General features: G+C 39.0%; 8 protein-coding genes, 1 long non-coding RNA gene and 2 pseudogenes across 14 annotated transcripts; 6 read left to right on the top strand and 5 right to left on the bottom strand.

The window, feature by feature from the left end:
- The first annotated feature begins 51 nt into the window (after positions 1 to 51).
- Positions 52 to 5,097, top strand: LOC103714447 (annotated as a pseudogene).
- Positions 5,098 to 15,339: 10,242 nt separating this feature from the next.
- Positions 15,340 to 21,725, top strand: LOC103714427 (alpha-dioxygenase 1-like). Its single transcript, XM_039126050.1, has 10 exons — positions 15,340 to 15,468; positions 15,563 to 15,817; positions 15,912 to 16,061; positions 18,262 to 18,395; positions 19,786 to 19,999; positions 20,112 to 20,257; positions 20,342 to 20,569; positions 20,688 to 20,890; positions 20,988 to 21,231; positions 21,325 to 21,725. Exons 1-10 carry the CDS (start codon positions 15,379 to 15,381, stop codon positions 21,548 to 21,550), a joined length of 1,890 nt encoding a protein of 629 aa, XP_038981978.1. The 5' UTR covers positions 15,340 to 15,378; the 3' UTR covers positions 21,551 to 21,725.
- A 12,094-nt stretch (positions 21,726 to 33,819) lies between these two features.
- LOC103698070 lies at positions 33,820 to 35,527 on the top strand (annotated as a pseudogene).
- Positions 35,528 to 44,722: 9,195 nt separating this feature from the next.
- Positions 44,723 to 69,122, top strand: LOC103714428 (lecithin-cholesterol acyltransferase-like 4). Its single transcript, XM_008801670.4, has 11 exons — positions 44,723 to 45,200; positions 45,855 to 45,946; positions 47,633 to 47,751; positions 48,323 to 48,458; positions 48,573 to 48,624; positions 56,748 to 56,848; positions 58,110 to 58,292; positions 58,491 to 58,648; positions 58,905 to 58,959; positions 62,274 to 62,327; positions 68,445 to 69,122. The coding sequence occupies exons 1-11, from the start codon at positions 44,960 to 44,962 to the stop codon at positions 68,829 to 68,831; spliced, it is 1,578 nt and encodes a 525-aa protein (XP_008799892.1). The 5' UTR covers positions 44,723 to 44,959; the 3' UTR covers positions 68,832 to 69,122.
- A 3,234-nt stretch (positions 69,123 to 72,356) lies between these two features.
- On the top strand, positions 72,357 to 88,396 carry LOC103714429. The gene is made up of 2 exons (XR_605219.3): positions 72,357 to 72,456; positions 86,404 to 88,396. It is a non-coding gene; the product is annotated as an uncharacterized LOC103714429 (long non-coding RNA).
- Positions 88,200 to 89,056, bottom strand: LOC103714430 (cysteine-rich and transmembrane domain-containing protein B-like). The gene is made up of 3 exons (XM_008801671.4): positions 88,899 to 89,056; positions 88,622 to 88,784; positions 88,200 to 88,493 (listed from the first exon to the last, which is right to left on the bottom strand). The coding sequence occupies exons 1-3, from the start codon at positions 88,933 to 88,935 to the stop codon at positions 88,448 to 88,450; spliced, it is 246 nt and encodes an 81-aa protein (XP_008799893.1). The 5' UTR covers positions 88,936 to 89,056; the 3' UTR covers positions 88,200 to 88,447.
- Positions 89,057 to 91,892: 2,836 nt separating this feature from the next.
- Positions 91,893 to 106,826, bottom strand: LOC103714431. Of its 3 annotated transcripts, none has more exons than XM_008801672.3 (8): positions 106,635 to 106,824; positions 105,890 to 106,068; positions 104,391 to 104,496; positions 98,404 to 98,586; positions 94,077 to 94,547; positions 93,884 to 93,964; positions 93,725 to 93,817; positions 91,893 to 92,278 (listed from the first exon to the last, which is right to left on the bottom strand). In XM_008801672.3, exons 2-7 carry the CDS (start codon positions 105,935 to 105,937, stop codon positions 93,747 to 93,749), a joined length of 960 nt encoding a protein of 319 aa, XP_008799894.2. In that variant the 5' UTR covers positions 105,938 to 106,068; positions 106,635 to 106,824; the 3' UTR covers positions 91,893 to 92,278; positions 93,725 to 93,746. The 3 variants fall into 3 exon arrangements, with proteins under 3 accessions (XP_008799894.2, XP_008799895.2, XP_008799896.2); XM_008801673.3 differs by having other exon boundaries at positions 105,890 to 106,056; XM_008801674.3 differs by lacking the exon at positions 98,404 to 98,586 and having other exon boundaries at positions 106,635 to 106,826.
- A 3,360-nt stretch (positions 106,827 to 110,186) lies between these two features.
- LOC103714434 lies at positions 110,187 to 130,777 on the bottom strand. 3 transcript variants are annotated; one of them, XM_008801675.3, is made up of 16 exons: positions 130,632 to 130,777; positions 128,555 to 128,947; positions 128,174 to 128,399; positions 127,806 to 128,057; positions 127,573 to 127,688; positions 127,059 to 127,154; positions 126,885 to 126,972; positions 126,292 to 126,521; positions 124,500 to 124,684; positions 124,085 to 124,284; positions 121,955 to 122,287; positions 121,663 to 121,764; positions 116,850 to 117,147; positions 112,158 to 112,306; positions 111,795 to 112,079; positions 110,187 to 110,913 (listed from the first exon to the last, which is right to left on the bottom strand). In XM_008801675.3, exons 2-16 carry the CDS (start codon positions 128,854 to 128,856, stop codon positions 110,719 to 110,721), a joined length of 3,057 nt encoding a protein of 1,018 aa, XP_008799897.2. In that variant the 5' UTR covers positions 128,857 to 128,947; positions 130,632 to 130,777; the 3' UTR covers positions 110,187 to 110,718. The 3 variants fall into 3 exon arrangements, with proteins under 3 accessions (XP_008799897.2, XP_008799898.2, XP_038981976.1); XM_008801676.3 differs by lacking the exon at positions 121,663 to 121,764; XM_039126048.1 differs by lacking the exon at positions 130,632 to 130,777 and having other exon boundaries at positions 128,174 to 128,478; positions 128,555 to 128,675.
- A 1,446-nt stretch (positions 130,778 to 132,223) lies between these two features.
- Positions 132,224 to 133,528, bottom strand: LOC103714435 (uncharacterized protein PHLOEM PROTEIN 2-LIKE A4-like). Its single transcript, XM_008801678.4, has 3 exons — positions 133,353 to 133,528; positions 132,886 to 132,998; positions 132,224 to 132,790 (listed from the first exon to the last, which is right to left on the bottom strand). Exons 1-3 carry the CDS (start codon positions 133,461 to 133,463, stop codon positions 132,430 to 132,432), a joined length of 585 nt encoding a protein of 194 aa, XP_008799900.2. The 5' UTR covers positions 133,464 to 133,528; the 3' UTR covers positions 132,224 to 132,429.
- Positions 133,529 to 134,413: 885 nt separating this feature from the next.
- LOC103714436 (protein PHLOEM PROTEIN 2-LIKE A1-like) lies at positions 134,414 to 135,529 on the top strand. The gene is made up of 3 exons (XM_008801679.4): positions 134,414 to 134,513; positions 134,712 to 134,818; positions 134,959 to 135,529. Exons 1-3 carry the CDS (start codon positions 134,487 to 134,489, stop codon positions 135,332 to 135,334), a joined length of 510 nt encoding a protein of 169 aa, XP_008799901.1. The 5' UTR covers positions 134,414 to 134,486; the 3' UTR covers positions 135,335 to 135,529.
- Positions 135,530 to 137,311: 1,782 nt separating this feature from the next.
- LOC120110593 (ribosomal biogenesis protein LAS1L-like) lies at positions 137,312 to 138,628 on the bottom strand. 2 transcript variants are annotated; one of them, XM_039126047.1, is made up of 4 exons: positions 138,594 to 138,628; positions 138,261 to 138,365; positions 137,732 to 138,165; positions 137,312 to 137,587 (listed from the first exon to the last, which is right to left on the bottom strand). In XM_039126047.1, coding segments are annotated over exons 1-4 (552 nt in total). In that variant the 5' UTR covers positions 138,606 to 138,628; the 3' UTR covers positions 137,312 to 137,586. The 2 variants fall into 2 exon arrangements, with proteins under 2 accessions (XP_038981975.1, XP_038981974.1); XM_039126046.1 differs by lacking the exon at positions 137,312 to 137,587 and having other exon boundaries at positions 137,597 to 138,165.
- Positions 138,629 to 144,179: the final 5,551 nt, after the last annotated feature.

The following is a 144,179-nucleotide window of genomic DNA, read 5'->3' as shown; positions in this document are numbered from 1 at the left end:
CAGAGCAGGGGATCGCAAACGCGATCCCCTCCGTCTTCTCCGGGCGCAGAGATGCCGTGGGCATTCCGCGGTTGCACCGCGGTCATCCCGTATCCACCCTGCGGCCGCACGAGCAGCCTTTGATTTCGCCCCACCGCCGTGAAAATCGCGGCGGAGAGCCGTTGAAATGGGGCGATAAAACCCCCGTTCCTCCTTCGAAAATCACCCGAGCCCTCCTCCCTCTCCTCTGTCTCCTCCTCTTCCTCTCCTCCCTTCTTCTCCTCCCTCTGCTCTTGTTTCCCAAGTGCTTGGCGTGCTGCCTCAGCCAACCACCATCACCACCCGAGTCCCCTATTTTTCGATCTATTTTGGCCGTTGGAAAGCCCCACCGTCGTCACCGCCGCTTGACCGCCGGACTAAGCCACTCCTCGGCAGAGATCCCTCCTCTCTTCCGCCTCCGTTGCCCGCCGGTGAGTCTCCCTCCTCCTTGTCTTCGTTCTCTTGCCAAATAACTTGATTTTTCCCTTTTGTTTTTGCCCCAAACCGAGTCCATGCTTGGTTGTTTTCATGCCGTCGCCGCAATAGCCACCGGCCGCCACTGCGGCCTGGTCCCCTAGGCCGGCCACCCAGCCAACCCTTCCCTCCTCCTCCCGGCTCCCTTCTTCTCGGTTTGGGGGAAGGGCTGGGGGAGGAGGAGAAGCCATCGTGGGCTGAATTGGGCCAACGTTGGGCCCTGTCCATTGCAAGCCCAACTTGGGCCCAGTCCAGCCCGGTTGGGCCCAGTTGGGCAGTACCCCTTGTGGGCCCAACTTGGGCCTAGTTCAGACCCGAAATCCAGTTCAAACCCGAACTCGAAACTCGAAACCTGAAACCCAAACCCATTTGGCCAATAAATAAAATTTTGCAGTTAAGCCCTACACAGTGTATTATTTCACAAAATAACCTTCTGCAATTTATGTTTGATCCTTACAGAAAAGATTTATTACCTAAAGGTCCTCAAATATATTTATTTAGTCCCTTCACTCAAGTTTTATTATAGAACAGTATCCTGTAATTAAGTATTAGTCCCTGCAATGAATTTTATTGCATAAATGATCCTTTTAAATGCCAACTTTGGGGCCCCTATTAGGCCGGATCTATGCGGGCCCATTGGGCTGTGTTCGATGTGGGCCCTATCGGGCCATGCCCATTATGGGCCAACTCTAAGCCTTGTTGGGTCGTGTCCAATAGTATTATTTTAGTTTTTGCTTAGCTCTAAAATTAACAAAAAAATAATTAAATTTAAACAGGTGAACCTGATTCGCCTATCTGAAGTAGGAATTAAGCGAGAAGAGGTAAGTAACTTAATGCTTCAAAGTGCATTTTTTTAAAATAATTATTAGTGGATTAAATTTTGAAATATGTTTTGTATTTAGTAAAATGGGTCTGGCATGTTAAATTTTATTTGAAAATTATGTTATATGCTCTGAAATCCGTAAACTATAACTGGGTAATTTATAAAATCTGTTTTTATATATATGCATTCTCAGTATGGCTATGATCTGTTATGTTCTGTTCTAGCCCCACCAATGGAAATTATACGTTGGACCTGTCGACTTGTAATCTGTGAGGAACCGATTTCAACACCGCGTCACCAGTGATTAGAATAGTGAATTTGGACACCGGCTGCCATCGGTGGGTAAATTTAGTGGATTTGGTACTTTTGTGCAATACCGGCTGTCATCGGTGGATAAAAATAATGGATTTGGCATCTTATGCAATCCATGCCACTGGGTTACATGGTCATAGCCTATTATGTTAAGATTATAATATCAGAGTTTTTGTAAAAATGATAATAAGTTTTGAAAAGAAAAAAAGAATGTTATTTGTGATTTATTTTCAGTCATTGTTTTGTATTTGATCTGATATGCTTTGACCCCACTCTGGGATATTTTGTTACTTACTGGGCTAGTGTAGCTCTTTATCTTGTTTTCTCCATTTTTCAGATCCGGAGGCTTGATCGCACGGGATTGGGGAGTGCGTTAGATTTTCTGATGATTCTTTCAGTTATTAGCATTTTAGTTAGATTAGCTTGGACATTTGAATTATGTTGACATATGCTATTTTGAAACTTTATAAAAGTGCTTTGAATATTTCAATTATTTATGTCAATTTTAAATATTTGTATTCGCTTCGATATGATCAGCTGCTTTGCACGCCTGTGCGGTCCGCCATGCGGGCGTGCGGCGTCTGCCGCACTTCGGGTTCGGGGCGTGACAGTTAGCACAAATGTGACAGCAATTATAGTTCTTTGGGGTATCATGTTAGTCTATTCTCTATTCACTTTATAGCAGTGATTCCTGTTGACACTTTTACACCGCGCAATGTAATGGCATCTTATTAATCTGAAAGTTCCAAGATGCAGCTACTTTTTATCGGCTATTTTGATTAAGGTTGCCCCCAAGCCTTCGTTATACTTGATAGCTGATTTCTTACTGTGGATTCATGAAGATAGAGAGAGACATCCAAGGTTTTGAATAGTATATGTAGTACAATAATCTCTCCCAGATCAAGTCATTGCATTAACCTTCCAAGCAGAACAATCATCGAATCAGTTTCTTAGCTATCCATTTATTTGACCAAAGCTTTCCTTTCCTCATGCCTCCAAGCGTATCTTTAAAAATGAAAGAAAGAAATGTCTTGAAGCCTGTTGACAGGGTTTTATAAAGCGAGTTGGACGCATCGCATAGGCTCATCATGGGTGCGAGAAATTTTGATTATTACAAATTGGAACTGTAGCTAAAACTGATTGCATTTTCACTAACAAGTTTCATTGCAATCCAATAACTTTTTTGCATGAGTTCCCTCACCACCTCATGATATCCTTGTAGTTATATAATTTTATAATAATCATATAATATTACCAATAATATAATAAGAAATTATAATTTCTTAGTTATTTATTTAGTCTTGAATTAGGTAGGACAGGAAAATTAGGGATAATAGTAATTCAGGCACTAAAATTTTGAGATTAGGTAATTAGAAATAATTTGTTAATTGTTGTTGCCGTTAGTTGATCAAGGATAAGTTGGTTTTATAATAATCTTGAATTAGTTGAACATGTTAAGTGTAGACTGGTAGCACTGTAGCTAAGTTGGTCGTGGTAGAGGTAAGAATCCTTATTCACAATCACTTGCATAATTATGAGTATTTTATACATGATTTGCAAGAATCCGCGAGCATTGATCATCTATATATATATATATATATATAGATACACATACATACTATTTTTGTGCATCCTAACTTTGTCTTTCATACATAGGATATGATAATGCGCATTGGATGATTATCCATTGAGGATGCATGATTTTTATGTACATATGTATCATATAATGGTAATTTTAAATTGTGTGGAATTGGTTATGGTATGTGTTGGATAATGTAAAGAATGTGGCTTGAATTACATTTATCTAACAAGCACAAAAATAAATTGGACAATTGGATAGTTGATTGGAGTGCTCTGGAGTACTAGCCATGTTATTGATAGTCTACTATAGGACGGAAATGTAGTACTTGTAGTTGTGGATGCCCTGTCATATGCTAGAAATATGGTATTGTTGATAGCCCACCACAGGTCGAAAATTTGATACCGTTGATGCCTTGCCATGGATCAAAAACATGATACTTGTTGATGCCCTGCCATAGGTCGAAAACATGGCATTGTTGATGTCCTGCTATGGGCCAAAAATGTGATACTGTTAATGTTCTGCTACCAACCAAAAATGTGATTGTGGTTAGTTCAAAGTTAAAAGCCAAAACTTATCTAATCTGAGATATGCTAATCTAAATTAAAAATAACTTATATTGTTATTGCGTGAAAAGATATTTTGATGCTATATAATATATTACTAAGTGTTCAAATTATACTATTATGCTAGATAGCTAGTATTAGATTTTTGTGGTATCATATTTATATCATTATTAATTATTTACTATTTTCAATTTTTATATTATTTAAGTTGGTGCGGACGTAAAAGAATGAGGTAGATATAATGAGGTAGGTAGAAAATCACCATTTGTTTTAAAAACTTAAGTTGATAGAAAGAGATAGATTTATTTATATATAATTTATATTTTCTTACATCAGTCGGACATTTTGAGGTGGATCTTTCAACATTTAGAAACATCCTTGAGATTGACAAAGGAAGAATGATTGCGAAAGTGGAGCTTCTTGCAAATATGGATCAGATTACAAGAGCTACCGTTCCTATGAATCTTGCCCTTGCCGCTGTTGCAGAGCTTGATGATCTCACTGTTGGAGGATTAATTAATGGCAATGGAATTGAGGGAAGCTCACACATCCATGGCCTTTTCTCTGATACAGTAGTTGCCTTGGAAGATTGTGCTTGCAGAAAGACGAGTTGTTAAGGCTACTGAGGATAATGAGTACTCAGGACGTCTCAAGGAACACTCGGACTATTGGTTTCTGCAAAGACAAAACTCATGCCCACAGAAGAGTATATGAGGCAATTTAAAGTAACTTGCGCAGGCTTATGCTGATTCTTTTGCACCTAGAGATGGAGACCAATCAAAAGTTCCAGATTTTGTTGAGGGAATGATTTCCGAACAACTGAAGGTGTCACGATGACTGGGAGATATGCTTCCAAAGAAGAGGCGTGGAAGAAGGGCAATGTCCTAAACAGTTTTGGGTGGTGGTTTAAGCCGTGGCTTTACCTGCACGCTCAGAAGCACTCGAGAAAGGTGAATTTGCGGAATGCGTTCCCACTACCAGAGATTATTACCGCAGGCACACCAGGTTCTTGTATTGGGAAGGAAAGCTGATCCTTACCATTTGGAGACTAATGGTGGTTCTGGTTTTTTTTTTGTGGGCGTTTGATGCCTCTAAAAGTTTCTCTGCTTAGGGCCACCCAAGGTGAAGCTATCAGGAATTATTACCATGACAGACTTGTGGTCCAAGATTTGTTGGTTCCTCTCTACAAAGTTGGGGATGCCCTTGAGTATGTGCAGCAAGAAATGTAGGGGGAGAGTCAACGGGACACTCTGCACCCACCCCAGCTCGTAAATCGTGAATTAGGTCGGTGCTTGCTATGTTTAATCTGTCTTCGACAGAGATAGAAATCTTTATACCTGATTACCATTATATATATATATATACATGTTTATTGATTTGTACCACTCGTTTTGCATCGTGAGACTTATAGTTATAGTTTTGGTTTTGCATGCTTGAAATGATATGTTAAATATAATTTCTAATATGAATATACTTGTATGATTATAATTATATGTATCAAATATTGGAATCATGACTATTTGAATGATGATCATAAATTGTGAGAAATATACTGTGTAATCGAAATTAATTTGACAAAAATAATATGTCAATATAAGATTTGATGATTTGGACTAAACTTGTCATAAGATAACCTCCACGCGCTTACGCGTGGAATAGCCACCACGAGCTTACGCGGAGGATAGCCTCTATAAGCTTATTTGTGGGATAGCCTCCATGGGTCTATGCGCGGGATAGCCTCCATGAGCTTACGCATAAGATAACCTCTACAAGCTTATGTATGGGATAGCCTCTGCAGGCTTACGTGTTACATTTTATTTAGCAATCTTGGATTGGGTTATGATATTAGTTAGTCCAAAGCTGGAAAATATTACTATGAAACCTAAAAATCAAAGAAATTAATGATATGACATACGAAATTGTTATCGAACAATTGGTTAAATTTGATATATATATATATCTGTATGTGTGCGCGCGCACGCATGCGTGCGCGCTTCTTTGGTAAGATAGATAATGATGTCTTATATGGATGTTATTTTGAATGAGCTTTCCGAATATTGATATAGTATTCATTTTATCTGATATTATTTATTATTTTTTTATTATATTATTTATGATATAGCAGCTCAGAATTCTTGCTGGGCTGAAAAAGCTCATATTCCTTTTTACATTTTTTTCAGAGTCACAAGCTGCGTAGTTTTGGATGGGTGAGATGTGGAGTTTTTGCAGCTATTAGTTAGTTTGTTAGTTAACTCTATTGTTTTGAAACCGATGAATATCTGAAATTTTTTAATTGAGCTAATTGATTATTTAATGATTATAGTTTTATTGGATTGAATTGAATATAATTATTATTTTAAATTTTTGGTATTATTTGGATATTATTCATCTTATGGCTAATTATTTGCTCTAGAGATTATGTGGCCCTATCATATAGTCGATCTGGGCAATGGATTTGGAGCATAACATGCACTCTCACCCTTAGGTGCAAAGCATACATAATATAGTGCACGTTTTTATAATGTAGGTTCAATAATGACTGAAAGCGTCTAATGAAATTTTTGTCCCTTTTTTTGACCTTTTAGCATAAATTTTCTGTTCGAGTTCCAACGTCATGAAACAAGTACAAGGGCACGATATCTTCATGCGAAAGAACACGTTCTTTTTCGGCAAACAAAGATGTGCTCTTTACAGAGGGCTTGGACACTCTGTCACGCCTCTACCAGCACAATTCTAAATAATTTTAAACCAAAGTTCTCATAGTTTTCTGCCATAATTTTTGCACACAACATGGTACTACACCCAACAATGCACACAACATGGTACTACACCCAAATATCCAAGGTTTTTTGCTTAATTAAATGTTCAAGTATCAGTTATCCTAGCTAGATGTTCCAGCATTCAACTTGCTGGTATATACAGCACGTATGTACACGAAATAAAAACATCAAAACATGTCATGCATGATTGAAACCAATCATGGAACAGAAAATTCATTGAGCTGTGCGGGTGGTTAATTTTGGCATGATCAAGTACTTCTTCCATTTGGGCTCTCTACTTTTCAGTCAAGTTGAACCTTAAATTCTGCTCTCCATGTACTGGATATGAGTGTGGACGAACTTAATTTTTCGATATGTCTAGAAAATGCTAGCAAAGTTGTAACAATTTAGGATCACATCTAAAATGACTAGCCGGAAGATATTTTTTGAGTTTCTTGATTATGTATAAGTATCCAAAATCTACTCAGTAAATAACTAATATGGGACTAAATACATGCCCGCACGGATTCTCACATACTCTCGTGGTTAGCTCAAATATATTTGTGCTAAAGTGTCCTCTAGTCAACAAAGATCATGCGTCGGATCCATTCTAATGTCATTTGTGGCAGCCTAGGATCTTACCCAAATTGGCCAACCAAAAGGTATTTTTATGATTTCTTTGATCTTATATAAGTACCGAAAACCTACCAAGCGAATAACCGATATGGGATTAAATATACACCCGCACGAGTTCTCACAAAAGTATAGGAGCGTAAATTATCTTATGTGTTTTCATATCCATTTGATTTCTACCTCACAATGAGATCTTTTGTTTACCTCTAGGGAATGCTTTTGTAAAACTTCATGATAGTTTGGGGGACCTTTGCTCCTATCTCATAAAAACTAAGGACTTTTATGGATAGTCCTTGAAATCTTTTATGTTTGAATATCTAATTCAATTTATTTTATTATATTTTAATTTTGCAATTTATTACTTGTTGTTTATATTTCTGTTAGTTTAAGTTAACTAGACGGTAATAAAATATTCGGCTCATATTCCCATGGCGGCCTTAGTTTCATCTTTTTTTCGATTTTTGCTCTTTGGCAATACCAATCCATCATAACCAAGATCCTAGGATCGAAAACTAGCGACAAATCTAAAAATTAATGTAGATTAAACCGTTGTTCAGCAAGGTGCTACGCCATGGAATCACTTCTCTTAATTACTATGAAAGCTATCTGTTTTAGAACATAAAAGATGGATCTTTGCTTTTCATGTTATGGTTGATCAAGTTTGGACAATAACCCAACTCAAGCTGAAAAAACCTCGAGTACTCAAGCATGATTGCATCATGTAGACTTTTCACCTCCGGGATGTTGTCAATTTTAACCACCTGCACTGAAACCAAACTGCACCCCATGTAATAACAACCTTGCGATGGAGAGTCATGTCGATGACTCTCTCTTTTGTTTTTTTTTTTTTTTTCTCTCTCGTGACTGGAAAGTTTATTATTACCCTCCTGCCGTCCAAAGCATATATAATACAACGGACGTTTTTATAGTGCACGTCCAATTGAATGCATCTTGTTTGTTTCTTTGTGCTTTTAGCATAAAATTTCTGTTTATTAGACATTTTAGGCAAGAAAAGCATGTGATCCCAGCATTTGCCTCATTAAAATTGTGAACCCATGTTCGAGTTCCAAAGTCTCCAGAAAAGGGAGAAAACCAGCTTGGCCACGATCTCTTGATGTGAAAGCACGCGTTCGTTGTCGGAAAACAAAGCATGTGATTTTTATTTTTTTTGCTTAAAAAAGCATGTGATCTTTACCCAGTCAAATAAAGACGGATTGGACTTGACCGCTTCGCCTACATCGCGTTGATGTCCGTGCAATCCGCTTTGACTCACTCGTGGAAGTTGCAAAAGCGAGCAAGGGTTTTTTTTGAGATATTGAAGATTATGAGTTGTGGGTGGCCTTTGTGAGGTTACCAGCGTAGAATAGTGTATGGAGGTTAATCCAAGATGAGTAGAATATTAGATCCACAAATAAAATTTGAATGCTACTATATGAAGCTTTTTGTGTTTTTTTTTTTAAAAATTTTTTGAAAGAGAAAGCGAAGAATCTAACTGTATTATAATCATGGATATTTCAATATTTGAGAATGCATCATTTAGGATTGAATGTAGAATATCTGGGTTGTGAAGTAAATAGGGCGCGTCTATTCTAAATCTAAATGATAAGAACGAATAAACTTGTGGGCGCGTGGTAAGAAAGAAACAGGGTAAGAAAGAAAATGGCTCTTTAGAGTGAGAAACTCTGAGGAGAGAGAAAGGCTAAAAGTGCCAACCTGTGGTCTTCTTCGCCGGTGGTGCTCGGCGGCGGAAGGAGATCTCTGTTGAAACCTGGTGACCGGCGAGCATCCCGTGATTCCAGGTTTGCCTAACACCCGGTGATCGTGGATTGTTGCTTCTTTCCTTGCAGGGTATCCCAGTGCCGATGGCGGGGTCGTCGGGCTCGGCCGGGAAGCAGGCATCGGGGAGAGGTGGTGGCTGTCACCCTCGCCGAAGATCACTTCGCGTTGCGGTTCCGGTCGCCGGAGGTCCGAGACCGAGCCCTGTTGGAGGGCCCCTGGGTGGTGGCGGGGCAGCTCTTGGCCATGGAGCCGTGGGCGCCGGACTTCCTACCCAGGGAGACCCCGGTAAAGATCGTGGTGGTCTGGCTCCGGCTACCGGGGCTCCCCCCGGAGTATTGGTCGTCCTCGACCATCTTAGACATCGCCGCCAAGGCAGGGAGGCCAATGGCCGTGGACGGTGTCACAGAGGGGCGACGAGCCATAGGGTTCGCTAGGGTTAAGGTGGCTATTGACGCCTCCGAACCCCTCCTCCCAGGGATTTGGATTCAGGGGAGGCAAAGGCTATTTGGCAGCCTTTCGTCTTCGAAAATGTGTCGGATCCCTGCGTCCGATGTGGTAGAATCGGGCATCTCGAGCCGGCGTGTGGGTTTGGAGATTCGGCTCCGACCGGCGCGAGTTCATCGGGGGAGGTGGGCTCCAGCCTGATCTATGGCCCGTGGCTGGTGACATCCCGCGCCCGACAGCCACGGGAGAACGGTCTGCCGGAGCGGGGGAAGGTGACCGTGTTTCCGACTAGGTCCCCCCTTCCTCGACCTACTCCGCCGTTTCCCCCGTCCAGCCCTCCGGTGTCCCCGCCGGACCTAGAGGGCTGGCAAAAGCCTTCTAAGGTGGCCCGTCGACACTCCCCGCCGGTGGCGGCGGCCCGGGACCCCGGTGGGCAAGAGGGGAGCTCCCGAGTTGATCCGGCCGGCGATTCGATCGTGGGATGGGTCGACTCGGTTCCCTCAGCGATCGGGACTGGGCTGCCGAGGACTCGGGCCGGCCTGTCGGATCAGGCCGGGCCGAGCTCTGGGTCGATGGGCCAGCCCGGGGTTCAGCCCAAGAAAAGGCACAGGAACCCTGGCCTTTTACTGGAAGTGGGCCGTCCACTGGGCCGGGGTCAGGCGGGCCATAGGGGCGGCCTGGCCGGGCCAGCGACCCGCGGGGCACGTGTGCCCTGCGTGGTTCACGCGGTGAACCGCGCGACGGGTTCCCAGGCCCGTTGCGCTGTGGCCTGTGCGTGGCCCAGCTTGGCTGGGTCTCGCGCGGATGATCGTGGGAAGGCCCCTGTGGGCGGGGGCCTCCCACTGTTCACGGCCCAAACGGGCCTTATGGGGTCCGACATAGGGCCTGTGGCCCAGGTTGCGGGGCCCAGTGCTGGTGGGTTCCACTTTGGGGCCCAGGCCTCGGGGGTGGATCCGTCGTCTGTGTGCCCCACTACTCTAGGCTCTCTAGAGGTGGATATGGGGCAGGGAGATGGTGCCTCTGGTGGGCCTGATCCGGGTGACATGACTAGGACGAGTGAGGTTCCTGTCTGTGTTGACTGCCCTATGAGTGACTCTTTGCCGGGGCGGGATATGCTTGCACTGGTGGACCCGGGGGTAGGTGACTCGAGTGGTCATGAGGGGGCTACTCGCACGACCGTGGATCACTCGATTATTGTTCAACGGGTGAAGACGGCAGTGTTGCGAGTCGTGTCCGGGACCAGTATGGATGAGGGTCAGCAGGTTGACCCTGATCATGAGGTGGTGATGGACCCTATGGCCCAGAGGGTGGATGTGCCTGTGGCCGACCTCTCGAACTTTTCCCCATGAGGATTCTTGCGTGGAACTGTAGAGGGGCGGCAAAGCCGGCCTTCATGTCATCCTTTAGGAGGTTGGTCTAGATCCATAGTCCGGAGATCTGCTTACTCTATGAAACACGACTATCCGGTAGAGGACTCAGTCGTGTTTTACGGCGGTTTGAGGTTGACTGGGAGTCATATGCAGTAGATTCCCAGGGGTTGTCGGGGGGCATTGTGGCTCTGTGGAAGCAGGGTGTGGCTACAGTTGACGTATTCCACAACTGCTCCCAACAGGTCATCATGATCATCTCGGAACCTAATGCTGCACCGTGGATCTTGTGCGGAGTGTATGCTAGTACAAACCATCGGACCAGGAGGATTCTGTGGGACGAGCTCGCCCACTTAATTGCTCAGGGACTTCCGTCTGTGATGGTGGGTGACTTCAATTGCATCTTGGAGGAGAGTGAGAAACGAGGAGGCAGGGCCTTCACTGACACTGTGGATAGGAGGGAGTTCCGTGATTTTCTCTCGCATAACGGCCTAGTAGATCTGGGCTTCTCCGGTCCGCATTTCACTTGGTGTAACAACCAATCCGGACGAGCTAGGGTGTGGGAGCGACTGGACAGGATTGTTGCTTCCACTGACTGGCTCATCAGATTCCCATCCTATAGGGTTAGTCATCTTTCTCGGATTGCTTCGGATCATTGTCCTTTGCCGTTTTCGACGGTTTCAGGTTCGAGTCACCGGAGCCTGTTCTGTTTCGAGAAGGTCTGGCTATCCTTCCCTCAATCCTGGGACATTGTCCGGGGAGCTTGGGGCCTGCCGGTCCGCGGTGACGCCATGCAGAGGGTTTCACGAAAACTGGAGTTGACCAAGCGACGGCTACGTCGCTGGAACCGTGAGGTCGTAGGTGATATTTTTAGGAAGCTGGAAGATGTGGAGGCTGCAATTGCTGACCTCCAAAGTAGGGAAGACCATGTGGGCGCGCTCCCCGAGGCTGATATGGTGAGCCTCTAGGGACTCCTCGCCACCCACAACTCGATCCTGCGACAACATGAGGTATTCTGGAGACAAAAATCCAAAATTCAGTGGATCAGAGAGGATGACCGGAACACTAGTTTTTTTCACCGATCGACGGTTATTAGAAGGCAGAGGAACACTATTCGTTCTTTGCGGGATGAGCGGGGCCACTGGGTCGAGGATGATTCGGCGATCAGCCATATCCTACTCGAGTTCTTTCGCTCTCTTTGGACGGAGGATAGTGGGTCGGACGTCGCCGGCCTGCTCCTGAGAGCCGAATTCCAAATCGGGGTGGCTGAGAATGCACTGTTGGTTCGACCAGTGACGGAGGGGGAGATGCGAGAGGCTGTCTGGGCACTGGGTGAGGACAGGGCTCCGGGCCTAGATGGCTTCCCTCCTTTCTTTTTTCGGAGATACTGGAGTATCGTCCGGATTGCAGTGGTGGAAGCGGTCTTGTGTTTCTTTAGTCGGTCAGGAATGCCTGACGACTGGAAGGCCACATTTGTCACGCTGATACCTAAGCGAGCGAATGCGTCCGAGCCGAGCCACTTTAGACCGATCAGTTCGTGCACTACTTTATACAAAGTTGTGGCAAGAATGCTGATGGATCGTATGAAGCCCTTTCTCTCCGGTATTATTTGCCAAGAGCAAGGTGCTTTTGTTGGAGGTAGGAGCATTTCTGACAATGTTATGGTGGCCCAAGAGATGATGTGGGATCTTCGACGGGCCCCTAAGCGACGAAGCCTGATGGCTATCAAGCTAGATATGGAACGAGCTTACGATAGAATCAGGTGGAGTTTTCTTAGGCTAGCTTTGGTGAGTCTGGGTTTCCATGAGACCTAGATTGGTTGGGTTATGGGGTGTGTCCGGAGTCCATGATTTTCTATCTTGATCAACGGCTCTCCATCCCCACTCTTTAGGTCTACTATGGGGCTTCAGCAGGAATGCCCACTATCCCCGTATTTATTCATTATCTATTCTGATGTCTTGTCTCGATCACTGCGGGCTGCATGTGCCGCCGGAGAGTTGGAGGCGTACGTCCCAGCTCTAGGGGCCCAGCCGATATCACATCTACTTTTTACCGATGACTGCCTCCTCCTGACGCGTGCCCGCGTAGCAGATGCCCAGGCCATTAGGCGGGCTTTGGCCGCCTATTGCTATGCATCTGGTTAGAGAGTGAATACCCAGAAATCCTCCATCTCCTTCAGCCCGAGTTCGCCGCCCGGGGTTCGACGTGAGATTCGGAGGATTTTGGCGATGCCCGAGCAGGACGGGACCTGGACATACCTGGGTGTTCCGATCACAGGTAGGAGACTGCGTGTATCCGAGTGCTCCGGGATGGTGCAACGGGTCCAGAGTCGGCTAGAGGGCTGGAGGGCAGCGTCTCTATCTCTGATGGGTAGAGTAATGCTGATTAGATCTGTTTTGGGCTCTATGCCTATCTATCTCATGTCCAACACGGTGGTACCAGGATCAGCCCTACTGAAGATCGAGCGACTGATTCGGGGCTTCTTATGGGGCTCGCTTGGTGGGGGCCGTGGGGTGCACCTGGTGGCATGGGAGAGCATCTGCCTCCCTCTTAGGGAGGGTGGCCTTGGGGTGTTGTCTCTCCTGGAGAGACGAGAGCTGCTCCTCGCCCGGCATGCTTCCCACTTCATCCTGGAGCCGCAGGGCTTCTGGAGCCGGATCATGACTGCCTGCTATGGGGGGTAGGCCAGAAAGGTGGGGTTCAAGGAGGGCGGAGATGTTCCTTTTTATGGCGTGAGATAGCGAGATATGTGCCCATGGTGTCGGATCACACCCGATGGCTGATAGGCGACGGTCGCAGCATCGATGTGACCGGGGACCCATGGGTTGATGGCCTCCCCCTGCGCCGTTGGTCGACTACTGTTAGTGTCGAGGCTGGGGAGGGTTTACATGTCTGTGATCTTATGACCCCCGGGGAGGCCGGCTGGGACGAGATTCGATTAGCCCGTTTCTTCGGGGAGCATCTGGCGGAGCGGGTTCGCTCCCTTCCTCTGCCACAGAGCGGTGGACCAGATGTACGTGTGTGGAGTTCCTCGACCAGTCCCAGAGTCAGGATGGGCGTCCTTTCCCGCATTCTTAGGCGGGAGTACGAGCCTGATCCTGATTGTGCCTGGATCTGGCGATTGGGCCTCCTACCGAGGGTTGCGTTGTTCCTTTGGAAGGTGGTCTGGGACCGTCTTCCAACGAGAGCAGTACTTGGTGGACGAGGATTGAGGATCCCCCTGGAGTGTGGGGTTTGCGGTGTGGCCGAGACGGTCGACCATGCCTTGTTTCGGTGCTCATGGGCGAGGGCTACTTGGCGTCTGGCAGGGGTTCCGCAGCCGGTGTGGAGTTGTAGGGACCAGTTCCTACAGGCCATGTGCCAGGGCTCGGAGTCCCCGGCGCTTCGTCAGGAGGTGACTCGAGCGAGCTGTACCTCCTACCAGATTTGGTTGGCCAGGAACGGTCGTATATTCGGCGAACGATGTATGTCGCCGAGATTTGTGGTCAAGAGTGCCCGTAGTCAGGCGGCAGAGATGTGTCACACCTCTACCGCCAGAGGGACCTTGACAACTCGGGACATCTGGGGCTCCCACCCTGCTTCGGCAGTATCCCGCACGGTATTTTTCACCTGGGAGCCCCACCCCCGAGTTTTCTCAAGGTCAACTTCGATGGGTCAGTCCTAGATGGTGGCACGAGGGGAGGTGCGGGTTTCGTCGTTCGGGACCCTTTCGCTAGGGTTGTGGCTGCTGGTGGCTGTCATTTATTTGACACATCGGTTCCGAGCGCGGAGCTGAGAGCTGCCTGGGCGGGCCTTCGACATGCCCGGTGCGTGTTACAGGCTAGGTCTATCATCTTAGAGGGTGATTTAGCCACTGTTATCAGTTGGATCCGAGAGGGTCCTAAGGGTGACAACAGTGCCCACCCATTGCTTCGTGACATTTGGGCTATGGCGAGGGATGGATGGACCTTTCAGGCCAAGCATATCTACCGAAAAACCAATGGTGCTGCGGATTGGGTGGCTGCGTATGTAGCTCACCATTCCGGAGACACCTTGTGGATTGGTGATGGGGAGCTGCCTTTGGCACTCCGAGGTATCCTATTTTTTAACTTTAGTGGGTGTATCCGTACCCATCAGGTATGATCCATCCGTATTAGCAAAAAAAAAAAAAAAAAACTTGTGGGCACAACATGAAAAATGCACACAACCGGTACTACACCTAAATGTTCAGGCACTTATACTTAATTAAATATTCAAGTATCAATTCCCGTGACTAGATCTTCCACCATTCAAGCTGTACGGGTGGTTGGCATGACTAATTAATTGCTTCTTGTAAATTATTTAATATATCCATTTGATTACTAATAAAATGTATGGTGGCCTTACACTCTTATCTAATGCTTTGGTAAAGATATTACATAAAGAAATGTCACTAAGGTTAAAAAAAAAAGATCATGTCACCAACGCAGCCGCCTCTGACGAGCAAAGACCACGTCCCTTCTTTATTATACGGGTATGACGTACGTTATAACGTGTTCAATGCTTATCTTTTGTCCAACTTCCACTCACCTTGTCTATATATACCTCTTCAATGTTGCATCTTAAACAACATCTCTGAAACCTTTGCTACCACCAAAACCTAACCATGTGCCTGTGCCTGTTCCGTCCCTTCGTCCACCCAGACTTCCATGGGGTCCTCTCAAGGATGTCCCTCGGCGATAAGCTTAGCTTTCTAGTAATAACTCCCATCGAACTCTTGATCAACTCTATTCTCAGAAATAATCTTGCTACCATCTTCTAACTACTGTCTTTCTTTTATTATACTGCAGTTTGTGCACACCTTGGATAGGCTGAATCTATGGCACAAGCTGCCTGTTCTTTTGGGTTTGGTCTACTTGGAGAGGCGTCGAGCTCTCCACGATAAATACAACCTGCTCAACGTTGGCAAGATCGACGGGATTCCATTCAACCCTGACGACTATCCTTACCGAACCATGAATGGAGAATATAATGATCCAGAGAACAATAAAGCTGGCAGTCAGCTTACGTTCTTTGGGAGGAACATGCCTCCTATGGAACAGAAGGTAATTATTAGCAGCGTCGCGTCTAAGTTTTTTTTTTCTTGGAAGATTTGGAAGATGTTCTATTAATACGATGCCGTGGTGGTGAGACGTTTAGCTAACGAGCCCTGACCCGGTGGTGGTGGCCACAAAACTTTTGGCTCGGAGGACTTACAAGGATACGGGCAAGCAGTTCAACTTGATTGCAGCTGCCTGGATTCAGTTCATGGTGCATGACTGGATCGACCACCTTGAGGACACTCAGCAGGTAAAAGGAAGGTCGAGTGCTAGAAGCTACAAGGAGCTTCAAAGATTTTATTTTAATCTTTTTTCCCTTTTACTTCTTATTAATTAGAAGGTGGATGGTACAAGGCTCTTTTGATTTACGGAAAAAGTTTTTCTTCACCGGAATATTTTTTTAGGGAAGCTGATTTTCAAAAATATAATACCTAAAAAAATAGTTCTGGCATATTTGGTTAACCATGGAAAAGTAACACATTCCAGAATGTCTATATTTGATTGAGCATCTGCCTTTTTAGAAAAATTGTGTGAAATATGTATTATAATTTTAATAAAAAAATAATCTTATTTTTGAATCTTGATGGCTTAAGGATAGTTTTTTTAAAAAAATTAATTTCGATTTTCAACCGGATGGACTGTTTTTATGTTCTCCATGAGTTTGTTTTCATAAAATATAGAAATCTTATTTTTATGAGAATACTACTTCCTATCTCTTTTCTTTAAAAACTCCAACAAAACAAAACGTCTTTTTAAATTTTTCTATATATATATATATATATATATATATATTACGAACCAAATGAGTCCATAACATGCAGAGAAAAATAATATCCTGCATCAGAAATATTTCTCCTTGACCATATAAATTAGGTGGCGACCCTCAAGATTATAGAAACGAAGAGCCACCTATAAACGACTGTGAGGACCCGTGCGGGCGTGTGTTTAGTCCCACATCGGTTATTCGCTGGGTAGATCTTGGGTACTTATACAGGATCAAGGAACCCAAATAATACCTTCCGGCTAGCCATTTTGGGTGAGTTCCTGGGTTGTTACAAATGGTATCAGAGCGGACCCGGCCCATAACTTATGTGGACTAAGGGACACTGCAGCACGGATCCATTGGGGTTGACCACGGACCGATCGTGGTGTTTGTGATTAGATTTGAATGAATTTGAACCCTTAGCCTGACGAGGACGTCAGGGCTTGAACGGGGGGAGTATGTGAGGACCCGTGCGGGCATATGTTTAGTCCCACATCGGTTATTCGTTGGGTAGATCTTGGGTACTTATACAGGATCAAGGAATCCAAACAATACCTTCCGGCTAGCCGTTGTTACAACGACAGAATTCGATATTTCTAACATGCCAGTTGCTTTTCATGGAGAGTTGTCATAGTTTGCCCTTCTAAATCTCAAAATCTATGGAAGGGTTTCATGGTGTATGATAGGGGCGGCCGAAATCGAAACTCGAACGATATTTTTATTATCAAAAAGATGTGGTTCAAGTTTCAACCTCTGGTCCCCAATCATACACCCTGGAAGATGCGGTTCAAGTGTCTATTTCGAAGTCCCCAAGGAACCCCTCCCTTTCTGAAAAAAAGGTGTGGAATAGAAACTTGAGCCATATCTTAAGAAATAAAAACTCCTCCCTCTCCTATCATGGTGGTTTAACCATTACTTTGGAAAAATTAGTGATGTAGCTCGGCAGTAGCCAAATCCAAACAATCTAGTTAGCTAAGTCAATTGTCCAATTAGATCATCAGAAATCTCAATATTAATAAGCAATATGACTATAGTAAATAATATACGTATGGTTCTACAATCTAGTTAGCTAAGTCAAAAGTCCAATTAGATCATCAGAAATCTCAATATTAATAAGTAATATGACTATAGTTAATTATATACGTGTGGTTCTGCATGATTACTGCTTCTCATAAACCCGTTTGGAAAACCAGTATGTTTATGTCACTTCTTTTTCTTTTTGCTAGAAAAATATATGTTAGAATACCTAGCAACATACTTCAAAATCGAGGAAAGCTTACGTATATACATACATTCATACATGCATATATCTCTTGCTTGAGCTATTTCTTTTATTTCTTAAATTAGTTTTTGCTTGAATTTCATCAGTTCTGGAAAAATGTTTCATGTACTCCAACACTTACCCTGAATCAAAGAAAATTGGGATTTTCATGATGTTTAGGCTCCGGAAAAACACCCCAGTCTCCTTAATTGCACCAAAAACCATGTTTGCTGCTCATTCCCGCTACATGCTTTGGTAGATGTAGCAGTAATTTGTGTTCTTTTGCCTACTTTTTCATGTATTAGTGTTTATGCTTTTCCCAAGGGTGGCAAATATAAATTATATCTATTTTCTTTCTTGTTAAAAATTATATTGATTGGGTGCACCTGTTTACTGCCACTTTTTTTTTTTTGATGAATGCCACAGGTAGAACTTACAGCTCCACCGGAAGTGGCTAATGAATGCCCACTCAAGTCATTTAAGTTCTATCAAACTAAAGAGATTGGGATTGATACAAAAGGGATCAAGACTGGCCATAAAAATATCCGGACCCACTGGTGGTAAGTTTTCCATGCTAAGGTTAACTAATGTTCCATGGCTTTGTTGTTTGTGTTCTTTTTATTGTTATTTTTTCGTGCTATATAATGTTTCTCTGAAACAAATATTGTTGTTAGTATTAATGTATCCAATCTGAGATTCCAAATTTCAGCCTGGGACAATTTGCTTATGAAGGAAGGCCAACAAAATTCGCCTCATCCATGAGCCTCTTCCTCTTGTGCAAGGGATACCTTGATCGCATCTTTCCATAAAACTAGTGATGACGATGCCATCATAGGTTTGATGATGGTATGGTAATAGATTTATAAGTTAGACTGCAATAATACTCCAAATGTCAGGCTAGGTCCTAGATAAGATTTAAAAAGTTCATTGACTGGTGAATAGTCCTATTTAGACCATTAATCACCTAATCCTGTCCATTTCTTCTCAAAAAGAACAAGTGCATCAGTTGACTTGACTTGGTCATGACATAATTCATCTTTGAAATGCTACAACACAACCAAAATCTCGCATATAAAATACAAAAAGATGTTATGCTGTGAAAACATAACTACGTGATTGCCCGAGCAGGGTTTTCCACTGTTTCAGGCGGCCTTTTGCGTCAGGGCATGCATTGACATCTCCTCTAAATGAGATCGCGGAGGAAAACAAAACCACATCAATGACTAGTACAATATGAAAACCATATAACGTTCCTCTTGGATGTCTGGACAAAGTCCTAGTTTGACCTATCCTATGTTTGTTGTTCAATCCCTTTGACATGTTCTCAATATATGCAATATGCAACCAATTTCGAGCCACTCATTTTCGCTCGTAGTTAACTTCTATCAATAAAAGACTAGATATTTCTATATTTATATAGACCCTTAAAGTGTCAAATTATAGTTATTTTAAATTAGAATTTATTTAAATTGATGTATTATCTTAGGCTAAGGTAATAATTGTGAGACATTGTAGGTTGAATTAGTTGATAAAATAAAAATAGCATATTATTAGTTTTAATTGTTCCGCTGTATATTTATGATATCATATTGACATGCCTTGCATGCTTATGGGAAGAGTTTCCTATGAGTGTGCGGTAGTTGCTGCGACCCTTGACCTGCGATCTCGGGACGAAGGCATAACATAACTTCTATCAGTAAAAGACTAGATTTTTCTATATTTATATAAAACCTCAAAGTGTCAAATTATAGTTAATTGAATAACTATGATTGCCACAATTAACGATAGTGGCTGCCGCCTTGCCAAAAACTGTGTTAAAATATTAATTCGATTATTTTTGGAGTGTTAAGTTGTAATCTGCATCATTTGCTGAAGATAGGTGGAGCTATGGCTCTTCCTTTTCATCAAAAAAATAAAAAAAAAAAATCATCTGGCCAATAATTTGTCCAGGGATGGAAGTGCTATTTATGGGAGTGAAGAAAAGAAGGCAGACAAAGTGAGGACATTTGTCGATGGGAAATTGAAGATTGGAGCTAACAACCTTCTTGATCATGATGATGAAGGAATAGCTATATCTGGTGACATCCGTAATAGCTGGGCTGGAGTGTCAACTTTGCAAGCCCTTTTCATTAAAGAGCACAATGCTGTCTGTGATGCACTTAAGGTACAACAAATACATGGCTTTCATTTGCATGCATTTGGTTATTACGTTTGGAAAGCTCAAAACCCTCAAGTTTTAATCTATGCTAACAGTTATGGTTTTTGCTCTCCTACAGGCAGAATATCCCCATCTAAATGATCAAGAGTTGTACCGCTATGCTAAACTGGTGACATCTGCAGTAATTGCAAAGATTCACACAATTGATTGGACCGTAGAGCTTCTCAAGACCCACACAATGAACGCGGCGATGCACGCAAATTGGTAAAAAAAAATATCATGCATGTAATATTAAGACTGAATCACACATCCACTTAATCTGAAAGCATTTGCACTTTTCTTTTGCAGGTATGGATTGTTAGGAAAAACTATTAAGGACATCTTTGGGCACATAGGGGGGCCTGCTCTTTCCGGGCTTGTGGGATTGCAGAAGCCAAACAATCATGGAGTTCCATATTCCTTGACCGAGGAGTTCACGAGTGTTTATAGAATGCACTCGCTTCTTCCAGACAGCCTTACACTTAGGAACATCAACACCAATCCCGGGCCAAACAAATCTCCCGAATACCTTGAAGAGTAGGCATCTATTTTTATCTCCATTTATTCCCTTGTTCTTTGCCTCACGCATTTCCTTTTCTTTGTTTTTTATTTCTAATGCATATACTATATTATAATGATGTCATTCACCAAACAGCATCCAAATGGAGGATCTAGTAGGCATAAGAGGAGAATCAACTTTAACCAAGATTGGATTTGAAAGGCAGTTAGTATCAATGGGCCACCAAGCGTGTGGTGCTCTCGAGCTATGGAACTACCCTTGGTTCTTTAGAAACCTTATTCCACAAAATGTTGATGGAAGCGAACGGCCAGATCACGTCGACATGCCTGCCCTTGAAGGTAACCATCCACAAATACATGCATATGGTACATGCACATTGCTCCATGCATATGGTATATATGGAAGCTGATGATTGTTTTATGGTTGTTCAAATAGTTTATCGAGACCGGGAGAGAAGTACGCCAAGGTACAACCAATTCAGAAGGGGCTTGCTAATGATTCCCATATCCAAATGGGAGGATTTAACTGATGACCATGAAGCAGTTGAGACTCTAAGAGAAGTATATGGTGATGATGTTGAGAAGTTGGATCTTCTAGTAGGTCTCATGGCAGAGAAAAAGATCAAGGGATTTGCCATTAGTGAAACTGCTTTCTTTATCTTCATTATAATGGCATCAAGGTAAAAACAATGAGCATTTTCATCTCCTTATTTAATTGTATGATTTCATATGAGGTTGTACGACTACTTACAGTCTAATTTCACTATGAGTAGGAGGTTGGAAGCTGACCGTTTCTTCACAAGCTATTTCAACGAAGAGACATACACAAAGAAGGGCTTCAAGTGGGTAAACAGTACGGAGAGTTTAAGAGACGTCATCCAACGCCACTATCCAGATCTTGCTAAGAAATGGATGAATTCTACTAGCGCGTTTTCTGTGTGGGAAGCTCCTCCAAACTCCTTCAATCCCATCCCTCTCCTTCTCCGGTTTCCAGCCTAAGAACAACGATGTCAATGAACTAGTTGTTCTGTGAGTGCACTCTGCTATGGAAGTATGAATTTATTATTTCTGGTTGTTTGAGAATGAATGAGATGGGAGATATCCTCATGTATGGGTTTGCAAAATTCTTCATCAAACCATCTAATAAATTATATCAATGTTTCACCGCTGATCATTTCTTTGAGTTAGTCTCTGATCTTTTTACTGCGGCCAACCGATCGAGGAAGTTCTGCATGTATTATTCCCTCCTAGTCTCTTGCTTCCTATATCAGTTCATAGATTGTGTTAGAACCTCCTGTACTAATACTAGGCATGTATAATATTCGGATGAGGGAAAATTTCACAATGTGATCCCCAAACTAGAGGACATGACGAATTCACAAATAATCACATCTTAACTATGATGAGAAAGCTATATTTCAAGCCAATAGGATTGCACAGCGTTGGGGCTAGTATATATGCAATTTGACCATTATCTTACTAATACCGTGGGAGGAACTTGTATAAATAGACCTCTGCCGCTACTGGAATCTGACTCGGAGTCGGATTCTGTCCGACTATCCTGGGAGTCAGATTCCGTTCGACCATCCAGGAGAGGAAGAAGACTCTATTGGGGTTCTTCTTCTCTGCAGGCACGTGTTGAATTCTTCTTTTTTTATTTTTGTTGGGCCAAAGAATGCTTCTAGGCCGGTCAAATGGACTGGCCCAGTTTGGTTTTAGGCTTAAAAGGCATGGGTCATTACATTCTCCCCCCTAAAAAAATTTCGCTCACGAAATTTTCTTTCTTGCGCTTTCAAAAGGTTAGGATACATAGTTCTAATCTCATTCTCAAGTTTTCAATAATTCTACTTATCAATACAACTTCTTCTTTAGTTGTTATCAGAAGAATAAGGTGCAATACTTCCAGGCTCGATTCTTTTTGTAGATGATGTAAATCAAATCTCTCTTATAAACAAAAATCAGCGTCTTAATTCTAAATAAGACTGTAAAGTCTGTTTGTCACATTATATTAACTGCTCTTGATTAACCGATTTATCACAAGATTAGATCATAAAGACCTCTAATCCATGTCTAGTGGAATATTCGTCAAAGTCGATTGATAACCTCAAGTTCTTTCAATTAGATAGAGTGATAGAGGACCACTGCAGGAAGAATAGGGAAGGGAGAGGAAGAAGAAGAAGAATGGGGAAGGAAAAGGAAGAAGAAAAGAGGAGGAGGAAGAAGAAGAAAGGGAGGTTAATTTTATTTAACTCTTCAATGCTCTAATTCTTGAGAGGGGCGGCCTTTATATAGGCCTTACATCAAATCAATTACTCGATTACTTGCTTCCCAAGTACACTAGGTCATGATTAACCCTTGAGATAGGTGCCATATTTGTACCATCATATGATCAAGTAATCATATTCTAGATCCAAATTTGAACTAAGCCAACTCTAGTTTCACTTGACAATTCTATCATATAAGTCGATATTTATTCCAAGCTTCGATAATTAAAAGATTCTAGATTAACTTACTCAGAAGCATATTCAACCATCTCGAACCTTTTCTTTTATGTTAAACTTATTTGGGCCTCTCATGAAATCCCACTTGCATTTCTCATATGGTGATACAAAATTCATAATCAACTCATAGCCTTGATTTATAAATATTTAACTCACAAGAATCTAATAATCTAGTTTAAAGATTTACAAGAAATTCTACTAAGATATAAGCCCTATGATTTTACATTGAGATCAACTCCTCAAATAAGTAAAATATTTTTGTTTGTAATACTGCAAACATTTCAGGATCTTGTAAATCTACTGGATTTAGAGAATTTACTAATAACACAATGATATCCATATCGATCAAAATCAAAAATACTATAATTTCCAACGATTCTTTTTTTTTTTTTGCATAGCAGTTAGAAGTACCTACACTAATGACACCATTATATCCATATCAGTCAAGATCAAAAAAACTATTCTTTTCTTTGACATTGAAATTCTCCTTAATAAGAAAAACCATCAGAAACTATTTCCAAATCACAAAGTTAATATCGCTGACCAGCTTAAAATAATTGAAACAACCAATATTCTCATAATTTACTAAATCACTTCCAATTAAAATACCAATCTGCATTGTAATTTGAAAAGATCTAAAATTTCAAATTTTAGGTAAAGCCAAAGAAAAATTCTAGAATTTCATCCCAAATATGTTTTCTATCTACACAAGAGTTTCATACATGATTAACATACAGATTTCAATCCTCGAAGAATATTTCAATAAATATTATAAAATATTTTCTAGTCCAAACTTTAAACAACTTTTTATAAATGAACCTTAACTTGCCACCAAAATAATTAACTTGAACTAGAGGCAATATCCACAGTGCCTGATATCAAGTTAAACTTCTAAAATAATTACGTTGCACAATAATATCCCATGACTAATATTCCTTCACTTAATTTAGTCAAAATCTAATTAATCATAATTTGAAATACAACTTGCTCCACCAAGAAAACTCTCAGAATAACTTATTAACACTTTGGTTACGACCACAATTAGGTTGCATTCTAATTTTAGCATTTCAAAATTCTGATAAAATAACACAAATTTATCAATAACAAAAGCAAATAAATACCTTCGTCTAATGGCCTAATGTCTACCCATCTCTCAAACTTTCTGACGAATCCTAAAGATCCTAAAACTTAAGCTCCATCTGACTATTTCAAACACAATCCCTAGGAATCTAAAATCTGAGCTCTGATACCACCAAATCTATCACACCCTGAGCCCGAGGCGTGGCAGACGCTGCACGCCCGCACGGCGGGCCGCACAGGCATGCAAGGCAGCAGATCATATCAAAGCAATCACATATGTTTAAAGATGACGTAATTATTTAAGTTGGTCAAAAACAGTCTTACAAAATTTCAAAATAGCATATGCCAACATAATTCAAATGTCCAAGCTAATCTAACTAAAATGCCAATAACTAAAGGAATCATCGAAAAATCTAACGCACTCCCCCAATTCCGTATGATCAAGTTTCTGGATCTGAAAAATAGAAAACAGATAATGAGCTACACTAGCCCAGTAAGCAACAAAATACCCCAGAGTGGGGTCAAAGCATATCAGATCAAAATACAAAATAATGACTGGGTAATAAATCACAAATAACATCGTTTTTCTCTTTCCAAAACTTATTATCATTTTTACAAAAAAACTCTGATACCAGAATCTCAACATAATATGTTATGGCCACGTAACCCAGTGGCATGGGTTACACAAAGTGCCAAACACCACTACTATTCAGCACCAATGATACGGTGTCCAAATACCACTATTCTAACCACTCGTGGTACGGTGTCCAAATACTACTATTCTAATCACCGATGGTACGGTGTTGAAACCGGTTCCTCACAGATTACAAATCGACAGGTCCAACGTATAATCCCCATTGGCGGGGCCAGAATAGAACAGAACAGGTCATAGCGAGGCTGAGAATGCATATATATAAAAACAGATTTCATAAATTGCCCAGTCATAGTTTACGGATTTCAGAGCATATAATATAATTTTCAAAAAAAATTTAACATGCCATACCCATTTTACTAAATACAAAACATATTTCGAAAGTTAATCCACGAATAATTATTTTACCAAATAATTTAGAAAATACACTTTGAAGTATTATGTTATATACTTACCTCTTCTCCCTTAACTCCTACTTCAGGCAGGCGGATCAAGTTCACCTGTTTACATTTAATGAATTTCTTTGTTAATTTCAGAGCTAAGAAAAATCAAAAATAATGCTATCGGATTTCGGATTTCAGATTTTGGATTTGAACTGGGCCCAAGTTGGGCCCACAAAGGGTACAGCCCAAATAGGGCCCCAATATGGCTGATCTGGGCCCAAGTTGGGCCCACAATGGGTATGGCCCAACAGGGCTCAAAGTCCTGCTCACGGCCCACAAATGGCCTCCCTTCTTCCCAATTCATCCAAGAACAGGGGAAGAAGGGAACAAGGAGGAAGGAGCAGGGAGCCGGCGAGGTGGTCGGCATGGGTGGCGGAGGCTGACGCCCAGTCGACGGCCAGCCGACCGTAGTGGCAGCCGGCGGCCGCTGCGGCGACCGACGTGAAGAAGCAACCGAGAAGGTCTCGGTTTATCGGGCCGAAACAGGAAAAATATGACATGATTAATCTCGGAATCGAAGGCTGGAGGGAGCTTACCGGCGGTGGCAGAGGCGGCGGAAGGAAGATCACGGTCGCGGCTGCTCGATCCGGCGGCCAAGAGGCAGCAGCGACGCTTCCGGCAAAGGGAGAGGATGGATCTCGGAACAGGGGAAGCGGAGGAAACCAAAAATCCAAAGAAAGAAGATGACCCAAGGTGGAGAAGCTCGGTTGCGGTGGCGCACGCGGTCACCGGAGGAGGGAGAAGAGGAAGGAGAGGGTCGGTGGTGGAGCAATCACAAAGGTGGAGGAATGGGAGGTTTTTAATAGGCCTCCAATTCGAATGGTGGATCGCCGTGATTCTCGCGGTGGGCGTGATCAGCGGCCGCTCGTGCGGACCTGAAGCGGCCACAAAACGGCCGCGGGGCTGCCGCGGATTGTCCGCGGTAATCCGCGGCACCTCTGCTCCCGTTGTGGCCGGAGAAGGTGGAGGGGGATCGCATTTGCGATCCCCTGCTTTGCCCCTTCCAAAAAGAGATGTTGGGCTGAAGTCGGCTGGGGCTGCCGGCTTCAGCCCAGTATCTCACATTAGCATCATAGTGGTATTTGTTTATTTGTTTTGTTTGGTGTCCGGTCAAGGTGTGTGGTTGTTTGCTTCTGTTTTACAGCATTCGCCTGGCTTCTCAAATAGCCATCACATGAGCTGTATGTGATCGTGCCTGTCTGTGGGGTACCAAACTTTCATTTAGCCAATGAGTTTTATCCTTCCAAAATAAAATGTAATATCATGGGTGAAATCCCTGCCCAGCTGAGAAGAAATAAGATATAATATTAATAAGTTGAGATACCATTGTGAAATTTGGTTCTCAATTGTTCTATGTATACCCACGCATGCTTCATGTAAATCATGCATAAAAGTATCATAGTGCCATATAACACAAACAAATGAAACTCAAGTATTATAAATAAGATTCACAAAATAACAGCAAACTTACTGGTATTAAACAGGATGTATATGCCATTGTAGGACTCAAATAAGATTCAGTATTCAAGTATATAACTAGGCTTGTGCTTTAATATAATACTAAAAAATCTTGTTCGTAATTATCTTCTTGCATAAAAAGTTTTGTGACGAATATTTGAATGGAGTTTGTAATTTGCAGTTCAAGCAGTATTTTAATAGAATGGACAAAAGTTAGATAAATAAGCCAAGATCTAGTGACGAATATTTGAATGGAGTTCAAAATTTTATTAAATTTGCTTTTGAGAAATCTAATATGAATGGAAATATTTTATTTCCATGTCAAAAATGTGTAATTGCTTCTTCTCTCACTCCAAAGACTGTTGAAGAATATTTGGTGTGGAATGCTTTTACGAGAGGTTATACTGAATGAATATTTCATGGAGAGTTCATATTGTTATCTCCATGTAACCAACCCTCATATATAGAAGACACCTCTAGGTAAATACAATCTTTGAGGGCTCAGATTGATCAGATTACATCTTTATTGAATCAGTTTGTCCCACCTCAGGTAAATAACTACATCTACTTGAACATTTTACATAAGTATCATATTTTTTTAATGAGCTTAATAATTTTCGTATTCTTAACTTCTTAAGTTTCTTTTTTACAAGTTCCTGATACTTCATCTGCGCGTAGAGATGATGATACCATCGACCCTGATAGCTTTTATTTAGGATTTTTATATGTATTTTTTTTTATCTTTCGAAGTACATTGTAAACATAAATTGACAATATGAATGTAATTTGATAATACGAATAGTTAGATAAATATATTTGATTGTGACATGTGTATATCGCATTTATTGTATATGTGTTTAAGTTTGTAAACGGAGTTTTAAATTTTTTTAAAAAACTTGTTAAAAAAATTAGGGGTAATTAATTCTCCACCCTCCAAAAGATCACGCTATAACAAAAAGTCCCGGTTGACCGGTCTTAAAATCTTCCGTCCAATATCTTTACCAAGTTTAATTCCCGATCCTTGAGCCCCTTTTATTTTTTTTGAAAAGGACGAAAATGCCCCTGCCCTCCTCATCTCCCATTCCCAGAAGGAGAAGAAGAAAAAGGCGCCGCCGCCGGCCACGGCCTGCCCCCACCCGAGCTTCCTCCTGCGGCCGCCGCCGGCCATGGCTCGCCTCCTCCCGTGCCCCCTCCCGCGGCCCCGCCCCCTCCCGAGTCCTCTCCTGCGGCCCGCTGCCAGGATTGCCCCCGCCCCTGCCCCCTCACGAGCCCCCTCCTGCAGCCGCAGCCCGCCCTCCTCCCGCGTCCACCACGGCCCGGCCCCTTTCTGGAGCCGCCGGCCTCGCGGGAGGAGAGGTGTTCTTCGCTGGCCAGCTGCCGGCGGCCCCGCCCCCTCCTGCGACCCCCTCCTACGGCCGCCGCAGCCCGGCCCCCTTCCGGCGCCGTTGGCTCGCTGGAGGAGAAGAAAGAAGAAAGAAGAAGAAGGAAAGAAGAGAAAAAAAAAGAAAAAGAAAAGAAAAAAAGGAAGAAAAAGAAAGAAAAAGAAGAAAAGAAAAGAAAAAAAAAAAGAAGAAAAAAAAAAGAAAAGAAAAAAAGAAAGAAAGAAAAATAAATAAATAAATAAGTGCATCAGTATATATATATATATGAATGAACGAATAAATAAATAAATAAATAATATATTATAATGAAATAAAATAATTATAAATAAATAAAGCTACTACGGCTGGACCCCCTCCCGCGGCCGCCACGGCCCGGTCCCCTTCTAGCACCACCGGCCTCACGGGAGGAGAAAATAGAAGAAAAAAAAAAGAAGAAAAGAAAAGAAAAAGAAGAAAATAAAAAACTAAAAAAAAGAAAGAAAAAAAAAATAAATAAATAAATACATATATATATATATGAATGAACGAATAAATAAATAAATAAATACATATATAATATAATGTAATAAAATAATAAATAAATAAATAAAGTGGCCGCAGCCAGGCCTCCTCCCGCTGCCGCCATGGCACGGCCTCCTTTTGGCGGCGCCGACCTCACGAGATTAGAAGAAAGAAAAAAAAGAAAAAAAGAAAAAAAAGGAAAAACAGAAGAAAAAGAAAGAAAAAGAAAATTTAAGTGTGTGTAGAGAAGGCTTAATTGTGTACAGAGAACACTTAACTGTATGATGCACACAGTTAAGTATTCTTTTCATACAATTAAGTCTTTTCTACACACACTTAACTGTGTGATGCAGAGAATATTTAACTGTGTGCAGAGAAGAAAAGAAAAAGAAAAAGAAAGAAAAAGAAGAGAAGGAACGAAAAAGAAAAAAAGGAACGAAAAAGAAAAAAGGAAAAAAATGAAAAGAAAAAAAGAAGAAGAAAAAGGAAAGAAAAATAATACTTAACTATGTGATGCATAGAACAGTTAACTGTATGTAGAGAAGATTTAAGTGTGTGTGCAGAGAAGACTTAATTGTGTACAAAGAATATTTAACTTAACTGTGTGATGTATAGAATACTTTACTGTGTGCAGAGAAAATTTAAGTATGTGAAAAGAAGATTTAATTGTATATAGAGAACACCTAACTGTGTGATGCACACAGTTAAATATTCTCTGCACATACTTAATTGTGTGATGTAAAGAACGCTAAACTATGTGCAGAGAATATTTAAGTATGTGCAGAGAAGATTTAATTGTGTATAGAGAACACCTAACTATGTGATACACACAGTTAAATATTTTCTATATACAATTAAGTCTTCTCTGCACACACTTTATTGTGTGATGCAGAGAACACTAAACTGTGTACATAGAAGATTTAATTGTGTACAGAAAATACTTAACTGTGTGATGAACCTAGTTAAGTGCTATCTGTACGCATTAAGTATTCTCTGGACAGAATTAAGTCTGTATGCAGGGAAGACTTAATTGTGTACAGATAATACTTAACTGTCTTCTTTTTCTTTTCTTTTTCTTCTTTTTTTTCTTTTCTTCTTTTTTTTTCTTCTCTTCTTTTTCTTTCCTTTTCTTTCTTTTTTTTTCCTTTTTTTCTTTCCTTTTTCTTCTTTTTTTTCTTTTCTTCTTTTTCTTTCTTTTTCATCCTTTTTGTTTTCTTTCCTTTTTCTTCTTTTCTTTTCTTTTCTTCTTTTTCTTTCTTTCTCTTCTTTTTCTTTCCTTTTTCTTTTTTTTTCTTTCTTTTCTTCTTTTTCTTTTCTTTTTCTTCTTTTTCTTTCCTTTTCTTCCACTGTATCTATCAATATCAAGAAACGAAAAGAAAAAAAGGAAGAAAAGGAAAGAAAAAGAATAAAAAGAAAATAAAAGAAGAGAAGGAAAGAAAAAGAAGAGAAGAAAAGAAAAAGAAAGAAAAGAAGAAAAAAGAAAAATAATGAGCGAGTGGTAGTTAGGTTTGTAAGCTTGGTATTAGGGGTGGCAATCGGGTCGGGTCGGGTCATAAACGGGTCGGGTCACATGCAGGTCGGGTCAGAAAATCATAAACCTGAACCCGACCTGTTTATTAAATAGGTCAGAAATTACAACCTGAACCTGACCTGTTTATTAAACAAGTGACCCGACCCAACCCGTTTAACCTGTTTAATAAACAGGTAACCTGTTTACCCAACCCGACCCAACCTGTTTAATCTGTTTGCCCAACCTGATCCGTTTAACCTGTTTAAACCTGTTTAACCTGCCCAACCCGACCTGTTTAGACCCGTTTAACCTGTTTAGACTCGTTTAACCTGTTTAACCCGTTTAACCTGTTTAGACCTGTTTAACCCGCCCAACAGTTAAACGGGTTAAACGGTTTAAATGAGTCAGACATCTAAAATCCGTATCCGACCCAATTAATAAACAGGTTAAACGGATCGACCTGTTTACGATCCGAACCTGTTTAGGCCAAACCCAAACCTGTTTATGGCTGGTCGAACATGGGTCGGGTTGGCGGATCGGGTCATATTTTGCCACTCCTACTTGGTATACAGGTAATATAGCATGGTTAACTTATCTATGTGCAGAGAAACTATACATGTGTGCAAGAAACAGTAAACTGTGTGCACACAATATAATACTGTATTTCGGGGTTAATTAAGTATGTGTCATCATTAGTTTAGTATGTTTCAAGTTTAATCGACTATGCGCCATGTTAAGGTAAGACTTGGTTCACAAGAATAACCTATATTAAGTGCTTACCACATCATTGTAATTGATTCGAAATATTCTACAAAAATCAGGTTGCTTAACTTAACTGTGTGTAGAGAAACCATACCTGTATGCAGGAAACGGTAAACTGTGTGCACATAACAGAAAACTATGTTTCGGGGTTAATTAAGTGTGTGCATTGGTTAATTAAGTGTGTTTTTAAGCTTAATCAACTATGCACCATGCTAGGGTAAGTCTTGGCTCACAAGAACAACCTATATTAAGTGTCTACCATGCCGTTGTAACTGATTCGAAACATTCTACCAAAATCAGATAGCTTAACTTAACTGTGTACACAGAAACTATATCTTTGTGCAGGGAACAGTAAACTATGTGCACAGAACAAAAAACCGTGCCAGACTAGATTAAGTGTTAAAACATTGATTAATTATGTGCCAAGCTTATTTAAATTTGTGTCATACTATATTACCTGTCTACCAAGCTTACTAACCTAACTGCCACTCACTCATTATTTTTCTTTTTTTTCTTCTTTTTTTTCCTTTTTTTCTTTTTCTTCTTTTTCTTTCCTTCTCTTCTTTTTCTTTCCTTTTTCTTCTCCTTTTTTTCTTTTCTTTTTTTCTTTTTCTTTCCTTTTTTTTCTTTTTTTTTCTTTTTCTTTCCTTCTCTTCTTTTTCTTTCCTTTTTCTTTTTTTTCTTCTTTTTCTTTCTTTTTTCTTTTTTTTCTTCTTTTTCTTTCCTTCTCTTCTTTTTTCTTTCCTTTTTTTCTTCTTTTCATTCATTCATTCATATATATATATATATATATATATATATATATATATATGTATGTATGTATGTATGTATGTATGTATGTATGTATGTATGTATTTATTTATTTTTCCTTTCTTTCTTTTTTTTCTTCTTTTTCTTTCCTTTTCTTCTTTTTTTCTTTTCTTTTTCTTTTTTTTTCTTCTCTTCTTCCCTTCTTCTTCTTTCTTCTTTCTTCTTTCTTCTCCTCCCACAATGTCGTCGGTGTCGGAAGGAGGCCGAGCCGTGGCGGACGCAAGAGGGGGCCACGGGAGGGGGCCGGGCCATGGCGGCCGCAGGAGGGGGCCACGAGAGGGGGCCGGGCTGCGGCGCCTGCGGCGGCCGCAGATGGCCCGTGGAGAATTCTTCTCGTCCCGCAAGGCCGTCGACGCCGGAAAGGGGCCGGGCCGCGGTGGACACGAGAGGAGGATGGGTCGTGGCCGACGACGGTCGTAGGATGCCACGGCCGCCCTTCTTCCTCTTCTTCAGCGCCTCCCCACCGTGGGGCGGGGGTGGAGGCATTCTCGGTGGCACGGCCGCAGGAGGGCTCGGGAGGGAGCTGGGGCGGGAGTATTTCCGACGGCGCGGCCGTGGCTCGAGAGGGGTCGGACCGTGGCCGGCGCCGACCGTGGTGGGCTCGACCCCCTTTTTTCTCTCTTCTCCGGTGGGATGGAAGATAAAACAATAGGAATTAAAATATTTTTAGGGGGTGTTTTTGTCCCGTAATAAAGGATTGAAATATGGCTGGACTGATTGTTAAACAACCAGTTAACAAGGATTAAACGTTAGAGACCGGTCAATAAATGTACCGATGATTAATTACCCCAAAAAATTACCCTAACGACGCTTTAAAGCATCGTTAAAATCACGAAGAGGTATCAATTAGCGACGCTTCTGAAAAGGGTCGCTAAATTACAGAAAATTACCGACGCCAAAAAGTGTCGGTAAAGCATCGTTATTTTCCGATGCTTCTGAAAGCGTCGGAAAATATTTTTTCCACTCTTACATAGGCGACGCTTTACCGATGCTTTGGAAAGTGCTGGAAACTATTTTACCGACGCTTATAAGCGTCCGTAATGTCCCAAAAAAAGCGTCGCTAATGCCCAATTTTCTTATAGTGACAATAATACTCCAAATGTAAGGCTAGGTCCTAGATAAGATTCAAAATGTTCATTGACTGGTGTATAGTTCTATTTAGGCCATCTATCACCTAATCCAGTCCATTTCTTCTCAAAAAGAACATAATCTTGTCCACCCCAGTCTACTCCGGTTTTGACAAGTGCATCACTTGACTTGACTTGGTCATGACATGATTCATCTTTGAAATGCTACGACAACACCAAAATCTCGCACAAAGAAAAAAAAAGGTTATGCAGTGAAAATATAACTACGTGATTGCCCAAGCAGGGTTTTCCACTGTTTCAGGCGGCCTTTTGCGTCAGGGTATTGATATCTGTTCTAAATGAGATCGAGGAGGAAAATAAAACCACATCAATGACTAGTACAATATGAAAACCATATAACGTTCCTCTTGGATGTCTGGACAAAGTCCTAGTTTGACCTATCCTATCTTTGTTGTTCAATCCCTTTGGCATATTCCCAATATATCCAACATGCAACCAATTTCAAGCCACTCATTTTCGTTCATCGCTAACTTCTATCACTAAAAGATTAGATTTTTCTATACTTACATAGAGCCTCAAAGTGTCAAATTATAATTATCTTAGATTAAATTTTATTTAAATTAATGTATTACCTTAGACTAATGTTAGAATTGTAAGACATTATAAGTTGAGTTAGTTGATGAAATAAATATTGCATATTATTAATTTAAATTGTTCTGCTACATATTTAAGATATTATGTTGAAATGCCTTGCATGCTCGTGGGAAGAGTTCCCTATGAGTGTCCGACAGTTGCCGCAACTCCCAGCTCGCTATCTCAGGTCGGAGGCGTGATATAACTTCTATCAATAAAAGACTAGATTTTTCTATATTTATATAGAACCCCAAAGTGTCAAATTATAGTTAATTGAATAACTATGATTGTCACAATTAATGATAGTAGCTGCCGTCTTGCTAAAACCTGTGTTAAAATATTAATTCGATTATTTTTGGAGTGTTAAGTTGTAATCTGCTTCATTCTCTAAAGATAGGTGGAGCTACGGCTCTTCCTTTTCATCAAAAAAAATATAAAAAAAAATCATATGGCCAATAATTTGTCCAGGGATGGAAGTGCTATTTATGGGAGTGAAGCAAAGAAGGCAGAAAAAGTGAGGACATTTGTTCATGGAAAATTGAAGATTGGAGCTAACAACATTCTTGATCATGATGATGAAGGAATAGCTATATATGGTGACATCCGTAATAGCTGGGCTGGAGTGTTAACTTTACAAGCCCTTTTCATTAAAGAGCCCAATGCTGTCTGTGATGCACTTAAAGTATAATAAATACATGGCTTTCATTTGCATGCATTTGGTTATTACCTTTGGAAAGCTCAAAACCCTCAAGTTTTGATCTATACTAACAGTTATGGTTTTTGCTCTCCTACAAGCAGAATATCCCCATCTAAATGATGACGAGCTGTCCCGATATGCTAAACTAGTGACATCTGCAGTAATTGCAAAGTTTCACACAATTGATTGGACTGTAGAGCTTCTCAAGACCTACACAATGAACGCGTCTATGCACGCAAATTGGAAAAGAACATATCATGCATGTAATATTAAGACTGAATCACATATACACTTAATCTGAAAGCATTTGCACTTTTCTTTTGCAGGTATGGATTGTTAGGAAAAACTATTAAGGATATCTTTGGGCACATAGGGGGGCCTGCCCTTTCCGGACTTGTGGGATTGCAGAAGCCAAACAATCATGGAGTTCCATATTTCTTGACCGAGGAGTTCACGAGTGTTTATAGAATGCACTCGCTTCTTCTGGACAGCCTTACACTTAGGAACATCAACACCAATTCCGGACCAAACAGATCTCCCCAATACCTTGAAGAGTAGGCTTCTATTTTTATCTCCATCCTTCATTTATTCCCTTATTCTTTGCCTCGCTCATTTCCTTTTCTTTGTTTTTTATTTCTAATGCATACACTATATTATAATGATGTCATTTGCCAAACAGCATCAAAATGGAGGATCTGGTAGGCATAAGAGGAGAATCAACTATCCCCTGATGTCATTTGCCAAACAGCATCACGTCGACATGCCTGCCCTTGAAGATAACTATCCACAAATACATGCACATTGTATGTACATTGCTCCATGCTACATGCATATGGTATATATGGAAGCTAATGATTGTTTTATGGTTGTTCAAATAGTTTATCAAGACCGGGAGAGAAGTATGCCAAGGTACAACCAATTCAGAAGGGGCTTGCTAATGATTCCCATATCCAAATGGGAGGATTTAACTGATGACCATGAAGCAGTTGAGACTCTAGGAGAAGTATATAGTGATGATGTTTTGAAGTTGGATCTTCTAGTAGGTCTTATGGTAGAGAAAAAGATCAAGGGATTTGCCATCAGTGAAACTGCTTTCTTTATCTCCATTATAATGGCATCAAGGTAAAAACAATGGGCATTTTCATCTCCTTATTTAATTGTATGATTTCATATGAGGTTGTTCGACTACTTACAGTCTAATTTCACTATGAGTAGGAGGTTGGAAGCTGACCGATTCTTCACAAGCTATTTCAACGAAGAGACATACACAAAGAAGGGATTCGAGTGGGTAAACAGTACGGAGAGTTTAAGAGATGTTATCCAACGCCACTATCTAGATATTGCTAAGAAATGGATGAATTCTACTAGTGCATTTTCTGTGTGGGATGCTCCTCCAAACTCCTTCAATCCCATCCCTCTCCTTCTCCGATTTCTAGGCCAAGAACAACGATGTCAATGAACAAGTTGTTTTGTGCGTGCACTTTGCTATGGAAGTATGAATTTATTATTTCTGGTTGTTTGAGAATAATGGAGATGGGAGATATCCTCATGTATGAGTTTGCAAAATTCTTCATCAAACCATCCAATAAATTATGTCAATGTTTCACCGTTGATCATTTCTTTGAGTTAGTCTCTGAGATCTTTTTACTGCAGCCTACTGATCGAGGAAGTTCTGCATGTATTATTCTCTCCTTGTCTCTTGCTTCCTATATCAGTTCATAGATTGAGTTAAAAGCTCCTGCACAATACTAGGCATGCATGATATACTACAACAAAAAAGATCTTTGCCGACTCTATATTGCCGATGCTGGATCAAAGCGTCGGCAATTTTTTTCTTGCGACAAAGAATGCCAACGCTTTTAAAAATCGTTGGAAAAAAAAGGTTCCACCGATACTTTGTGTAGCGTCGGTGTCAGCCACCCATTACCAATACTTATAAGCGTCGGAAGATTTAATCACCGACGCTTATAAGCGTCGGTGTAAGGGAATAATAAGACGATGCTTATGAGCGTCGTCGGACTTCATCCTCCCCCCCTCCCTTCCCAACAAAACCCGATCGACCCCCTCCCTCTACAGCCCTAAATCCCTAACCCATGCTGACCGACCCCCTCCCTCCTCAGCCCTTTTCATTGATCTCAACCATTCGCCTCCGCCGACCGACCCCAAATCATGTTCCTCCGCTTCATCTCCTTCTCCTCCTCCCCCTCTTCATTGGCCTCCTCTCCGTAGACAACTTCCTCCTCCTCCACCGCAGAGCACTCACATGGCATTTGAAGTTTGGAGCCGGCAAGGACAAGGACAAGGACAGGTTTGGGATCTTCTTCTATTACGTCACCATAAAGTCATAGTTCCTTATTTTATGCCACCCATCTTCATATGCTAACTTTGTTTATTTTTTTAGATAAGTTGCAGTTCAAGTAATATTTTAATAGAATGGATAAAAGTTGGATAAATAAATTGAGATCTAGTGTCAAATATTTGAATGGAGTTCAGAATTTTATTAAATTTGTTTTTGAAAAATCTAATATGAATGGGAAGATTTTATGTTCATGTCGAAAATGTGTAAATTCTTCTTCTCTCGCTCCAAAAACTATTAAAGAACATTTGGTGTGGAATAATTTTACGAGAGGTTATACTGAATGGGTATTTCATGGAGAGTTCATATTGTCGTCTCCATGTAACCAACTCTCGTATGTAGAAGACACTACTAGTTTTGGATCCAGTAACATGGAAAGAAATTCTATAGGAGAAGATGATATAAGGAGCTTACTCAGAGATGCTCTTGGATATAGTATTAGAAATCTAGCAGATTTTAGTGAAGGACAAAAAGCAGTTGCAATAGGTGATGAGCATACAGTTATATACTGATTTTATGCATATTGAGGAACCTATACACTCTGATGATGACAGCTCAGTATCATAACTTGCTGAAAGCTTGCGATGAAGAACTATATCTAGGTTGTAAGAATTTTTTGAAGATTTTTTTTCTTGTGCATTTATTTCATTTAAAATATTTGAATGGGTAATTTAGCAAGTCTTTTACTATGCTTCTTCAATTATTAAAGGATGCATTTTTGGAAGGCGTTACTTTGCCATCATCTTCTTATGAAGCCAAAAAACTAGTAAAAAAATTGGATCTTAGATACGAAAAGATACACAGTGGTCCGAATGACTGTATTTTATTTCATGGTGAAAATATTAACAAAGAGTCGTGCCGAATATATGGATCTTCACGATGGAAGAAAGCTAAAGAAGACGAGCATGATTTGTTGAATGAAGTGGATGCGGCACGAATTAAAAAAAAATCGGCTAAAGTTTTGAGGTATTTTTTTCTCATACCTAGATTAAAAAAAATGTATGCATCATCGAAGACGGCTTCCTCGATGAGATGGCATAACGAAGGCCGTACAAAGGATGAAATGTTAAGGCACCCAGCGGATAGTTTAGCATGAAAAGCATTTGATGATAGGCATCATGAATTTATTTCTGATGTTCGCAGAGTTAGGCTGGGTTTAGCTACTGATGGATTTAATCCATTTCGAACGATGAGTTCTATATACAACACTTAGCCGGTTGATTTGACTCCATATAATTTGTCACCATGGATGTATATGAAATAGTCTTTACTCATTCTATCAATAGTTATTCTAGATGATAAGGGCCCAGGTAATGATATTGATGTTTTTTTACAACTTTTAATAGAGAAATTGAAACAGATATGGGAGGGTATTGATGCATTTAATGCTTTTTCTGTTCAAACATTCAAATTTCTTTTATAGGTTCCTAATACTTCATCTGCACGTAGAGATGATAATGCCATCAACCCTCGATAGCTTTTATTTAGAAGTTTTATATGTATTTTTTTTTAATGTTTTGTAAAGTACAATATGAATATTTTGATAAATATATTTGATTGTGACATGTGTATATCACGTATATTGTGTATGTGTTTGAATCTATATACAGAGTTTTAAATTTTTTTTATTTTTTTAAAAAAAACCCTAACGATGCTTTAAAGCATTATTAAAATCATGAATACGTCCAATTAGCGATGCGTTAAAGCATCACTAAATTGTAATTAACGATGCTTTAAACCATCGCTAAATTCCCAAAAATAGCAATGCTTTAAAGCGTTTCTATGTGGTCGTTCATTGGCGATGCAATAAAGCGTCGCTAATTACCGCTAATTACTAACACTTAAAAGCATGGGCAAAGCGTTGCTAAGTCCCAACACTTTTTAGAAGCGTCGGAAATTATTTTTTCGACTCTTACATAGGCGACGCTTTGCCGATGCTTTAGGAAGTATCGGAAAGCGTTTTACCGATGCGTATAAGCGTCAGTAATTACCTAAAAAAGCATCACTAATGCCCCCTCTTTCTTGTAGTGATTCGAATGAGGAAAAATTTCACAATGTGATCCCCCAAACTAGAGGACATGACGAATTCACAAGTAATCACATCTTAACTATGATGAGAAATCCATATTTCAAGCCAACAGGAGTGCATAGCGTTGGAGCTAGTATATATATGTAATTTGACCTTTATCTAATTAATACTATGGGAGGAACTTGTATTGTGAAACCTGCCTTTTCTTTTGGGCCAGTCTAGTACTAGAGCGAGGCCGATCCACAGGCTGGTCTTTCTCTCTCCTCGCCGGCCATCTACCATCACCGCCCCATGCTGTTGGTCTTCTAGCTACTGGCTACTAATGCCATCACCGGATCACCGCCCCTCCTGCCTCCTCTTCCTCTTTCCTACAAGGGATGGGACAACCACATTCCCCTCCCCCATTTCATCTTTTCTCTCTCTCTTATATATATATATATATATATATATATATATATATATATATATATATATATATATATATATATATATATATATATATATATATATATATGTATGTATGTATGTATGTATGTATGTATGTATGTATGTATGTATGTATATACTATTTTTCTGCATCCTAACTTTGTCTTTCATACATAGGAATGATAATGTCCATTGCATGATTATCCATTGAGGATGCATGATTTTTATGTACATATGTATCATATATTGCTGATTTTAAATTGTGTGGAATTGGTACTGGTATGCGTTGGATAATGTAAAGAATGTGGCTTGAATTACATTTATCTAACAAGCATGAAAATAAACTGGATAATTGGATAGTTGATTGGAGTGCTTTGGACTAACCATGTTATCGATACTCTACTATAGGATGGAAATGTGGTACTTATTGATGCACTACCACATGCTAGAAATATAGTATTGTTGATATCCCACCATAGGTCGAAAATGTGGTACTATTGATGCCCTGCCATGGATCAAAAATATGAAACTTGTTGATGCCCTGCTATAGGTCGAAAATATGGTGTTGTTGATGTTCTGCCACCAACCGAAAACATGGTTGTGGTTGTTCAGAGTTAAAAGCCAAAATTTATCGGATCTGAGATATACTAATCTAAAATAAAAATAACTTACATTATTATTACATGAAAAGATATTTTGATGCTATATAATATATTACTAAGTGTTCAAATTATACTATTATGCTAGATAGCTAGTATTAGATTTTGTGGTATGTATCATTATTGATTATTTACTATTTTCAATTTTTATATTATTTAAGTTGGTGTGGACGTAAAAGAATTCTTACTAAGCTATTATTTCAAAGTCAGAGACGTAGGATGCTTGATACCTAGCTACGGTTTGGGATCATAGGTGAGAGAATGGATGCTAGAGCATCACTGATACTAATCAGATGGCTGAATTTTGTAATTGGATAAATTTTATTATTTGTTAATGATGGAATCATTTTGTTGTGAATTAAGATCATTATTGTCCAATAATATTAAAATTATATTTAAATATATAAGTTTTGCATATTCTCTCAAATCTTGTCCTGTGTGGGCTATATCATGTGCCCAACGTTATGTCTTAAAAATATATTACCAGTCCGACCCTATCATCAAAATCTCTCAACCACTGGTTTGCTGCATGACATGATGGGATTGGTGTGATCAGATTGATGTTTTATAATACAAAAAGAAAAATATATTTGGTCCATCTCAACTTGCAATGAGTAGTATCTACCATCCATTTCATTTTTAATTGGATAGTGATTCAACATCTCTTCTACCACATGCCATAACCATAATTGATCATCAAGATAACAACCTTTTGAACAAATTGTGATGGAGATCCAATGAGAAAAAAAGACAGGATGTGCCATATAAATTAATGTCCCAACAAACCCTCGAGAAAGAGCATTAATATCACACTTCAAATATTTAGATGAAAAATTGGAACTATCATGTTCCACTTCTTTGGGAATAATTATATGATCCTCGGAGCCAAACTATATCACCATCAAAATAAAGTCATATTTACAGCTTTAATCAAGACTGACCTGCCGATGAACACTCCTAATTCCTTGGGTTATATCCTCTATTGAAACAAAGGAGAAAAATTGTAGTGACACCTCCTCAACTTTGAACATTTTTTAGAAACACCATCTCAACTTTAAAAAGTTTCAAACAATCCTTTCAAGTTTCCAAATAGTTCTAAACTAGTCCTTTAGCTCTCCAACCAGCAGACAATATTAGCCTATCATTACAAATAACCAACATACCCTTACCGTTTTCAGAGTGCAGATGAATGAAGGAGTTCAGGGTGCTTTGAGATTTGTGCAACATGTGATTTTTAACTATGAGCCAAATACTAAGGGTGTTTTGATATCTCTATAGATGGATGAACGAAGTTCGAGTACTTTGAGATATATGCAAGGTGTGATCCCTAAATATGGGCTATATTGTAAGGATGCTTTGAAATCTATACAGGCGGATAAATGAAAGAGTTCAAAGTGCTTTGAGATCTGCACGGTAGGTGATTCTTAACTATGAGTCATATACTAAGGGTGCTTTGCCTTTTGTGTAGGTGGATAGATGAAGGAGTTCGGAGTGCTTTAATATCTGTGTGGTAGGCGACCCTTAACTATAGCCACATACTAATTAATGGTGCTTTAAGATCTGTATATGGATGAATGAAGGTGTTTGAACTGCTTTGAGATTTTCATGGTGGGTTTCCTTGACTATGGATGAACGTGTTCGAAGTGCTTCGTGATCTGTGCATTGGGTGATCCTTAAATATAGGCCATATATTACGAGTGCTTTGAGATCTTTGCGGGTGGATGAATGAAAGTGTTTGGAGTGTTTTTGAGATCTGTGCAGTAGATGAACCTTAACTATGAGTCACTAAGAGTTTTTTGAAATCTATCCTAGGACTTCACCCCACAAATAATTGATACGAAAGGTATTTTGGCCATAATACAATTTTATACAATCATGTAATGGCACCAGTTTGTTGCCGGAGATGAACGAAAAGATCAATTTTGGAACGATTTGGAAACTTGAAGGATCACCGGATTTCTCTGGAAACGTCCATAGTTGAGAAGGTGTCACTACAATTTCCAAACATGGCGTATGAACAGAATTGGATGTGGTAGGTTTAGATGGATGCATCACTAAGTGGGCTGAGTTTTGGCTATTCATGGGTCCGGCCAGGTACATGCACTTGCCCACAATGCTTGAACAATTGCGGTAGCCTGGACGGGGAGTCAAGAGACCCATCTAAATAGGCTGCAGAGTGGAAAATAACAGGTCTTTGGTTTGGTACGAAGAAGATAGGAAAGACCCGAAACAGGACAAAGTCAGTTGTCGATCTGGTTCGAGACAAGATAAAGATGAAAAACTTGTGTCAATGATCCACCTATTTCTTACGCAACCAAGAGGCAAAAACCATGAGAATTTGCAGAATAGTGCTGTAATTGATCATTTCTCCTCCAAAACCGAACTATATCTTTATTATGTCACCATGGCTATCATAAATATGCACGCTTTAATTATGATTAAATATTACTTTTCAGAAAGAAAAGGGAGGGGCAAACACACGGGATTCATAAAAGTATTGTTTGTTATGATTTAACAATTATATAATCATGTAAGCGTGTTTTCAACGTGATAGCTTTCATTCTGTGTAGAATGCCCTCACATATTATGCCGTTGATTAGATTGGCTTTCAAACTCTCTGCTAGGTTTTATCCCAGTTCCAAATGGAGAAGGAATTCACTGGACTTCCAAGACACCTTCGAACCCACTCCAACGGAGGCCAAGAACCAGATTGCTTGGGACTCTTTTGCAGGCTTTCATCTAAGAGAGATCTCTTCTTTTGTTTCTTGAGCCTCCAAAGATAAAAGAGTCAAACAACAGCGATTATAAAATCTCGACCTTAATGTTAGCTAGCACGATAGCTGATGCTTACTCTTCTTAAGGGTTCGGGTTATATCTTTGGCACGAAAGAATAATTGATCTTTTTTTTTTATGGCATTGACCTTAGGATCATACCCTACACATATCTCAAGCACCTTGAACTTCTTCGTTCATCCATTTGCACGGATCTCAAAGCGACCATAGCAAATATGAATCCTTCTTTCGAATGAATGATACAAAACTAGTCCCTTTTCGAAAACACTTTCAACTAAAATGATGGACGCTAACTTATTTAATGTCAAGAAATAGATTAAATCAATAAATAATAAGAATAGTGGTGATTTACTTTAAATGGATGCATTAGAATCAATGTGTTTAAATTCTCTCCCTTTTCTATGAGTTTTAGGAGGGGTTAATCTCCATCTTTTCTTTCTTATACCCACCTTAATCTCGGGGGGCTGATTGTAGCCATAATCAAATTCATTGTCAAGGGATGATACCATTCAAGCATTCAAGTTCTCCTTCGACTGCTTGATTAGCTCCATGTGCCTAAACATGTACACTTTCTATTATATTGAATGATTATCTATGAAACCACACAATAAGTTGCCATAGTAGCTTGGTTGATTACAACCATGCTAACAATTGGCACCTATTTTTGTTAACATGGTCGCTATAACTATATATTACATTTTCTTTGAAAGGTAAATAGGTACATGAATTATAAAATATAGTAGCTTACAAATTCAGGTTCTTGTTATACAAAATCATGATGTAAATCATGCTAATACATTATGCTACAATGGCATCTAACAAGTAATACAATTGTCATGAGTGAATCTAAAAAACCATCTTCTGTTTTTGGACAAAATTTCCTACACTTCTTTAAGATTCGTCCATATAGACATTCTAGGATGAATTTTTTGTTGCTGTTTGCAGGTGCTCCTCATGAAGTGCAACCAGAGAGAGGGGGGAGGGGGGTTTTCATCAAGTAATTTTGCAGCCACTTACCAAAAATATATTCACATACAAGAAAAAGGCTTCTCATCATGGATAGCTGCCAAGGCCTAAATAATGATTCTAGTGTAATTAATATCCGAGCCCCGTGATTCACGCTCTTCTATAAAATTTGCACGCATTAAGATCTCATCTCGTGCACTAGTGGCCCGCCTCTGATTTGTTTGCGAGTACAATCGATTCCATTCGCTCGTACTCTCGTTGTCCCACGACAATTCAAGTTCATAATTTTGGAACATGTTATCCCAAAGCCATGCGTGACCGTTACTTCTTTATAATGTCAAAGAGAAGTAAAAAAAATAAAAATCGAATAACATGGCTTAAAAGTTTTCTCCTTTTTTTTTTTTTCCGGTACATCGATAGCTTACGTCAATCAAACGTGTGCGCTACCCTCAGCATCAAGAGAAAGAAAACGACATAAAGATAAGGGAGCAACTTTAGTTTCAGTCCATAAAATCTCTTTTAAATGATGAGGCTCAGTCTGCAGCCCTATTCGCCTCCCAAAATATATGGACAACTTGGATCGAGCGACAGCCAGACACCGACCTCTATATGTCCTTGAGTATGGGGTGGCCATCTCTTCGGCACTCGACGTCGCGAATCCACTCAGTCACCATATGTAGTAGTCTCCCTCTAGGATAATACAGTCTGCCCCTAGGATCCTTTTCGCATAGGTGACTCCCTCCTATGTAGTCCTAAGCTTTACTCCAATAGCCGTCATATCATAGGTACGCCGCCTGCCTGCCACTACTAGTCTGGACTCATGATCCTAGATCACAAACCCAATCCTTCCTTTATCTCCAACTGCCGAAGCGCTGCCGTCAAAGTTCACTTTGAGGTAGCGAGGGGGTGAGAGTTCCTAAGAGACAAAAGTCACTCGAGGCGCTGTGGCAGCAAAGTAGAAACCCCATATGTCCCTAGCCCACCCCGGTGGGGATACTCGAGTGGTGGCAATGATCTCAGTCGCTAGACGAGTAGCTCTGTTCACTACAGCCCTCGATGGAAATCTTCTATCCTCAAAGGTGCGGACATTTCTGTCCAGCCAAATATGATATGCCATATAGATGCATATAATACCTCTCTTCTAACAGGTCCTCTACCGACACCACATCCTGCGGCAAGGGAAAGGGTGCCCGCTGTCATACCTACATAGCCTGAAAGAAAGTTGAAATCGGATCATCCATATAAATACGTATTTGATCAACTAATAAAATCACAACCGTTCAAAGAAAATCCTTTACGAAACCATGTGCCGATTAGTCGTGTGCCCGTTAAGAAACGCTTGGACGTGTCTATTTGGACTAGCGACGTTAAACAGAAAAAAAACCCACTGCTGTCTTTTTCAACAGCATAACGTTACAATCTCCCTTTCCCCCGCCTCTCGGCCTTTTTGCTTGTCTTCTCTGCCACTATCTTTTCTTGATTTCTTCTCCTTATCACCCCACCCTTCACCGAAGCTCTCTTCTCCTCCCTTTCCTCCTCCCAAATCCCTTCTCTCTCTTTGCTATCTCATGTAGGCCTTCTGCGGCTGTTTGTAGTACTAGGCTCTGAATCTTTCTGGCGAGTTAAGGGTGGGGTTTCTTGGCCTGGAATTTGTGGTGGGAGATGGCAATGCTGGTGGAGGAGCTGATACAGTCCATTAATGAGCTGTTCTTGAAGGCTAAAAAGAAGAAGCAACCCTCCGTCGACCCGGATCTTGACCCGGTTCTGCTGGTCCCGGGCATCGGCGGCTCGATCTTGAATGCTGTCGATGAGAGCGGCCGAGCCGAGCGGGTCTGGGTCCGAATTCTTGGCGCCGACTACGAGTTCAGAACCAAGCTTTGGTCGCGCTTTGATCCATCCACTGGTATGTAACTTTTTCTCCTTTTCTTTACAAATAACGACATTAACTATGTTCCTTTTGTTTTAATTTTTTCTTTTGCTGGTTTCTTGAAAAAATGCTTGAATTGGTTATGGATTCTTTGATGACTATATACCTTTATAGTCCAACTGTTCGTAGATAGTTAATGATTCTTGGTTTCTTTTTTGTGTTTTCTGTCTGTACTCTTTTAAGTATTTTATGATTTTATCTGCTGCTGATGTTGGTATTGTGGTTGTTGTCTGTTGTTTCTTCCTCTCCCTTCTTTGGCATGAGTATATGACCTCTGAAATCTATCAACTTTACATATGAAGTTTTTATCTTTGCATATTTGCATATCGACATTCTTTGATATTAACCCGAGTTGGTGCAAATCCTTCCCCTGGAGTTGAGAAAACTGTCTTCCAAGGTGGAAATTTTTCATAACTATTTTCTGATAAACAATTAGCTCTGAATATCCACTATTTGCATGGGTTTCTTGGTCTAGAATTTATGCTACTTGGCATGCTTACTTGCTTAGCATCAATGTGTAGCACTTCTACCAAGGGGCAACAAATTGTGCAGCAATTACATGAGAAATAGAAGTGTCTCTCTTTTGTATGTTTGCAACTGATCTACATCTAACTCATTATGTCAAAGCAGGTAAAACAGTGTCCTTGGACGAAAAAACAAGAATTGTTGTGCCCGAAGACAGATATGGACTATATGCAATTGATGTATTGGATCCTGACATGGTAAAATTTTCATTTTCATGTTCTCGCATCTTTCACTGGGTTGATAGGTATTATAGTCTTTAATTTTTTAAATTAGTATTAAAAGGTTTAAACTAATGGACATGTGGAAGGCTACCGATCTAGAATTGGTACTAGTTCAGGAAAGTAAAACTCTTGTTTTTTAACACAGAAATTTCATTGGTTTGGGACTTTGGGTAACCACCATCTGCTTACAAATTGGAAAGTCAGAGATATCTGGAGAAAATTCCTATATAGATGAACTTTGAAAGCTTTGAGACAGAGATTCTCTAGCACCCAAAATTACTGGTCTAGAAAGCAACTGGTGGGAAACCATGACATTCAACCTCCTATCTATCCTTTTTTTCTCCTTTACTAGTATTGATACTGCACCAATCAAAACTTTGTGTAACAAAACCACAGTTGGCTATGTTACATGTACCATGCTTTACTATGTTAGCTACGTGCACATGTTGTCATGGAGAAATATGGGACCTTCCTGTAACGTGCATGACTAGTTATTTACACCATCAATAAAACTTTTACGTTATTTGTTTTGCACTTTTCATTACTTTAACTGTCACAAAACATGCTGTACTCTCAATTGTTTTCCATTCCATCTTAAACAATCTAGCATTTTAAGTCACACTAAAAATCCAAGCTGCTACTGATATGTAGGAAGCAGATGCATTTACTGCATGAAAAGGTCTCCTGCAAAAGCAATTATCCAAATTACATTAGAGCAAACAAATCATGTAAAGAATTAAGTTCAACATATATGACAAATATTCTAGAAAGTCATATTTTTTATTTTGAAGATGCTAAAATATGTCCAGGTGACTAATATACATGCATAAATCATATGATGTTTGAAAATAAAAATGATGAGGTACATTATGAACAAATGCAAACAGATAAGCCCATGCTCATTCCACATTGAAAGACTAATAGGTTTCTACAAGCCTTCATTCGTTAAGAGTATTAATGTGGTGTATATTGAGGACATACTACTAATAGTCTGAGAATTGTATATATTGATATGTGCTCCCTCATGTGCTTTATCTACTTGATGACTATCTAGAATCATCTGTACTTATAACAAGGAACCAATGATGGAAAGATGAGGTTCATATATTGCTAGCTATAATGTGGCTTTCAATGTATTATAAATCAACAAAGGGAAAAAATAGGTTTTGTCATAAGGAACCAATGACGGAAAGATGAGGTTCATATATTGCTAGCTATAATGTGGCTTTCAATGTATTATAAATAAACAGAGGGAAAAAATAGGTTTTGTCATAAGAGAGTAGCTTCAGAATGGCTCGAAAAGAAACAATATTGAGCTTGTAGGTCACACTCTAGTAAATGGTTCCAAGCTATAGTGTACTAAAGTTTAATGTAGAGATAAACACTTCAATTTTCTGCCTCTGTGTTTGCATTCCCTCACTTAAAGCAGCGGTAATTCCATACTCATAATTCTGGAGATAGATTGGATTGTGACAAGGTGAGAAATGTTCTTTAATTAATCTCAATTTAATTTCTTATATTTTGGTGCTAGTTTCTTTTCTAAATGTTTCCATGATGGTTCTTTCCTTCATTCAAGTTACCGATATGTGTTTCTAAAACTTATTCAAATTGAAGAAGCTTGCTTAGCTAGTATTTTTGAAGAAGCTAATTTGTTTCCTGCAGATCATTGGACAAGATGGTGTTAGTTATTATCATGATATGATAGAAGAAATGATCAAATGGGGTTTTCAAGAGGGTGAAACCCTCTTTGGATTTGGCTATGACTTCCGCCAAAGTAATAGGTGTGCATTGAAGATTCTGATGGATGTAACAATTTGTTTTTTTTCACTATCATTGGATGAGCTAACTTTACCTTTTGTTCTATCCCCCTTCCCCCCACAAAAAAAAAAGAGTCGGAGACTCTATGGTGCCTGTTTTTCGCTGTAGAGGGCTCTATGTGCTTAGATAGCCATCACGTCACCCATCGTAGAAGATGGATGGCTGATGCTTATCTCAGCAACCCGCCTTGTTTGGCACCTCAACGTGATGGTCTCTATTCCCAATATAAGCACAGCTGCCCTGTCTCCTGAGATGGGTGACATGGTGGCTATTTGGGCACATACAACCCTCTGCGGTGCAAAACGGGCACCACAGAGGATCTGGACTTAGAAAAAAATGCATCTGGGGTTAAATGATATGAGCTTTTTGTTATCCTAAATTTTGTATATGATCGACTGCCTCATTTAGTGGCCTAGTGCATCAAAAAGCCAGGGATTGCATCTATATATATCAGCATAATTGAACATTTTCATTTCACTATTTTCCTTGTGCATCGACCCTTTTGGGTACTTTAATTGCTTGTTCTTCTATCAGGCTTCAGGAAACTCTAGATAGATTTGCTTCAAAATTAGATGCAGTATACACTTCAACAGGAGGAAAGAAGCTAATCATTATAAGTCACTCTATGGGTGGGCTGCTGGTGAAATGCTTCATGTGTCTTCACAGTGATGTGAGGGTGTTTTCTTCTTCAAGTCAACCACTTCTTTCACCTGTGGATGTTCTGCAGTATTTGATCCATTCATGGTGGCAATCTTATGTTCGAACTTTTTGCCTTGCCTGACAGATTTTTGAGAAGTATGTGAAGAGCTGGATTGCAATTGCTGCACCATTTCAAGGTGAGAATTTCTAGCATGTAAGGAGTTCAGTTTAGCTGTCATTTACTGACCATGAAAGAAATAAGAGAAATTGAGACTCAACAGCAGCTGAGCAATATATATATATATATATGAACCACACTATACGTTTATTGAAAACTATATTCATCTGAGATTGTGAGAGAAAAAAATCTTTTAAATTTTTCCATAAAGAAGATGAGGGTAAGAGTGATTCAAATTCTTGCAAGAATTAGAATTTAGCTTCTAAAGCACATAAATCCAACTTTACGCCATAATGTTTTAGGTATTTTTGTATCATTTTTCAAATGATTTCAACCGAAACAGAAGTACACAAGTAAAATGATTTTTCTATAGATATGCACATATGCACTCATTAATTGACATTAGTGCATAGAGAGAGGATATTATCCTACTGGTAGCATCTGGACTCAGATCATTTCAGTGCAGAATATATGGTAGGGCGTCTAAATAAATAATCTAAATCATTATTGATTAATTACAGCAACTAAATGCCTAAAAGCCTAAAGTAAAATGACTTGGAGCTTTCTTACCTGGGCATTCAGTGGTCAGAATGGACTTCAGTAACAAGTTAAATTTGAGGTTTAAAATTGTTTGAACTAGTTGAATTTTGTGCCCATTTGTTAGTAATGTGGATTTTTTATTTTTAGTTCTTGTGAGTTGTGACTTACCATACATGTTGGCACACTCACTTCCTATCATATACTCTATTTTCTATCCTCTAAATAAGTAGTTAGCTTCCACAATTCTCGACTTTTGGTTTTCAGGTATTTTAGATGTTAAAGACCACATTATTTTATAAGCAGTTGGCTGGGCAGCAGACAGGTCATAAAATATCTTGAGATGCTCTATTTTACCCTAACACTTCAATTTAGCCTAAAGTACCTGCTCAGGTAAAAATAGATATTTTAATGACACTTGGACATAGCTATGTAAGTGTCACGCCCCATATTCGGAGCATGATATGACTGCGCTACCGAGAGGTACAACCCACAATAACACGAAGCCAGCATTACATTTAGATTTCCAAATCCATCACAAACAAAATATAATAATTAAAAGTCTAATTTGATCATTAACTACAAATTCGTAGTTAATTAAAATACTAAAATTCTTCTACAAAATTGGCAAGCTTGCTAGCACGAACTTCAGGCTTGGATCATCCTTCGTTCCTCACCCACGCTGGAAGTTCACGAGTTCAGTTCAGTGCCATGAGCAGATCGAATTAAACAATAAATAACAAAGACGATTCCTCCCTTACACTTCAAGGTCAGGAAGGAATTGTGGAGGGAGCTCATGAGAATCAGTCAAGTTGTACAAGGCCCCTGGTTAGTGGCGGGTGATTTCAACACTGTGAAAGAGGTATATCAAAATATGGTGGGAGAGACCTCTATGTTCCGATCTTATTCGTTTGGAGAGAGAAAAATAAAAATAGAGATATATGAGCGACAGCTCAGTAAGTAAACTTTTTACTATCTTACCGATTCAAGCATAAGTTTTTACATACATTAATAAATTATTTAGAAAAGATGACCACCATAAAAGAGAACATTTCATAATAACAATATAATCATAAATCAATCATGCTTATATGCATAAATCATGCAAATTATATAAATATAGTTTTCAGTGCATAGACAAAATCATAAATCATACTAATTTTACAAAGTCATAAATCATTTGTCATCTTTTCATATAATAATTTATGATAATTCTCAGACTAAATACTAAGGTCACCTTATAGTCGTGATAAGGCCGCAATCAATATCATGCCAACTACTGTAACCCACTGGCGAGGGCCATATGCCAAGCTACTGTAACCCGTTGGGCGAGGGTCGTATGCCAAGCTACTATAACCTGCTGGCGAGCGTCGTCCATAGCTATCTGAGAGTCTATAGTCATTTCTTAAAATAAATTTTCTTAAATCATATTTCCTTAAATCATATTGTCTTAAATCATACATGAATAAATCACCAAAAGACTATAAGGAGTTTATTGTCCATAATTCAATCTTTAATAGTAGAATAATCATAAAATTATTCTTTTCATAACAAAATACAAATTTCATAAATATGGAGTTCATAGTTCATAAATAGTGTTTAACGGTAAAATAATCATGGAACCATTATTTCACAATACATCATGGGTGTCAAAGGTTCACTGTACCGACCGTACCGACGTACCGGTGCGGTCAGATATCGGCATCGAACCGAAACGAACCGGTACCGTACCAAAAGTGCCACAGCGTGTGGAACTTAGCGTACTGTCTCCCATGAAGAACATCCTGCACTGGTACGGGCTATGAACCGAGCCGGTTTTCACCGGTACAGTCCATGAACCGATCAATTTTGACCTAATCTGGGTCGGAACTGATTTCAATAGTCGTACCGTACCGATGCTTGTCGGTACCGGTATGGTATGGGCTGAACCGATCGGTACTGATCGGTTCAGCAGACCATGGGCATCATAATATCATATGCTTGATTCTTGATTTTAAGACAATATAATTTCGTCAATATTTAATATTATTTTTATATATTCATATTACCAAAAAATAAGTGAAAATTTAAAAACTAATAAGGATTGTTGGGGTTACTTACCTCTTCCATCTTAAGACTTCAAACTTCACTAGGCGAAGCTGCTAAATCTATTTAAAAATATTAAAAGCAAGAATTATTTTTATTCGAATTAAAATAATAAGAAAAAGTGACAGTCGGTCAGGTGGTAGAATTCAATGGCTTTGGGCAGGTCGGGTCTAAGCAATTCAATCAATGAATCATGAGATATGAACTCGATCAGGATCAAGGTCATTCGACAGGATTCATCATCAGTGGTTCCAGAGATACTTAACAGGGCTAGGGTGATCGGTCCAGTAGGTGGCTCGGGCACTAGGGCAATTTAGTGCCTCTTTGCGGGGGTCAACTTAAGTCTGTAGAATAGGTGGATAGGATTCGGTTCATGGATCCATGGGACTTTTTAGAGAGAGAAAGAAGAGAGAAAATATGAGAGAGAAAGAGAGGGATGGTTCTCTCCTTTTCTTCTTCTTTCTTAGCAAAATAGAGGAAGGAAGGCAGGATGATGGATGCTATGTTGTGTTCGACGAGGTAGTAGCAGGCGGCAGTGGCTTGTAGTAGAGGGCGGCCGGCGGCCAGCTGAATTCAATCCAAAAATAGGCCCAAATAGGGTGATTGTTGGCTCAGTTGTACTTGGATCCTTGCCCACTCGCTGACGGCTGGAGGTCCAGCTTCGACCAGGGATGAAGGTAGGGAGACAATGTTGTGGTTCGACTAGATAGCAGCAAGCGGCGGTGGCGGGCAGCAGAGGGCGGCCGGTCGGCCAAATTCAACCTCAAAATAGGGCCAAATAGGATAATTCTTGGCTTGGTTGCACTTGGATCCGAGCCCACTCGCCAACAACTGGAGGTCTTGCTCCGACCAGGGATGAAGGTAGGGAGGCCAAGCGACTTAACTAAGGCCTCGACATCAAGAAACGGTGGCGCCAGTGGCCAAAATTTGGCTAAAAAATAGGGGAGGCTTGTCCACGATCAATCCGACGATTTGCTAGCTGGATTCAAGGTGGAATGGTGGCCTAACAACCGGAGAAAGGAAGAGAGGAAGCTTACCTTGCCTTCAGCGAGCTCTCCCAGCCGAATCAACGGGAGGGCTCTTTTGTAGCTGAAAATAGGGCTCAAACATGGAAGGGTCGGTCCTCTTTAATCTCCTCCTCCCGGCTGGATCAGAGGAAGAAGAGGACTCCTGTTCAGAGTCTGACTTCTTCCTCTCCCGTGTGCGGGCTGTGTGAGCCTTTGCTCACATGGGCTTGCAGCCCAATTCATGTGCGGGCGGGTCAATGGACCGGGCCCTCACAGTAAAAAAATATCTTTAAATATGGAAAGGATCCAACTAAGGTCTGCGGAACCATCCTGAACTGTCTGATTCGGAGTGTCTCGAGCCATACTGGCGGTGGACCGGGACAGTTCTGCCATTGAAACCGAGACACCTCACCAGAGGGGAAGAAGGAGAAGAGAAAAAGAGCGAGCGAGAGTAGGGAAGGGAGGGAGAGGGAGAGGAAGGAAGAGAGCCCGACCGGGCCTGGCCGACGGAGGCCGGGGAGTCTCCGCAGGGAGGAGGCGGAGGCCGAAGAGACGTGAAACGTTCGAAATAGGGGCCCGGAGGGGTCTCCTTTTATTTTTGCTTTTTTTTTAGTTGAAGTCGGTAAATCCATTGCCAACTTCACTTAATTTTTTAAAGTTAACGTCACCCCGACCTCCGCCTCCTCCGCACAGAGGCTCCTTGACCTCTGCAGGGCCGGCCTCTCTCTTCCCTCCTCTCCCTCTCCCTCTCCCTCTCCCTCTCTCTCCCTTCCTTCCCCGTTCTCTCTCTCTCTCTCTTCCTCTCTCATTCTCCCTCTCCCCCACCGTAGAAAATGTGTCGGTATGGGCCTGACACGGCATGACACGCGCCCGTACTGACTCATACCGTCAGATAACTGGTACGGTGCCTGGTACCGGTTCCGCCGTCCTTAGATCCAACACTTAGAAACATACCAGGACCCAAAATAGGAACATGAGTCCATTTAGTGTCGGCGATGCTTATCTAGATCATGATTTTTGGCCATGCCCAGGTTTCTGAGTGTTACCCAAGTTTTTGGGCAACATCCAGGCAGAGTTTTTCTTACCAGGATTGTGAGGCCCAATAGTCCCACATCGGAAAGACTCGTTCCAGAGCCTGGGCATATGAGGCAGGTGTCTCCTAATCCTACAGACGCGTTTTGGGTGGAAAACAAAACCGGGGAGGGGTGAAGGACGCTTGCGTGAAGCCCCAGAACCGGACAATATCTGGCAGGGGAGCCCCGTGTTCCCCCCTCATGTGGCCCCCACGTGGGCACTAGATGCCTCACGTGCCTCGCAGAGGCGGGGACGTGACATTTGGTATCAGAGCCGAGGATGGCTCTTATCCGATGGTGGGAAGGGTGTGAGGCCCAATAGTCCCACATCGGAAAGACTCGTTCCAGAGCCTGGACATATGAGGCAGGTGTCTCCTAATCCTGCAGACGCGTTTTGGGTGGAAAACAAAACCGGGGAGGGGTGAAGGACGCCTGCGTGAAGCCCCAGAACCGGACAATATCTGGCAGGGGAGCCCCGTGTTCCCCCCTCATGTGGCCCCCACGTGGGCACTAGGTGCCTCACGTGCCTCGCAGAGGCGGGGTCGTGACAAGGATGTTGCATATTGTTACCTGTGTGCACACATCAGTACATTCATGCATTCTTGTGCATATGTTTATGTTAAATAAATGCATGTGTGCATGCTTGCATCCATGCATTCATGTATGCCTATAAATTTATGCATGTAGTTATACTTGCCTTGCTATATGTGTATGTGACATAATTTGGCTTTAATATTCGCAATCCAATCTAATGCATCACATTCCTCATTTCTCATGAACATCCTGTAAGCTCATTTGTTTGAAGTCCTTGACCTCTGCTGCAATCTTCAGCAAGTTGAACTGGCCGAAGAAGTTAAACAATCTTGACTAATGCATAACATCTAATATCTACCACATGCTATACATAATAGTATATATTTTCAAATTGGAGTTACCATGTATCTTCAAATGTGTTATTTAATTGTCACTTGAGGGATTTCAAAAAAAAATCAGTTGATTAAATGGAGCACAAAATTTGGTAATATGAGTATTTCGATGAATGAAAGGATGATTATAATCAGTAATATGGACTTGCAAAATTCAAATTAGATGGCTTCATCTAGCTTACCCACATCTAACTTATATTGGTAGTTGCCTGTTCGTAGTTCAACTATATGTATGCAGAGATACATTTCCAGCTGAAGAGACGTGTTATGTTTATTATTAAATTGAATAACATAGTATAAGTTTAATATATTGGTCTTGATGAAGTGATAAAGATATATCTTGAAATGCAAGCACAAAAAACCCAAGCATTTAAATGAACCAATGACATATAGATGTGTATTTTCTGTTAGTAATCAATGAAATATTGAATTCTGATAAATAATTAAATACCCTCCATATGCATGTGATTTTGCTTGAAACCACCTATTCAGATTGGAGTGGTTTTATCTGATATGTGCTGAAACATGCAGCTATTTTTTCTGGTGTTTTCTTTCAAATGGAAAACAGAAAGTACATAACATTTTTAGGTGGCACTTTCTATTTCAGAAGAAAATTTGAATAATGGGTGCATCTAGTGTACTGGAAAGGGAGAAAGATAATCAACATTATAGAAGAAGGTTCCTCTCTGCATATTTTTATTACTCTTGATAAACAACAAAAAATGACTTGACTGAATTTTTCTGCAAGTATTTACTTTGAAAATTTAATAAGCTAGCAGAATATCTAAGCTTTGGCTATTTATTTTCGATGATCTCCACTCAGATTTGTTGCTTTAAACTGTTCACAATAATAGGCTTATAATTTCTTTAGGGCTTAATTTCCTCAAAGATTTATTTTCAATAATGCTTTTAATTATATATCCAAGCCTGCACAATCAATTGATGACACTCAACCCATGTGCAACCAATTTTAACTTCTATGACTTCTGATTGGTGAGCCATAATTTAGGTAGAATATACGAACTCATCAAGTATATTAAAATGCTCAAAGAAGATTCAAAATTGACTCCATGGCTCACATTGCTGATGTTACTCCTACCAGATCAAATTCAATGATCACATAATTTAAAAGTTCATGTTTAAATTTTTGAGTGTGTTTAGTTTATGGTTAATTATTCATCTTGCATTGATGCTCATCTTTTAACCAACAAGTCCTCAACTTAGATTCATCATCTGGTACTTTAATCTGATTGATTCACATTTTTCATTTTCCCTTGATTCTACCAATGGGACCTTTACTTAGCTTGGTACTGAGCATCTTGTGGGCATGAACTTGAGTTTGAGCAGTTCTTATTTTATACTGATGCAAGCAGGAAAAGAAGATAGAAACTGATCAAAGGGAAACTCTGGTTGGAAAAAAGGAGTAAAAAAAATAAAAAAAGGATATTGCAATGAAAGTAGAAAATGAAACTATTTGTGCAGATACCTTGATAATAATATGAGCTCAAGAAGTCATTAAAATCTCTTCTAATGGAAGCATTAATTTGGGTGTCTTATTCCATTATAGGCCCATAACTTACAAATTTTAAATTTTAAATTTTAAATTAATTTGGGTGTCTTTATTAATTATTAGATCATATCATGTCTAACCTCTTGCAACATCCTAGGTGCTTAAAACTTTTCTAATTATCTCAAGAATGCTACTCAAGTATTAAACTACATACTTTGAATATCTGAACAGCTTACTGGGATGATCTTTGTTGCTTTTTAATAATATTTGCATATGTAAATTTGTTTCTGTAAAACCCAAAGAAAATACAACTGATTGACAAGGCTTGTTGCATCTATGTATAATCAGCCATGTGAATCAAACTATAATCCATCTAATAAGAACATAGTCTAGCACCTGCTCCTGATCTTAATGAACTTAATGAACTTTCTGCAAATCAGTGCCAAATTCTTGGCCAACGTAACTTTGGAAGCAAAGTGTCCTGTCATAATAACTCAGGCAAGAATAGTTGGTGGGTAGGTCAAACTGCATGCTATCTTCAACAGTTAAATATTATAGATTCTTGAATTTTGACCTTCCAAATGGTATGCTTTATATCATGACTTGCTTTCATGTTGCACTTCTCTGTCTAACTGTATTGAACAATTGTTGCATTTGAGCTTATTATTCTTTATAGGACTAGAATTTTATAGGTAAGGGTGTCTTCTTTTCATTTCACTATGTGTTGCTAATGTATGATGATCTTTGAGCTTTTACATATATATGGAGTACCAACTAGTAGTGAAAATACTTAGACTTATAACCAAGCACCTTTGATGATGTTGAACTCTTTAAAGCTTTAGGTGCTATGTTATCTTCAGCTAATGTTCTTATTCTTCTGTAAGGTTGGTCTGATTTGGGGTAGCACAAATTTCTTTTACCCGTCCTACTGAATTTAGAATATAAAGTTTCACAAGAGATTTTGAAGTTACTATTTTTGAAGATTTAATATTATATGCTGACAGGTGCACCCGGATATATTGCAACTACCCTCTTAAATGGAGTGTCTTTTGTAGAAGGGTGGGAACGAAATTTTTTCATTTCCAAATGGAGCATGCAGCAACTGGTATATATCCATTCCTTCATTTTGTTATTGATAATTTTTCTTTATGTCCCTTATTTTCTACTAGCAATGATAGTATGTAGTTTGTTGGATACTAGACTCTCAACCTTTCAATGCTAACAGAGTTAACCTCTTCCTCTGCCCTTTCTACAGTTACTGGCTATTTTGCTGCACCATAATCAAGTTCTTAAGGAGCCCAGGAAATCAACTGGTTTCTCTGTATATATAATTATTAGTTTCTTTCCATCCTGGTTTTATTTTGGCACCAAATGATGATTTTCCTATCTACAAATGAAAGATATAGATAATAACCATCATTAAATCAAATTGCTCTGTTTGTATCAGTATTTCTAAGACTAATTATAGGGCCAAAAGGACAATTCTGGGGTTAGAAGATGGCTGGAGACTTTATCTATTGTGGAAGAAGCAGCAAGGTTGTAAACTAGTGAAAAATCTTCACCTCGAACAAACATTGAATTTGCTTGCTGTACATGATAAAGTTACATCTTTGGAGGATGAAATTCTTGAGTTATTTTATTTTATTTTGTTTATATTTAAGTTTCTCATGTATGGACAAAACAAAATAACTTGTAGGATGTTTTTAAAAATTCATAAATAAAATTTATGTTGTAAGAATTATAATCAAGTTTTGCACCTTTTTCCCCCCGTTATGACCTTCAGACATGGTTTAGAAATCAGTTGTTAAGAAGGAAGCATTTGTGATAAAATATTTTATTAAAAAGAGTTCGTTTTGTTTTTGAAATTAAACTTCTATAGTGTGGTTGCTGTGATTACGAGGAAAATGAAATGGAGAATGAAGTGTGGGTAAGTCATATTTAGATTGACAGATCCATCTCCATTTTCATTTGGTTTCTTCACCTTTGTACATTAAGGGCATGTTTGGTTGGAGGGAGTTGGGCTTTGGAATGGGAATGGGAATAAGTGACTCTCATTCTAGCTGTTTGGTTGGGGGGAGTCCCATTCCCATTCCGATCTTGGGGGAGAATGAGAATTCTCCAATCTCTTAAAATCCAATCCGGACTTTCACTAGTATGCAAATCCCATTCTGATTCCGATTCCAATTCTGGTCGCGAACCCAATTCTGTCATAGCATACCATTCTCTATACTCCTTGATTTACAATTGAAGATATAGATTGTTATAAGGAAGGCTGTTTTTTCCAGTGCCATCTATTTTCTTTAATTTATTTGACCCATTTATGTATATCCTTGATATCAATTCTTCAACAAGTTCTTTTATTTCAGCTAATTGAATGCCCATCTATATACGAGTTGATGGCTTTCCCCCAGTTTTGTTGGGGCAACATTCCTCTTCTCCAATTATGGAGAGAGAAGCATGATAACTGTGGCAATTCGATTACTTTGCTGGAGTCATATGAACCAAAAGAAGCTGTTTCTTTAATGATTGAAGCTCTTTCAAGCAACATGGTAAGCCATTAAGTATCCAAAGTAAAATAATATTTACAAGGCATAGTGTGCTATGAACTGCCTCCCTAAATTCGGCGATATTTATTAAGTTTCCTCTCCTTCATAGCAATAATATTGGTTTACTATATTAAAGCTATATGGTCTAAAAAATCTGGTATGCTTCATCAATGATCTCTGTCGCCTATCTTTTGTTTCCAGGTTGCGCTTAATGGAATGCAGATGCCTTTACCACTTAACTTAGAGATTTTGAAATGGGCTAATGAAACTCGTGAAATCTTGTCACATGCTAAGGTTCCTGGAGCAATTAAGTTTTACAATATATATGGGACTGACAATGCTACACCTCATACTGTTTGGTATGATATTTTATCTTATCTCATAATGTATCTCATCCTTTCACAGGCCTAATTTTGTCTGAGAAACAATTATGTTATTCCGGACTTATACGGTAGGATGATGATTTTCTAAACCCACCATACATATTAACGGTGGACAGGATATCTATACAAATAGACATGTCCATATCTAGCAATCTTTTATTGAATCTGCAACAAGATTTTCTTTATCATTTGATTGTATTCACCCGCTGAGATCTCACCGTTTCCTCTGCAGCTATGGGAGCCAAGAATCGCCCATTTTAGATCTGAAGCAACTGTTATCAATCCAGGTTATTCTTTACTTGCTAAGTGCTTGTTTTATCAAACTTTACAGTGGACACCCACTTTCGAATTGGCAAATTATTGATCATACTAACTGAGAATTATAGCACAGGCAACTTATCAATCATACATGATCGGTCCCTTTTGGCAAGTAAATTACAGATATCTGGTTTAGATCAGAAAACATTAGGGAAAAAAGCTCGATCTATTTGATTGTATAGTACTAAAATTTTACTTATTGTTGGTTTTATCTAAAGACCTGGCCTCATAGATCTGTATCTATATATCAAATTGCATAATGCATAGATTTATCCTTTTTGTTTTACATACAACCAAAAAGCATTCGTATAACACAAAATCCTCGACATTACTATAAAATTCTTGAATGTTTTATCAAAAAGTATTGAGACCTATTTTTAGTTAATATTTGTTTTTGCCCTTGTTTTTGTAAAACGTTTATAAAAAAAAAAACTTTTTCTTTGTCATGAACTATTTGTTTCACCCAAACTTCTCCACAAATTTTCCAAAATAAATAATCGTTACCTTTCCGCATTAATCGTGTACCATTGTTGTTGGCTAAGCTAAAAACTCATCCACATTATTTATTTGGACTTGGTATCTTGTTGTTCGAATGAAACTTTTGGTCGAGTATGATTAGGCTGGCAACCAGGTCTGGCCCACAGACTCCCAACTAGATTAAGCATGACAGATTTTCATGGTTTCCTTTTGGATCTTGATCTGAGACTTGCGCCCATGGTCCATGGATAATTTTCAGACCCATGGAAACAGGCCTAGCTGGGTCAAGCAAGACCCAGCTGAACCTAATGCATCTGGGTCCTGGTCAGGTTGGATTTAAGATAAATGAAAAGTTAGCTTAGTTCTTTCTATGCGTAGAAGGAAAACTAATGATATCATGGATAACAAGCGGTGAAAATTAGAAATGGGTGTTGCTGCAGAATGTTTTTACTATTACGTTTGGGTCCTGGTCAGGTCTGGTGTAGGTTTGGTCTAGATTTGAAATAAATGAAATGTCCACCTATCATTTTATGCATAGTAGAAAACAAATGATGACATGAATAGCAAATGGCGAGAATTAGAAAGTGTTGCTGCAGAATTTTATTACTACTGTAATCAACTAGGACGTGATTCATCCTGAATTGAGCGTTCAATGTACAGATAAGCAACCTTAAGATACAACCTACAAGTCCAAAATATCCAATAGGATGAATGATGGAGGGCCCAGATATTTCAAAACATGGATTTTTTCGGTTAAATAAGGTCATGCTGGGGCTGGTCAGATCATCTAATGTTTGACAGTGTCAGACCCAATCTGGTTCATCAAACAGGTCATACTTTGATGCAAACATGACTCATAACCCAACCCACAGGTCTAAAAATCCTGGTCGGGCCTGGTTTAATCAGGTCTGGACTCAGTCAGGTCATGGGATGACTTGACCAATTTGCAGGTCTAATTATGATATAACATAACAAGTTCTAACTACTGTCATTCCTGAATATTTATCAGCTACATCCTATTGTTGAACTATAACAGTCCATTTAACTGTTGAAGATAAAGTTTTAGAAAAGAGATCCTCTGTGACAGAAAACTCCAATTATGTCAATAGCAATCTAAGAACAATATTCATCTTACCAATCATTTGAGTGGTTTTCCTGACAAAGGAGAATGATGATTAGTTCCAAATTTCAGGAAATGTGGATTAGTGATGCTTATCTTAAGAAGCTGGGAGTCAAAATTGGAGTAGGTGTAGGAATGAGATTAAATAGAGGATACAATATATTTCATTTTCACCCTGGTTTAGTGCCAACTTATGGAGGTAAAAAGTAAGTGAGTGCGCTTTTGGGAACTGGTTGATATGATAATTTAATAATGCTGAAGGCCCACAAGCAACATTCAAGTATGACATAAGAAGCAATCAACACAATTATTTAGTGTACATAAGTATAAATATCTTCACTATGGTTGTTAAATACCTTCCATCAAGGTATGCCGTCTCGGTACTGGACTTCGTACGGGTGCCACCTAATCAATATGTTAGTACGATATGGTATGGGGTCGGTTTTGGTGTATCGAGTGTCGATACACCTTCTATACCATCTACCGGTACTGAACCAGTATATTCTATACCATCTGGTTCGGTGCGGTATGGCAAATCTTGCCTTTCATCCTTAGTTCTCATGGCACTGAATTATGCCTTTGCTGCATCAAGGATAAATTTTCCCTTTCAGAGAAAAAAAGGAAAGTGTGCTTTTGTGAATTGGTTGATGTGATAATTTAATAATGCTAAAGGCCGACAAGCAATATTCAAGTATGACATAAGAAGCAATCAATACGTAATTATTTAGGGTATATAAGTATGAATACCTTCACTATGATTGTTAAATACCTTCCATGAAGCTATGTCGTCTCGGTACTGGGTCTCATACGGGTGCCACTCAATCACTATGTCGGTATGGTATGGTGCGGGGTCGGTTTTGGTACGGTATAGGGTTGGTTTTGGTGTACTGAGGATCGATACACCCTCTGTACCATATACTGGTACTGAATCGGTACAGTACGATATATCCTGTATCGTCTAATTTGGTGCGGTATGGCAAACCTTGCCTTCCATCCTTAGTTCTGATGGTACTAAATTATTCCTTTGCTGCATTAAGGATAAATTTTTCCTTTCAAAGAAAAAAAGGACAATTTCAGAAAACTACTTACTGATTTGCTTATCTAGTACTATTTTAACTAGAGATGAACTTTCTTGATCTAGGCTTTCATGGCAGCATCATAGTGATGGAAAACTCTTAGAAGATGATTTGGTTTACCTTACCTGAAAATGGATGGTGTTATATTAAGCATTGCATGTCGACCACTGAAAATTCCATGGTTTATAACATGAAAACTGGGGTTTCACCCTGAGGATAGTGCAACCTCATATTTTGGTCACTGGAGCATTGGTAAAATTTGGCAAAATTGAGCTCTCTTCCGACACCAGAAGATAATGCAAGTTATTCACTGATGGTAGGAACTTTTAGCGTTTGGATATCAACTGCCAGGAACAAATTCATAATACCATTGCTTTGCCCAGAATGTGTAAAACAACTGTCTTGTAATTCTTGTTTCTGGTGAGAAGTACTATCATTCTCATTAAACCGAAGTGTAAACATGTTTTGGGGATTGTGTTTCATGGGTTATATCTATACTATCTGTTTGAGCTTTCTATTCAACACTGAATTGAATGTAACTTAAGTTGTTAAGCACAAATATGTGTTCATACAGTAGTTGCAAATCTGAATTTGACTTACACATTTACAGGCAAAGTATATATGTGTTAATGGTGATGGGACGGTTCCAGCTGAATCAGCAAAGGTATGATATCTTTTACAATCAGCGATTACTTTGGATGAATAAACATGTTTTCTATATTGAAAGATTTATAACTAACAGAAAACAAGAAATAAAAGTTAGGTCACTTTATGTATAAAAAAATAGCAAGATGGCTAGATAATTCATGGTTAATCTTACCCCTTAGGCCCAGTTTGGAAACGAAATAGCTAATTCTAGTATAATTCATTATTATCCCCAATAGATATATTTAAGTCCATAATAAGAGGGAATAAGCTGGGATAAATGATTTTTTGGTTCAAATAATTTTTTATTCCCATTTCATGACCAAATTAAACTAATAGCACTATTTTTGTCTATGGACAAAAATACGAGAATGTTCTCATTCTTGTGGTTACTTTTGGCAAGGGGCATTTTTGGAGCTTTTGCTAATCAAGAGAGGATAAAGAGTGGGGATGGGGAATTTTGGGACCTTAGAACTAGAAATCCCTACCTTATCCATGGTTTGACCAAACTATTAAGGATTGATGGCTCTAAGGGTTAAAATGCTCTTTTTGGCATTTATCCTCGGATAAAGTTGGGATAATTCAGGAATAAGAGCTGCTAACCTACTTCCAAACTAGGCCTTAGTCAAGGTTTGTTGAACTAGTATCCCGACCTATACGGTTCACGTACTATGTTGGTATTACATTGTACCAAACATATAGTATGCAACAGCGTCACTTGTTCGAGAATTATTTGGCTTAGTTTTTTGTGGAGTTTGAGATAGCTTGGATGACCACTTACATAACTTAAATGCCAAAAAGCATTAGTTGAAAATATTTGTTACATGAAAGGAATTAATCTAGGAGTTAATTAAGTTTAACTATAAGAACAGAAAATAAACATATCTAGAGCTTATTTAGAAAGCAGAGACATGATGAGGTGGTGTTGTTGTGAGTGGTGGTGAGGGGAGGAGAAGGCAATAGGGGTGGGGAAGAGGGAGACTAGGGTTTCAAGGAGAGGGGTCGAAGGGGTTGCGACAATCCACTAGGTTAGGTACAGTCTGGCGAACTGAGCTAGTACCACATAAAACTTGGCTAAACTACTCAATTTGAGCCAATTATGACCGGTTCACGACCTAACGTACCAATTCAGTTAAATACACACTGCACCACTCATTCGACAATTATTAGGCTTAGTTTTATGTGGAGTCTAAGATAGCTTGGATGACCACCTACATAGCTTAAATGCCAAAAAAACATTAGTTGAAATTGTTTGTTACATGAAAGGAATTAATCTAGGAGTTAATTAAGTTTAACTATAAGAAAAGAAAATAAACATATCCAGGGCTTATTTAGAACCTTCTATAGCGTGTTCAAGCTCACTTAGAGAACTCCTACATGACTTCTCTCTACTAGCTATAGGGCATCCCAGGGCAAGAGGCTCTTGCCACTATAGGTTCTGAGAAGGGTGAGATGTAGGCAACATTATCTATATGTGCAGAGAGGCTGCTTCTATGTCGTAAACCTGTAAGAAACATATCACAATGGGGCAATCTTATCATTGTAGCAAGACCCGCCCCCCTCACTACCTATAGCTACTGCTAATTTATTAAAATTACTTTTAGAAACCTTGTTAAAGGCAAGGTTTTTGTAGTCTTATATGGGATCCTATATCAGTACTGCACTAGTATATCCTATACTAAGTGTTGATATGGTACATGCCTTACTACTGACACTTATACGAGGGGCATTGGAGTCTTCGTATTCTACAGATATAGTACAGTATGCACCATACTAGGCAGTAAGGTATGCCATACTGGCTCGAATCTAGCGTTATGGGGCATACCGTACCATATTGGTTCGATACCGGTATCCGATATGAGTGGCGTATTGACATTCAGTATGCCAAAAAAATCTCATACCATACCGTACCAACACTATGCGAGTGTGGTACTGGTACGGGGTCCGATACCGAGACGACGAACATTGCTAGGCGGTATGGCTTGATAAAGCAAACCATGGTTAAAAGGACAATAATGGGATTCTTAGTGTTTATATGCATTATACTATCTATGAATTGTACATATTATTATATTTATTCTCCATGTCATGGCATACTTACCTCCATAATGACCACATAACTCTTGTATCATGAACCTCCTTATTATTGCATTGCCCGCCCTATGACCCAAAACTCAAAATGAGCCTTGCAATGAGACGCGAACATTCCTTATGCTTCCTTCTATCTCTTTCCCTACTAGTCATGTAGTATCAAAATGCTTCTTAAGCTTTATATGGAAAAACCTTCAGATGATAGTGAAAGATTAACATGTTGATATCTAAACACCAGTAGAATATTCAAGGATTACATCCACATACATATTCTTGCTAATGCCATTGTCAAAATAGTTTTTAGAGCATTGTTAGAAGTTGGCAACCACCAACCATAGTGTCATATTTTGGCAAAGTATAGGTCCTTGGAAGCATGGCTTAAGCCTCAATATCAAGTCTTATACATCTATCTTACTAGTATAGTATGCTCTGTATGGACATGTTATATTGTTGGAGTTAGGACAACACCTGTGCCATGTATCTTATGGGGACATATTGGTTCCCATACGATTGGGTCGATATCGTATGGTTTCTGCTGGCTGACATAGGTTGATACTTAAACCATGGTTTGCCGAACCAGGCCGAACTGCTCGATTCGGGCTTATACCGAGCGACCCAGCGGGGGACCGAATCGGTTCGACTGTGGGAGTCAGAACCAGTCCGAACCGGTTCTTCCTCCCTTCCTCTCTTTTTAAGTGGTGAGGAGGCCTAAGAAGGCCCTTCACCATTTCTTCAAACCCTCCTGAGCCAAAAAAATGTGTGGATTTTTACAATTCAAGGAAGATCCAACCCAAGACAAGATATGTTTCTCCTCTCCTACCTCATCTTTTTTTTTTAACGCCGAAAAAGAGAGGGGCACGAAGGGTAAGCAGGTAGCTGCTCAGCACTGCGAAAAAAGAAAAAGAAAGGCAGTTGCAGCCCCGATGGAGAGTATGGAGTAGTTGGTTCACTCAGATTCAAAGACCAGAAAGAGCAACGACGATAGTTCTGGTGGTTATGGATCTGCTGGCCAGGAGAAAAGTGGAGGATATGAGACCACCATTTATGAGACACAGGATAGAGACCGCGATGCACAATCTGATAGATCCTGCGAGGATACGATTGCATATAGGAGGACATGATGGAACAGCAGATGATCTCGCATGTGGAGTAGGATCTATAGATATATTAAGTTCCGAGTTATATATTTGATCCTATTACTTGAAGCCATAGTCAGTCTATGATCCACACGAATGCGGATATGGATATGGTGTGTTTGAGGCATCATCTTCTAGTGGCTATTATTCCACACAGCTCGGAGCATCTTACAGGTCGGATTTTGTTACCGGCAAATTTGGATGGGTCCTTCCACTGTCGTATTATCAGCTAGAGGACATCTTTTAAAATCAGAGCTTCAGTGAAAGATCTGAGAGGTTATAACTCAAAGCGTCTTCTTTATGGGATGAGCGTACAAGACTACAATACTGCTTGGTTAGAGGGGTGGACTGATATGCCTCTTGATTATGCTAATGATTCGGTTAGCTACGAGTGGCATTGCCACTCGATGAGATTTTAGATATTGGTATGTATGTTGTACTTTAAATATATGTAATTGATTGTATCATTTTATATTTTGTATCTCATTAATTAATTTTAAGATATTTTATGTTGCTTCTTCTAGCATGCAATATTTCACTAATCAATTTATGTTTTGCATCACTCTAAAACATCTAGAAGCATCATTTAAGTTGTATCGAGATCATAGAAACATCAATAAACATCAAATTATATTTAAGATCATCGAAAAAGTTTTAAAAAAAATATTACCAATAAATCAAACCTAAAAATATTGGAAAAAAATTGGCATGCTGGTTTGGAACCCGTATCTTGTGTCAGTACAATACCGATTCGGTACCATACCGAACCAGCCACCGACCAGTATGGGTGCTGGTACCGTTTCGGTGGACCTTGACTTTAGCCATGCTTTGAAGTTGCCTACAATGGGTTTTTTTTGGTATGTTGGTTCTACAAATACTCAAAAATCAATTCATACATATATACACATATATGGGGCTCTTGCTTTTCTGATCAACATTCATTGTAAGTTTGTTTTTCTCCGTCACTATACCCTCTAAATTTGGTTTCAATGCCTGATCCCTCCTTCCCCTTTCTCTTTGATGACCGGCCCTAGTAAACATGACTGTGATCTTCTGTGTGAATAGCAAACTTTTTTTTTCCATAATTCTGCATCTTTGTGGTCCTGTTTTGGCCTGAAAGAATTGATCCAGCTGTCCTCTCAAAATCAAATCAAGCATGTAAAAGATAGTGTAGGGATTCTGACTCAGCCTTGAAGCAACAAACAACATGCACAATCTACCTGTATGTATATATATTTAAATTTTTTATTGAAAGGGAGGTAGGGTCACCCGGATTTTATTAGAGAAGAAGATAGATTACAAGAATGAGGAAAGAAACACTGTGGAGGCCAAAGCAATGTACCCATGATGTTCCTTCAGAAATATACTTGTTTCTAGACATAGTTGTTCCTCCAGAAAGGCATTTGATGTTTCTCTGTGAAAAAGACATAGTTGTTCTCCTCGCATAAAAGACCGGCTAGCCAGGCCAGACTACCTTTCCTTTCAACAAGAATTTCTTATCAGCTCTCATGGTTTCTTTCATTTACACCTTTTGTTTAATTTCACAATCTTGTTTGGCAGTTCCTCTTATGACAAATCAGAAAGTCTTTTTCCATCAAATTTAAATCTCTTGACATGAATTATTCATAAAGTTAATACTAGAACATGGATCTTCAATCACACTTTTCCAAACCATTCTCTCTTAGATATTGGATGCTTTCCCAACTTCTCTTGTTCATAAATTCTGTGCAATTTCAGTGATACGAAAGATGGTCTGAAACTATCTAAGTTGGCTTGTTCAACCTTTGGTCCCTATCTTAGTTGAACTTTACATGTTCTTAGTGCCTCTGGGGATGCCTGATCAATCTATCCCTTTTACTACTCCACAAGCTAGATCTGCTGAACAGAAAAATAATGTAACAGAGAAGTGCAAAGAATCAGCATGGTATTGGTGGGTGCATGGGTGGGTGGGTTGGGTGTTGTGTGTAGGTGCATGTGTCTGTGCGCGTGTGCGTGTATGGCTGTATGTATGTGTGACTGTATGTGTGTAAGTTTACTTCTTTGTATTTGCTTGTTCACAGCATGTCAATATCTGTTCACTTTCTTTTTATGTAGTTATGATGTCTTTTATTTGCTTAATCTATCAGATGCTGTCCTAAATCATTGACATTGTAGAGCAGAAATCAAGAAAAGGAATTGTGAATCTACAAATGATTAATAAAATAGGTTATCAAACCCTTTCCATACTGGACATTCCACAAGTTATAGGCCATAATGATAGGGAAACTTGTGCATCACATAAGTCTCAGTAATTCTGGACATATTTTGATGCTTAGTATTAGGAAAAGAGTTACAAAAGAATCCTATCCCTATTCTCCAATTGCATAATATGTCGAGGAGTTTCTCATGAAGATCATAGTAGCTTAAAATGATTTGCTCACTTGAGAACCACAAATAATTGAGTAGGAACAGAAAGAACCTTGGTTGCTTTGATATAGTTCCATTGCAGAGAGTTTGAAACACAACTAATCCAATGCGTATGGTGTAATTTCGATCATTTGAATTGTGTAAGACTAAATAAATAAATTCTTGATACATTAGTATTTTTTAAATAATATAACAGGGAAAATAAAGAAAGAATCCAACTAGCTGCACATAATTATTTCACAATGTCGAATACAAAAAAAAAACCTATCTTCTAAATAATGAAGGTTGACTGTTGTTCATAACTGCACTTTTCAGGCATGGCATATCTCATATTTAAGTTACTTGGGCATAAAATTCATATAGTAGCAATCCAGTTTTTAAATATGCTACATAGTTACTCAGTCAAGCAAAAGTGTTTATACTTAATTATCCAATTATGTGATATCTCATATTACCAATACAAGCTACCAATATTATCTGAACATGGGTAATGTTCCATGCAGGCAGATGGCCTCGATGCAGTGGCGAGAGTTGGAGTTCCTGCTGATCATCGTGGAATAATCAGCAGCCGTCATGTATTCAGAATATTGAAGCAGTGGCTGAATGCAGGAGAACCTGATCCTTATTATAATCCTTTAAATGATTATGTGATTATTCCCACTGCCTTTGAGCTTGAGAGGCACTATGAGGAATGGGATGTTGTATCTTCAAACAGCAGTTCTTCTTCTAAGGAAGTAGCTGATTATCCATTACTGGTGGGTGCTTTATCAATTTCACACGACGGAAAGGTGCAATCGCAAGCAGAGGCAGAGGCCACTGTTGTTCATCCTCAGAGTGAAGGGAAGCAGCTTGTGGAGCTAAGAGAGTCTTACTTTGGAGCACCAAGGTAAAATGACATTAGCTGTATAATATCCTTGGCCGATGTTTACGTTACCCATGGGTAAACTTACTGAGATGGTGACTGTAGCAGTCGTGGAATCAAACCCACTTAATATGACTGAGGAACTATATGGTATATATGTAATTTATAGCTATCCAAGTCACAAATAATTTATGTTATATGTACTGTAAACTGAACATGCCAGTGTCCTGTAGAATGCTTTTGGAAGCATTGGCCCAAGATGCCTCCTATGTAAACCTTTTGAAATAAAGATCCACTCCATTAATCATGATGTAAAATTTGTCTAAATTGTCTGGAAACCAAAAAAATCTCATAGTTTCCTAATCTTTATCAATACGTTAAGTGAATACAATGCTTTGGTTTGATTTATAGTTTATAAGCATCCGAATTAATTAAATTTGGTTAGTATAGTAAGAAGTCTAGTTCAAACATTAGTTGCTTGGATACTCCGGTTATTATGCTGATAAAGCATTTTGGTTTATTGTGTTGCTATCGTTCATTTTGTGCACATCTGATAAGGTAAGATGATTTATGATTTTTATGCAATATAGGTCTTTTAAATCATGACTGAAAATTTTGATTTAAAAGAACTATACTGATTTGCATGGGAAGTATTTGGTGCGAAATACTTCCAACAGCATGTGTGTATAAATGTCTGTTAAAGTTCTTCATTACAACATTTTGGATCAGGTAAGCTAAATAAGTTTTAAATGAGTTAAACAAGTCTTAAATAGATTAAACATGTCTTCAAAATGAATCGACCTTGTAATGGTGCTGACTTAACCAGATTACTGAACAGGTCAAAACAGTTTAGACAGGCCAAGACACTAAACCTGAACCTTCCCCATTTTAAAAAATGTGTTGTATCGTGTGGATCTATTTATGCTAACTCAAACCCATTTATCTCTTGGTCAGCTGGAGATCATGTTGGCGGGGGTTGCATCATAAATTATCACCCGACTGAGTTGGCATGAGCATGTAAAACAAAAATTTTAAGAAGGCTCAATAAGTAGAGAGAATAAAAAAAATTTCAAAGGTTAAGAAAAAAAAATACTGAAGTTAATATTGTATAAGAGTTATAAGGATTTGGAAAAGCTTGTAGCAATTATGGGTATATGTAGCAAGCTTCAAATAGTTCAGCCAAAGCTTAACGTGGTATGATTATAGTTTTTTTCACACGAGTCCAACCTATTTGTCATTTGGCAAAGCTATATTTTGTGATCTATAGCGAAGACTTTATAACAAAATAAAATGCACAAGGATTCGGCAGGGAAATTTACTAAACAGAACGAAAATGATCTACGGGTGGTTAGGATTCCTACTGAACTTGATTCACTGCTCCTAGGCCACATATCGATGAGCAAGAATGTCATTCCAAACTTAAGAGATTATGGTGTATCAAAATCATTTAATGCGTATTTTTTTAAGATCTGGAATTATCTGTGTATACAACGACCACCCCAAAGTCATAATCAGGTCAATTTCACCTTGGTGGTGCCTAGAATTGTCTGTCATCACCACCAATACCACCATCATTACACAGGTTGCTTCTTTAAGAACCAATGCCAAGCGATGGGCACTTGGTGTTGCACCAAAATGCTCTAGGGGACGATCATGAGACCATTCTGAAGTTGCATAAACGTACCAGTCATGGCTACCGTTGTGTCTCCCAAAAGTTAGAGCATGTGTTCACCACCAGACAATGAGTTTCTTTTGTTGTCAATTCACTTGATCTTCCAAAGTATTCTATGAATAATGAGCCAATTCACTTGATCTTCCAAAGTATTCTATGAATAATGAGGGTGTAATAGAAAGAGATCTTCTCGGTAAAATTCATGAATCAACGGCAATCAAGAAAGCACTTAGCTTTTAACTGATAGCCATGAGAAGTCGAGATTTGTCCCTTAAACCCTAATCTGCAGCACCAAAAACATTAAGTCTCGAAGTAGCATTAATTTCCATTTCTTTTTATTCTCTAGTTAGATGTTTTGCTTTTCTTCGTATCTTTCAATATTTTTAGGGTAACTGGTGATGATGCTGCATGAAAAGTGAGGAGCAGTTTGATCACTGGGTTTAAATTTCAAAGATCAACCTATAAGTTAAAGGCAAATTGGGTTGAAGAACCCTTCATCTTGGAAATCAAGTTCTTCTCGAGAATTTTCTATTAATGTAGTAAAAAAAAGCCAACTCCTTCATACAATGTATTAAAAACATGTATAGGAAATGACATCCTAATTCAGGCATTAAATTTAGTATAAAATTATATTAGAAATAGGATCGAGTAATAATTCATGCTAGAATCACTCAACCATAAATATTTTAATCTAACTAAAATTTAATACTATCTCTTTAATAAAAAATTTATAGAAAAACTAGAAATAGTACCTGAAGGCTATAATTGTATAATTGTCTGGGCATGAGATCGTAAAAACTTAGACACGTGTGATATAAACGTGTAAGATCTTAAGATATCAACTTCTTGTGGGGTGCTTGCCCCAATTCTCATGCCTTCATGCTTACAAAATAAGAGATTATGCAACTCTAAATTTTGCAGTTGGATAGGTATAGCACAAGTGGATCTAGAAAAAGGAAAGGAAAAATCAGCCTAGAATTCTTGCAATTGTGGTGAAAAGAGCTCCAGTAGATTTCAATCATTTGCGAGTACCAAAATGCTCGCAAGCATGAACAGAAGGATGCAAAGCCAGCACCTCGTGTGGATAGCCGTGGACGCTAAGCGCCACCGCGCCCGTTCCAGCGGACTGTACTCCTGCTGCATTTGTTGTCTGTTCTCAGTGGCAGTACTCATTATCCCATCAGCCAGCTAAACCTCGATGAAAGGGCGTTTCCTCTCTTGATGAGTGTTGGTCTTTTAATAGGCTTCCATCAAACTTATTTCTCTAGATAGTTAGTTCTCTTCATTTATCAATCTCAAGAATTTAATACTTACTTTTTCCATTTAGGTACTGCTTGGTTTTGGAATAAATTGTGAAGGGATAAAAAAAAAATTATTCGAATGAATCTGGAGGTATAAGATTTATTCCATGATATAGAAATTTTATGCCTTTGGTTGGAGAAATGAGCGTATATATCTTTGATGTGTTTTGGATTTTGTAACGATATAGATTTTATCATAAAAATAAAATTGACCTTCCATATTTTTATATTTAGATAATGGGCAATAAAATAACTGGAGGATATAATTTTTTTGTATAAGTCTATTTCACCAAATTAATTGAATACAATTAAAAACTCTCCACTCCATAAGTTAAAAAAGAAAAAAAAAACAGTGTTTAGCCATAACCACAAAATAAAACTCTCATTCCATGGTTATACGATGGGCCACCGGTTAGACCCAGTTGTGGCCCAACTTAGTTGGCCCACATGCGTTACATAAGCTAGAATAGTGGAAGACTCCCATTTGAAGTCTTCCTCCTCTCTGACGACTTAGGGGTGAAGCAAGAGTCCTAGGGATGCTGAGATCTTAGGGCTTTTTATAAAATAGCTACCTCTCCCACTAGGACCCTCCATCAATGAGCATTGTGCCTCCTCTCTCTTTTCTCCTTTTATCATTGTGTTCGTCGAAAATTGGAGTTAAAGATGCCGCCGAAGTTGAGGTAAAGCCCCGGCTTTCCTCCCCTTTGATTCCTCTTCTCTCCACAGCCCCAAACCACCCTCCGCCGGCCTTGATTTTGTCAAAAATCAACTGAGAAAGAAAACCCATATTTCTGCCCCTTTTTTCCTTTTTTTTTCGACCATCTTTGCAGCCGATGTTTGTTACCAAGGGCCTCAACCTCTACCTTGTATTGGCTCCTGACAGGAGCTGAAGCCACAACCACCAATGAGTAGGCCGGGATTCGAGAATGACTAAGCAAAGGGCCCTTGTTCATGTTTGTTGGCTGATTTTTCAGCCTCTCGGTGGCTGGTTGCTACCATTGGCTGCTCTTCGCTGCCCGACATCATCATCTGCTGCTACCTTGCCGGACCACCATGACCACAGCCATGGTCTAGCCCCCTTCTTCCCTATTTTGCCAAGAAATAAGAAGAAGAAAGAAAAAAGAGAGAGCGAGAGAAGACCTATCCCTCTCATTCTCTCTAGTGGTTCTCTCTCTTCCCTTCCTCTCTTTCTCTCACCACATGAATTTGTGGAACCTAGTGAAGAGGTTCACCTCCTCTATGGACCCTGGTCAACCCTTGGAAGACGGGATCCTGAATCAACTTAGTGGTTGCCCGCATATCAGCCTTTAGTAACCTTGGCCTCCCCTTCTCGTTCCAAGAGAGGCAAAGCATTCCTCTTTCTCTATCTACAAGATCCATAGAACCCCAGTGAAGGGTCCTATCTCTCTTTGCTATGGATTCAAGTTTACCCCAGCGAGGAGTCCCTAAACTGCTTTGGTACCTAAACGGCATGCTAACCCATCATTCTGGTCCTTGCCAAATACTTTTGGAATTCAGTCATCACCGATCTTTATTAAGTCACTTAAATCATAGTTGATCTTGACCAATTGAGTTCACCTTGTTCAGACCGACTCGGACAGTCGAGCATCGCTGCTTGGTCGACCTTGTCTTTCCTCCACCCTAGTTCGGGTATGAAGCTATACATACTCCAAATTGGATCATTTTTCCAATTTTAACGTATTTTCAGTTCTCTCAAGTTTTGAAGTCGTTGCTGCTGGATTTTAATGGCTTTGAATAAGTTCAGATAATTCGCATAGTTGAACTTTGAAAGTTCCAAAATGAAAAAAATTAGTAAACCTTATATTCCTTACTAATTTTCGAACTTGTAAGTAGATATTACACTTCTTATTAATTTTCAAACTATCTTATTTTTTATGCATATGGTTTGTCATTGATGATATTATATTTTCTTGAAATAAATGATCAACATATGTATTATGAAAATGATACTTTGTTGCCCAAATAGACAACCCAAGAGGGGGGGGGGGATGAATTGGGTTTTTAAAATAATTTGGCTAATTAAAACTTTGAGGATGATTAATTAAAAACTATAGCAAGTTATTTAATTAAAGCCTAGTGCTGTGAGTAATGTGCGGGGAAGAAGATGAGAGACAATGCACTACAAACACAAAGTTTTATAGTGGTTCGGAGCTAACCCTTGCTCCTACGTCCACTCCCCAAGTCTCACTTGGGAATTTCACTATAACCCCCTTGGATTACAGCCGGTTGTTTTGCAAGCTCACAACCAAACTTGTTGTTTTACGAGCTCACAACGAACTCGGTCGGTTTTTCCAGGCTCACCGACTAGAACCAACCCCGATTGTTTTCCCGGGCTCACAATCAAACCCTTACACACGTTGGTTTTAACTTGGCTCACCAACCAACCTTAAACCCCTTGATTCAATCCCCCGATTGAATCAAGTAAATACAAGAGATAGGAGAAAACAGAAAATAGCTTCTCAAAAAGCAGATTTAAAATAATATAATCGTGAAGGAGTTAGAAGCCCTCAAACGCTTTTAAGCTGGTGAAGAGGTATGGCTTCTAGAACTCCGGTCTCCTCTTGAAAGAGTGGTCGACTTGAATGCAGGAGGAGGAAGCTTTGATTGTTGGGAAGAAGTTGTTGGAGCAGTAAATGCCGATCTTCCCTTTTTCGTTTAAGAGCACTTGGAGAGCTTGAAAACTTGAATGCTTGGAGTGGAATATCTATCTTCTCTCCCTTGCTACAGTCCTCTGTGGCTATTTAAGCCAACCCCCACGGAAACTAGCCGTTACTCTGCTTTTTCTGGCCGCTCTGCACACTCTGCGCAGCCTGACAATATGACCGTTGGTGGGTTGGAGTCGACTCGCACGATCAGGAGTCGACTCGGCTGTAGCAGGAGTCGACTCACGCTTTTCCGGAGTCGACTCGGCAACTGTTCCAAATTTGAATTAAAGTTGCCGTCTAGACTGGGAGTCGACTCGCCAACTTCTGGAGCTGACCTGGCAATTTTGGAGTCGGCTCATCCACTGAAGTCCGTGGATCCAATTTTGAATTTTGTCCACTCGAGTCGACTCGACTGTCCTGGGAGTCGACTCGAATCTCAGAGCCCGAACTCCCGATTCTCTGTCTTTTGGCTCATCCAGTCTTGGAGTCGACTCGAACTTCCTTGGAGTCGACTCGGCTCTCAGTTTTCGAAAGTTGGTCTTCTGTCTGTTGATGGTCGCTCAGTCTCGGAGTCGACTCGCGTACTGCGGGAGTCGACTCGAATCTCAGAGTCCGAAAATCGTTCTCTGACTTTTTCCTTGTGTTCCTCTGAGAGTCGACTCTTACCTTCTTTAGAGTCGACCTGCCAACCATCGGAGTCGACTCGCGTTCCACTGGAGTCGACTCGAATCTCAGACCCGAAAACTGCTCTCTAACTTTTCTTTGTGTTTCTCTTGGAGTCGACTCTTACTACCCTGGAGTCGACTCGTTGAACATTGGAGTCGACTCGCGCACTTCGGGAGTCGACTCGTTGACAGTTTCTGAGTTGAAGCTTTCTGTCCTTCTGTCTGTTCTCAGTCGGAGTCGACTCGTACTGATCTGGAGTCGACTCGAGCTCGTGCCAGTGAACTTGATACGCTTGGAGTCGACTCGTGATACTCGGGAGTCGACTCGAGTCTCAGACTTTGGTTCAGCAGACTTCTTACCTTATCCAAAATACTATGAACCAAATCTAGAGACACTTGGACAGGATTTTCACTGAAACACTCAATTGAATTCATTAGTAATCACAAGATATACTCAAATGCTTTGAGCTCATCAAAATCAAATGGGGTTTTAATCAATCACTCCACAATCTCCCCCTTTTTGATGATGACAAAACTTTGAGTATATGTAAAATGAATTGCTCATAAAACAATGAAGTAAAATCCATAAATGAATTCAAATGTCTGATAATTTAATTTATCCAAGTTTGAAAGGAGTGAAACATTAAATTTCGGAGTTAAAGCTCCCCCTTTCATTTGGAATTATATAAGCCTTCATATTATGCAATCAATTGTTTGGCTTATATGTCATTAATGATTTAGCTTGATTAAGATTCAGATTCTCCCCCTCAACATATGCATTCAACTATGTTTTGATTCTCTGAATTTCCTTTTAATGCTTTGAAGTTTTTGAACTGAATTTTATCTTTTTAGAGGGAAAATCTGTCAATTTGTTCTTGAGTAGGATTCAGCTAATCTCCGAATATCCCTTGAATAGATTCTGGAGATTACTCCATTAGGAGCCCCAAAAGAGAGATAATAAGCCTCGAGGTACCGAATCCACTTAGAACAAATTTGAGTGTGTTTTTAAGAGTTTATCTTTTTATTTATTTTCATTGATTTCTTTTACATATTTTTCCATATTTCTCCCCTTTTACATATTTTATACGTATTTCTCTCCCTTTTTGTCATCATACCAAAAAGGAGGTATTCACACACAATCAATGGCACAAATGGCACAACCCATCATCAAATGGCACAGAACTGAAGATAAGATGTCTACTCATTGTATTGATATGAATGTGAATACATTTGAGCATACAATAAGTAAAGCAAAACAAAACAAAACAAAAAGAACATCTATGGTCTCCTCGAGGATGAAGATCCCCCTCTCGAGGATGCATCTCCTCCTCTGGAGGATGTGGCACCTCCTCTCAATCGGCTCTGCTCCATGAGGAGGGTGACTGCATCTGTCACATGTCCGAGCTGCGTGATAATAGACGTGGTGGCTCTGCTATGTGTAGTGGAGAGCTCTGTCACCGACGCCTGAAGCCCAGTCACCGATGTCTGAAGTGCGTCCAGCTTGTCGATGAGTACATTCGCCAAGCGCTCGGCCCCCTCGGTGGTGGTGTGCATGTCACGACCTATCTCCTCTCGCATCTGTCGAGTGGAGCTCGTGACCTCACTCATGCTGTGGAACTGGGCCTGGACCAAACTCCGGACATTGTAGATCTCTTCCCGTACATGAGCCGTCATGTCAGTCACGGCTGTCAAGGAAGGGACCAACTGAGAAGATACGGGTGCAGGAGTGGGGGCAGGCACCGCACCTCGGAGCTCCCGAAGCAGCTCATCCCTCAGATCTCGGACGATCTCCTGCCGCAGCTCCCGGAGCTGCTCTGTATCAATACGGACCTCCATAGATGGTGGAACTGAGGAGGAAGGTCCGGCAGAGGGGGTAGGAGCAGGAGGAGTGGATGGGAGGTCTGGATGGTCTGAAAGGTCTGGGTAGTCTGAATCTGGCTCAGGACTGGGTGATGGTCTGGTGGTCTGAGCAGTAAGAGTGGACTTCCTAACCCAGATCCCTTCTCTCTTCCGAAACCCCATCCTGTGCATAGTCCCCGTACATAAGCGATCAGTCCATCGCAAGGCACGAGAGGGTTCCCTCTCAGGAATGGAAATCTCGTACTGCCTAAAAAGAAGAGTGAATAACATCCCGTATGGGAGTGAGAGCCTAGGTCTATCTAGGGGCTCACACATATACCTATAAATGAGCTTTGAGAAGTTGATCGGGGTGTCCTGAAGGATATAAGACATAATAGCTAAGTCCCTCTCATTCACAAAATCAAATCTCCCTGTCTTAGGGAAGATGGACCTGGACAGAATGCTCAAAAGGATTCTCACTTCAATTAGAAGTGAGCTAGCAGATACCTCGTCTAGGGGGGACTGAGGTGGATGCCCTAAGACGACCGTAAGGGCCTCAATTCTATCCTCAGGGTGTGCGGGAGCCACCCCTACTAGTGGAAGGTGGAGGATGTGGCCAATAAGATCCTCCGTGACAAACACAGGGACACCGGCTACTGTGCCCTCGATACCCCCATCTCCCCGATGGACGGTACCGTAAAACTCTCTAACGAGCCCTGGATATGTGGGGAGGTCCAATGTAAGGAAGAACTCTAAGCCCTGGGCTCTAAACCTATCACCTATGGTGAATCCTTCCCGGGAGAGGAAGTCAAAATCGACATACCTCTCGGTGGAGACGACCTTCCCGGCCAATGGCCTCGCGGGAACCGCCCTAGGCGGGGAACGAGCCGGAGGTGGTTGCCTCGCGGGATCGTGCCGCGCCTTGGAGCGCCGCTCGGGACCAGCCTCGGGACGGGACCTCTTCCTAACCACGGTCTTACGAGGCATCTTGACCTAAACGGGAAGAAACACCTAAAGGACGGAGAAAGGTCGACAGAGGAGACTCGGGACGGACCGGAGACGACCTAGGAACGGACGAAAACCCTAAGAACCGGTGAAAAATCGACCGAACAGAGGTTGGAGACGATCGGGGAAGACCTAGGAGTCGGCTCTAGGGCTTTGTGAACAGTGGCGGCTTGAGGAAAAGTGTTTGCGAAACGACAAACCTAGGGTTAAAAAGTCGGATCCCGACTGCGAGTCGACTCCCCTGAGTCGCGAGTCGACTCGACCTCGAGTCGACTCCAGAATATGCGCGAGTCGACTCTCCTTATGCGCCTGTAGACTTCGAGTCGACTCCCGACATTGTGCGAGTCGACTCCCCCTCAGCTCCCATCTTTGCGAGTCGACTCCCACAAATGCGCGAGTCGACTCCCCCTTAGGAGCCGGCTCTGAAACTTACTCGAGTCGTCTCTAACTTTGGCACGCACCTAAAACTCATGCTATAATCGTGCCAAATGAGGGAAAATCACCTAATTATGATCTGATTTGATGATCATTGAAAAGAAACTCTATTTTAACCACATTGTAATCAAAATCAATTATTCTAGTGAAAACCACCACTAGGATGGATCAATCACTCCTAATCCCCTCCTAAGCACACTAAACCTCTCTTCACTTAGGGGTTTTGTAAAAATATCTGCTAATTGATTATCAGTACAAACAAATTGGAGTGTCACATCACCATTCAATACATGATCTCTTATGAAGTGATGTCTTATCTCAATGTGTTTAGTTCTTGAGTGTTGAATTGGATTTTTAGTGAGATTTATGGCACTTGTGTTATCACAATTAATGGGGATTTTATCTTGTTTAATGCCATAATCTTCTAATTGTTGTTTAATCCATAAGATTTGAGCACAACAACTCCCGGCTGCAACATATTCAGCTTCTGCAGTGGATAATGCAACCGAGTTTTGTTTCTTGCTAAACCATGAGATTAGGTTTTCTCCTAGAAATTGACAGGACCCGCTGGTACTTTTTCTATCAAGCTTACATCCAGCGAAGTCTGAATCTGTGTACCCTATTAAGTTTAGTCTAGATTCTTTAGAGTACCACAGCCCTATGTTCTTAGTTCCAATTAAGTATTTAAAGATTCTCTTAACTGCAGCTAGGTGTGATTCTTTAGGATTAGCCTGATATCTAGCACACATGCACACACTAAACATAATATCAGGTCTACTTGCAGTAAGATACAGTAAAGATCCTATCATACCTCTATAAAGTTTTTGATCTACAGATTTACCTGATTCATCTTGGTCTAATTTGCATGATGAGCTCATGGGGGTGCTGATTGATTTGTTTCCCTCCATATCAAACTTCTTGAGCATCTCCTTGATATATATTGCTTGATTGATGAAGATACTTCCTTCAGATTGTTTGATTTGAAGCCCGAGGAAGTAGTTCAGCTCTCCCATCATGCTCATCTCAAACTCACTCTGCATCAAATCAGCAAATTCCTCGCAGAGGCGATTGTTAGTAGCACCGAAAATGATATCATCAACATAAATCTGTACTAATAACATATCCTTATTTTTCTTTTTCAGAAATAATGTTGTATCTACATTTCCCTTAGAGAATTCATGTTCTAATAAGAATTTACTAAGTCTCTCATACCATGCTCTAGGTGCTTGTTTTAGTCCATAAAGTGCTTTGTTCAGTTTATACACATGATTAGGGTATTGATGATTTTCAAAACCAGGAGGTTGTTCTACATACACCTCCTCATTAATAAACCCATTTAGAAAAGCACTCTTTACATCCATTTGATATAGTTTGAAGTCCTTAGAGCATGCATATGCTAATAGAAGTCTAATTGCCTCAAGTCTAGCTACGGGAGCAAAGGTTTCATCAAAATCTATGCCTTCTTCTTGATTATAACCCTTTGCTACTAGTCTAGCCTTATTCCTTATAACAATTCCATTTTCATCTAGCTTATTTTTATATATCCATTTAGTACCTATAATTGGATATTCAGAAGGTCTCTCCACTAGATCCCAAACCTTGTTTCTAGTAAATTGATTTAGTTCTTCTTGCATTGCATTTATCCAATTTACATCATTTTCGGCTTCTTCTATATGTTTGGGCTCAAAGTGTGAAACAAAAGCTAGATGATTATTCAAATTCCTAAGGGATGCTCTAGTCCTAACCGGTTGTGATGGATCATCTAGAATTAGTTCCTTAGGATGCCCGTGAGCATACCTCCAAGCTTTAGCTAGCCCATGATCCACTATAGGCTCTTGGTTTGACGATTCTCCTTCAATCAACTTTTGATTATCATCTTGTAATCCCATCTCATCTATCTTTTCTTCAAGTATTTCAATATCATCATCAAAATTAACCTTCTTACTAGATGAGATGTCACTAGATTCATCAAAAACAACATGTATAGATTCTTCTATAACTAGGGTTCTTTTATTAAAGATTCTATAGGCTTTACTAGTTGTAGAATAACCTAGGAATATTCCTTAGATTTAGGATCAAATTTCCCTAGATTATCTTTCCCATTATTATGTACAAAACACCTACATCCAAAAACATGAAAATAGTTAACTTTTGGTTTTCTGTTTTTCCACAGTTCATAAGGTGTTTTCTTTATAATGGGTCTTAATAAAACTCTATTTAATATATGGCAAGAAGTATTAATGGCTTCTCCCCAAAAGTACTTAGGGAGGTTACTTTCACATAACATCGTTCTAGCCATTTCCTCTAGAGTTCTATTCTTCCTTTCCACAACTCCATTTTGTTGTGGTGTCCTAGGTGCAGAAAAATTATGGGTTATCCCCTTTTTACTACAAAATTCATCAAATAATTAATTTTTGAATTCGGTACCATGGTCACTTCTAATGGCTATGACTGAAGACTCTCTAGCATTTGTTACTTCCTTATGGAACTTTTTAAACATTGAAAATGCTTGGTCCTTATGTGCTAGAAACATGACCCATGTGTACCTAGAGTAATCATCTACTATGACTAGACCATATTTATTTCCACCTAGGCTTGTTGTTCTAGTTGGACCAAATAGGTCCATGTGTAATAATTCTAGAGGCCTAGAGGTAGAGACACATTTTATGGATTTAAAAGAGTTCCTAGATTGTTTGCCAAATTGACATGCTTCACATATTTTGTTCTTTTCAAATTTTAATTTTGGCAAACCCATCACGGAGTCTCTTTTAACTAATTTAGTTATTGTGTCCATGCTTGCATGACCTAACTTACGGTGCCATAACCAACTAGCATCATTATCTTTAGTTTCATTTACAACTAGACATTGGTTATGTTTTGCAAGATCTTCTAGGTCTACAACATATACATTTCCACGTCTAATCCCTTTAAAAACTAAGCTATTATCATTAGGATTTGTTATAATACATAGTGATGGTTTAAACATAACATCATATCCTTTATCACATAATTGACTGATGCTTAACAAGTTATGCTTAAGACCATCAACATATCTAACATTATCTATAAAAGTAGAAGGGGTGATTTAAACTTTACCAATACCAATGATGTGACCTTGGTTGTTGTCTCCAAACGTCACAGCACCTTCCTTCTTAGCTTCAAGGGTGAAAAATTGGTCTTTATCACCCGTCATGTGCCTTGAGCAGCCACTATCCAAATACCAGCAATTTTTGTTGACCTTGGCTGCAAGACACTCCTACACAAGCAAATCATGTCATCTTAGGTACCCAAGTTTTCTTGGGTCCTTCATGGTTAGTCAAGTTGGTTCCTTTTGGAACCCATACCCTTTTAATTTTTTTTTTAGTTTTACTTTTCCTAAAATCACATACATTTGCTTTATGGCCTACTGTACCACAACAAAAGCAGGTTATTTTCTTAGTTTTTGTTTCCCCAGCTTTAACAAAGAAGTTACTAAGAAGTTTTTGCTTATTCCTTGGTTTATATCCTAAACCGGCTTTATTAAACACTGCACGTTGACTATTTAGTATCATGTTTAATTTTTCAGAACTATAGGTAAATCTTTCAACTAAGGGTTTGTATTTGTTAAGTTCTTTAGTTAGTGTCTGATTTTCGGCTTTTAGATCATTAAGTTCTTTAGTAAGATCCTTATCTAAGGTTTGTTTATATTTTTTAAGTTCTGAAAATTCCTTAGTTAGTTTTTCATTTTCTTTAGTTAAGGTGTTGGTCTTTTGAGTTAAAAGTTGGTTGCTTGTTTTAAGTTCTATATTTTCTTTGGTGATTAAATCCTTATCCTTAACTAATTTATCGTATTTATGTAGGTATGATTGATTAGTTATTTTCAGTTCTTTATTCTTAAGATTTATAGCCTTATATTCTACCATTAATTCATTAAATGCATCATAAAGTTCATCAAAAGAAAAATCAGGATGCGTGTCGGAAGTTACCTTGTTTTCGTTGGCCATGAAACAGAAATTGGCCTTCTCTTCTTGTTCATCATCTGATGAGGAGGATGATGAGTCGGAGTCCGATAGGGTAGTGACAAGTGCCTTTTTCTTCTTGTACTTACTCCCCTTCTTCAGTAAGGGGCACTCCGCTCTTATGTGACCCGGCTTCTTGCACTCGTAACAACCAATCCCCTCATTTTCCCTTTCCTTACCTTTGTCTTTGCGGTAGGAATTTGAGGGGCCTCTCCTTTGATGATAGGACTTCTTGTGGTTGATGAATTTCTTGAACTTGCGCACAAGAAGAGCCTCACCACCATCTTCCTCATCTTCTTCTTCTTCACTGCTGCTGCTGCAAGACAAGTCCTTGTTAGAAGATGTAGATTTAAGGGCTATTACCTTTTTCTTATGGGAGGACTCTTCCTCGTTGTGTTGTTTCATGGTGAGCTCGTGCGTCATGAGGGATCCAAGAAGCTCCTCAAGTGGTAGCTTGTTCAAGTCCTTGGCTTCTTGGATTGCTGTCACTTTAGCTTCCCACGACCTCGGCAGACACCGAAGGATTTTTCTGACAAGCTCACTGTTAGTATAGTTCTTGCCAAGGCTTTTTAGACCATTGACAATATCAGTAAACCTAGTGAACATGGATGTGATTGTTTCATTTGAATCCATTTTAAATAGTTCATATTTATGAACCAAGATGTTTATTTTGGATTCCTTGACTTGATTCGTGCCCTCATGGGTCACTTCAAGTCTGTCCCAAATTTCTTTTGCTGAATTACAAGTTGAAATCCTATTGAATTCATTACGGTCTAAGGCACAATAGAAGATATTCATTGCTTTAGAGTTTAATTGTGCCTTCCTCATGTCATGTTCATCCCAGTCCATTTCTAGTTTAGGTACCTTAACACCATCTACGTAAATGGATGGGATGTATGGCCCATTTACTACAATGGACCACATCTCATAGTCTTGGGCTTGGATGAATATTCTCATCCTAGCCTTCCAGTATGAGTAGTCAGATCCATTGAAGAAAGGGGGTCTTTGGGTGGACTGACCCTCAATGTGAGAAGATCCAAATGGGGTTGTCATTTTGATCTTTTAACTCTTGAGTGGAAGAGTTTTTGGCTCTGATACCACTTGTTGCCCAAATAGACAACCCAAGAGGGGGGGGGTGAATTGGGTTTTTAAAATAATTTGGCTAATTAAAACTTTGAGGATGATTAATTAAAAACTATAGCAAGTTATTTAATTAAAGCCTAGTGCTGTGAGTAATGTGCGGAGAAGAAGATGAGAGACAATGCACTACAAACACAAAGTTTTATAGTGGTTCGGAGCTAACCCTTGCTCCTACGTCCACTCCCCAAGTCTCACTTGGGAATTTCACTATAACCCCCTTGGATTACAGCCGGTTGTTTTGCAAGCTCACAACCAAACTTGTTGTTTTACGAGCTCACAACGAACTCGGTCGGTTTTTCCAGGCTCATCGACTAGAACCAACCCCGATTGTTTTTCCGGGCTCACAATCAAACCCTTACACACGTTGGTTTTAACTTGGCTCACCAACCAACCTTAAACCCCTTGATTCAATCCCCCGATTGAATCAAGTAAATACAAGAGATAGGAGAAAACAGAAAATAGCTTCTCAAAAAGCAGATTTAAAATAATATAATCGTGAAGGAGTTAGAAGCCCTCAAACGCTTTTAAGCTGGTGAAGAGGTATGGCTTCTGGAACTCCGGTCTCCTCTTGAAAGAGTGGTCGACTTGAATGCAGGAGGAGGAAGCTTTGATTGTTGGGAAGAAGTTGTTGGAGCAGTAAATGCCGATCTTCCCTTTTTCGTTTAAGAGCACTTGGAGAGCTTGAAAACTTGAATGCTTGGAGTGGAATATCTATCTTCTCTCCCTTGCTACAGTCCTCTGTGGCTATTTAAGCCAACCCCCACGGAAACTAGCCGTTACTCTGCTTTTTCTGGCCGCTCTGCACACTCTGCGCAGCCTGACAATATGACCGTTGGTGGGTTGGAGTCGACTCGCGCGATCAGGAGTCGAGTCGGCTGTAGCAGGAGTCGACTCACGCTTTTCCGGAGTCGACTCGGCAACTGTTCCAAATTTGAATTAAAGTTGCCGTCTAGACTGGGAGTCGACTCGCCAACTTCTGGAGCTGACCTGGCAATTTTGGAGTCGGCTCATCCACTGAAGTCCGTGGATCCAATTTTGAATTTTGTCCACTCGAGTCGACTCGACTGTCCTGGGAGTCGACTCGAATCTCAGAGCCCGAACTCCCGATTCTCTATCTTTTGGCTCATCCAGTCTTGGAGTCGACTCGAACTTCCTTGGAGTCGACTCGGCTCTCAGTTTCCGAAAGTTGGTCTTCTGTCTGTTGATGGTCGCTCAGTCTCGGAGTCGACTCGCGTACTGCGGGAGTCGACTCGAATCTCAGAGTCCGAAAATCGTTCTCTGACTTTTTCCTTGTGTTCCTCTGAGAGTCGACTCTTACCTTCTTTAGAGTCGACCTGCCAACCATCGGAGTCGACTCGCGTTCCACTGGAGTCGACTCGAATCTCAGACCCGAAAACTGCTCTCTAACTTTTCTTTGTGTTTCTCTTGGAGTCGACTCTTACTACCCTGGAGTCGACTCGTTGAACATTGGAGTCGACTCGCGCACTTCGGGAGTCGACTCGTTGACAGTTTCTGAGTTGAAGCTTTCTGTCCTTCTGTCTGTTCTCAGTCGGAGTCGACTCGTACTGATATGGAGTCGACTCGAGCTCGTGCCAGTGAACTTGATACGCTTGGAGTCGACTCGTGATACTCGGGAGTCGACTCGAGTCTCAGACTTTGGTTCAGCAGACTTCTTACCTTATCCAAAATACTATGAACCAAATCTAGAGACACTTGGACAGGATTTTCACTGAAACACTCAATTGAATTCATTAGTAATCACAAGATATACTCAAATGCTTTGAGCTCATCAAAATCAAATGGGGTTTTAATCAATCACTCCACATACTTTGTTATGAAAAGCAGTTCAATGAATGTTTCGTAGGAAAGTAATTTGTTTATGAAATATGAATCTTATGATGCTATTTATTGCTTTTTCATCTTTTTATGTGTATGTTTTAAAAAAAAAGTATAACTATTTTTAAGACTCTTAAATAGCTATATATAACCCCTAAAATAGGGAAAGATCAACACCCGAAACTAGTTCTATATGAACATAAGATCTACTAGCGGGTATATAGTTGCCATATAAAATATGATACTTTGTCGATTACGAATACGGGCCATGTTACAGATATAATGTAATCTTAGCATGAATATCTATGAGCAATGCTTTGACCATGATGTGACTAAATGGCAAAGAACGATTTATTATTTTATTTGTACAATATACTTGTAATTATATTTATGAAATATTGATGATATATGCATGCATGATTGGCTTTATGATTTATTTTATCATAGTGTATTATGAAATACTTTATTTTTATAATATTTATTATTTTCTTTAAATGATGCATTATCATAAAAAAATCTATGCTGGATCCAATAAGATTATATAATTTTTTTTTCAAACAAATAGTATCATTAGGAACAAAGGATGGTCTAGGCTTGGAGTTCGCGTTAACAAACTTAGCGATTTTATAGTAGAATTTTATTTCTCTAATTGATTATAAATTTATTGTTAGTGATTTTCTGAATTTTAAAGATTATAGATTTATGTATTTATATTTGGATTTGAATGCTCTGAACCAGTATAGTTTTTATTACTTAATGAATAATGAAATTGGACATTTTTATTATATTTTACTTGTGATGAATTTATGGACTGATTATGATTGTTGGCTTCGTGTTATGTTCCAAATTTAGGGCGCGATGGGTTATATTACCCCAATAGTATTTTACATCTTAAAATTTTAGTTCTTTTGAATTTCCCTCGATGCCTTGAGGAACAAATAGTCATTGGTTTTCTATTGAAACTATCCATTGGCCATCCATAATGTGAAACACAAAGCACATCCTATCTGCTCATATATGGTATTATGCCTTCTGACTTGCAGGTGTTGGAGCCGCCATTACGTATGTTGTTCGTTATCCACTGGAGCAATATACCGAGTGGAAACTACGATGATGATGTTGCTTGGTGGATAATCATTTAAGTGCATCCAATATGCTGGAAAAGATAAAAGGTTGTGAATTCGGAATGCTTTGGAACTATCTTGTGCATTCTAGCCGTTAGGAACTGTACTTGACTGCTTGGAAGTTTCTGTATTCCACTTGGCAACATTGTCTCAATGTTGCCGAAGAGTCAAAGTCCCACATATGATCAACCACATGTGAATGAACAAAGACATCAACTTTAATATTAAAATCAAAGTTAACCTCACCTAACCCAATTTCCTTAGTTATCAATTCTCATTCGTGTATCATGGAAGCTTTTTTTTCTTTTTTGGTACAACGGTAATAGAATCGAGCTCAGTCCAAAGAACCTCCCATGTATGGTGGGCAGCAAAGGAGGCGACCTAATCTGCAGCTCTATTCATCTTCCAAAATACATAGGCAACCTGAATCGAACGGCATCCCGCTTACAACTTCCGGCGAGCGCTACCTCTAGTGGTCCTAATAGAATGCAAGCCTTCTTCAGCTGCCGCATCATCTTAAAAGAAAAGAACACAGAGGAGGACATAGAAACAGAGTTTCTAAGTGAAGCAGTTGGAGGTTAGATTTGGGGATGATGGATGCTACATTCTTTTTTAGATATGCTTTGACGGAGTTGGAGGATATCTGGCCTGCTGAAGAAGGAATAAAACCAGAACTTTTTTATTCCAAACACTTCCGTTTTACTGTTTGGTCTAAACGGAAGGGTGAATCCTCTAGCTCAAAACAGCAGAGTTTGCTGCAAGACTTACCCTAATTTGTTCTTGAGCAGAAAATATTTCTGAAATATTTCTTTTTGTTCAATGAATCAAAATTCCAGGATTAAATCATTGCTTTTGGCTCAAAGTAGAATGCATATGCTAGTGCACTGCACACAAATCTATTTTGGGATGTGATTACTAATTTTGAAGCCGAATTTGAGCCCATGATGTTGGCTATGTAGATTGATTTAACAATTACTATGTTTAAAGATTTCGTTAAGATGGTTAGCTTTTTTAAGGTTTTATTGTTAGAGCCCTTGTGGGGGCTTGAAGCAAACTAGGAAGTTAAAAATTTCAATCTGTTTAGTATTATGATATGTTTAGTTGCTGGATTAAATTGCTTAAGCAACCATGCCCCATGAACTTAAACTCTTCTTATGGTAAAATTCAGTAGCTCTTTATGAAATTTCTCCCATATATTTTTAAGCTTCATCTTGCCAGAGGCGTTAATTGTTAACCTGAACTGGAACTTCAAGTAATTACTTTCCAGAAGTACAATTAAGTGTTTGAAGTGAGACAACAACCCAATAAAATTTTACATGGTGAAACAGGTTTCTCATAATTATAGTTTTACAACCCAAAAGAGGTCAGTTAAATAATATGATAGGGTAGCTAGGTGCTCTCCTCTTAGCTATCGACAAACTTCAGTTACTGGTCAAATTTGTGCAGTCAGGAGCTTTTGGTGGAATTCAAGAAAAATCTGGGCAAAAAAATCAAAGATTTCAAAGAGAAGATGCTTAATGCTTAACATGTCTTTGTTTCCCAGATGCGTCGTCGTAGCTCTAATCATCTAACTTGGTTACTCCCCTCTCTTCTATATTATAATTCTTCTCTTCTTTTATTCTGAATAAATTTTGGTGACTAACGAGGACTACACCCATTAGTCTCCTTCCTCTCGAACAAAAAAAAAAAAAGACAAACTACATAATTCATAGATCTGAAAAGAAAAAGAACATGATATCATAAACAACTATTACATCTTCTACGGAAGTTACAAGTCACACATTGAGAGGGTGATTAGCACTCAATCACACTGAGAGAATCCACGGAAGCGGATGCTCCTCCCTCTCTAAATAGTTTTATTGTGAACACATACATCAGATATATATATAGGATCTCCTCTCAAAAAAAAAAATGACATCAGAAATAAAACAACCATCGAGCGTTTGCAGAATTCTGTCGAGTCTCAGAAGCAGGTGTCGAGAACGCAGCAGCAACACAAGGCGGCACAGCTGCAAAATAGAGCAAACAACCATCAATTAGCAACATAAACGATTCAAAGAGCGGTCACCATGGCGTCAAATTGCACCATAAAAGAAGGAAATTAAGGGTGGGGTTGGGGCAGAGGTGGCTTAGTTACCATCCTTCCCAGAAGCCCTCGCCTCGGCTCTTGGTCTCCACTGGTGCTTGCGAGGGGTACGGCGCCTCGCCCTTCACCGGATAACCCGCCGGAGGAGGCGCTACGTAGTTCGCCGGGTAGCTTTCGGCCGACGGAGGATAGGCCTGTCCCGGTGGTGGGTATGCTGCAGGTCACATATAGGGAGTCAACCCGTGAATACAAAGAGAGAAAAGAAGAAACCAAGAGAGAGAGAAATCGAATCAGAAACGAGAAGTTTTAAGCTAATACGAGCACATACATGGAGGGGGAGCCTGGTTCCGATCATAAGTACTCATGGTGAGGCCTGGTTGGGAGAAAAATATGGTGAGGGAGATGAAAGGGAGTTGGTCTGAGACGCACAAACGATGAGCTTGGATTGCTTGGCGAAAGAATTATATATTTATAGGGGATCGTGCTATTCAAACTCATTTAACATGCTAGTCTTTTTATTTGACTTTGCCATCTCAGGAAGTCATCCTAAGGGGGCGGGTCGCATTTCTTCGAAGGATACGTCCCTAACGCGGAAACCACACGTCCGGGTGCAGGCCGCCGAGGCCATGGGGTGGGAAACGGGTCAAATACGCCGGCTCTGGCCTTGCAGACGCGTATCCAAGGTCCTTAGGAGCTTTGCGCCGCCTAGCAAACGCCTTTCTTGGGTCTTTCTGTTTACAAATTCCAAGTTCTGGAACCCAGCTGAGATAGATGGTGGCATCTGACCAGAAGAACAGGATACAAAGGTAGATTCGTTGTTGTAATTAGCCACCTACATGAGCAGTCTGACACGAATTTGAGAAGCCAGTGAGATCCTTCTTTCTCAGATGGTATCGAACTTTTCATGTTGAAATCAATTTCCATTGAGACTTGGGTATGCTCATCATTGTGTAGTTCATTACGTAACGAATGTTCTCTACCAATTTGAGAATTCTTGAACTTATTATTTTCCTTCGTCGCTGGTTCAAAGTTTGAGATTTATCTCAAGAATGGGAAGGTAAATTTGATGAAATAGAATGGGTCCAAAATAATACAATGGTAACCTGGACCGAGATTTCTGATCAATGGATTAGTAATGGGTCACAAGACCCCATTCTATCGCCAACTCAAGTCATATAAAGTCTTTCACAAAGTTCTACTAGGGTCATGCTACAATCAAGCTTCTCATAATAGATCCGACATGAACTTAACTCCAGTTAGGCTTAACACTTTGTTGGATTCGGTTAAATCTAACAAAATTGTATTGGTCTCGAACAAAACCCATTCACCCCAGTAAATATAATTAGTTGAAGAATCAAGGTCTAGTCCCAAAAGCTTATGTCGAACTGAAATTTTATCCATAAGGACACTTGATTTGTATCTCCATAGGGATCAAACTTGACCCAGATCGTATCCTAGACACTTGCAATTCTACTTGTGCCGGACGGACAGGCATGGGCACAAGTTTCTGGCAATCAGGCTGGGCATGACCCAAATTTTGAGGCCTGATAAACAGCCGGGCTTGATTTAGCTTCTTTAAAGCTCTCCCGCCTGCCTTTCTCGACTCTTTCTTTGCCGTTCAAAGTAATACGCCCATTCGCAGGCGAGCTTCTTGATCTAATCAATGATAAGCTAAATTTGGTAGACTGCATCTGGTTTGGATGCGTTTGCGTTCTTTGGAGGATGGTTGTCAAAGAAAAAAATGTCACATCCTATGCCACCTCAATCCCTATGGCTGGTGATGCTGGCGAGGGAGATTGCGAACCTATTACTGCTAATTTCAACCATATATATATATATATACAAACACACACACACATATACATATATGTATGTATGTATACATATACATACACACATATGTATGTATCTGTATGCATACACACGCATGCATGCATGCATACATACATACACATAATATATATATATATATATATATATATATATACATACACACATATGTATGTATCTGTATGCATACACACGCATGCATGCATGCATACATACATACACACACACATACATACATACATACATACTCTGAGGATGCTTGTTTTTTTTTTTAATTTTATTTTGTAAAGGGAGCCTAGAAGGATCACCTGAACTTGTTAAAACAAAAGAACAAGTACAAACCTTAAGAAGCTCTGCATTCTCTGCAGAAAGCTCAGGGTGGAAGTTCAATGATGACTATTAAACTTGATATGGAATGTGCTTATACTGATTTAATGGGGATTTTCTTTTCTATGGCAATATGTACTCTCTTTTTTTTTTTTGAAATTTAGTAGGGCCTTATCTCCATCATTTGTACTCCTGTATCACCCCACTGAGGGCTGACTTCAAATGGCATAAAAGCATCACACCCTCGTCCAAATGGTAACAATCAGAGCAAGTTCTTCGTGGAACATACTAATGAATCTTGTTGAGTAAAATTACTTAAATTTAGAATTCTCATCATCTGGTTTCTCTCTTTGGCTCTATTTAAAAAAACAAGAAAAAAAATTGTAAATATCTCTATGGATATCTAATTGCTATAATATCATTTTTCACATTATTGCAATGTGGCTTATTCTCCTCCCATTTGGGGTCAAGGCTCGCTCAAAGCTCACAGGATATGCCAAATTATCAGCTAACGTCAGCTATGGTTCGACGAAAATGCCTACTTATCAACTAACATGAAGATAAGTAGTTCAGCCATCACCATCATCTTTATCAACAAAACTAACCCCCAAATCCTAACCCATCTCAAGCAGACATTTTACGTGGTGGCCGAGCTTTAAACATGAAATATAGCAGAATGGTAGCATTGGAGTTTCAGTTCTTTTGGGAGTACTAGGATTTTATTTTTGTAATTGACCTGTAATTTTTTCCCATAACTATAGCAATATTTCCTGTGCTCTTGAACAGGATCTGAATTCAGTCTTTTTCCTCATGTTAAGGTTTATGGCTTTGCCAGTTTTGGTTTTTTCTATGAGTGCATCCTCTCCTATTTCCTGCCGTCACAAATGACCACCGTGCTACCCACCAAGTAGCATCTTTTTCACCATAAGAAATGTGCCACCTCGAGGCTACTGCTTTGCTGACCCAACACTTGTGTTTAGTTTGAGGAGGAATTAATGGATATACATGCATAGCTTGCGTTCTTTCAATTGATAGAAGCAAACAAAATCGCTATGGTTTTATTTAAAAAAAAATCACTTAGCCTTATCCAGGTTAGAAACCCAATAGACAATCTTAAATTTGATCAAATGAGGAAGCCAACCAGCAGTGATTCTTTAGTGCTTTCTGACGGATGATGCAATGCCATTAGAAGATAGATGCCCACTTGTCCATACATTTCATATAGCAATGTAAAAATGAGGAACAAGGGATGCATGGGACTGCCCATAAAACCCAAAAAATAAACGGAATTTTATCATATGGAAGACACAAACACAGATACACACAAAGTATTTTACCTAAAAACATATAACATGAAAGTCCTATATCCATATCTCGACACTGTGATAAGACGTCTGAAAGATAAAATATTGACTTCTGACCAACAGACAAGGATTGTTACGCGTTCATCAAATGAATGCAAGCATCAGCAGTCGAACAGGCATAGCCAGAATGTCAAGAACTCGTCTACCCACAAGTTATGTACAGATGCAACTCGATTGCCCAGTCAACCTGCATTACCATCCACAAATCAAATAGAAACTTTAAGTGGGAATCTCCTCCCAGATGAAACTATAATTGGACAAATACATTACTAAAAGCAATAAACTACTCAGCAGAATGCAGAGTAAAAGAATGCCCGTCGGATATGTACCCAAAACACAAAAAGAATGCTTATCTGATTATTGTATATAGGTGTCAGCATTGGACTTAAACGGTGGAAATTTCTTGACCTCAGAAGGAAATCTACCAGTGCATCTACTGCTCATCATCACACATACAAGTTGTAACGGCTTAGGACCTCACGAAAAAAGACTAACCAAAAGATATTATTAGGATTCTTTAGCTCCATATAAATACCCAAGACTGCCCAGCGCATAACCAATGTGGGCCTAAACACATGCGCTATCGGATCCTCCCAGTCCCTGTTTAAGCCCTTGCATCTTTATCAAACTAAGGATCCAAATACATTCAAATCCAATCACAAACACCATGATCAGCTGGTGGGAAATCGTGATGCAGTGTTCCTAGTCCACATAGGTCATGAGCCACATTTGCTTAGATACCATTTATAATAATCCAAGATATCACACAAAAATATTAGCCAGAAGATATTATTTGGATTTCATGACCCTGTATAAGTACCAAGATCTACCAGGTCAATAGCTAGTATGGGACTAAACGTATGCTCGCACATATCCTCACATAAGTATAAAAGTATAATACACATGCAAGCATGTAATTCAAACATAAAAAATCACCATCTCAAATAAATGGCTTTTATCATGTTAATAATTGCTTGAGGTTTCAGAAGCCATGGTTACATTAAACATGTACAAAATTGTACTTTGAAAATGCTATCTAACCACTATCCTATTGAAATAATTGCTAATAAAACAAGAATAACAAGGATTACTTTGACATTTGCACTGTTCAACCAATTAAAGTTTCATTTTGTTAAGTTCAAAAATCAAAAACTTATTCTCACAAACTGTGACAAAATCAAATGAAACCCTCATCTTCTTGTCATTGCCTATTATTTACTGTGACAGGCAGCTATTATAAAGACATTTTTTGTTCCAGAAAACCAAAAATTTGTTCAGAAGCTGGGACAAATAACAGCAGTTATCACATTACAACAGTAAATAAGTGTTTCAGAGGGCAACTTTATTAGAGGATATCAGCATTGTGGAAACCTTGTGTGGAACATCACAGAGCAAAATATTTGCTGATCAAAGTGAAGAAGTATTGTAAAATATCTGATCAAAGCATATAACAAATTGGTCCTACAGAAAGGTCAGACTAGTAATGAAGATTCCAAGCGACATCTCCGTGCTTCCACAAGATCAGTAAAGAACAAAGAAAGGCCATTTTCTTGAGCATTCTACTATAAATTTGCTGAAAGATAGATAACAGGCCAATAATGATCATGAGTTTACATATAGGGTTCAAAGTTACCTTAAAAGCAGATACAATTAGATCACCAGTCAGTCACAAAATCCTTGTAATTGACACCTTCAGATATAGAATCTAGTCTCCTATTTTCTCCCTCTAAAACAAAAAAACAAAATATTAGCAACCACATAGTGAGGGAAAAAAGGAAATTAAGATTCTCACCTTTACATTCTCCAGGAGAATCTGAGAAGTTATTTGCTTCAGGTGGAAGAAAAAGAGATCTACCATAATTCTCTATTATACCTAACAAGCAAAGAAAAGCAAAGTCATTTGATATTCTTCATGGGAAAAAGGGGACTTCATAGGGGATAGCAGTAAGTGTAACTATACAGAAAATGCAGTAATTGAGACACACCAGCACTCTGAGCAAAATGATCTGCTAAATCTGAAAAACTTAAATCCTGAGGAATCTGACTTAAGAATCCAAATGGCTCATCCAGTAGTAGAGAATTTAATGGTTGTCCAGTCAACTCTGAGTTGCCGAAGGATCCAGCAGGTGCATCCCCTATTAGTCGGTGTGTTTCTAAGAAACCACTATCAGTACAGAATGGAAACTCAGAATTGCTTGCATAGGTAGGTTCTGACTTTATAGCTGTGCCATTAATTCCTATAAGTCTTCCCATGGTCGAGCTCTGCGTCGACAACATGCTTGTTGAAGTTTCCAAGCTCCCAGTAAGAATGGAAGCATCACCACCAAGCTGAACGCCTTCTCCTGCTGGCCTATCATTTATGATAGCACTGGCAGTGGCTCCATTGCAAAGCATGCTATCTAACCTTGAAGACATAGATGCATGTTCTGGCAAATAGCATGATGGTGTTTGCCGCACTGAAACAAGTAAGAGAAGATATAACATTTATTATTTTGCATGCTAAAATGAGATAATGAAATTAAGTTTATCATAAACTTATGCATGGCAATCAACAGTATCCCAAAGATGCAAGAAACAGGGTTGACTTCAAACATGGTAGTGTATGGCTCAAGCAAGGCATGTGATTGACTCAAAACTAAGGAATATCTAATGAATGACAGTGACTCCATCAAATGATGTTTGGAAATATTTGCTTTGCCAACTAGCTCTTATTAAATAAGTTTAAACTGATAAATACACTTTCATATTCTGGTAGACATGCTAGATTCCATTAGCCATTTTTGACAGAAACAACTATCTTTGTCCCTTCAAGCTTTCACCCAGGAGATCTGCCGTAAATGATTCAGATGTTCTCAAAACAAATAATCCATCCTAACTTCCATAGACAATAACCTAACTAGGTACAACAAATAGTAGGTCCCAATGTTTTGAAACTCAGAGCAAAAAAAAAGGTATCTGATTTGTGTTCTAATTTTTGTGAAAGCACGAAGCAACAAGACAAGGTTACATCCCCATGGAGAAGTCATAAGTCTATTCCTACTTTATCATTAAGAAATACTATATATCTATAGAAAAATAAATAAGTCAATATGAAATTTTAGCATGAGCGGAAAGATCAGCCTAATAATCTCATCCAGCAAATTACAGCCTAAGACAAAAAACATCATATGGGTGCCCCTACCAATACCAAAAGGATTTTCCACTTGAAATTGATACTTCCAAGCATGAAGAAGGCACTAAATGTGTCTTATGTTATGCATAGTTCAAAATAGCTGCTCCATTCGATTGCCTATGGATCAGGGTGGCATTGTGATGAGGGTCAGGGACCATCAAGTTGCCAAGAAAGAAATTGTCATACAGCATGTTTTGAGTGTCTTAATGGCTGCAATATTCTTTGGGTGCAACTACTTTGGTATAAGCATGGTAATATTGACACCTGGGAGGAGAGGCCTTTGAAGCGAGTATGCAATTGGTGGAGGCTCCTTTTAACTAATGCCCGCAATATCATGAAAGGTTTGCTCCATAACCCAGGCAATCAAACAAGGGTCTATTCATAGCCATAGGCCTCTGAGATTCCCCTGGCTTATGAGCCTACTTATTTCAAAACTAATGTGGATGTTTCCAACATGAAGGTTACTAATTTAATTTCACATGTACCAGTTGGATCAGTTGCCATGGTCCAGATTCTTCAAATGCCTATTTGTAGACGCAATCTTAAGGACATCTGGATCTAGATAAATGATACTCGTGAGCATGCTAAAGCAAGTCCAGTGAACTGCTACTTCAACACATTACTAATCAATTCCCCAAGTGGGTCAATTGGAGACAGGCAAGGAGGCTACCCATTCCTCCCCATATGCAGTACTTTATTTGGAAAATGCTCTAGGGAGCAGTTGCTCAATCTACAATTTCTGGACCATATTGGTTTTGCTTCTGATGATGCCTGGCCAGTATGCAGTTTGTTCTCTGAAACAACTGATCACCTATTGTTCAAGTGTCATCATGCAAGACTAGTTGGAAACTATGACTGGTACTTGCCAGTCCAGCATCCAAGCGCCTCATTGGTATGGCACTTTTTTACTATTATATTAATGGGAAATCTGGAAGAATAGGAATGCGAAGGATTTTACTGATAACATGGCCACAATGGGACTGTTACATAGAACTATGATTTTATGTGCTCAGTGTCAGCAGACTAATATGGTCCCAGAGTATAGGTTTACTTCTAAGATTATTTTATGGGAACCACCTCCTTGTCATTAGATAAGTGAATGCTGATGGCTCTTTTCATCAGAGTTGACAGTAATCTGAAGCAGGTTTTGTTTTGCTGAAGCATGTTTTGTTTTCCAGACTAACGAGGCCTATGCTGTTCATCCAGGGGTGAGAATACTTCCCGCACATAGCCCATTGTTTGCAGAAGCCAGGGCACTGTAAAAGGTTTGCATGCTGCTACTAAATTTGGTTTTTCTCACTTGATCATTGAAAGTGATTTTCTCACCCTTGTCAACACATTACAGAAGGGTGAGCAAAATCCCTTGGATGAATAGGCCTCTTGTGCAGGATATCCGACATCCTTTACAATTGTTTCAACAGTCTATAGTGCAACATATTTATAGAGAGGGTAATGCCTCAGTAGACTGGCTAGCAAATTTTTGAAGGTAGAAAACCCACAAATTATGTTGAAGTTGTAAGTTTTCTTTCGAGTTTGTAAAACTAATGTACAAAGACAGCTTGGCTCTCTTTGCAACACCAGAGCTGAGTGGTATAATAACCATTAATCTCAAATCAAAAACAAAAAGAAAAAGAAAAAATCTTAGCCGCTTCACAGCTACAGATGACATGAACATAGTTGTAGATTAGTGACTGACATGCAGTCTTAAACGTGTTGGCTGCACCTCATAAGAATATTGTTATCTAAAAATCATCTCCAACAAAAAACTAACCAACAATTCTCTTATCGAGAAGGGAAAAAAGAATTTGATAAAAAAAAGAAATCCACATTATGCACCATAAACTTTAGAAAAGTAATTCACAGGTAATAAACAAAATAGAGAAGCAGCCATAGAATTACATACAAGATGAAGGAAAAGGAAGTGAGGCACCAGGTGGCAACTGGTGTTTGGGTCAGGCCAACCTCCCTGATCCAAACACAACCAGCACACTACCAGGTTGGGCTACTTCCTGCAAAACCGCTATGAGTTGGATTGAGACAGACTTGACTTGGGGGAGGAGAAAAAGAATTAACTGGAAAAGAAAGCATAGAAGCGTAATGAACAGTGGCAGCCTTCAGTGATGACAAGTGAGTGACAGATAATGGTAGGCCCTGGCAGTGCAACAAGTGAAGGGTGACAGGGAAGCAGGTCGCAACTGGGTAACAAGTGGTGGCAAGGCAACATAGAGATGATAGGAGCATAGCTAGCCAACAAGGATGAGAAATCAAGGAGAGAGAGGTAGGATTAGGTGGGAAGGGAAGAGAGGATGCAGAAGAGGACAAAAGTGGAGTAGGAAGAGGAGAGGAGGCAGGAAAGATGCAAGGGAAGTTAAAGGGAGAATAGAGAAGGGAGAACATGGGAGAAGGGGGAACAAAAATATTGCAAGCAGACAGCTAGGATCCACTCGATTCAACTTAACCATCAAAATGTTAGCCTTCATTCCACTTAAAGTACACTCTGGAGTGTGGTGCACATGGGTCAAATTAGGTGGGTCAGCTGTGGGTCAGATCGTTTTAAGCTGGTTTGGCTATTTCATTTGAATGTATAAGACAAGCATCAAACCCTGGGATGTATGGTGCTCTACTTTCTCTTTTTGGCCTTTCATGATATAAGAGAAGGCCGTTTACAATCTTGCTATGAACATTCCATATTAAGAAAGATATAACTTAGAATACATTATTATCCTCAGCTTCCAAAAGATATAATATTAAAAGTTTGGTGAGATTCCAAATAACTACTCAATAATCACTATAGTGTATATGATATCTCAACATCTAGCATATCGATCTTTAAGCTTCTCAAGGTTATAACCACATTGCTGCTCAAACACAATGTAAAGTTTTAGCGCACAAACATGCCTCACAACACAGCAAAGTCACAAAATTTTTAATCAGATTACAGAAAAATCAGAAGCTTTAGTTTTCAAGAAACCTAACTAATTGATCAACTATATATATAAAAGAACCTCATTCCATTTATGTAAGGCCAAATATAACAGTCAAGCTATGATTCCAAAAAAAATATCAAAGTAATGAACAAAAAATATGACAATCCAGTTTGATAAAAGATCAAAAGAACAAAAGCAAGGAAAGAGCCATACATGTGGAAGAATTAGAGCCATTAGAAAGAGGCATAGAAGCAACACCAGATGGACATACTTTGTGCATAAGCTCAACCTGTTTCTCTAGAAGCTTGTTGAATACCAATATTTGGTTCTTAAGCATCAGTCTAACATGATACGCCTTGAAAAATTCTTGATTCTCTTTTTCTAGTCTTTGCCAAACTGGAAAGCAAACGAAAGACGCAGCCATTAAGAGAATAACTTCATTTGATGCACATGCTTGTAAAAAGTGAAACAGTGGAGCTTCTTATATACCACAATCATATGTCCTAAGTCACTGTGTCTTAATTGCTTCAGAAGGCATGTTTTACAGCCTTGATAACATTTGGAAATCATACAAAAATTAACATTTTTCTCTCATTCAGTTAGCTGACTGTAATTTGCTAGAAGAACAATTGAGGGAATCAATGATGGATTAGATATACAGTCCTAAACAATAACATATCAACCAGATAAATTGCTAACACTGGTTTAAAAAAAATAACTTGACAATATCATCACATTTGTGATGTGCCGAGGCTTTCAGCCATTGGCCCATACCAGAGAGGATGTCCCCAATATAATGACATCCTCGTGCCAGTAGAAGAAACTGATTATATGAATCCACTCCCCAATTGAAGGAAAAATGATTTAGAACTAAGAAAGCAGAATAGGATTCAATGCTATAGCCAAAGGAAATAGCAGAACATATTGTCTTGTCTTACAATAAATCTAACCCCTATTTCGCTAACTCACACTTCTTCGTACACTGCATTGTGTTTTTAAGCCATCAATTGTTTTCTGCATGCTTGCAGTCAATCATGGCTCAAGGGCAGCAAAACAAGAGGAAAATCTAGAAGTCATAACGGTTGACTTGCTAGAGATATTTGATATTCAACACTGACAACAGGCTTGCCTTCCTCGTCTCTCGCCCCCCTTTCTCTCTCCATCTCTCTTACCTTAAGTTTGATATTAGAGATTTATAAGTTCTATGGTGGATAGCAGAAATAGCCAAGGTTACACCAATGCAGGGAAATGCAGCTTACGTAGGACGAAAGAGTTGTCAACATATGGAGAAGAAATACATTAACATGTCATAGAGAGCATGCTGAAGCCCCGACATATAGCTGAATACTACACCAATTCAAGAACCAATGCAGTAACAGAGCCAAAGAGGTGGTAATAATAACCCAGTGGAATTTCATAATTGCTTTCACAATCACACATATCATGAGTAAAGTCAGCAAAAGCACTTACAAGCAGATACCAACTATCATAAGGCTGACTTTCATCATTTCCATGGAATCATTTATTTTGACAAAATTGCGGTGGAGATAAGCACAGAAAATTACTTGGATTGACCATTAGTTTAAAGAAAGTAAAACATGAGTGAAGATCACTTGATGAGCAAATAAATCATTCTCATCGAACTTACTGGAGGAAAATATGAAAGGTGACATCAAGAAAAAATTACTGCATGGAAGTAGCTGAAGCCAGGTAACAAAATCATGGACTTTTGCCCTTTTATTAAATGAAAAGCACCAATTAACACCTCTAAAGTAAAACAAGACACTGTGGAATTAAGGTAAATTTCATAAAAGGAACCAGATGTTGAACCAAAAAACGCCCACAGAGAGAAATTTGTGCGCATGAGATTATAAGGTTAGCCTATAGTATTTATGTCTACAAAAAGAACAACTTACATCTTCTCTAGAGATGTGGTTTAAACAAGGATCGCCAAACCGTGCCTAACCAGCTAGTTCAGGGCATATCAAACCGGACCGGTCAAGGACAAAAAGGTCCAGCTTTTAATATCAAGATAGCCGGCTAACCTTTATAATATCCTCAGTTCCGCCACATTTTGCAATTATTAACCCCCCCCCCCCACCGCTCGCTTGCGATGAGTACCCCCGCGCGTGATTTCAAGAGAGACCCCTGCTCCACCGCTCGCAAACACCCCCCCTCCCCCGGTGACTGCTCGCGATGGTCTGATAAGTCATTACCTCCCTCTCCCTCTACCTTTCTGGCATGCACACTCGGCTTAGGGTTAGGGTTTGCCGAGGTGGCCCCACTCCTTCCTCTCTCTCTCTCTCTCATGCACGTGCGCACGATTTAGGGTTAGGGTTTGTTGAGGTGGCCCTCCCCTTCTCCCTCTCCCTCCCTCCTCTCTCTCTCTCTCTCTTCCACTCTCCTTTCCTCCCTCTCCCCCTCCCTCTTCAGCTCTCCTTGTTATGCTATCAAACTGTTATGGACCATTATAATGTTTTGACATGACATTATTATTAGTTGCTCAAAGACGACATAATATAACATAACAGTACTAACTAAAGACAAATAAAAGCATTCTATATTAAGGTCTCTTTGCATTATGATGTCTGTTGATAATAATTTTGCAACATATAATAGCTTATCTATAGCATATCAAAAAGAGAGTTTCAAATTTAGGTCATGTTTTGTCAATTTATTGTTCCCAAAATAACCTAGATTCCATGCTATAAAGTTCTTTACATGCCAAATAATGTGCAACTTCAAGATTACTTTTTTTAAAAAAAAAATTTGTGGTCTTTTTGTTCTACAAAACACAGACAATACGCATCCCTCCTCATCTCTCCTACAAAACCAAACAAATAAAATTGTGCTGAAAAATATGCTTCTTTCCTACTAAATCCGGAACCAAAATGCTCTATATTCAAAGTCCATTTCCAACACTCAGCATCTCCCTCATCTATAACAAGTCGGACTTACTAAGAGAGGTAGATTCTAAATGGTTCCCATCCAGAGAGGTCTCACAGACCTCTCCCTCATTTGTCCTAGCAAAACCATTCCTCCCGATACACATTCTTAACAATTTTAACATTAGCCTTCCTCATGAAATTAGACTCTTTAATTCCTTTCCCATTTTGGTCCAAAATTCTCTCATCACCCCCAACTTCCCGAAAAAAAAATCCTATCCGTTGATCACCTTCTTTCCCGTATGGGAAATTGTTTTCCTTCATACTCTTTGATTTTCTCCCCTTCCTAGAGTAAAAAAATAAATAAATAAATGATTCTGAATTTATTAACTGATGGCATGACATCCATTCATTACGTGTTTTTGAATTTTATTTTTTCTTGTTTAAATAATATTTCAGAATTCTCTATTTTTATTTTTGCTTTTCTATTGTATTTTATTCTGTTTCATGTTTTACATTTGTTCTCTTTGATATCATTTTCTTTGTTTTATTTGTTCATTTTTAATTCTAAATTAAACTTGCCTTCTTTCTCTACATAGTTTCCTTGATCAGCCAAAGAAAAGCCAATTAATGCACCCAATACCATTTTCATTTATTCACTTACATCTCTCATGCCTAGATTTTTTGCTCTTTCCTTTTCATCACATTCAATCTATCTCAAAATCTCTTTCCTTGCATAACTATGTGATTAGTCTTTGATAGTTTCCACAAAAATACCTTGCCCATGCACAGTCGTCTAGGTGCACACTTATGCACTAACATGGCAGTGTATGATTAAAATTGACTGATGTATAGCCTCGCAATCCCTAGCTGACACATCATTTGAGTGAAGGCATAAAATATAGCATATTCAACACCCAATTTGTTTTATATGGTTCAATACAACACACAATTTATAGTGTACAAGAACCGGCCTGCTTACAAATTCATGAGATTGGATAGGCTCATATGACCTCTTTGTACTATAATCATGGCCCAATCATCTTTATCTTCAATTCATCTCAAAAGATTTAAGCTAATTTAACCCCTTAACCAGCAACACCTGTCTCACACTGGTGTCCTCAGCTCCACTTCAAGTTTTTAAAGAAAAATTAACTAATTAATCATCCTCTCTCTTCAGCTCCCTCTAATCCATGCCCAAGTGCCTATGCCTATCTCTCCATCTCTCCATTATACAATTTCCCTTTACTAATAATGTACTCCTAGGTTGGTGTTTGCAATTGCCCTCACATGAAAAGATGGAAATCTCTAGATATCATAAGAGAAACAAGGTATATGTACTGTGAGCATGAGATATCTAAAAAAAAGGAACAGCCTATATTTCCTCCTGATTTTAGTTTATATTCAATTTTAACAACATTAAAAAATAAAATCAGGCATTTTACGTACCATAGTCTTATTTATACTATTTATAATACATTCTTACATGTGCATTGAATATGTTAAACTACCGATTGCCTGCTAAATATAATGCTCGAATGTATTAATCAACAAATTTATTATCAACTCTAATACTTTCATCTTAATGTCTTTAACTATTCTGTTTGACTTTATCAAGCTTTATTTAATGTGAGTCCAATGCAGGGATTTGTTGAAAAACACCCTTTTTTCAGAAACAAAGAAATTAAGATAATACATTTTTTAAACAATAAATTAAAAAGATACATATTTCTCATATATGGTAATTATCAGTAATTTTAATTGCATAACCAGCAACTAGTATTTGCAAAAGATTTTACACAACTTTCGTACTTCTTTTTTTTGTTGTTGTTGGTCATGACATGCACTGCACATGCAAGTAAGCTAGAGATGATATTACATCAGGATAGGAAGCGGTCTACCTCAATGGTATTTGCACCCATAGTATCATAATTCATAGGGGGCACCTATTCCTGCTCTGTGCCCCACAGGGCATGAGTCATCTGTACCAGCAAGGTAAGCTACTTTCATAAAAGATGCTTGAGGGAAAAACAAGATTTCTATGGCATAATGGATCGAGCAAAAAAGCTCAAGGTTGTTTCTGCTTTATTTTCATCAAATCAAATGAACAACAGTGAATTGTATCAAGATAGGCAGGAAACTTAGGAAAGCATAAAGAAGAGAGTAATAGTATCGTGCATAGTCCATTACATCCAGATCAGATAAACAGCCACATACGTGATTTGTCTGGCAGCCAATAAATGATAGTGTTGAGTGCAACAATGCAGAGGCAGGGTTGAATTTTTTTCGTGTGGTTGGGACGACGCGCGCCGGGGGGGCGGGGGGGGGGGGGGGGGGGGAACAGGTTTGACGATGGTGGGCAAACATGGTCAAGAGTGGTGGAAAGTGTATTGTTCATACAAAGCAAATTAATAATGCTCTCAGAGGTGAAGGAAGAAGGCAAGATTCAATGGGGGTCATAAGGAGCAACCAAACAGCCAGATTCAAGCACACTTTGATAATTTCACTGCAGACAGGCATTTGTAATTATCAAAGCAGACAAACCGAAATATTGGAGTAATGTCAACCTATAGTTGAAAATCACCAAATCTAATATAGGTAGATAAATTTAAATCTAATAACAAAGGAAGCCCTAAATATCAAGAAAAATGCGCAGCAATATGATGATGAGCAGGAAACTACTCTTCAGTTCAGGTATAAGAGTCCACAACACATCAATTCACATTACAGTGAGTCACTTATCAAATTTCTGACAACATACATGGAATATATCATGGAATTACTTTCTACTCAAATAAAGGTCTTAGAATGCAAATCTTTTCTATAATTTAGAACTTTACAACTTGCAAAATCATACGACAAGAATGTTCATCATTATTGATCGCAGTATAACAACGGATTTATAGGCCATATTCTGTTACTAAGAAGCATTTTGACTGTTCTCCTCATAAGATACAGTCATGCTTCTTTCATATTGTTTGTAGTAGCACATATGCAGCTTCATATGTAGTACAGCTGCACCTTCAATTCTTCATATTTCCACTATATACTACATTATTTTCGCATATGATTGGAAAGCAATTAGAAAATAAAAGGATTGCAAAATCCATATGCAACAACTTCAACTATTTAAATGAAAGCTAAAACAAACCAACATTTACTCTCTTTATGAACCCTGTAAGCCATATGCACCATGTATAAAATCTATGAAGAAACGAAGCATCTAACTGATCCTGATTTAGGTCTAGCGATCTTTTTCTTTACAATCCACAATATAAATCCCAAAGGAAAAAATATGATTTGGCATGTAATTACCAAGTTCTGTAAAACTAGGCTCTATTTTTGCCTGGAGAGAGAGTGTATCAACTACTTCTTTTTGATTCATGTATAGCTGAAGATGATGCTCAATAAGATCTTTAACCTGAAACCAAAAATAAGAGACATAAGAAACAACTTTGAAGAGATGGAAAGTTTTTTTCCCCTATGTTAAAGTGAAATGAAAGTTCAAGTTTAGATGCCTTTCAAGTGAAACTAGCTACAATGATTGCTAAGCATGTTATAGATAGTGAAAGTTATGTCAACATAACTTGCTGCAATCAATGTAAAGACACTTATTAACCAGTGAATTACATAAAATGAAGATAAATGAAGGTAGCCTTCAAATAGAAACCTAAAGTTAAATAAGTATTTGACTAGGAGAAATAGGAAAAATGAAAGAACAAACCAGAATAAAGATACTAAAAGATATTCTCTTCATTTATTGATAATATCAGACATTTTTATAGTACACAAGGTATTTCACGAGTCAAATATAAATTCACATAATGCAAATGAAGAAGGTTAACTATCTATGACAAGTGGTACTAAGTAAAATCCCGATCAAGCTCGATTGTGGCATGGCCACCGCAAGAACTGAGATAAGATAAGGTTCAAAGAGGAGCAAACCACAAGCTCTTTGACAATCGAGAACAAATCAGAAATCAAGATACTAAAAGATATTCTCTTCATTTATTGATAGTATCAGATATTTTTATGGTAGACAAGGTATTTCAAGAATCAAATATAAATTCACATAATGCAAATGAAGAAGGTTAACTATCTATGACAAGTGGTACTAAGTAAAATCCCGATCAAGCTCGATTGTGGCATGGCCACCGCAAGAACTGAGATAAGATAAGGTTCAAAGAGGAGCAAACCACAAGCTCTTTGACAAACGAGAACAAATCAGAAATCAAGATACTAAAAGATATTCTCTTCATTTATTGATAATATCAGAATTTTTATGGTAGACAAGGTATTTCAAGAATCAAATATAAATTCACATAATGCAAATGAAGAAGGTTAACTATCTATGACAAGTGGTACTAAGTAAATCCCTGATCAAGCAGCTTGATTGTCGCATGGTCCACCGCAAGAACTGAGATAAGATATGGTTCAAAGAGGAGCAAAATAGAAGCTCTTTGACAATAGCCATGGATTAAAGCAAGGTAATCACTAACAACAAAGTATTGATAACTTAAGGTTTTGAAGCATTAAGAATGTGCAAGACAAAACTATATGGAGCAAACGTTAGCTAGAAAAAGAGAACCAAAACACACCCACATGCATACATATATACATACACATATGCATACATGTATATACACACACACACATATACATATACATAAATATATACACACACATGCATATAAATAAAAATATATATATATATATATATATATATATATATATACATATATATATATATAGATATATATAGACACACACATATATATACATACATATGAGGAAAGGTGTAAAAACGTTCTTACAAGTTGTATGTCTTGACAAGACACCTTTTGCATTTCCCCCCCCGGCATCTTTACTTCTTATTGTCGAGAAACTCGGCTAAGACTGGTCAGAATTTGATGATCCGTACTCAGCAGTTTCCCAATGCATATACGACAAAATCATATTCCTGATGCTCAAACACAAAGTCCTGATGGAAAAACTACACCAATTGCATCAGTTAATACCCAAAATTATGCAGAATAAGATCCCTTATTTAAAGCATATATGTAGAAATATCCGAAACACAATAGTAAGAAACGCGTGAAATAGCTCTCATCAATGGAAGCGAGTGCTAAATCTTTCACATGGTAAAAACAATCGATCACTTAAAAATTCAAACTTTGAAGCTTAAACATATCAAAAGAACAATTAAAGCCAAAAAAGGACAAAAATGCTAAGATTTATGTTCCTCAGAGTGGGGTGGATCTAGGGTTTCAATAGAAGAACCACTCCTTTGAATGGATTTATCGGCGAAAATTTGAAGAGGTTGTCAAAGATCAAAAACGACCACCCCCGCCGCCCCCCCGCCGCCCCACCCCCCCCCCCCCAACCCAAAAAATAAAACAATCAAGACTCTTATCAAAACACATATTCGACAATAATCAGCAAATAATTTCAAACAATGGATCTTCCATGAAAGAAACGAATTGTTTTGCCGCATGGAAGAAGCATGGGAGAAATTTCGAATCTCTCCTGTATGCCAATCGGAGGAGAGGAGTTGCTCACCTGGCCGAGTTTGTCCGATCTCCGTTAATGCGACCAGAACATCTTAAATTTATCCTTCAGGATTAGGGCATGTATAGCGATGAAAGTAGAGTCGGAGGAGAAAGAGAAAGCGGAAAGTAGCGATCTCTCAGGAACTCAGAATGGAATCCAACCAAGCACGGAGGCATTCGTGATTCGTCGGAACTACTAATCACTACTGTGCGGCCACACGTGTTACAACCTAGGCAACTCGACTAGACTTGCACGGAACTCACTTTCTGTGACACGTCCACTCGCTCAAACCCGGCTAAAAGCCATTTGGCAAAACTTTTAGTGGGGAAAAAAATACTTTCTAATCTTTTAATAAAATAAAAATATATAATAAAAAAATCGAAAAGCAGTTTTTTTTAGAGAAGCTCCAAAATAGAGTTTTTTTTTTTTTGGAAAAACACTTTCAACATGGATTGAAAAGCTGTTTTGATTTATTATTTTTTAAAACCAAAATACCGATAATAAAATATTATAATTACAAAAAATCTCTCTTTATAGTTATTAATATATTATAATTACTATTATAATATTTTATATTATAATATTATATTATCTTATACCTTTATTATTATATCATACTATAAATATAATATTATATTATCTTATATCATAATACATTGATATATTATGTTATATAATATCAAATTATGTTATATTATTTTGCTATAGTATACAATATTATATTACTATATTATAATAATATTATATTATATTACAATAACATTATACTACATTATATATTTATATATTAATATATATTATATTTTATTATGTTTTGTTATAATACAATGCAATTTTTTTATAGTCATTTTGTCATACCAAAATTACTTTCTCAGTTTGTTTACCAAACACGTATTAAAGTTCCACAACACTTTAGAAATATGTTATCAAACAGTAAATAGCATTTTATAAAAGCTCTACTTCAAAAATCTCTACTTCTGGAAATTGTACTGTCAACAGCTTTGCCAAACATCCTAAGGTTCCATTTAGCAGAATTTTTGATAGGCAGAAAGTACTTTCTAACCCTCTAAAAATATTTTCTCAATTTATTTACCAAACATATATTACAGTTTCACAGTACTTTAGAAATATAGTTATCAAACAACAAATAGTTTTTCATAAAAACTCTATTTCTAAAAGTTCTACTGTCAACAACTCTGCCAAACAGGCCTAATTCTACTAACAAGCCAAGCTCAAGCTCAAGTTACTTACTTCCATAATAAACTCCCCGTAGTTTGGGAACAACTTATTCTAAAAATTGTAATCTTAGGAATATTTAAATAGAGTATATCCTGGCATAAGATTTGTGAACGTATAATGAAGGTCTTGGACATCTAGGTTTGAGATTAGTCAGTAAAACCTAATGGGTAAGGATGCGATTCATGTGCTTAATCTTCAAACACTCTGGATTTGAGTAGTCATTGCAAAATACCGGTTCCAAGGTTCATGTGAGAACTACGTTGGGAGTAGAAGAAGTTCTGCACTATGGAGCTATGTAAAAATTTTATTCATGTTGCAGATCAATTTGGATGGACGGTTGCTGGCTTGTTCCTCATAATGTAAATACCAGCCAGTGAACCTTTTGCTTCTCTTCAGAATTCAGCTCATCTTGCATGAAGGAAACCTGTTGGTGGACTGATTCATGGGCAAAGGTGTGCATGGTCCAACCACTGATCTCCCTATCAATATGAACTACTTAATCTTGCCCCAAAAAAAAAGAAAGAAAAAGAAAAGGATTAGCCTAACTTATTTGCTAAGCAAACCGAATTCAAACCAAATTTTGAGTTATACTGGAATTGGCTAGTGAACAGCTTACTTTGTGTGATGACGCTCCTTGTTTTCGCGGTTAGCCTATCTTTTCCCAATCAGGATAGACTTTTTTTAAAAAAAAATGCTCTTGTTGAACAGACATTTATTCCCTGACTTATATGTGAAAAACAAACAGATATACAAAATAGGTATGAAAATATAATGCTAGTATGATACTTTAATCAAAAAACTCCCTAATATCACATGGTACGAGTATTAGCAACAGGAACTGGTGAAATGCATGGGAGGTTTTGTAGCAATATCTTAAAGCATTTTCAAAATGAAAGATGCTTAAATCTCGATTGTTAAAACGAAAGTCAGATTAAGGGCTAAAAATTAATTTATCATTTTCATCGACAAGATGTATATTTTGAGATTATGATCGCATTAGTCAAGCCTTTATTTGGAGAACATTTGATCATAACCTCTGGTTTATGTATTCTTCTTTCTTCATAGCAATCATTTGTTAGAAAGCGTATATAAACAATATATTTGCCAAGAGGGAAGCATATGTGCAAAAGAAGAATTGAGACTCAAAACATCCTGCATAAACAATCTAACCAAATTGAGCAATTATCTTTAATATTATAAAGCGAATACTACATGTTGACTCCATCCCCAATTTTATACTAAAACTCCTATGAAGAGTATTCTGAAATTTCCACTGCCCCTCTTTCCCCTTTCTCTTTTCCTAGTGCATGGTCCTCCGGGTCACCTCTTTAACACCATAATTGCTGGACAAGCCAAAACCACATATATTGTACATGCAGCAAGTTCTACATAGTAGAGATAGGGAAATATCTGCGTGGGATTTATTTTCATTTGTTACCTCACGAGGGAATATCTACAACTATTGCATGTCTTGGTGCCAGTCAACTATGGCTAGATGGTTAGATAATTGCGTCATTAAATTCTTTGCTTCGCAAGACTGGAAAAAGAAAAAGGAGGAGCGAGGGGGGAAAAAGCTCAAAGGTTGAAAGAAAAAGAACGGGAAACCAACAAACACCAGCGGGACAACCAAACTTTAAAGCCCAAGGTATCACCGGCCAACCAAGAGAACAAAAAAAAAAAAAAAAAAAAAAAAAGCAAAAGCCTAAGGCATCACCGGCCAACCAAAAAAAAAAAAAAAAAAAAAAAAGCAATCGCAGAAGCCAGTGGCGAGTGATCTTCCTTCGTCCTCACATCCAAGAGGCAAACAAACCCTTCCCTTCATCTCTAAGTTGGAATCAAGGTCTAAATGGTAAGAATTGGGGTGGAATAAAAAAATTAAAAGAGTACTTGATTCGTGAGCGGAATCAGAATTGAAATAAATTAGAATGAACATTAGAATAGCCATGTCCCCCTACATGTTTTATTCATGATCGAAAAAAGAACCAAACTGGAATATAAACGATGCGGAAGAGTAGAAATTAGATTTTAAAAAATTGATGCATTCCAATTTCTCTCTAACCAAATGACTGGAATGAAAGTTAGCTATTCCTATGTCCATTCTAGCCTCCAACTCTGCTCAACCAAGCATGCCTTAAGAGAGAGAGAGAGAGAGAGAGAGAGAGAGAGAGAGAGAGAGAGAGAGATGATAAAAGAGATGAGGAAGGAATGATAAGAGAGAGAGCGCAAGAGGTGTGAGGGGAGAGAGGTTCCACTGTTCCAGGTTTTTTTTTTTTTTCTCAAGCTTCCATCCGTGCACACAAAATGTTTCCCACAAGAAATAAGTTGCTGACCGTGGCAGTGCTCCAACCATATTTCTCAATTCAATTCACTGATCATTTAAGCAGCAAGGCAAGTCGCATCTTTGAGCTCATAAAAAAAAATGCCCCCGCTCTGACCAATTTTTCACACAATGAGAACACAACCAATATTTCCCCGCAAACATATCCCACAAAAACACAATACAATCAACCTCAAAAGAATGATCAAGTAAAAAAAATGTCTAGGCAGAGTATCGACCGGCTCATGGTTACTTCCTGGATTATGGCATAAAAGATTATGCCATTGTTTTTGAGCCCTTAAAAGCTTATAGTGCGGTAACTTAGGAGGAATTCCAGACTTTGCTAAGCCAATTATTCGTTCATACTCCATAGAACAAAATGTCAAAGTGGGAAACGCTGATCTGGAAATGTCGCTTTGATTAAATTTCCATTTCCCTTCTATCTACTTCTGAATGATGAGATAGTTGAACTACTGTACAGATTCCAAAGGGACTGAGAATTGAGCAATCAACAAATAACAAATGTAATATGATCGATCAACCACTGACTTCCAGAGTGAGGTCTGTATGAGATCTTTGAATCACAAAATGATCAACAATCCGTACCGAGTTGACAGGGTCAGGACCGGAAGCAGCCTTCCATTTGCTAGGGAACCTCCTACGATGGCTCAGCTGCTGAGGCTGTTTTGGTTCAGCATCCCATTCAGGATCCAGCTTCCACTTCTTAGGAACCTACTCATCATAAATATTATCAAAGAATCTTGGTTAAAATCACTCATTGTGGAACCATATTAGCTGAATTTAAAGCTTAGGTTGATTCGAGCATCCCGCATTAACCCAAAACAAAATAAGATAACATTTGATAAAGAGAGGTAATTCTTGGCAGTAATTGTATTGGTTTCCTCCAGCTTCATGCAAGATAATCTGGTTAAACTTAAGGCCTGGTAGGCATTTTTGTTGTTTTTGTTTCACTACAAATTAGTGAACCATATGGAGATTGATGCTGAAGATAGAATTTGCATAAAACTTCTGCTCTTCATTGGTTCTTTCAGATTTTTTGGAAGCAATAAATCTGCGCTACAAAAAACTCTAAAGATTTTACAAACAATTCAAAAAGCAACAGGATTTCATCATACAAGTTGTTCAGACTAGTTCTTTTTTTTTTTTTTACTCTTTAAGTTTTGAGAACAAAAACGGAAAATAAAAGAGCCCTTAGTAACTAAATGCTATCAAATGTTGTGATTCCATTACTTATAGTAGAAAATTACTTGAAATGTGATACTCTTAACTTGAATCCTTTTAATCATTAAGGTAAGTAGCTTTAGCACCATGGAAATTGCTTGCTGGAACCACTAGGACCCGGTGCGTTGAGCAAATCTATCAGATCACATGGCACCAAGGAATTCTTGGTGTTGATGTTCATTCAAGTAGCAGCAGTATGTTCAGTATGATTACACATACATTATGTTATAATTTTCAGAATCTCCCAAAACATTAAATAGTTATTGATTTCTGATAGATAATCCAGTTTATAATCCTTGCATGTCAAAATAGGTAATCCATGTCTCTTGATTTTATATTCTTAATTTTCTAATTGTGTAAGCCAGACTAACCTTGTCAATTGCAAGGGTGAAGACTTCAAGATCACCATTCACAGTGATATGGAAACGGGTAAATGCTTTGTAATTTGCAATGCGGAGTGAAGAGAAGGCTTCATCAAAGTGTATGTGAAACCAATTGATGGATATGTATAGGTAGCTCCCAAAAATCAAAGATACGACAGGTGTTGAGAAAACCCAGAAATAAAGGAAGACAGAAGCATAGTAGATGATAGCACCGCCACGAGAAAGGGACTCCATTCCTTTCTTGCAGATGTTACTTCTAGCAACAGCCATGACCTGAAAACCTGCAGCTTTTTACAAGAGGAAAAGAAAAAGGGAAGAAACTTCTGATGCATAGGAAAGAAGAAGAAATACCTCTGGAACATCGAAGGCGGACATGAGGTACTTTATGCATGCAGGATAGAGTCCAAATGTCCATCGTTCCATGCGAACACGGAGTCCAGTTGGATCTGGGAAGTGCTCACTTTCCATAGATCGGTACCATTCATAGAGTGTATGGTAACCTAATATAGATAGATGTTTAAATTCAAAAATTACAAGATAAATTGATCAATTGTAGAAGAACATCACCGAAGAATAATACATCTAAGTCATCAACAGTTGGAAACTATACAAGTCAAGAGTAATAAAATACATCAGTAGATAAATGCATCATCTAAAGAGAGCAGAGAACTTGTGAAGACCAATTTACTAGTTAAATTGGAATATTGAAGCACTGGCTTACAAGCATATACTTCCTGCATTGTTATCTAGAAGCCTGGCATGTGTCATCTAGAAGCCTGGCATGTGTCAAGAACCCAAAATCTCAGAGTGCCTTGCACTCAAAAGCTCCAAATATGCCCCCAAAATGGGAAGCATTCATTCAATATTAGTATAAAATAACTAAATATACAAAAATCAAAATTGGCTAATTAATGGTACTATCCCTTAAAGTCACATATTCATGCTTTGTTACATTAGAAAGCTTTGGCACTTCACCAAGAGTGACAGGACACATTATATGTCTTAGTACTTTAAATGTTGAGATTTTAAGTGCCATCACATGGACTAGAGCATCCCTTGACAGAACACAAAAAATGCATGCCGCATGCCAATACTGCTGGCTAATAAGCAAGACACTCCATATCTCGAGTATCATGACATGTCTTGTGCCCAACTGTCTGAGAATATCAGGACTCAAAGATTTTAAATATCCAAGTGATAGTATGTTTTCTATAATTGGACTAATGAAGATTACATTACCACCCCAAGATATAAACAAATCAAAGGTGAATGAAGTAACAGGTCGTTTAGCACAGCCTCAATGAGAACGGTCCTCCAATTGTGCTTTATACACACGAGCTCTTGGCCCATGCAATGCATGTGGAGTGGGAATGAAAAAGGGAAAAAAATGGGGCAAAGTAAAGATGTCCAGAGTCACTCATTAAAAGAAGGGCAATTTGTAAAATATAGCAAGAGTCATCACTTGTGGGACCCACAGTGATGTGGAACTCAAGGAGTGATATGCACCCAAAGAGTTCTCATCAAGGTTGGCCGAACCGGACCGAACTGTCGGGCCCCAAACCATTCCGAACCGGCCGATATCATTCAAACTCGTTGCAACCTAGTTCGGAACAAAGGGTAAGCAGACAACAAGTGGCACAAAGAGTCAACAGGCAGTGAGTGGCACGAAAGATAAGCAGGCAACTGCTTAGCACACCAAATAAAAAAAACAAAAGGCACCTACAACCCCTATGGAGAGTATGGAGGAGGAGCCTGTTCGCTCAGATTCAAAGACCAGGACCAGCAGTTCGGGTGGTCATGGATCTGCTAGCCAAGGAGGGAGTGGAGAACATGAGACCACTGTTTATAAGACAAAGCTACAAGGTGGTCTTTGATTCACTGATGAATTCTAGTTTATGCATGTCATACAGGATAGGGACCACGGTGCATGATTTGGTAGAGCCTGCAAAGATCCGATGTCATATAGAAGACAGGCTCCTCGAGGTCATTCAGGAGGACACGATGCAGCTACAAATGACCTCGCAGGTGGAGTAGGATTCATAGATATATCAGATTCCGAATCTATACTAGATCCGATTTTCGCAGCCACAAGCAGCCTATGCGTATGAATATAGATATGGTGTGTCTGAGGCATCTTCCGATGGCTACTACCCTATGCAGCCCAGAACAGGTCAGATTTTACTGCCAACTTATTCGAATGGGTCCCTTCATAGTTGTTTTATCAACTAAAAGACCTCTCAGAGGCAGAGCTTCAGCGAAAAATCCAAGAATGCTTATAACCTAGAGCACGTTCCATATGGAATGAACATGCAAGACTACAATATTGCTTGATTAGAGGAGTGGGCTGATGTGCCTCCTTACTATACTAATGATCCGAATATCTACGAGAGACATTGCTACTTGACGAAATTTTAGATATCCGTATGTATGTTGTACTTTAAATATATGTAATTAATTATATTATTTTATATTTTTTACCTCACTAGTTGATTTTGAGATATTTTATATTTGTAGCATGCAATATCTCACAAATCATTTTATATTTTGTATCACTTTAAAATAACAAGATGCATCATTTAGATTAAATCGGCATCATAGAAACATCAAAAAACATAAAAATATTAAAAAACATCCAATTAGACTTAAAATCATTGAAATTTTTTTTAAAAAATTGATTATCACAATTAATTAAACTTAAAAAACTCAAAACAAACTTGGACATGCCGGTTCAAAACCGGCGTGCCCAAGCGTACTGTGTCAGTACAGTACCAAACCGATACCGTATCGACTTGCCTGCCGACCTGTATGTTCGGTACCGTACCAACCCACCCGCCCACCGACATGGGTCCTAGTACCAATTCGGCGGACCTCAGTTCTCATCAATAATAGTTGATTCAAAAGATATTGATCTTCTTTTGATGGTTCCTTTTTATTATTTTCTGATTTTTCATAGTTCTATTTTATAAATAAAGAGCACAAAATTTAAAACAACCCATCAAAATCTCCTCTCTAGCTAGGTCATTGGAAGCTACAAAACATAATTTTAATTTGTCGGTGGCGCATGTTCTTGGTAAAATTTGACAGCATTTTGCATGCTTCATAAGTCGGCATCAACAAAGAAAAATGTTTTGTTCCCTTCCGTCTACTACCAAGTTTAAAACTCTAGCATTTCCATCTCACTCAATCAAATCTTCAATTGTTCCAATAAGTCATAGATGCTTCTTTGACCTGATAAAGCTATTTAAGGAATTAGATAATTGTTGGTCATCAAAATAAGTCAAACCATAGTCAATGATTTACTATAACCACATATCGGTGGTGCATGGGCATGGATACGAGAATTGAGCTCGGATGTATTCAAATGTCTGACTCAGCAACTGAGAAAAAGGATAATGCAGAGATTTGTAGGATAGATTATTATTTTAGCTAGATTATATATAACCTTTAAATATTTTTTGTTTAAACACTAAAAGAAACATTAAGAAGATATTGTTAGTTCAGGTCATTCAGTATACATCTTTCTCATTCAAACTTCCTAATTAACCCAAGGATAATAAGAAAAATAATAATTTGCAAAGTTATTTCAGTACTTGCATCCTTTGTCAATTACTAAAAAGAACAAATACTTCTAGCATGAAAATGGAGGGTCATACATTATTGAAGGAGTTCAACTCTCTACCAATATTTAACATGGCTACTTGCATCCTTTGTCAATTGCTAAAAATAACAAATACTTCTAACATGAAAATGGAGGGTCATACATTATTGAAAGAATTCAACTCTCTACCAATATTTAACATGGCAACTATAAAACTTCATAACTATCATGTGTCTGATATGTATCCGGCTTCTATATGTGTCCAATATGGATTTTTGGATCCGGACAAAAGTGTACAGGTAACAAAGTTGCATATGCCCCTCAGATTTTGGAGGAATGATAAATAGTACATGATGCTTTCAACAAAACACATTAGAATATAATATCTGCCATACATCAACTGATCTCACAAAGCATATGCAGGAATTGGCAAAAGCTTCCTGAGTTGTGTACTAATATCAAGATTAACCTATGCTCAAAACACCATGTGTCGCAAAGTTGCTAGCTTGCCTTATATTCTTGTTAATTTCCACTTCATGGTCATCAACTTGAGGGTTCCAAATGGATTGCCTTAGACACAACCTCTTCTTCTGATCGAAAGATCAAAAAATTGAATTGCGAGGCAGGGTGATCTTTCTTTGTTGCAGCCTCCACTTCTGGCCAAAGGATTAGTCACTTAAGTTATGAATGCTGATCATTCAGAAAATGGACAATTTTTCCGATGTGGGACTATTATACCAGGTCAGTTTGTATAGGCAACGAGGACCCTTTACAGATCTTGGTCAGCACTTCTTTGAACTCTTCATACTTCAAATAATCATAGCAATTATAAAGTACAAGTCATTTAATTAATTTTTTTTTAGGTATTCATTTAAGAACCAATAGAATGAATATATCAAATTAGAGGATTTGAGTCAAACGTTTGATTACAAATAGTCAATCAATTGTAAATTCAAAAAGACATTTCGGTCTCCTTTCACTCATTTGACTCAAAGGATAGCAAAGATTTACTAATAGGCATCAACAAGTGCATGCTCATTGAACTTCTTTTTAACATATAGTATCTTGGACAGCTGATTAATTGCTATTTACAGGGTTTTGGATATCCCAATGGTAGTCCCTTTTTGAACAACCGCTGAAAACCAATTATGGTCTTTAGCATCAAAAGAATCAATTGGTTTGGAATCAAAGCACCACTTGTACAAGTAAAGGAGAAGATCCTCCAATCAATATCCAAAACATCAAAAGGAACAGATGCTCATAATGTGCCAAAAAGGACCATGCATAGTCTCTTCTTCTTAAATTTTCTACACAAAATGCAAGAAGTTAACTTACATTCTATCATTCATCCATTTGATGATAAGCTGTAACATGTGAAATAGGCTATCAAGCATCGTGGAGTGCATGTCTATCTTGCATAAATTAAATTGAGAAGCAAAAACTACCTGAAGTTGCTAGAAGATGATTGCGAATACATATCTCAATCCCCAACTCTAACAGCAACATTAGGATAAGGGCTGCAGTCGTATGTGCAATAACATGAAGAACCCCTATAATAGCACGCTTCTTTTTGGACAATTTTGAAGGAACAAATGAATATGATGCCATCATCAATACTAGACTTCCTGCTGAAGACACGTATGAGTGTTCCAACATGTAAATAAAAGCACTCCACATTGTACTGAAAAAGGATTTTAAGCGACCAGACCAAGAATCCTTGTGCAATATGTGGACAAGGTTACACTGCAACATGGAACGTCAGAAAGTTATTCCTGAAGAGAAACTATGCTTTCATTAGATAATTTGAACAAATTGCTAGTATTGAAATGCAAATGGCTAATATACCTTGAACGAATTTCCATTATCTAATTAAGAGCATAGCATTACAATGAAAATATTTCAACCAGGTATAATAGATATCACCAAAGGCTTCTAGAATGTTGAAGAATCTCCACAACTTCTTTGGAAAGTCATGTACAGTACTAATGCTGAACTTGGAAGACATGGTTCAACACCAACTTAACAAACACCTACGAACTTGAACTAAACTGCCATCGGGGAGTGAATACTTGGTTAATCTTAAAGACCACCGTTGCGGATCTTCGACCCGACAACAGCGTAGCCCCAACCAACTGGCGACAGGGAATGGTCCATGTCCCCCACGAGGTATTGTCCGCTCTGGGACTCCGGCCCGCGCGTCCAGCGCTACAGGGGGAATTTTTTCCGGCCCGCGCGTCCAGCGCTGACGGGGGGATACCCTCACGGTTTTGCCCTTCAAAAGGCGCCTCGTGAGGAAAGAGGTTTCCCCTCCATATAAGGCACAGACATTTCCGCTGCCTAGTCGGTATGGGACTAAATTCAGGCTCATCCCCCATCATAGCCCCCCCAGCGGGAAGATCCTGTGCCGGTGTAACCCGGCTTTACCAGCCCCCCAGGCCCAGGGAGAGTTTCTATGTGTGGGCGAGCCCTCCTTCTAGCGCCATTTGTTGCGGATCTTCGACCCGACAACAGCGTAGCCCCAACCAACTGGCGACAGAGAACGGCCCATGTCCCCCACGAGGTATTGTCCGCTCTGGGACTCCGGCCCGCGCGTCCAGCGCTACGGGGGGAATTTTCTCCGGCCCGCGCGTCCAGCGCTGACGGGGGGATACCCTCACGGTTTTGCCCTTCAAAAGGCGCCTCATAAGGAAAGAGGTTTTCCCTCCATATAAGGCACAGACATTTCCGCTGCCTAGTCGGTATGGGACTAAATTCAGGCTCATCCGCCCTCCTTCTAGCGCCATCTGTTGCGGATCTTCGACCCGACAATAGCGTAGCCCCAACCAACTGGCGACAGGGAACGGCCCATGTCCCCCACGAGGTATTGTCCGCTCTGGGACTCCGGCCCGCGCGTCCAGCGCTACAGGGGAAATTTTCTCCGGCCCGCGCGTCCAGCGCTGACGGGGGGATGCCCTCACGGTTTTGCCCTTCAAAAGGCGCCTCGTGAGGAAAGAGGTTTTCCCTCCATATAAGGCACAGACATTTTCGCTGCCTAGTCGGTATGGGACTAAATTCAGGCTCATCCCCCATCAACCACAAACAGCATAGTTGTTAAACATCAAATATATCAAACAGAACTTATAGCAGTACAAAATGTACGCTGCCATCTCTGTTGCTTGGGCCTACATCTTGATTCCAATATGAGGTAATGCAAGCATGCTCTAGCAGCCAGTTACCATTAACTGAACATCATTGAGCAACCTTGGATGCATACGTTACATATTCCCTGAGGTACAATAGACTTGAATTTTACAAAACAGAAAAAGCCCAACTATAGATTGAGATTATATACAGCCTCTCACAACTTTTCCATGAATATCCAAAAACAGACCATTGATTCTATAAGAACATAAAATCTAAAGAAAATCTAGCCATACGAACAAAGACAAGCAAGGCTAAAAAAATAAATTGACTATGATGTTCACTTTTCTTATGCATAACTTATGTGCATATGTAAGAGAGGTCTTTTGCTTTCCCCTAGAAATTTATTTTTGTTATCAATCAAAAATGTCTGGGATAAGTGTGGATGCCTAATAGCATGGTCATTGCCATGAGTCAAGATAGATGGGATAATCTTTTCAGTGATGCTAATAGTATGGTAGGTGAGGGTAGTGTATATAGCATGGAATTGAATGTAATAAACCACATGCTAAAGTGCATCATCAATCTGAATATATGTCTACAACTATTTGTATACATGGTATGCCAAACTGTGCTGAACCAGATTCTACGAGATATACCGTACTGTACCGGTTTGGTACCGATACAAGGTATGGGGAGGCGTACCGACACTCGGTACGTGAACCGGCCCCCATACTGAGCATACTAGCATAATGATAGTGTGGCACCAATACAGAGCCAGGTACCAAGACCCACACCTTATCTATATATATTAGTTTGAATAGAAAAAATGCAAATTATGTTTGTTTACTTATTTATTTACAAAAGAGCATGGGTCTGGTGCAGGAATAAGGTTGCTCCATTATAATCTAGGTAGCACAAGTTCAAAACATAGAAAAAATTTCTCTACATGCAGCGATAAGATTGCGTACATCCGACCCTCCCCAGACTCCTATAGTAGCAAGAGCCTCATGCACTAGGATGCCCTTTTTCATCCTTATTTATTTACAGAAGATAATGTAATTTCGTTGTAAACAACTACTTAAACCTGAAAAGCTTGCAGGCAAACTTGGAATCACTCTTGATATGTCCAATATCCACATATTTCAGCTTATGCTGATAAATTTGATTTTATAATGACCTGATTTTATAGTGACTAATAACATGGCTTTTTACCAGGAGCATCTCATAACACAATTATATATCCCCCTAGATTTAACATAACTTTTCATCAACCCTAAAAATTCTACTTTTCACATAGAATCTTTATTACTTTACTCCTTTGCATAATAAATTAACCCCAAAATCTCAACTTTATTATTAAGCAATTCTTTCCCTATCAACTTAAGCTTTCGGGGTCAACTGATTAGTTAACATGGTATTGAAGCTCATCGTGAGCTCGAATCCCCTCCATGCTAACTATTTATTTAATTAACCCAGTTATTATCTTGACTCATTCCAGTTTTTGTTCGTTATCTTGGTTCATTTCGGTCATTCTGGTCCCTCCACATGCATGGTCCAAGCTACACATGAGGGGGTCGTTAAGCTTGATATACATTGACCCTTTCCCTATCAGCTTAAGTATTGTAGGTCAATTAGTTAGTTAACATCTATCATTCTTAATTATGATATGTTGTACCATACCGAACCGGATGGTACCGGGCTACCATACCATATTGGTTCGGTACTGGTACCGGTGCAGGTGGCGTACCGACTCTCGGTATGCCAAAAAAATTCTATACCATACTGTACTGACACTATGCTAGTGTGGCACCGATACGGGATCCGGTACCGGTACAGCAAACCTTGTTCTTAATAGATGCAATCAGCATAATGTATTGAAAATTACAATATCCAAATGTAGATTAAAGATTCAGAAAAATTTTAACCTCCTTTGAAACTGACAGCACGGATATATGTGTTGTCAAAATATTATGTATCGTATACCCTAAATCCGAGCTACTTTATGTAAGAAAGGATTTTTTTTCATTCAGATTCAACAAGCACATCACAACAGCCTTCTCAAGTAACACTTAAATACATGCTCTTCTTACACTTACATCACCACAACCCTGCTCTACTAATTAAATATACTGGACAAAATACAAATTTAAGTAGCTCCATGTGTTGAATAGTATGGAAGAAGAAATGATAACAACTAGGCTTTGCCCTAAACCAAAATATTCTGTTTATAATGTTAAAATTGCAAATCTACTTCCATCATCCAAACCCACTTAACAGGGAAAAATTACGAGATAATCAGAGCTCAGAACAAATTAATATTTAAAGATGAAATTACAATGAAGCAAGTAAAACATTCTATCAAAAAGTGAATCTTGTAGTGCTTCATCAGCAGTAATCTTAGTCTAAAATACATGGCTTAAGCTATTTACACTCGATAACTTAATACCATTATTGGTAAGCACATGCGACAAGAGAGAATAAGTATTGAGAGTCGGTAGGCCACCTATACCCGTATCGATACCAAACTGGTACGGTATGGTATGTTCGGTACTATCTGGTTTGATACGGTACAGCATGCCCTGTGTTTAAGTGAATTTTGAAAGTTTGAACCAATAGTACAAAGACTTGCTTCTTATTATTCAGAGAAATGGAAAATTGAAAATTATGGTAAATACAAAGATCGCTCCATGCCACGGTTTGCATAACCGATACCAAAAACCATATTAGTATGTTATTGGTTCGGTACAATATAGTACTTTATACACCCCATACAAGACAGGCTTTCAAGTTCTAATATTTTTTTCGCTCCCAGCCATAGTACTGTTGAAACCAGGTTAGAACAGGTAGGTACCTACAGGGCAATTCTGCTTGGTTTGGACCAATTCAGTCCATATACCGAACTGAACCTCGATGCCATGCCAATACCTTACCGGTATAGTATGGTACATTCAATATGAGATGTTACGGCTTGGTACAACAAACCTTGCTCCATGCATTCAAATAAGACAGATGCAAAGTACTTGAAAAGAAACATTTGGAATATTTGATAACGTACTACATGTCCAATTTTAGCAAATTAGAAACTTAAAACAGATCTAACAAGAGTAACAATTCACTAAAGTAAATATACATCACCTGCGGGAACATAGAAAAGACCAATATAAAGTAGATGACACCACCAATAATATCAAACTGCCAGTTCTTCTTGCGGAATTTTAAAATGTTGCCCAATGCAATCTAAAACAACATTTTTTGGAAATAAATTAATTGCAGCATTTAAGAAGAATAAAAAGAAAACATGAAGAAAAGTATAATATGAACCAAGAGAACAATTTGATATGGGTAAATAACCAAAATCATTATAATTAACAAGACATTTTGCACCTATGTGGATGAGATGGAAAAAGAAAAGGATAATCTAACTTACCCTACTAGAATCATCATAAGATGGGTAAGTAGCCTTGCTCTCATAAATTTTTCCATAAAATTTGCTGAAATTTCTAAAGACATGAGTAGGATGCACAAAGGCCCCACCACAACCATTGACAAGAAGGTGTTGTACATAAACAGGCTTTTCTGATGGAACAGCAGAATGGTGCATATAGTGATGCAAGTCTCCTGCCATTCGGAGTCTACATCTTCCCTTCAGGTAATCGCATATCAGGTGAGAGACATTTTTCCCAGTGATCTCATTCCAGTACCAATCCAGAAGCCAATTGGGTTCATGTGTCATCACAATGACATTGTCATTTGAACCAATCTGCAAGATTTTTCCGTCTTTAGAAGCTTTTGAAGAAACACATGCACTTAGCAACATTTTACCCATATGCCAGGAAAAAAATTAAATGGTTTTACAACAGCCCATTGCGGTTATCAGTTAAACTAAATTGAACAAATTTAGTTCTTTATGAGGGGATACTTTAAGGCATCATATTTATCATCAAAAAACCCGACCTTGACAAACACATTCATTACATGAAGTTAACACATTTCAACTAAAAATAGTGTTTTTTCTTAAAAAATTCAAAAAAATGACTACAATAATTTATTAATGTGAAAGATAAGAATGTATTATAGCATGGTTAGATGATGCTACCCTCCAGCAAATGTTATCAAATAAACGACATTCGCCACCCTATCCCAAACTGCGCTCTTTCTGGGGCGTATCGAACCATTTCGGACTAGACCAGAGCGGGATGGGCTGTTAGGTCGAGACAAAATTTTGAGCCATCCCAAACCGACCCAAACAGGCTGAATAACACATTCTCCTCGACTCAGGGAAATTCAGGGCTTGTCCCTCCCTTAATAATTAAGTGCCTTCTCAGCCCTCCCACAAGTTTTTTCTTTTGTTTTCCACCAAAAAAGCTGGAGAAGTGCTGATCTACACGAATTTCATCCGAAATTCAACTCTATTTTATCTCTCTCTTTCCTTCCATATCCCATCTTTTTTCTTTATTTTTGAAGCCTTAAAAAGCAAAAATTAGGCAAAAACAAGGGGAGATCGTGCCAAAATTTTGTATTTCGACACAGTCAGGGTATGACTTGTATGGGCGTCCATCTAAGGTGTCGTATTTGAGTGACTCCTACCATCCACAACCTTAGCCAGATTATAGGGTAATTTTGGTGCCTCGATCTTCCCTCAGATGGGATGGCCAGCCTAGTATCAGACACTGAATTAGTATTAGGGTGGCAATCCAAAAAGCTCGGATTATAGGATACAGGATGGGCAAATTTTCTAGGCCGAAGTCAAATCTCAGGCCTAGACTATGATCAGGATCCCGACATCTACGAGCGACATAAACATGCTATGAGGAATTAGATGTTAGCATATATTTTGTATTCAAATCCATTCGATACATATACATTCAATTATATGTACTCATGCATTCAATTATATTACAAGTGCATTTATCAATCGATTATATCATACTAAAGACTAACATGACATGAAAAAGCATCAAAGTAACATCATAATCGTAATTCAAACAAGGTCATTGAAATAATCCCTGAAGATGAAAAAATTCAAACAATAACAAAAAAAAAAAGAAAATGGCATACCAATACATCACTAGCACGCCACAGCATACCGAGTGTCAGTATGGGCCGAACCAATGCCGAACCAGTTCTGAATCGACAGACCTTGCAACTATGTCTTAGATCCAACAATTGGCATATGACTACTAAACTTTAAGAAACTAATAACTGTTGCTAGCCAATAGTTTAGAGAGACATATGTTACTCATTAGAGCCAACTAATTTCAAAAATGAGCACAATATACAGAAGGTAACGTCATGATGGTGCTACCTCAGTAGTATCTAAACCACGCTTGTGAAAAACTGTTTAAATTTGAATTGCTATAAATTGCTATTCATAACATGGATTAAGTACCTTCCCACTTAGCCAAAAAATATAAATAGTAACTTTTCTAATTTCAAAAATACTGAGCCACTTTCTGCATATACTGAGCAGACCATAACTCTTGTTAGATTGTGCAACACGATTAATAAAAACATTCACTCTAACTAAAACAGTGTGGGCGAGCTAAGGTAGCAAAACCTTGTATTGACATAGCTCTGCAAAAAACTTGAATTGGTATACATCTATATCACCATGAAGAGCCAGATCAAGACCAAATATCCACCATCCCTTGGGAAGTTGCAAGGCAAAGTAACTCTTCTTCTGAGGCAGAAACCACCCACCCAACCAGCTCTTATGACATATGCACCTCATAAAAGTATGCAGACCATCAAACCAGTCTGTGAACAACAAAATATTATCTTAGACTGAAAAATCAATAATGGCCCTTGACGACTAACACTGAGAAAACTTAACGAATCTGAATATCAAAAAATATCTTCAAAATAAACTTAAAATGCCATGGTTCATACAGCAAGATATTTGTGTTGTGTCTTGTCCGTGTATGAGTGCATATTTTGTACATAATCTATGCAACTTTAGATGTGAAATTTACCATGGTTTCCAGGAATTATGAAACACTGAGGTCCATCATATTGTTTCAGTTCTGGCACTCCACAAGGAACATCTGGCTTGTCTATTGTTATCTGTTCAGCACTATACCAAGGTGGAGGCTGCAGCGCATACTCAAACGGACAGAAAAGACGCCTCTCATATGTAAATGCAGAAGGGTTAGGGTACCTATGCCATAATTCGGAATTCACCAAGCAAATAGAGCAGCTTTCAAGTGAACAACAACAACAACAACAAATGTGTAGTGAATCGCGTTCAAAGAAAACCACATTTGCTAGTTCACTTTTTTCTTAAATATTCATGCACCAAAAGCAAGACAGACACAAACCACAGTTGCCAATTCACCTTTTTCTTTAAATGATGCATCAAAAACAAGACATGCATCCAGAAATACACATATAAGTAAATTTTGGTCCTGCTTTCTGTCAACAATTAAGAGAAGAAGAATCTAAGGTAGTATTCTTCAACATAAAGACATTACACATAAAAATCTATTTACTTTTGTATGTTGTCGGGTGGTAGAAGAGTAATACCTTCTTAGAAAATGAAGACTACTTCTGTAAAAGGGGGAAATAACAGGAGTAAGAAACCTTACTCCAAGGAGACATACTATGGTGCATTCTTTCGTATAAGATCCAGGCTCAAAATTGTCAAAATATTCTGGTTAATCTTTCTCTACATCTCCCACAAAGAATGGGAAAATTGGCACGAGCCTTAACTTCAGATCCTCTGAGCAACTAATCAATCATCCATCTTCTAATTTAGCATAATAGCAGAAGTACTTACTATGGAAGGCATCAACACTAAAGACCCTGAGTTAAGGGATTAAGTGGAAAAGCTTTCCAATTTGCAAAATATTGCACTTGCCCTCCACAATCAAACAATCCTTTTATAATGTTGTCATCACTAAGAATCTTACCAAACGTTGGCTGTCACAGAAATGCTTATGTAAGCAGTCAAGAGAACATTCGCTGATCATATTAGATTTCCTCATAAATAATGAGGCAACAGAAAGGCATAACCAAGAAAGTGGAAACTGGTCAATCCTCCATCTTTTAGTTTCGCATAGCAGTGGTAGTTTACCATGGAAGGCATCAACGCTAAAGACCCTAAGTTAAGGATTCAAGTGAAAAGTTCTTCAGTTTGCAATATGATGCACTTGCCTCCACGATCAAACAATCCCTTGTAAGAGTTGTCATCCTTTAGAATCCTACAAAAGACAATTGTCCAATAATGCTTGTACATAACAATTATGAGAGCATTTACTGACCATATTTGATTTCTTCATATATAATGAGGCAAAAGAATGGCGTAACCAAGAAAGTGCAATAGGCTCCCACCTCCAGCCCCCCACACCCCGCAATTGTTCTTTATGATTTCAACACTAATTGCTTCATGTTGACAGAATTATCATTGAAACACTTCCACTCAACAGCAGTTGGCAAGGCAAGGGTGAAACTAAATATCAGCCAAGATCTTCTTTTTTTTATAACTTTCCTCTGAATAGCCCTATATATAAGAAAGTGCACTATTTTGGCCGACTACTAAGGTCTAAACAAATTAATAAATATTGAGCTTTAAAAACTTATATTTTATCAACAAATATTCAAGATAATTTCTTGAAACATATGCAACATGAACTTCAAATTCATGCAAAAACCATTATGTATGTATGCATTTATTTTATTTTTTTGTGTATGTGTGAAGTGCACATGCATACATTGATATATAGATATTATTCACAGTATCACAGGTCAAAAATAAGACCAGCTTACGCAAGATCCCCTCCAATAAGAAGCAAATCTCCACGTGGAAGTGTACGCATGGAATCACTAACTTGAAGTTGAATTGAAGGCTGGGCCAGTAAACGAGCCACTGCATAGGATGGGTTTCCACCATCACCAGTGTCTGCAATGAAATCAAACCAGAGATTGTCTCTTTCACTAAACTGATCGTACAATAGATCACCACTTTTAGCTTCATCTGGAGCCTTGTTCATTGCAGCCTGGTTGCAGAAAAGCACATAAAGTTATGAGAAATAAATGCATCATGAAAACCATTCTATATTCAAGACATCTCCAGTCTCAAAGATAATTAATTAGGAGAAAGAAATCACTAATAATTACAAAGGACAAAATGAAAATGAAATATTTAACCTTAAAAAAATGAAAAAAGTAAGAATTATTCAATCAACAAATAAGCTCTCCGATGTTGCTATAACTAAGCTTAGATATAATATGAATTGATTACAGCATAGCATTCACGACAGACATGAGACCTGAGCAAAGCCATAACTCTCATTGGTAATCAAAAGAACAATTTGACGTAACCATTTCATGCAGATTTTCTGTACCAACTGCAAGCATACCTGCATCATGCGCATATCAAATCGACCAACAAAAAGGGTCACAGATACCAACAGATCAAATACTGTCTTGAATAAATCAGCTGATGTCCTGGTACATGAAGCCATCAATGATGTAAGAACCTCTTTGAACTTTTCATCTAAAATCAAAAAATCCTAGAGTTAGTAAACGCCTACCCTGAGTACCAAGGAACCATATCCAAGAAATCAGGTTTCATCTGTTTCTTCAACCTTTCATATTCTGGTACCGATGATGGGTGAGTTAGAGCCCATCTGTCAAGTGCAGATGATGCATCATTAGAAGGTCTAAGAAGGATAATAGTTCTCAAATACATCAACTTTTGCACTACAAAACAAATATTTGTGATGTCAAATATAAATAATAAATTATAGATGAAGGTGGTTATGAACAAAATGAACTTTTTACAAGATGACTTGGGTTAAAGGGGTCATAATGGGATAAGCATCAGATTTCCTAGGCCTAGGGCAATTTCATTATTTTGGACCAGGTCAAAGGCCAGATTGATTTGAAACTCAGAACATCTGGGCCAAGGTCTGGTTCATTGGCACCATTCCTATATCAAACTAATAATATGAAAATGTTTATGAAAAAGAATTGCTTGTATATAATATTTTTGAACTGTAAGATATATAAAAGATAATTATTAGAAATTCAAAATGAAAAACACACCCAGATGATCGCTCAACAACATAATTAGCGATATAAAGACCGATAAATGTTGCCCATAATGAATATATGGGGGATATCTCATCTGAAGGCCCAGCACATGATCCACTGCAAACTAACTGGAAAAGTGAACAATTAGAACAGGAAATGGATGGATTGATATGAAAAACATGATGCTTGACATTTGAAAGATAGGTGGTGGTCAAATGAAGAACTGACAAAAAGAAGCATCATACCTCTCCATAAATGACCCACTTAGACAAAAGAGGGTAATCACTGGCAGAACCAACTGGAGCAAACCAAGATGAGCAGATTTGATCTTTCAATTCATACATGCGGAGAAACTTTGATATCCAAGTGTTTCCATCTTCGTTATCCCAAAATGGAAAGGAATCTGAACTAGAATTTCGACGCTCAAAAGATTTGCCTCTTTGAAAAGCACGATTGCCACAGTGACTATAAAATACACAGCATGCAATACTTGTGACCTGCATTAGGGGCAGGCAGGGGCAACATCAGGCAAGAATTCAGTCAAGAAGATGGATGATAAATTGCAATAGAGGATTTCACCAAAAGGCAGCTCAAATATATCCAGAAATCTTACTGCACAATTTTGGATAATGGTCAAAATTTCTGGTCTCTTTCCTGCTGCACGAGCAACAAGACCAACATACCAGAGGCCAAGAAATATAATATGGAACACTATGAGAAAAAGGACAGATGAAACATATATTGTAAGAAATAAAGAAAGATTCATCCTCATATCGACCCCCATAGATTGAAAACTGGGAAGATGATACAGAGCTGCTACAAAGATCCAAGCAACATACCTGCAGTATGGTTAATTCAGAAAACCGATAAGATATTTTCCTCAAACAGTCTCAACATTTAAGTCCAGGTTAAATCTCCCTGCATAAGAGAGACTTCACCACCAATGAATAAAAAGGATCAAAAGGGACTTCTTGTTTTTGAGAGGATTACTTACCAGCGGTTGAAGTTTGAATAACTTGGCTTGAAAGTCTTCCCAATAAATGGGGATGAAAAGAAATAGAAAAATCCAATCAAGCATATATACATGGACCACCATTTAATATTATTGTCCAGTTTCTGTATGAGGGTATGTATGTTATCAGATGAGATAAAAAACAGGCATCCCGCTACTACAGCCATCATAATATGTCTTGAATGCTCATGTGGATAAGGGTATGTATGGGTCAAGATCGTCGTAACCCTCTCCATTTTGAGGGTATCCAACAATGGACTACTAGACTGCTTGTCTGTGCCCATTGAACAATCTTTAGTGGTTCGTATTACTTCAAGCACTTCAAATAATAGCCAACATTTACCAGAGAGGAACCTTTAAATTATGGGTTTGATTCTGCATAGAAAGAAGTCACAGTAGTTGCATCAGCTGTGATGTTAGATTTGATAGTAGGATTATGTATGAAACAAAGAAAAGATGTATTTATAGCAAACTGGAACTGCTATGAAGACAGTCATATTATATGATTTTCACCTGTTATTGATACAATAAATACCAGTATTACTAACCATTAAACAAGGAAAGAGAGTGGGTTCAGGGCCCATATATCAAGAAGATAAAAGAATCTGGGACGTTATAACTGGTATGATATTAACTGTTTTTCCATGAGAAATAATTTATCAACCCAAACTAATGTGATGGAGTGTCGAATTCCCAAGTACAACAATCATATGTAACACCTTGTCCCTGCATTAGAGAAATTGATGTTTCATTTTAACTTATTCCATTAATTGAAGTGATTTTGGATGCTACATTTGTTTGATGTGCTGAAAAAACTGAAGAAGAAAATAGTATTCTGAAGAGTATGCATGGGCTCTGAGAAGGGTTCATTCTACACAATCCTTAATAACTTGAATATGTAGCAGATACAATAGCAACTGGGTTTCTGCACTGACCTAATGGTTGTGCAACATCAATCTCATGGCATATGAATCACAAAATTGTTCGAAAAGTCTTCAAATTTTAATTGATTTGAAGGGGTTTTAATAGAAAGGCAGCAAAAAAAAAAAGAATAGAAAAGAAAAGAAAAAAGATGCATGATGATAAATGGGAGAAAATCTTTTGGAAATAAATCCGGAAGTGGAGCTTTAAGAGGCATCCAACACCTTAGAGATAATTATTGCAAGTGCTAAGAAACAATTTAATGCAATAATACCATATTAAAGCGGGAATATGTTAATGATTCGCATGGATCATATTGGTTAACAATACCATCGCATAGGCTCTATTTAGTCTCCTTGCTAGCTACCAACAAGAGCAGCTTGTGTAATTGAGCCCTTTAAATTTACTAAGTCCAGCTTAATTGTAACAAGAACTCGAAAAGTCCCACAACTCATGTATCCAAAAAAAAGAATGCCTATGATATGCACAATGGAACATAAATAAGGCTTGAAACTTTTCCAGAATAAGTGCCTAATGGCTCATAAGTAGGTGTATGCTGAAGGTCCATCCTATTGGCTTGGTGAATCATAGTAAATATCCACCAAAACCAAATTCACCTCAGTGACATGCAAATGTTCTAAAAGAATGCAAGACATCTACAATGCTACTCCGGCAATTAAAGCGAATCCAGCAGCAGCCTGAAGCAGAAATTTCACTTACAGGACGCTAATCCATTCCAATAACAGGACTAATCTAATTTGATTCATTTCCTATAACACCCAATAACTCACACAAAAGATGTTGAGGAAGTGCTGGGATAAGTTTTATGACCATAATGGAATATCTATCACGGCATCACGTTGTCTTGTATGATCCAATAACGAAATATGAAACCGACCTGATTCGTATCTCGACATTCTTGTAACCAGTGGCGCCCATAACATCATATGACCCACAAGTGGCATATTTCATCACGGCAATTAGATATCCAAAAAGAAAATAACAAGGGAACCACATTTCACTTCATGTCGAAACAAGGACAAACAAAATCACGACAGGCATTTGACCTAAAAAATGATTAGAAGGCAAAGAAGAAAGGCATTGGGGAAGAACGAATTGACCAAGAGAGAGAGCATACCAGATTGAGGCGCGGCGAGGCGAGGCGAGGAGATGGAGACGGTGGGGATGGGAGAGGGGGAAGAGAGGATGCGGCTGTTTTATTAGAAAGTGGAAAGGAGGGATCGATGCATTTGTTGCGTTGTGAGAACCGGAACCCGAGCCCTCTTTGAGTTTGGCTCCCAATCCGAGTAGCTCCGGTTTGGGCAAACGGAAACCAAAGTTAACAAACCAAAGTTAATAAATAAAAATTTAGTATAACAATGTAAAACTTTTACTACAATATGCACAACACAACGGCAGACTACAGTTGGAAGGGCAGCAAGGGTGGATATTATTCTCTCTTCCAAGGCCAGAAAATAATATTTTAGCGGGCTACTTCAATGAGACAGTTTTCGCACGCTCACTAACCAACTCTGATAATTCATCAAAAGAGATTAAAAAGAATAAAGAAAATGATAAAATTCCACAAAGGAGCTCTTACTGATCAATAATTTAAAGATCGATTATAAGAAAAACCCCAATAAAAGTATTTATAGAGAATATAAAAAAACTTTTTTCTTTAAAACTTTTTATGTAGGATTTCAAATCATATTCTAATAAAGCTGCAAATGAGTCGGGTTGATCCATGACCCGACCCTATCTGGCATGCTTAGATCTGACCCAATCCATTTTGGAGGACCCGTGGGGCCGAGTCTGGTCCTAAAATTGGACCGGTTTCATTTTCTGCGTTGGGTCAGAATTTACTGAATTCAAACCCGACCTATTTGAAATTTGGATAATTTTAGTTTTCAATCCTACGACTTGACTCGACCTAAATTTGTAAAATTATTTGGGCTCGCAGGCCGCAGCCCGCGAAGGTACAAACAAGTTTTGAAACCATAGATGGATTGACCCGAACCGGACCTGAGTTTTTTGGGTTGGGTCCGAATTATATATGGACCCGACCTGACCCAACCCGAATGACCCATTGGGTCAAAAATTATAGCGATGGACCCGACATGACCCAATCCAATCTTCTATTGGGTTGGGTTTGGATCCAAAATTACGATCCAAACAAGAAACCGAGTTGAGTCGGGGTCACTCATGATCCGACCCAACCCATTTGCACCTCTATATTTTAACCCGACGAACGATAACTAACATCAAAAGTTTTCAAAAAAAATAGTTCACAAAAATTAAAACTTTCTAAAATTAATTAACAATTTAACATGAAACTCTCTTAAGGAAATAATATCCATGTTGTTTAAGTTCCCAGAGTCATGCAGGTGGGATCCGCGACAGGTGCAGCCTGCACCTACAGCTTGAACAGCTGAAACTCAAGATCCATGCAGTAGCACATGCATCCTAGGTGCTATGGCGTCAGAAAATCTATGTTTAGTGCTTTCAGGGAGAAAGAAACTGAAGCTAGAATAGACTGGGTCTGGTCGAATACTTTGCCGCAGGTTTTGTATGATTATGATTCTTTTCGTGTTTCAAAACTTCCCTCCAATTCATCGAAGCCGCTGCCTCGGGTGTCTCACAGGAAATGGTAGGCGCGGTGAAAAGCTCGTCGGTGTACCATTTTCCTCGCGCTTTAGATGAATTGGCTTCAATTAGATACGATCGAACAGCTAGGAAACGGCAAATAGATAGGATTTTATTTATTATATTAAAGCCTGCGGAAGGCATTACAACAAAGATGACGAGCACTTGGAGAAAGGCCGTCATCCATTTATTTATTGATATTACGTGAATTCAGATAGCACGCCAACTACTACAAGATTGCAACATATATGATATGGCCCACGGAACAGCTTCGGATGAGAAAGAACTCATGATCAGGTGCTGGGCTTGATCTGAACCCCGCAAATGATCAGTCCAGTCTTCCAGTTCAGTTCCTCATAATCGAGCATTGAGAACTTGATCTCCCCTTCGCCTTTGGCCACAAAGTCTCCGGCCTTCACCATGACCCACTCCTTCGAGGCCAATGCTTTGAGGCTCATCTTCTGTTGCTTCACCTCACCATCGGGTAGTTCGAGCTTGAAGGTGGCTTTAGGATCAAACCCTGACGCATCCTTCATCATGATCACAAACATGACATCATACTTGTGCCCAGGGTTAAGGAGGCTCATCGGGAGGCTCCCGTGCACCTCGAGCCAACAAACTTTCAACAGCTCCGCGACTTCGACCTTCAGGTCCCTGCCATGCATGCATGAGAAAATTCAGGGGTGACAACCCAACAGACGGTTTGAACCTCCAACTTGCTCGTTTGAGTAAAAGAAGCTCTTACGTACTCTTCCAACCAAAGCCAGCGCCAGTATCTCGGGTCATGCTCCCAAGTGATCTTCAGTTCCCTCGCGTAGATCATGAAGCTCGAGAAGTTGCTTGCTTTCTCCTTCACGCACCTCTGAATCATTGAAGAGCGGGAAAAGTAACTTAACTCTAGCACAATATGTGCTCAAATCACTAAATCCAGTTTATATAAAATTCTAAGCAACAACATATAGGTCTGTTAGAAAGTATTCCTGAGCCAAAATAATAATAATAACAATGTGCATGCCCAGGAATGTCTGCGGAGGGTCTAGAGCCGGTTAATTTCTGGCCCGATTCATGACCTGCTAGAGAGATACAAACAGACACAAGGAAAATATCGAATGGCAATACGGGGACATGTATGATCACTACCATGATGTGGAGTACTTTCGGTGAAAAATAAAGTTTAATTAGTTTGACTTTTCGGAAGATTAGAATTGGGACTTGCCATGGTGTTGTTGTTGATGAACGACCCGCTGCGGAATATGCCATGGAGATCCCCAATGGGCTGGAGATCAGCATAGCTAACGATAACTTCAGTGGTTTTGGACGACTTCATTTTCTTGATTTCTCTTCCCCTCTATCTTTCTGGTGCTCTACCACTTCCTTGCTCTCATGGAGTCCATGAAGAGCAGATTTATAGATAGCAGGGCCAAGGAGTGGGCATATACTTGAGATATATAAAAAGACTTGAAGACTCGTCGACCTTGTTTTTATTATAGGTATAGAAAAAGACTTGAAGACTTGTCGCCTTGTTATTTATTATAGGTATAGAAAAAGGCTTGAAGACTTGTCACCTTGTTATTTATTTTAGGTATAGAAAAAGACTTGAAGACTTGTCGCCTTGTTATTTATTATAGGTATATAAAAAAAAAAACTTGAAGACTAGATGCATGCAGTGAAGTGCCAAAATCGAGCAGTACCCCGACCTTTCGCTTCTTTTCGGACCAGAACACGGGAACTTTATCGTTAATTGAAATAGGGAACCGTTCGACAAGGTTGTGCACGCAAGAAAGGATGCAGCACAAAGGCAGGAACCACCAAGAACATAGGCTTGCAAACCCTTCATTTCCAGCTAGCCTCCCTCAACCCATCTATTGCTCGTCTTTTTTATACTGTATACTGTTCTTGCAAGGGCAATCAGGGCAGTGTATATGTTCTCATCTTCTCTTGTATCGATTTAATTTATATGATTTCTACTTTCTTCCTCGTCCTATGAACAGTCCATCTGGAGCTTTCATGTCGATTACATTAGTGAAGTTGGTGGGGGGCTTCGCCTGATATTTCACTCAAGGAGAAAAAAAACAAAGGGTAATGAGGGCGCTTCTAGATCTCCGTGGTAGAGTAACGAGAACTGAGAAATCCGCGGCTCCAACGAGGTCATTTTTTATGCATGGATATCCAAAAGACGAGACTTGCGAGTCATTGTTTAATCATACGTGCATACAACAAGGCCTTTATCCACCCAACTCGGATTCTTCGGCCTCTATAAATACGTCCTGGCAGGAAGGCTAATGCATCAGAGACCGAGAAGGGGAGCGGCCTTAAGGAGAAAGGGAGAGACCAAAGAGAGAAGAGAAAGATGGCAGCTGCGGGTTTCAAGCTTAAGGTGCGTCCCACGTTCGTACGCTCTCTGCGATTCATGTTTCAAATGCGGCGGCTTTCTGTGCCGCGCGCTATTTCTCTGTTTCTTTCTTTTATCCTTTATATCAATTACCGCCAATTAATCTGCCGAATTACTAAGACACAAATCCAGTACAAATGACCGCAAAATTTAACCTTAAAAAAATTCTTTTTGGTTACCTAGAGCTCCGATACTGAGGTCGACGATTTGTTCATATACCCGCGAGACCTGTGGATCACCTGGGGCAGCGATGAGAGATACTGGAGGTGGCACTGGCTCTTGCTGAGGAGGTTATCAGAATTAATCAATTTTGTCAGCCACTTAATTTTTTTTTTGTTTTTGTTTTGTTTTAATGTGTGTGTTTCGCTCTGATATTCCAAACCAATCTTTGGTTGCATTAAAGTTCTGAAGCAATTCTTGTTCCCTTCAGCCAAGACTACAAGGACATTGAAGTGCCACAATTGTTAGAAGTATGCTGGCTCGAGATCAAGGGCAAGTTCAGCATGTCGCAGCTCACGCCCAACGCCAAGTACGAGGTGGTGTTCGTGGTGATGCTGCTGGAGCCAAGCTTCGGGTGGGAATCCCCAGTGACTCTCAGTCTCGATACGCCCGATGACAAATCTACCTCGCGCAAAAGTGATGAACTCAAGAAGATGCCCGTGAACGAATGGAAGGAGCTCCTCGTCGGTTCCTTCACGGCATCGGCAAGCGGGGATGTCACCTTCTCCATGCTGGGGGACGACAAGACGCACTGGAAGAAGGGGCTCGTCGTCAAGTACGTCGAGGTCCGACCCGCGTATAACTAAGAAAGACGCCGCTGTTGGTTCCTCCTGGGACCGAGTCCGCTCTACGTTAAATAAGGGGCACGTGCCATCCCTTCTCGACGTGCCCGGTACCACGTGTGCTTGTATCGTATGTGCTTGTATTGCCTGAATAAAATCTACCAATCCTTATATGGAATTGGTGGTTGAATAAAATCGGGTGCTCTCTCTTATGTTTCATTGACTGAAAACTAGCCTAGGTCCACATCATACTTGTTAGCATTGCGCACTGCAATGGACGCGACGTGACTAAATTAGAGCAACCATACCTACGCAAATCAGGAAAATTCAACCGTAGAGCGAATACTAAGCCATTGACATAAAAGTGGCATTTTTTTCCTCTCAGCTAAACATGGTGACCCATCGCAAATGTACTTCTTCTGGCGCATCCTACATGCACTTAGTTATGCTTTTATGGCGGCAAAAAATATTGTAGCCGCAAGTTATTCTTAAGATACAATGAATCGCTTTGTGCTCTTCTTAAAATATACTCTAATAAAGAAGAGTCAAAGTCGAACTCATACTAGCCAACTCCAGATGCGCTGAAAATCAGCAAAATACATTGAAAATATCTCTCACTCACTTAGTGCTCAATTTACTCTCACAATTCTCGTCTCTAATTCACTTGCGTGGTGCTGTTCAAATGAATAGGAAGCACTATCTCCTTCTCTATTTATAGATGTAAAAGGGTGAGTGCAATTGGATGGTTAGGTATCCTTTTATTAGATGCATCCCTTCACCTGATTCTTCTATTCATCATAGAAATTTAAAAGAAAAGGGAGAAATAAAGATAAAAACTAGATCTTATCTACTTAAAAAACTAAGTTCTTTGGGAGTCTAAAATAAGGAATTATATTTAAGTAGATTTGTACTTAGTTAAATATCCAATATGAGACTATTCTTAAAACCTCACAACTTTGAATTATATATTTTATTGATAAACCAACACCTATAGCGTGACAACATACTCGGTCATCACTAACGTGCTTTTATATAGAGGGATGGTATGAATTTATTATGAATCCTTTTAGGACTCGTTTGGTTAGTGGAAAATTTTTTTCTTTACTAAAATATTTTTTCGAAAACTTGATTTCTGAGAATATGATTCCGGAAAAAATGATTTTGACATGTTTGAGTGACCATGAAAAAATGGCTATTCTAGAGTAGATTATGTTTGGTTAAGTATCTACTTTGCCAAAAAAACTTGTGTGAAATATTTATTATACCCTTAATAAAGAGAAATATTTTATCCATGAATTTTTATGACTTAAGGGTAGTTAAAAAAAATCATTCTAATTTTCAACCGGTAAAAAAATAGCTTACCTATGGAATATGAGAATTTTATTTTTACGGAAATACTACTTTCTCATCTCTCTCCATTCAAAACTCCAACCAAAAAAGAGACATTTCTTTCACTACAAGAAAATACATATTCAACGACTAAGATTCGAGTCGCCGAATAACCATATTTGGTCGCCGAAACCTTTTCGCGACTAGAATACTCTTCGTCGCGACTAGAATACTCTTCGTCGACCAATATTGTGTGGTCACCTAAGGTACACCAACAACGACCAACGTTTGGTTGCCGAAGCAGCTTTTCAGCGACCAAATTTGTTGTCGCTAATTCCCACGCCGACCAAATAGTTGGTCGTGGAATGTTTGTCTTCCGCTACCAAAAATATGGTCACTGAATGTCTATCTTCCCCCACCAATAGTTTGGTCGTAGAATGTATTGGAATGCATTGGCAATAAACATTTTTTGGTGGCAGAAAGTATTAACCTGTATTTAATTAATAATTCAAATTATAAGCTTAATATTTATTTTTGGGCTCATTCCAAATCCTGTACAACCAACACAGCCTATCCATTATCTATATATTGCACAATACATTTGCTCATCCAAATAGAAGTATACACAATGTTGGAGAATCCATAATCATTCATTATAAATATCATTATCTATAAGTCTAAAGTCAAGCAAACCTATTAACCATTCATCAAAATGTTTCATCCATACCATATGTTAAGGTGATAATCATCACCAAACACATCAAAATATAAATTAAAAATCCCAAAATATCTGATCTTGCAATTCATCCAAACAACCATCATGTAGATAAAAATATGAATAAACAAAAAACTGATTTCTGCTTGTAGACAACTCCACAATGATCATCTGAACAAAAGCTATCCATGTACCAAAAACTAGATTCACATGCTCATAACTCCACCATGTATCTGAGAAAGCAAAAAAGAATACACAATCAATAACCACATGTGAAAAATAATAAACTAAAATTCAAGTATAAGTTTACAATGATATTTCGCTTAATTTGGTCCAAATCTCTAAATAACCTACGTAATATAAATGAGAATACATACCAACGAGTATTTGTGCCACCAGTTGAATACATGGCCCCATCATGATGGATAGACGACTTATGCGTTTGAGTCTTTTCCTTTAAGAACTCTGTCACCAAACTTGTAAGATGTGCAATTTGCTTCTGTTCTTCCTCTCGCTCTTTCTTTTCCTCCTCACGCTCTCTCCTCTCCTGTTCCAATTGCCTCCGCAGCTCCTCACGCTCCATCTCACGCTCCATCTTCATCTCCTCCATCTCAGCTTTAAGTTTCTGTAACTCCCCAACATGGTCTTGTGACACACGACTAGGTGTGGAAGAAGATGAAGAGGGCTTCGGCCCATCCCCAAATCCAAGAATGTATCTCTTCCTTTTTCCAAGTGCCTGCCTAGACATCTCTTCTGATGTTAATTGCACACCGGATTGGGAAGATTCTTCTCGCAAGCTCAACATCTTTGACTGTCAATGCAAAGGTAACAACAGAATTAAATGTATATATAATCTTGCAAAAGCATAAAGTGATTTAAATTATTATTGAGATTTTAGATACCTACATGTTTCACGGCGCAAATAGGATCAATCCACTCTTTGTTCTTCTTGGTATGAGTTTTCTTATAGAATTCTGAAAATTCAAGGTTTTCAGAACCATTAAACTCCGGCTGCAAAGTGTAATTTAGATTAGCATATAGCCACTATATAATAAAAAAATAGAATAACTGTCAGATCTACTTGCATAAATGATTTCAAAAATATACATGCAGCAAACTAGAATAAAAAAATCTACTTGCAGCAAATTATCTATTTTACAATAGCCAAAACTATCTCATAGACTGTTTCACAGGCAATTCACTAAAAATATAGCCAGTACATACTCAAAAATATATTACCTGTATAGTCATTGTTGCAACAAATGATACCGAGATCCTGAACAATGATTGTACTCAAGCTTTTTCCTATTCTTTTTGCCAGCTTTTGATCTCACCTTCAAAAAAAATACAAATTAAAAATCTAAAGAAAACATTATGATCAAATATTTTACTTATAAACTCTGAAGCACTAAATATGTAAGTTACCTTGTGTTCTTTGTATCCTGCAAAAAAAAGTTGCAGCAGAAAATCAGAGACGGCCCAATACATTTGGAGGCCTAAGACAAATTCAGTGAATAAGACATTTTCTTTTTTTATTATTATAATAATAATAAATTTTAATAAGTACAAAATAGTTAAAAAAATGATATGAAAATAGATAGCTGTCAAGTATACTATTTCAACAAAGATGCATGAATCTAACAAAGATAAAGAAGCCTCTTCAGTTTAATATAATTCTTGAATAGGAGCATGAAAATATATTTAGTTTAAAAAAAATTCCATCTCCCCTCTCCCCTTCGATACCACAGCACGGCAACCATTCAACCCAAATAGAAATGGGAAGAAAAAATTAAAAAAATCTCCACCCTCTAAGAAGTCCATCTCCAATCCCCCTATCTTTCTTCCCGATGGCCCAGCTGGAACGGAGTAACGTGAGGGAAGGAAAACCAAGACCAAAACATCGACACTCCCCTATCTTTCTCCCCTCTGTTTCTCTCCACCCAAAACAAAACCACCGTCCCCAAATCCCTCCTCGCTCTCTCTCCCTGCCGGCCCAAGAAAAGGACCTCGCCCCAAATCTCCTCCCCGGTGGCGGCGGCGGGGGCGAAGGAGGAGAACCCTCCGCGGTGGATGCGGCGGCGGCGAAGGAGGAGAAGCCCTCGTCGGTTTCTTCTTCTCTCGCCTCGCCTCCAAATTCCCCGGCGGCGGCGGCGGCGGCGGCGGCGGCGAAGGAGGAGAACCCCCGAGGACCCCCGGCCACCGCTCCCTCTCCCTCTCCCTTCTGGCCTCTGCTAAATAAAAGGGTTTCTTCTTCTCCCGGCTCGCCTCCACTGGTTTCCGACGACCCCCGGCCACCTCTCCCTCTCCCTCTCCCTCCCGGCCTCTGTTTCTCTCCCAGCTTATCAAATCCTCTCCCGGCTGGCCTCCTAATTTCCCGACGACCTCCGGCCACCTCTCCCTCTCCCTCTCCCTCTCCCTCCCGGCCTCTGCTAAATTAAAATCGAGAAGAGAACGTACCTTGGGACGCCGACGCCGAAGGGATGACCGAACGGGCGAACCGGCGAACGGGCGATGCCGACGTGCAGACGTGCGGGTGAAGGCAAGGTGAAGGCGACGTGCGGGTGAAAAGGAGGGCTCGTTTGGTTCGCGGGAAAAGAAGGGGGGAAAGTGTGGTCAACGGGAAAGTAATGAGATGCCTCTTGTTTGGTTGGAGTTTTCAAAGGAGAGAGAAGGGAAAGTTGTATTTCCATGGGAATGTGATTCCCACATTTCATGGAAAAGTCTTTCCCATGAGAAACATGGAAAAGTTACTTTCCCATGAGGCGGGAATCACTCCATTTTAACTTTTTTCCAAAAAGTCCCTTCAGCATTAAAGAAGCATTAAAGAAGCATTAAAAATCTAATTTTTATTAAGGGCATAATAGAAATTATATATAACTTTCCTAGGAAAGTGGATGGCCAACCAAACATAAGCACCTTGGAAATTTGTCACTTTTCCATGGTCAACCAAACATGCCAAAAGTACTTTCCTAGGCATCCTCTTCCTAGGAATTTGTTTCCCAGGAATCATATTCCTAGGAAGGAAAATGCTTCCCGCGAACCAAACGAGCCCGGAGAAGAATAGGGAATTAGCTTTTTTTTTTATTTGGTTTCCCTGCATTCATACTTTTCGCGACTAAATTGGTTTAGTCGCTACAGATGAACCTTTAGGAACCAAAATTTAGTCGCCAAAACATTTACCTCCAGTCCGCGCGAAATACTGGACTCGCGCCAACTTGGTTTTGATTTTCTACGATCAAATATGCATTTAATTGATGTAAAACAATCATTCAGTAACTAAAAAGGATGCGTGCAAATTTATTTCGGAGCGGATTTTCGATCCTGCCCGTAGGATGTCCAAGAATTCTATATATTTTTAAGTGAATTTTCGTTCCTGCCACGTCCTCATGTCGCGTATCCTGTCGATCCATATATTTATTTGATAAGGAGTCAAGCATCGAGCTCGAGCTTTTAAAATTATATTATAATAATAAAAAAAAAAGAATTTAAGTATGAAGAAAAGTTGTGGGATTGAGATTTAGCCGAAGAGACAAGAATATGCATGCCTAAGTGAATTAAGATGTCAAATGGCACCGTTTGAAAATAAGCAGTTTTTTCTTTTTTTGAACTTAGAAATTAGCATTTTACAGGGGCTAGCACAACATCGTTCGATTTTATGAGAACTTTAAGGACCGAAATTAGATTCGTAAAAGTTTTTCTAGACTAAATTTTTTTTAGTCGTTGGAGGTGAACTTTAAGGACCAAAATTTAGTCGCCAAAAGTTTTACCTCCAGCCCGCGCGAAATATTGGACTCGTGCCAACTTAGTTTTGCTTTTCCGCGACTAAATATGCATTTCGTCGGTGTAAGATATTTATTCCGTAACTAACAAGGATGTTGGTCGCAGATAGCCTTCTTTTCCGTGACCAAACGTTAGTCGCCCAAAGTTTTACCGCCACCCGCCAACTTGGTTTTGCTTTTCCGCGACCAAATATGCAGTTCGTCGGTGTAGGATAATTATTCCGTAACTAACAAGGATGGTGGTCGCAGATAGCCTTATTATCGGCGACCAAATGTTAGTCGCCAAACTTTTACCTCCACCCCGCCAACTTGGTTTTGCTTTTCCGCGACCAAATATCCATTTCGTCGGTGTAGGACAATCATTCAGTAACTAATAAGGATGTTGGTCGCAAATAGCCTTATTTGCCGCGACCACGATTCAAGTAGTCGCCGAAAGTGGTCGCTGAAAGTGTATTTTCTTGTAGTGTTTATTTTTCCATTGACTACACTCTTCCTCTTCTTTTTCCGCAAACCAAACAAGTCCCTTGGTAATTCGATAGAAAAATTTAGTTGCCAATCTTTGACATTGGAAAACAAATATTACTCTAAGCTTTGTAGATGAAAAGACATCCCCTTTTAAGGTGATGAGAGTTGAAATTCAAAATTGAATTATGTTGAGTTAGCATCCAAAAAAGGGAGGCATTATGTCAATGAGTTTGCAAAACCAAAGTTGAGTTTGGTTAAGCTAGTTGGAAAGCTACATAATCTTCCTCTCCATAGTCCTTCAAACGCTTAGCAAGTGAAGCTTCTACTGCAGACTATGCCATTCATCTCAACTGGCCTACAAGGTGAGCTTGCTCCATTTTCTTTTCCTTTAACTACCGTCTATGAATGCTTTTCTATTCTTGATGAGTACTGTATGCTTACGCTATCTTCTCCTTACTGTTGCTCTTTGCATCTGAAAGTCTCCCTTATCTTTCTTACTCCGTAATTTTTTTCATTTACCTTAACAAATGTAGGGTGGTCTATGACCTCCTTTATCATCAAAAAGAAAAAAAAACAACAAAAACAAAACAAAAAGTTTGGAATAAGTGAGGCATGTTGTCAAAAATCGGAAGGAAATGATCAATCATTTCATCATTTAGTTCGAATAAAATTCTAGCTTGTTTGAGGGAGTCTTTAGAGAGTGCCTGCCTTTTCTTTTGGAACAACTTGTCAAAAGCTAGGGCCAACGAATCATTTGGCTTATAGTACCTATGAGGACCATGCGAGTATGATTTTAGCCCGACACCCGCTATGTACTGGATAAATCTTGAATTGTAATGCAGAGCTAAGGAATCCAAAAAATCCCTTCTCAATTAGCCTTTTTGAGTCATGCTTAGGTTGATACAAATACTATCATAGTAGACGCAGCCCATGGCCCATATAGATTAAGGGTCACTGCGGCATGGGTCAAATTGGGGACTATTATACCAGGTCAGTTTGTATAGGCTCAAATAATGCAACAAGGACACTTTACATATCTTGGTCAACACTTCTTTGAACTCTTTAGACTTCAAATATTCATAGCAATTATATAGTACAAGTCATTTAATTATGTTTTTTTTTAGGTATTCATTTTAAAACCAATAGAATGAATATATCAGGTTAGAGGATTAGAGTCAAATGTTTGATTATTCGAATAGTCAATCAATTGTAAATTCAAGAAGACATTCGGTCTCCTTTCACTCATTTGACTCAATGGATAGCAAAGAATTACTAATAGGCATCAACAAGTTCAAGGTCACTGAACTTCTTTTTAACATATAGTATGTTGGACAGCTGATTAATTGCCATTTACAGGGTTTTGGATATCCCAACAGTAGTCCCTTTTTGAGCAACTGCTGAAAACTACTTATGGTCTCTAGTATCAAAAGACTCATGAATTGGTTTGCAGTCAAAGCACCACTAGTACAATTAAAGGAGAAGATCCTCCAGTCCATATCCAAAACATCAAATGGAACAGACGCTCATAAGTCATAATGTGCCGGAAAAGGACCATGCATGGTTGCCTCTTAAATTTTCTGCGCAAAATGCAAGAAGTTAAATTACATTTTATCATTCATCCATTTGAGGATAAGCTGAAAAAAGTAGCATGTGAAATAGGCTATCAAGCATCGTGAAGTGCATGTCTATCTTGCATAAATTAAATTGAGAAGCGAAAACTACCTGAAGTTGCTAGAAGATGATTCCGAATACATATCTCAATCCCCAGCTCTAACATCAACATTAGGATAAGTGCCGTAGTCATATGTGCAATAACATGAAGAACCCCTATAATAGCACGGTTCTTTTTGGACAATTTTGGAGGAACAAATGCATACGATGCCATCATCAATACTAGACTTCCTGCTGAAGACACGAATGAGCTAGTGTTCCAACATGTAAATAAAAGCACTCCACATTGTACTGAAAAAGGATTTTAAGCGACCAGACCAAGAATCCTTGTGCAATATGTGGACAAGGTTACACTGCAAAATGGAATAATGTCACAAAGTTTTTCCAGAAGAGAAACTATGCTTTCATTAGATAATTTGAACTAAACTGCTAGTATTGAAATGCTAATAGCTAATATACCTTGAACGAATTTCCATAATCTAATTAAGAGCATAGCATTACAATGAAAATATTTGTCAATAATTGCTGCTGATGAAGTAGAACAGCAAGAACAGAGATGAAGATCGAAAGAAAAAGAATTTGATTAAGAATAGAGATGGGAAAAGAGAATCGTCACAAGAAGATTGAGAGTAAAAGTGTTTTCATTCTCTACTGTTTTCAGAATACAAGAACTGAATACAAGAAGTCTAAACTCAGAATACTAGAGTTGAATACAAGAACACTTCTACCTCTCTTCTGTCATACTACTCTGTTTATATAACAGCCTCATTAACCACCGAGTAACTGATGCAACAGTATAACAGTATTTCTAACTGACTAACAGTTCTAACTGAAGCTTAACAAACTTAACTGAATCAACTGAATTACGGCTAAGTTTAACAAACATAGTAAAGGCTGTATAAATAGAACT

This window comes from Phoenix dactylifera, chromosome 4 (genome assembly GCF_009389715.1).
Source record: "Phoenix dactylifera cultivar Barhee BC4 chromosome 4, palm_55x_up_171113_PBpolish2nd_filt_p, whole genome shotgun sequence".
Classification (NCBI taxonomy): domain Eukaryota; kingdom Viridiplantae; phylum Streptophyta; class Magnoliopsida; order Arecales; family Arecaceae; genus Phoenix; species Phoenix dactylifera.
This window is presented reverse-complemented; position numbering and strand designations above follow the sequence as displayed.

Bases quoted from the DNA above. Each gene is read 5' to 3' on its own strand.
- LOC103714430 (XM_008801671.4), bottom strand. From the start codon at position 88,935: ATGAGTACTTATGATCGGAACCAGGCTCCCCCTCCAT. The intron at 88,785-88,898 runs GTATGTGCTCGT...TGTGACCTGCAG, and splicing joins GAACCAGGCTCCCCCTCCAT to CATACCCACCACCGGGACAG. The intron at 88,494-88,621 runs GTAACTAAGCCA...TCTATTTTGCAG, and splicing joins GAGGGCTTCTGGGAAGGATG to CTGTGCCGCCTTGTGTTGCT.
- LOC103714428 (XM_008801670.4), top strand. From the start codon at position 44,960: ATGGCAATGCTGGTGGAGGAGCTGATACAGTCCATTAATGAGCTGTTC. The intron at 45,947-47,632 runs GTAAAATTTTCA...TGTTTCCTGCAG, and splicing joins ATGTATTGGATCCTGACATG to ATCATTGGACAAGATGGTGT. The intron at 58,293-58,490 runs GTAAGCCATTAA...TTTTGTTTCCAG, and splicing joins AAGCTCTTTCAAGCAACATG to GTTGCGCTTAATGGAATGCA.
- LOC103714434 (XM_008801675.3), bottom strand. From the start codon at position 128,856: ATGGGCACAGACAAGCAGTCTAGTAGTCCATTGTTGGATACCCTCAAA. The intron at 127,155-127,572 runs GTGTGTTTTTCA...TGCACTTGACAG, and splicing joins GTTGTTGAGCGATCATCTGG to ATGGGCTCTAACTCACCCAT. The intron at 117,148-121,662 runs GTGATGTATATT...TCCATGTTGCAG, and splicing joins TCTTTTCTATGTTCCCGCAG to TGTAACCTTGTCCACATATT.
- LOC103714435 (XM_008801678.4), bottom strand. From the start codon at position 133,463: ATGAAGTCGTCCAAAACCACTGAAGTTATCGTTAGCTATGCTGATCTC. The intron at 132,999-133,352 runs GCAAGTCCCAAT...TCAATGATTCAG, and splicing joins TCATCAACAACAACACCATG to AGGTGCGTGAAGGAGAAAGC. The intron at 132,791-132,885 runs GTACGTAAGAGC...CATGCATGGCAG, and splicing joins CGCTGGCTTTGGTTGGAAGA to GGACCTGAAGGTCGAAGTCG.
- LOC103714431 (XM_008801672.3), bottom strand. From the start codon at position 105,937: ATGCCGGGGGGGGAAATGCAAAAGGTGTCTTGTCAAGACATACAACTT. The intron at 98,587-104,390 runs GTAATTACATGC...TTTGCTTTCCAG, and splicing joins GCCTAGTTTTACAGAACTTG to TTTGGCAAAGACTAGAAAAA. The intron at 94,548-98,403 runs GTATGGCTCTTT...TACTTGTTTCAG, and splicing joins TGGCTCTAATTCTTCCACAT to TGCGGCAAACACCATCATGC.
- LOC103714427 (XM_039126050.1), top strand. From the start codon at position 15,379: ATGTGCCTGTGCCTGTTCCGTCCCTTCGTCCACCCAGACTTCCATGGG. The intron at 15,469-15,562 runs GTAATAACTCCC...ATTATACTGCAG, and splicing joins GCGATAAGCTTAGCTTTCTA to TTTGTGCACACCTTGGATAG. The intron at 20,891-20,987 runs GTAACCATCCAC...TTGTTCAAATAG, and splicing joins CGACATGCCTGCCCTTGAAG to TTTATCGAGACCGGGAGAGA.
- LOC120110593 (XM_039126046.1), bottom strand. The intron at 138,166-138,260 runs GTAGGTATCTAA...TTGCATTGACAG, and splicing joins CTATTTGCGCCGTGAAACAT to TCAAAGATGTTGAGCTTGCG.
- LOC103714436 (XM_008801679.4), top strand. From the start codon at position 134,487: ATGGCAGCTGCGGGTTTCAAGCTTAAG. The intron at 134,514-134,711 runs GTGCGTCCCACG...TTGGTTACCTAG, and splicing joins CTGCGGGTTTCAAGCTTAAG to AGCTCCGATACTGAGGTCGA. The intron at 134,819-134,958 runs GTTATCAGAATT...TGTTCCCTTCAG, and splicing joins CACTGGCTCTTGCTGAGGAG to CCAAGACTACAAGGACATTG.